The sequence below is a fragment of the Phytophthora ramorum genome (genome assembly GCF_020800215.1).
Source record: "Phytophthora ramorum isolate Pr-102 chromosome Unknown Phyram_PR-102_s0008, whole genome shotgun sequence".
In the NCBI taxonomy this organism is placed as follows: domain Eukaryota; phylum Oomycota; class Peronosporomycetes; order Peronosporales; family Peronosporaceae; genus Phytophthora; species Phytophthora ramorum.
The window spans coordinates 2605282-2741276 of NW_027150654.1; the positions used below are offsets into that span (position 1 = coordinate 2605282).

Genomic DNA, 135995 nt, shown 5'->3' on the forward strand with positions numbered 1-135995 from the left:
CTGTAGATCGCATATCTATAGACTGTACTTGGTTCTGGTATAGAACCTAGGTTTACAACCGAACTAAGACTCTGAGAGTCTACGTCTTCCTCTGACGCAAGCTACGGCAGCCCCGCTACAGATAAACATACATATGGGACATCTACTTCCGTAATCCGCTCTGCCCATCATTCCTGGCAGGACGCAGATTCCTGGACTGAAACGACACAAAAATCCTGATCATCACGCAAATGGCAAACCAGCACCACCATCTTTCCAATGCGGCGCCAGTGGTCACACACGAAACAGGTGCAATGCTGCAGACAATTACTGGAACACGAGCGACCACTGTCTGCATGTGACAGCAGAAGAAATTGAAACACTATTAGCCCAACCAGGCACAACCACTAGCTTCGAGCAATTAGCAGAGTATTGAATTGACGAGGAAGAAGAAACCAAAATTAATGAGTTGAACCAGCAAAACAAATCAGTAACAGCCAAACCCATCCAAGTGCTTCATCGGGAGTCAGCCAATTGGGTGAATCAACGCCGAAGGAAAACACCACCACTGTCCACAACAGCAACATAATGTAGCACACGCTAGGACAACCAAACGGCAAAAATATTGAAAGAACTGTGAAAGTGGAGGGAATGGAAGTGCAAAGGACGAGATCAAATATTCAGACAGCGGACAATTCAAGCAACTTAACAGGGAAAGTGGACAAGAGTGTACAAAAAAACAACCAGAAACCATCGCCAAGACGGGTCACCTCGCAAACAGAGACATCTCCGGCAGAGGCGATCCGAACAAGACTGAGTCAAAGGACTCAGAAAAGGAAGATCCAGCGAAAACAAATAGCGAAGCACATCGAGGTACATCGACTACCCAGTCAACAACACGCTTGAGAAGCAATCGCGAAATTACCAGTTGGACGAGCGGACGGGGAACTCACACATGGCTAGCAAGTACTCAATGCGTGTGGACTGGAGTAAACATCAGCACCAGCGAACGGAAACTGCCAGTACTATGCAGTAGCATCAGCACTCATGACCCGAGCTGATGCCTGACTTCAATCTGCAAGGTCTGTACCGTTCATGCACATTTGTCGACAGTGCGTGCCTTAGTTGCTACCACTGTGGTCAGCTTCGTTCGTCGCTCGCTCTTAAATGCCCAACACTGCCACTCGCTGAACACCGAGCTCGTTACAGAGGTCGGGTTATCTTGGAGAATCAAGTTGCCGACAGTGTGGAAGCCAATCATGGGTCTCCAAGGATGCACACTAAGGCGTTGTGGGTACATGTGGTGCTGTTCGCTTGTGTGTGGTGGTGGAGGGGAGGGGGGAACTCGTTGCAACGCTCACCTTGCTTGCTCGCTTAACCACTCCTGCCTAATCGGCAGACGTTGGTGATCAGTGAATGCACAGAGTGACGCTCGCCGGAAGAATACTACAGCTGTACTTACATGAACATTTCATTTTATGTGAGAGGATTGCACTTTTGCTATGCGTATGCCGGATATGGTAAGGCAATTCCTGGCTTAGATTATGCTTTGGATGAGACATCTATTTAACGTGCTGCTCGAGGAAGGTAAACGTCCAAAATGTTGCATGGCCGCTGGCCGCTATGAGCCCGTATGCTGGTTGCGGCGAGGTCGTGCTTGCACAGAGGGCAGCTTACGCGTGGTGTTGCCATCGTAGGTTTGTTAATGAAGGATCGACTTAGAGTGCTTGTTTGCCGTTAATGTCGTCTTTAAATCTTATGACAAACCTTTGAATCTTATCTGAGTCTCTTTCGCGTCGTCAAGTCTGAGTAAGTAGGTTTAGCTTCAATCTACTTATAAGTAGTAGCTTCAATCAATCTACTTACCCGGCGACAAATAGGGCTGAATCTCATTGAATAGATTAATTCCTCCACAAAATGGTGACGTCGAGAGATTGAGAGCGAAAATATGTCAAAACCTGTGAAAACATTTTCCACGTGTCATATTTGGTTTCACAGGTTTGACATATTTTCGCTCTCAATCTGTCATTTTTTTAAAAATAAAGACAAGGATTCAGACCGAGACTGTAGGAAAAATTGCTGCACGTATGAGGACAGTCTTCGTGAGCTCCGCCGTGCTAATGCGTAGAATCCTTTTGCGACGGACAGAACTTGCTTGCGCTTGGCCACTCGAGTTGTAAGAAAACCAGCAATGCCGCGTCGAGTTGGTTTTGCAACGCACACTGCCCTCAATAGCTTGGTCAGCGAAATCGACAATCACCTAATTGCACAAGCCAAGGATAGGGACTCATTCACTTGTCAGCCCATCGTGCAGCACATGGCGAAGGCGCCAAGCGGAGACAAAGCTTCGAGCAACCCATTTGACGCACACTCGAGCGGCAGAGACCCCTTCCCTTCCTTCGCGGCGGCGCTGGCCAACGAGTGGCAAGGAGAGCAGACGGAGGAGCAAAGCGCGCTGGACTGGAGCATCGACACGCTCGCAGAGCTCAAACCTGTGCTCTTCTCGCCACTACCGCAGCAGAAAGATGCTGGGAATACGTCGGGGTCGCCTCACGGAGCCAGCGGCTTCTTCGAGGACGAGGCGCAGTACGGGGTGCTGCGCACACCGCTGCCGGGAGCGAGACCAGTGGGAGTCACACAAGCAGGAGGCAACCGGAGCAGGGCGGTATTGACGTTCACGCCGTCGCCAACGCCTCATTTGGAGCTTCATCGACGCTGTAGAGAGACGATCGATCGCTGCGAAGCGAGGCTAAGGGAGCGGCAGCGCAAGACGGACAAATTGCAGGCGGCATTGCACCCTCCGACGCCACAGAGGTCGCCACGCCAAAGAGAGACCCACCAGCGCGCAACGCCGCCGCGACCAGCTAAGCGCAACAGGCTCAGCTTTGTAGCTACGCCAAGTAGCGAGATGAAGACGCCGGGCACGAGGCCGCCCAAGTGGTCAGCGTCCCCCATTGCGATGGTGGGCAGCAGGCACTTCGACGCGCTGACGCCGTCGCCTCTGGTGAACACGCCGAGGACCACGAAGCAGAGCTCCAAGATGCGGTTGTTCTTCGGGCTATCGCCCATCGCATTCCCATCCCCGGGACAGACAGCGCAAGCGGAGAAGAGCGAGGAAGGAAAGGATGAGGAAAAGGCTGCTGTCAGCGACGAGGGCGGCACTCTGCCACCGAGCTTGACCAACGAGTCCGCAGAGTCCGCGTCACCCGAGTCCGAGAAGGAGAACGGCGACCAGCAAGCTCAACGTGGAGGTGGCCGTGATTCAGATGAATCGTCATCATCCCACGCGACACAAATTGCCGCAAAGAAGGCGCCGATGATGCGGGCCTCGATCCCGCAGCGACAGAAAGCCTTCATGGAGGCGATCGAGGCTGAGGCTCACAGCAGCGAGAGTTCTGCTCCTCGAACGGCGGCACCTTCGTCTTCGATTCTATCGCTGTACCAAGAGGCCAAGCAGTTGGGGATGACCGATCCGCAGACGCAGTGGCAGCACGTTCAACTGCTGCGCCAGAACGACCAGAAGCACAAGCCCGAGCGATAACAAGCAAATTCTTGCTGCGTGTTAATTACTAGTAGAACTTGTTGTAGAGAAGACAATAACTTAAGTTTGCGCAGTTCAGTTGCCCTTGGGGCTGCTGGCGTAGCTGCGGCGAGGCACCAGCCGCCGCTGGACGCGAAAGTCTCCGATCCAGTAGCCGTCCGAACGCAGCGCGTCCTCGAGCATCTCGGAGTTCGAGCGGCTCGGCGCGGCGTACGCGCTGCTTGGACGCGAACGTCGCGCGCCGCGACCGCTCGTTGTGTTTGTTGGCGGCGGCCATGCCGGTGTCTGCGCGGCGTCTGGGCATGCGGCGCTTCCTCTCCACGTCTTCTTTGCCACTTCGCTGGTCTGCCCCTCTAGCTGCCACTCGGCTTGATCTGCTGTCTCTAGCTGCCCCTCGGCTCGATCTGCTGTCTCCAACTGCCGACGACGAGCGCGGGCGCGTCGCCTGTCGCCGCTGCAGTTCTCCGTCTGTAGTGTTGCTGCGAGTGCGCACGTCTGCGAAGCTCTTGCTGTGTGAGGCCGGCGGGGCCTTGACGCTGGGGCTTCCTCCGGCCTCGCTTTCGTCGTCTTCCGATTCGGTCTCGGAGGGGGGCGCCGTCGCCACCTTCGTGGGCTGCGCGGGCAGCGCCTCAGGCATCACGGGGGCCACCGTGGCCGCCACGGGCGTCTCCTCTTCCTGTCCCTGTTTGGCTTCGTCTTCTGGCTGCGTCTGGGGCACGCGCGAGCACGAGTAGAAGCCCTTGGCGTAGCGTTGTCGTCTCGAGTCCACGAACCAGCACGAGAGCGACAGCGCGCAGATGGCGAGCGAGTAGCGCAGCGTCACGAGTTCAATCAGCAGCACGCAGAGCCGCAGGATGGCGGCCGTCAGCAGCAGCAGCAGCGCCACGCCGGCCGCGCCGGCCACACACATCAGCCGCAAGCCCATTAAGTTTTCTGCGGGGTTGCAAGCAAATAGCGAAATGAAGAGTGTTCGAGCGCTGAAGCAGCCGTGACTCGAGTTTTGTATGGAAGGGGGATGAGCAGAATTGGCTCGTTTCTGCAAGATCCACGATTTTGCCTCACCATCGAGTCTGGACTCGGACTTGTTGCCGTTGTCCGGTCTGCACCGTCATGCCAAAACGCGCGAGCAGCAGCAGCGCGTTGGGCGGCACCGCCGACTCGGCGCCCGACAGGGAGCGCATCTGATTTGGTTGAACACGCAGCTTGATTTTCCTCGCCCACGACTTGGTGGAGCTGGCATGGCATCCCAATCCTGAGCGAGCGGGTGTGGGCCAAAGCGCGGGGCGTGGGTGAGCTCGGCATGCAGCGGAGACACTTGCGGAACAAGGGCACGACCAAGCAGCAGACGGCGGTCTCAGCGTCCATTTGAAGGCGCTTGACGAAACTCGGCAACACGTTAGATTTTGGCGCTTGTGTGTGTGTGAAGCCACCATTGGAGCTCAGCGGCCACCAGAAGACCAAGAGGGAAGGGCCAGCAGCCGCGCCTCCTTTCTCTGCATGGTGGCGGCGAGAGACTGCCGAGGGCCCCGGTCTTGGGCTTGACTCATGGCCCCGCGGCGCCGACCGCCACCGATCTCATCTTCCTCTCTAAGAAACGGCGGCGAGCACCATTCGCTTCGCGCGGGTCAGCCACCACTCGCGGCTGAAACGCCCTATCATAGAGTCTATGCTCGCGTCAGCTGGCCCGGAAACGCGATGTTAGCAACTCTGCGATACATTAACACCGCGGGGATCGGGGAAGGACAGCAAACTCGGACATCCTGGCGTGCCGGCTTTAACTGCTCGCGAATGCCTCGCTCGGAAGTTCCAGTGGAAGTTCCAGTGCGCGGTGACAAGTGCTCCTGTTTTGCATCTGCGAAAATCTCTGTCTACCGTAGCCTGTGTCAATCTACAACGTGTAAAACCCCTCACACTTGATACCATCTGGATAGTGCTTACATACTAATATACAGTATAAATAACTATAAACTTGATACCCCTCTTCAATTAGTGTATCAATAGTCGACGCATATTGAAACGCATATGTGTAGTCGCAAACATATCTTCGACGGTCGCAGATCCACCTCTCCACGACCAACATGACGCTACTGCGGCGGCGACTGATGTTAGCGGCCTCCGTGCTGCTCCTACGACTCGCACAGGGCGCGGACGACGATGCCGAGCCACCCGCCAGCACTGCCACGCTGCAGCGCGACGCACAGCTGGACGCCCCGCTCCAGGAGTTGCTGCTGGCGCCGCTAGAGGGCGACGCGTCCTCGGATCTGGACGCGCGACTGCAACGCGCCTTCGTGCAGTGTAGAGAACTAGGCGCGACCTCGTTCATGTACGAGACGGGCGTCGATGTGACTGTAGGAGCGCTGGCACCGCTGGACGCGGACGACGTGGCCTACTGCAACCGTGCGCGCTACGTGCGCCACCAGCGCCAGCACTTCCGAGACGTCCACAGAGAGCTGCAACAGCCGGACGCGTCAGCAGACAGCAGGCAAATAGACGCCAGAGCAGTGGACGACGTGAGTTTCCAGGAGTTCTTCGAGCTGTACGCGGAGAAGGGACGGCCGGTGCTGCTGCAATTGCGAGACGACGAGAAGGACCCAGTGGCGCAGATGCTGGGGCTTATAGATAATGACGGCGGCGCAGAGGAGGACGCTGCCATTGAGCAGAGTACGATGGACAAGTTCCTAAAGGTCTGCTTTGGAGAAGAGAAGCAGCGAGGAAGGGTGGATGGCCGCATCGAGACGAGGTCGTTGCGCGTGGAGAACGAAGCGTGCACTGCCATCCTGGAGGCATCTTTCCGCGTGCCCATTTACATGACGCACGACTACGTCCAGCGCACCAACGCGTCACGAGATGGAGCTCTCTTGCCGGCCATTGTAGACCTGCCCCCTGCTTCGAGCAACGAAGTGGAGCTGGACGCGCCTGACAGCGCCAAGGACATCGTAACGTGTCCGTACGGACTGCACATGCTGGCGATACCTCTGGGAAATGTTGGCGCACGTGTGTCGCTATTTAGCCGCAAGTTTGAGCCGATCACTGCACCTGCTACAATGCAAGACCAGTTTCGGGAGGTTGCGCTCGGTGCTGACGCTAATGTGGCGACCAGAGCGACGGTACTGGACGCCGACTACTTCCAGCGAGTACCGGAGCTGTACAGCGAAGTTGAGCTCATGCCTGAACGCAATGTGCTCTTTGTCCCAGGAGACATCGTCTCGACAATGCGTGCACTGACCTCATCGTCGTCCTCGACACGAGGAGCGCAAATTCTGCGCTTCTGCTATTGCGATGCCGCTAACGTCAAGGGCGTCAAGCAGGCTACGGGTATTGACGCGCTGCTCATGACAGGCGACAATAAGGACGAGGGCGTGCACACTTTACTGCATGCGCTTCAGTCCCCAGGTTTTGACTCCACGTTTTCACGCCGCCCGACACTTAGCGAGGCCGGCTGGAGCACTTTCGTGCAGTGGCCTCGCGATCCCGCATACCTCGCTAAGAAGAATCGAAGGCATCGAAGCGGGGGTGCGGACGACCAAGAGGGCGACGAAGAGCAATTGTCCCGGCGCGAGCGGCTTAAGCAATGGCAGGACGACAAGCGCTGGGAGAGGTACATCGCGTCTCTCACTTTGCCGGTTGCATGGCCGCCTATTGTCGTTAATACGACTCGCACGACTGCCACATTGCGCTGGCAAGAACTGTACCAGCCGCTGAAGCATGATCTTACGAGCTACGGTTATGAGGTGGGCTGGAAGCACGAGGAACGGGATGGCGATGCGATGGAGGTCTCAGATCTGAATGGGAAGCTGGAAAGCGCTGTGAATGTGACCCACGATCAACTCAAGCGTAGCAGGATGCCCTCGACGCTCTTCGGCGACGATTTCGACGGGCGCGACCTCGAGGCTGTGATCACCGGTTTGGAAGCCGAGACGGCGTATTCCTTCTCCGTGCGCCTACTTGTGGGAGAGGCCCGAGGAGCTGCCAGCGGAACCTCCCGTCGTGTGGTTACTAGCCCATGCGCCCCTCCTTCTCATATTCGTGGTGTTCCGGAGGTAGGAGATGTGGAGGGGACGTGCCTGACCCTACGATGGCTTGACGCAGAGGACGACGGCGGCAAGGAGATTCAGCTATACCTCGTGTCAACGGAGAAGCTGCCGGAGAAAGGAGAGCAGGATGATCTCAACACCGGGAGAGGTGCAGACAATGGAGCACTGGTCCGTGAGCACGAGAAAGTCATCGCAGTGAATGCCAGCGCTGGCAATGGCCAAGTCTCCCCACAGAGGTTGCAATCGGGAGCACTGTGGTTGTCCACGAAGGTGTGCGGTCTTTTTCCCGGGGCTGACTACACATTTCGTGTTGCCGCAATGAATACGCTGGGAGCCGGGCTCTGGAGTCACCGCAGCAGCCGTGTCGAGATTTCCCCGTCTCGCCGTCGACTTACATCTGCGTCAATCGGAGGCACGCAACAAGCCTTTGCTGTCCCCACACTGAAAGGCGTGGGGGATCCTGGCTACAGCGTCGTGAGCGGGATCGACATCCTATCGCAAAGCGACCTGTCCGCACTGATCGCCCAAGACCCGCATCGCATTCTACGTGCATCCGGAGCTCAAGTTGAAGACGCGACTTTGCCACACGTGCTGCTCTCTGACATCAAAGAACAGTTGCAAGTGCTGTCAAGCAATACTAGTGAAGGGGGCATGGGGGTGGAGCGCACGTTCGAGGCCTGGACGGGTCACTACAGCCCTCGGCTATTCGACGTGTCGGCGGAGTTGGTGCTGGCAGACCCGCCCGATGCCTCCCAGCCACTGCGCAACGCACACGCAGTTCGCGACCGAGTCATGCTGGCAGTTCGAGGCGGCGTGCCCTTCGTCTTCAAGCTGCACTACGCCCAGCGTGCCGGCGCACTAGGCCTCATCATCGCCGACGCCAATGGAGTCTGCGCCGGGGGCTTCGATCAAAGCTGCGTTCCGGGGTCCGACAAGAGGCGTGGCGAAGGGTTCGGCGCGCAGGACCGCCATGCTCTTTGGCGTCGAGCGCATATCCCCTGCGTGCTGGTATTGAAGGACGCGGCGCAGGAACTGCTGGAGCTGCTGGGCGGAACTTCAGCCGCTGCGCCGGACAAGATGGCTACATGACCCATTAGGACATGGCTTCAGCTTTTGATTATGAAACGACGCGATCCAAAATCAAAAATATGTGACGTGTGAGCGCGTCCGTCCGTTCTCGGTCTTGACGTTGCCTTGTACTGCTTGCACTGCTTTGCCTGCTCTGAGCGAGTGCCGTCAAGCGACGACAACTCTCGCGACAGACACTGTACTGCCCCGGACGTATATTTGCCGCCGCCCACAGGACACCGGCGCCAGAGCGGGGCGAGGCTTTCCTCGTCGCAGCCCGCGCCAGCTCCGATACCCCTTCGTGCATGGCCTTCGGCTCTACCGTCGCCCTCTAAACAAAGCCGGGCAGGCTAACAGGTCGTATCTTGCGGCGGTCAGCGTCTTTCCAGTATTTCGCTTCCGCTGGTAGTCACTGGGGTCTCCGAGTGAATTCCAGCTCCCGGCCTCGGCATGAATCCCGGGCGGCCTCCCGCTTCTGCTGCCATGCAGCAGGCTACGTCGGCGCAGCTCAATTCAGGTGCAGGCCACGGTAGCGGCAGAGCTTCATACGAGGGCAACGACCTCTCGACAGTCTCCAGCGGCACTGGCAGGTCAGAGTGGCGGCGAGAGGAGCACGGGCGGTTCATGCAGGCGCTGGAGAACTACGGCTCGAGACGGACGGGAGACGAGTGGAAACTCATCACGGACTATGTGGGCACACGCACCATCGAGGAAGTGCGTTTGCACGGACGTCAGTACCTACAGCGACTAGTTCAGCAGCTACCACCGTCTCCGGTGACGGCGACGCCAAACCGCTACTTTACCACTGCAGGCAGTCAGAACGACCCAAACAGGCAGAACTACCAGGTACCCAGGATGTTAATCTTCAGAAACCGAGAGGTGATAAGGGAAAACGAGCTGCCCCCCAGTCGACAGCACCACTTGGTGGCAGCAATTCTTTGAGTACCGCGGCGTTGGAGGCTGCACAGGCAATGAATATGCAGTTCTACAACCAATCTCTTCAGTCAGTACAACCGCAACAGCAACCGCAACAGGGAGGGCCCACCGCTCCGCACCGGAACGGACGGAGGAAACCCTGGACATTCCAAGAAGATAAAGCATTCGAGACAGCGTTGGCAGGTTGGGCTGGATGCAAGTCGTACCCTTGGGCCAAAATCGCAGCAGCCATACCGGGCATGACGGCCAAGGACGTTCGCAGCCGCTACGAAGCGATGGTAGGAGAAGTCGCCTCCATCGAGGCTGGCGACGTACCTGTTCCCGAAAGCTTGAAGTCAACTGGAGGAGCGCGAACGCAGCCCCCAACCTCCACGTTGAGCCGACGAGCAGTTCCACCGCCACCAATTGAGGTTCCACCAAGCAATGTAGGCAAAGGTGAGCTTTTTGGTCAAAAGAGGGGTTTATGTGTGCCAGAATCTCATTGCTGCTGTATCACGATGTATGTTCATGCAACTAGATGGAGCGGTGGGGGCCTTCCCATCGAGCACACGAAGCAGAAGAGACTCCATCACAATGCTCAGCCCCACGTTCCTCGACTTACTGGCGAATGAAGCCGAAAGTGAGGAGAAATCGCCACTACCGGCGTTGCCATTACCGTTCCCAGGACTAACGAATTTGCCATCCCCTTTATTCTCGCCGACGCTGCTGCCATCAGGATCACCTGGCTTCTTCAGTCCTGGCAACAAGAAGTCAGCAGCTCGAGGGCAACCGGACAAGAAGTTCTCCAGCGTAGAAGGTGACGTCAAGATGGAGGAAATAGACGCAGGGCCACCAGCCGCAGCGGGGAAGAGCGACGACCCGCGGCGCTCCACCACACCGCGGATATGGAACGACTTCCTCGCCGACGATTTCAAGTTCGACGACCCTCTTGGGACAACACCCAGCCATAGCAGTAGGAAGACACCGCGCTCGAAGGCGTCTGCAAATACTGGCGAGGGGTCCTCGACCACCAAAACGGCCGAGAGCGACGCAGGCGAGCAAGATGTCGAAATGGCCGATGCCTCAGCAGCCTGAGAACAAGCAACAAGCAAGTGCGTGCTAATTAGGACAGATGCGTCTGTGGTGCCGTAGTGATCAGCTTGGCTTACTTGCAAACGTGAAAGAGTTTAGATGAACTTCGGGCTAGCACGTGATGTACTTCCAAGATGAAAAAGCCTATTGCTTGCTACCTACAACCTGCTGCTAAGGGGGTCGATCGGTGATCTACTTCTCTACCGTCCTACTCGCTCGTCCGTGCGTACGACTAACTACTAACTACTACTACTGCTATGTGCCTACTGCTAATCCTACTGCCGTCACCCCACCAGCCGCTCTCTTACTTCTACCACCCGTCAGCTTCTTCTTCGTAGCCTCCGTGGTGGTCTTCATTCATTCGTCTTCTACTTCATCCTCGTTTGGTCGCCTCCTTCACATCGTGGGGAAACACGACAGCTACAGACTCGCTCTCTACAGGTTGAAGCGAGTGGTAAGGAACTGCCGCAGAGGCTCCGGGAAGCTCGCGAAGTACGCCGCCCAGTTTTCGCCCAGGCTCGTCTTGAAGCCGTGGACGATCTGGTACAACATGTCCTTCAGCTCCGCGTGCTGGATCTGCTGACCCTCAAGCGAAGCGATGGCACCGCACATGAACATGAAGTCAGCGACGATGCCGTTCGGGTTCGCCTTCAACCATGTAGCACAGGCCCAGGAAGCAGTGCTCCTTCTCCTCTGGCGCCCGCACGTGCGCAAGTGCGCGGCACCAGCGCTTGGCGAACTCCTGCAGGTGCGGTGCCACCACGTTCGGACACACGAAGCCCAGTCGGCCGATAGTGATCGCGCAGTTCTCCACCAGGTTGCGCGGCAGCTTCGGGCGGTTGATCATACTGATCAAGCGCACCAGACAGTTCTCAACGTACGGTTCCATGTCGGCGCCGATGCGAATAGCGATCTCACCCACCGACCAACTTGCGTTGTTGCACACAGTAGGCAGGTCCGGGTCGATGTTGTCGATCAACACCGGCAACAGGTCGCCGAGGCCGGGGCGAAGAAGGTTCGGCGCGTGCTTCGCCAGGTCGCCCACAACACCCATAGCGCTCTGGCGCACATCCATCACATCGTGACGCACACAGCTCATGAGCACGTTCAGGATATTAGAGCCGTTCAGCAGTGCCTCGCTGTTGTTCTGCAGGCCCTCAATCATGCCCGAGATCAGGTCCAACGCGCAAACAACGAGCTCCGGGTCACCCTCGTCGAACTCGTCGGGGTTTTGCTCAGACATGGCGTCAGCAAGCAGCTCGTTCTCCACAATACGCTGGCAACGAACGTACACGTTCATTGCGAACTCCTGGAAGCCGTTACCCAGGGCCTGGGCCACAGGCGCCAGACACTCGAACAGCGGGAGGATCTCGCGGCTGCGGTCATCCAGGGCATTCCACTTCGCAATGAGCGGGGGCATCAGAATCTTTACCAACTCGGGGTGGTTCAGATTCTCGCCGATCGAGTCGGCAAGCGTACCAATGGCGTCGTACAAGATCAGCAGGTTCTTCGCCTGGTACTTGCCAAAGGCGAACATGAGGTTCTGCAGGATCGGGTTCAGGTACGGGACCAGCTCCTCGCGGGCTTCCTCCTCGAGGGTGCAGAAAGCCGAGCACGCGGCCTCTTGCACCTTCTTGTGCGGGTCGAGAATGCGCTTCAGCATGCCCTCCACGAGCGGCTTGAAGAGCACCTCGTGGTTGCCCTGCTCCACCACCCACGTCGCGTAGCGGCTCAGCGTCCAGCACGTGATGCTACGAATGAGCGGGGCAGGGTCTTCCAGCTTCTGCAGCAGGAACGGGTACAGTTGCGGCAGGTGGGGCGTGATGCCGTTGTAGCAGCCGTCCGCGATGGCGCCAAGAGCCAGGATCCCGCTCTCCACAAGCGGCCACGGCTGCTCCTGAGCAAGACGCTCTTGCAGTAGAGGCAGCAGCGTCGGCAGGATGTCGTTGCCGTAGCCATTGGCCAGGTTGTCGAGGCTCGCAGCCGAGCAGCGACGAAGGTTCCACTCCAGCAGCGAGTCGTCGTCGTCATCGTCGTAGTCCTCGTCGTCCTCGTCCTCGCCGTCATCCAGACTGCCGCCCTCGTGGCCACTGCCAGCCTTGCGGTGGAAGATGGGCTTGATGTCCTCCGGTCGGTCGGGCACGTTCTCATCCTGATTCTGCTCCTCAGCCTCGAAGTTGGCCAGGTCCTCCTCGCTGTAGACCATGCGCTGGAACAGCAGCGGCACGATCTGCGCCAGGTACGGCTGGAGCATGTGCTTGATGTCGCTGAACTCGCGCAGGTCGCAGAACGAGGCCCAGAACTCGCAGGCCTCGATGGCCACGTTCTCGTCCTCGTCCTGGTTGGCGCGCAAGATGAACTGGATGATGCTGTCCAGGTGCGGCACGAGGTACTGCACGCCCACCTCGAGCAAGATGACGATACTCTTGCACACGAGTTTGCGCACGTCATTGGATGGATCCTGCGTGAGCAGCGAGATGCCTGCGAGAAAGTTCTCCATCTGCACCACGAGCCCCACGGGCATGTAGATGAGCACGTTGTTGAGGCACTCGAGCGCGTCCCGCCGGAACGCGGCGTTCTGGTGGTGGAAGTACTGCAGCAGCTTGGGCACGAGCACGTTGAGCGGGCGGCTGGGCGAGTTCTCGAGCTTGGCGGCCGAGTCCTCGCACATCTTGACGAGCGCGCCGAAGGCTCCGGCCACGGCGCTGTCGTCCTGCAGCTCCAACAGCGCCAGCAACGCCGGCATGAGCTCGGGCCACTCGTCCAGGAACGTGCACTGGGACACGAACGTCGTGACGAGCGAGCCGGCCGTGTTGCGGATGGGCGGCAGCGGGTCGGCCAGCACGCGCAGCGTCTGCGCGCGGATCACGGCCAGGATCTCGCTCTCGGCGGGGGAGAGCACAGCGCTGGCGTCGCGAGCCTTGATGTTGCGCTTGAGCAGCAGACCCGCGAGCTGCCGCACGTTGGGCTCGGCCTGTGGGGAGCACAGCAGGTGCACGAGGTACAGGTTGAACTCGAGGTTCTTCTGGAACTGCTGCAGACGCTGGTAGGACTCACGCTGCACCTGGTTGTTGGGCACCATGTAGGCCTGCAGCAGGGCCACCACTTCGTTGAGCAGCGCGGGCTGCGGCTGCCACGTGTCGCTCATGGTCTTGCGGTCTTGGGGCGTGGAGTGTCTTGAGCTTTTTATAGGGTTTTCACTGAAATGCAGATATACAGGGGAATGCAGGGAGGGCAAGAGAGGAAGCTGCGGCAGGGAGACGACCGGATGAAGGCGTCGGGAGAATGGCAGGCCAATGGTGGGCAAAAGGGGGCCGCGGAGTGTAGAGGAAGTTTGTATGTCCACCCACCACACCATTCGTACACATCTGGGCCATTCACACGGTTTACAAGAAGGTCGAGGTGACGAGTATTGTGCTCCTGCAGCGGCGCCCGTAAACTGTGTCGGTCCGTGCCGTATGCATTACCAACATTCCGCCCCTCCACGATTGGCCAAAAACATCATACCACACAAAATACACACCATATATATCGTATTAGTAGACCCAGAGTCGGACAAGAAAGATGGTGGACGTGGTGGTGGTCCCCGGCGTCTACCGCGACACCCCCAACCTGCTGAGCGTCGTGGACAGCAGCAGCGTGGCCACAATCAATGAGCAGATCTCGCTGGACGAGACGTACGTGGACATCGCCCCGTGCGCGCTGACCCGCACAGTTTGTGTCCATCGTGCGAGGGTGCGACAACATGTACTCGAACTGCATCGTGCCGTTCACACGCAGGCGTGAGCGCAATCGTGTCATGAGCTCCATTATCGACGAGGTGCGGACGTTGAGTGGCCAGGGCATTAGACCAGAATGTCAACTCGTACCACGACAAGAAGTCGGATCTTCAGCTTCGCTGATCTGCTGGACGAGGCTCGCGTGTCCACCCAGAGATGCGTCTGTGCTCCACGTCGCCGCACCCGAAGGACTTCCCGAATGAAGCATACGCAGAGAAGGAGTTTCTGTTGAAGCGCTTGGATGGAGAGGCGGGCACGTTGTACAGCGAACATTGTCAAGGTCAAAACTACAACACCGGATTGAAGATGCTTCATCGGATAACGCATGATGAACGGATGATGAGATGAACTCGCTGATTAGATGAGAGGCAACAAGTCCAGCTTGGCAGCGCAAGGACGCGGCGACAACCAGCGACAAGCCGAAGCGCAAGCAAGACTCGCAATAGATCGACTCAGTCTTTGGCAATGCATTCAAGCAGCCTAGACAGCTGAATGTTGTGCTGAAAGGTGGTAGCAAAGCGCCTTCTCCTCTCAGTTACCTCAGCCAAGCGCCCAGTATTTCATGTACTATTCACTTTGGCAGCGCACTGCAAGTGAATCTGCGTCACTGCAACGCGCTGTGCCATCCGCATCGACGACTCCAATCGCTGTCTGCCAAGTGCAAAAACGTCATGCGCTTGATTACTCGCGATTCGTATACGAGGTGTACTCGTACTTACTCGGGAACGCAACAATCCACAGCTTCACTTATCTTTTCGTCCTCAACATGATGCGCTGCGTGACCGCCGCGATCCGTCGTCCCGCCGCCTTACGCCGCACCTGCCCCGCCGCCCAATGCTTCAGCGACTCCTCCTCCTCCTCCTCCTCTGCCTACAATGCTGAGGCTGCTGCGCGCACTCTGAAGCTATTGGAGCGCCGCAAGGTCTCGACGCTTGACATTGGCATCTTCAAGCGCAAGAACAAGCCCATTACCATGGTCACGGCCTACAACTACCCATCGGCGGTGCACGTGGACCTGGCGGGCTTCGACATCCTGCTAGTGGGAGACTCATTGGGCATGGTGGAGCTGGTAGGGCTATGCAGCACAGATGACGAGCTACAGAGCTGCACAGTACTGACTGTTCCTGCAATTGCAGGGGATGGACACGACGCTTCCCGTGACGCTGGAGGACATGATCCACCACACAAAGGCGGTGAAGCGGTGAGTAATGGTGATGATCGTGAGAACTTTGGGGTAGCTGACGGTTGGATTTGTTGATAGTGGAGCGAACCGTCCACTGGTGATCACGGACATGCCGTTCGGCACGTGCGAAGGATCGCCGTATGAAGCGCTGAAGAACGCTCAACGCTTGATGAAGGTAGGATTGTATGTTGACCTTGGATTAGGTGAAGCGTTATTGACGAAAATGACGTGGTGCAACAGGAAGGAGGTGCGGATTGCGTGAAGATCGAGGGAGGCAAGGAGCGCGCCGAAACGAGTAAGAACGGCAGGCTTCTTGCATTGGTGCGAAACTGAAGACAACTAACGGAGTTTTCATGGATTTGTACTGCTCGTTGCAGTCAAGACCATCGTTGATGGAGGAATTGCTGTGATGGGGCACATCGGTCTTCGTCCTCAGCACATCAGTGTCCTGGGAGGATTCCGTGCTCAAGGCCGCACGGGTAATGACTGCGTCTTTGCTGCGCGTTCTTGACGTGGGAGATGCTGACTCGCCTGCTTGTGTACTGCTGCATAGCTGCCCAGGCTCGGATGATCATTGAAGACGCGCTCGCTGTGCAGAAGGCGGGAGCATTCGCTGTTGTGTTGGAGTGCGTCCCCTCTGCCGTTGCCAAGGCTGTGACAGAAATTCTCAAGATCGCGACCATCGGCATTGGTGCTGGGCCCGAGACGGACGGTCAGGTCCTGGTTTTCCATGACCTTCTGGGCATGCTGCAGCACCCTCACCACGCGCAGTTTGTGCCAAAGTTCTGCAAGCGGTACGCTGATGTTGGCGAGCAGATTCGCATCGGACTCGAGAACTACCGCGACGATGTGGAGAGTGGCCGGTTCTCAAGCGAGGAATATTCTCCGTACAAGGTACTTGACTACGAAAGGCATGATGCCTTGACGGAAAAGATTGTATCTGAGGGAAATTGATGTTCTAATGCTGAGTACAGATGTCGAAAGAGGAAACCCAGAAGCTGCACGACATGGTTGCCAACGACTACAACCACAAGCAGGACGATGGGAACGAGGACGCGACACCGTCGGAAGTTACCAAGGTCTACTAAGAGGTGGTGGACTGCACGACCAGAAGAGTGTGAGCTGTCTATTTGTGCGAGCCATTTAGAAATGCAAAGCTTTCTGGAAAAGGTGGGTCGTCTTCATCGCTGTCAGCTTCCTCTTCGTTGTGGACAGCGAGTGTTAGGCCTGGATCACCGTTTGGAAACACTCGGCATTCTCCTGTTTCGACGCACTCGTAGAAATGACAGCCGGCTTGAAAGCGCGGTACCCAGGTGTGCTGCTTCTCCATTGCCGCCATCGCTGCTCTACCTTTTTTCCAGCTAACAACGGTAGGTCCGTTGTTGGTGTTTGCCGTGTTCATCTTCCTCGTCTCTAGGCGCTTCAGAGGCACCTTGACATCTTGATTCTGCTGTGCCATCTTCTGTGCTTGCTTGCGCGTGAGGAACAGCGGATCGGGTGTTTTCTGGTCCGAGTCATCCAAGTAAGTCATTCGGGCTGCGTACATCATGGACTGGGTCTGCTGCTCTTCTTGCGAGGTGTGATGGCCATGGAGTTTCTCTCGGAACGAGCTTGACGAGCCCGCTTTCGCCACGGCGAGTGTCAATAGTGCTGCCAGTGGCTTCGGCTGGTCAGTCATTGCGTGCTGTTTGAAGGGGGGATTGAGAGCTGAAGGGCAAGCTGAGCCCCGTGCAACGTAGGGGTCTATTTTTGCGAGGGTCATGGGAGGAAGATGCTACTTGATGTACTTGGCTATTAACTCGCGAGTCTTCCTGCCTTTCCAAGTCTTCTGGATGTTTGTGGCTTGCTTGTTGATTTCAACGAGGCGTGACGCCTCCAATTCAGGAAGCTGAAGCATCACTCGGCTTTGGAGACGACAATCACTGTACCCCAAGACGATTAGGACGGCGAGCTCTTCCATCAGCAACATTGAGTGAATGCCATACACGTCCACGTGTATGCTCAAGAGGTTCGATGTGGTGACCGGATCCCAGACTTTGATGTACCCGTCAAGGCTGCTTGAAATGAGCAGTGAGGTGCTCGTTGTCCACTGAAGTCCAGAGAGTCTCCCGGTATGTGCTATAAAGCGTCTGGTTGACGGCTTTTTCGTGCTGGTGTTGACGATGGAGATCCACGACTTCATGAATCCAGTCTCCGCCACTGCCAGGTAGAACCCCAACGCGTCGAACGAAGTCCGATGGACTGGAAATTTGAAGTCAATGCGATGCTCGTGCGGCTCTGCGGTTTTGGCTTTGGGGTCGCTGTACAGCTTGATGAAAGGTTTGTTGCGCAATGCCAACGCAAACAGTATTGGAGACCGGGGGCTGATGGAGATGTGGCAAACTGCGTCGCTACTGAACGAAAGGACCCCCCTGCACGCGAACGACGGGGAGAGGTCGTAAAGCGCAACTTGGTGCATCATGTCCGTCACGAGCAGTCTGCTCCCACTGTTTAAGAATTCTGCAGCGTGAACTTCGGACAGAGCCTCGATGGATTGCACGTCTACCAGTTGAAACTTTAGCGAGTTACGGAACGATGGCAGCTTGGGCTTCGTAGGTACGCCAACGTTACTGGTATTGCGTCGACGACTTGTTGTTTTCGGAGAGGTGTTGTTGTTACTGGGACGTTCCGGTGAGTAAAAGTAGACCTGAGTGGACTCGTTTGTCTTTTCCTGTTGGACCCCAGCCGAGAAAGCTGCCAACATTTCGCTCCGGGGGTCCCATGCGAGGGCTTTCATAGCCGTCGGAAGAACTGGGAGTGCTTTAACCGAAGCAAGTGTCCTTGCGTCACACAAGATAATTTTGTTGCCGACGCAGGTGATCACCATATTCTTTTCACACGGGTGCATCGGAGAGGAGGACAGCCTACCAAGCGCCTTACTTCCGATCCGAGATAACTGCAGGACTGCAAGGGATACTCGGCACGTGGGAGTGCTTACAATGCCCTCTTCGTTCTCACACGTGCAAAAGTACTCCCCCACCACGCGTTTGGTGAGCTTTGCAATCACAAGAGTGCAGCGATTGATGCCGGTCACAAATTCCTCCGTCTCGATTGGTTTGCCGTTGAAAAACCACTGGAACTTTTGCACGAGTTTTGCATTGACGCGAAGTTCCAGACGCGCGTTCTCGACGGCTGCCACAACCGATGGAGGCGCGTCCACAAGAACAGGAGGGCGCTCTACAGACGGGTCGAGGCCCATTGCGATTTTCTTGGCACGGAGCCGCGCTTTCTTGGCGTTCTCCAAAGCGAGTAGCTCCTGTCGCCGCTCCTCTTCCTTCTTGTGCTCCAGTGTATGATGTTCCTGCTCTCTACGGCGCTCGTCATCTCTCTCAGCATCACTGTCTTCTTGGATCCAGTTTGCGGTGGGTGTGAGCAGCTTGCGAATGTTGGAAAGCTTCTGCACGAGCTGTTCGTCGTCTTTGGCGAGCGTCTGCATGACGCGGACGCTTTCCATCACCCCTTCAATGCTCTCAGCGAAGCCGTAGCGAGAAACAACGTGAGCAAAGACCTCGATCGCGACGGGGAGGTATTTCTGCCATGATCAAAGCCAAGCATCAGCATTTTCAGCACAGCGTGACGCAGTTGAAGCGCCCACGTACGTGGCAAATCAAGCCGAGGTCTCCCTGAGCTGCACGATGACAAGATGTGATGTTAGCTCACGATAGGATCGACTCGTTCAAGAATCGCTCACCGAGTGCAAGTGCTCGCTGCAGTTTCTGCTTGGTGCGCTGGTGCGTGAACGCGTCCAGGACCTGGTCCGCCATCTCTGCCCAGCACAAAGCTTCAGTCAACAGACGCAAGGCAAGGGACTCATGGAGTTAATTAACCGATCCTGGTCTTACGCTGCACACGAGTCTTGTCCAGCGGCACAAAGTCTTCGCGGACCCCAGGACGCGGCTTGGGCTGGCTGAAGTCGGGTGAGATGACTCCACAGCTTTGGCACTTGATGAGTCTCTGACTGTTGGTGCTTTTGGACGGTCGAAAGACGACGACGTTGCGACTACCGCATGAGATGCAGTAGCTGTCCGCTTCCTCCAGCTTGTCACGAGGTTTCAATGGGGCCGGGTGAAGCTTGGGGGTACGACGACGAGATCGCTGCATATTTCCAAATACAGATGCGGGCGACGTTTGACTAGCCGTGCAACACAATAGCCACCTGAGAGGCCTTTGAAGACGATGGCAAATGCAAAAGTGGCATCAAAATCCTAGAAGTTCACTGTACCCATATAAGAGGCCAAGTAACCACCTGGTAGTCAACATGGTAGCTTGGTTTTGCGTCTTCCTCTGCAAGCCGCCAGAGAAGAGGATGACCGCTCTGTTGAAGGGCCCATTCACTTCCGAGGTGACGGAATATGTTGCAGCGTGTAATGGCCTACAAGTTGACGTGGACAAGTAGCTGGCGTTATTTCGCTCTCGGCAGCGCTGTACATGTTGACGTGGCTCCAGCCCAAAACAGATTCTATGATCTGTCAGAAGTCCTTGTGACGTGGTCCAATCCGAGTTCACTGTCACTACTGCGTGTGCAGTCAGGTTCAACCTGACCTTCATTTGCTGTGTCTCCATGGCTCCATGGAGACTGCCCTCATAGTAAGCTACGGGCCGTTATTGCTACCACCTAACCTGAATCCAATCTCAGTCTGCATTTCACTCAGTTGGGCACAAGTGGTTCATTCCAATTGATAGCACTTCTTTCTTCGGCATGGGTGAGGGCTGCGACACTTCTGAAATGTCTCCGGCCTCGACTCTCTACCTACAAGCTTCGGGAACCACTCGCCAGTCTGCTCTTCACCGCTACTTCGACAAGCACCAAGTCTCTGTCTACTCTCCAGTTTCACCATGGCAGAACTGGGACACGCTGGCCAAATGCCAGCTGGAGGCGCTGCACCGAACCCATTCGAACAGTTTGTTCAAGCCGTTGACCGTATTGCTGTTGACCTCAGTCAGCAGAATGCGCAAATGTGTCAAGATTTCCAAGCTCAGCTGTATGCTCACCAGCAACATGTGTCAGCTTCTCAACCGGCTCGTGAGTACCGCCTGTAAGGGGTTTCAAAAAACCAACCCGGTGTAAGGGATCGCTCCTGGTCTTCAGGTGTTGATCTAACGTTCGCTGACCTTTGCAAGGGAAGCGTGTGTTGTTGGTGGGACTCATACCGTTTGGTAGTGAGGTTTTCTGCGCGCTCCTACTCGACATTACGATAGCGTGCGCGGATGCGTTCGTTTGAAGACTTGCCAAGTCAATGGATTTGTCCCTAGCGAAACCGTAATGTCGCTGTACAAAACTTGGGCATTTACCCCCATATTGTCAAACACCATGTCTGAAAAAGACAACGAGAGCTCATGCATCTCGGCCTGGAAATCAGTGTAATACTGCTCGATGCTGAAAATCCACAATTCCAGGTCGGCGTTGTCGCTACCCTCGAGGCGCAGTGGGTCAGATTTCCTCCGCGTTGGTCTGGAGCATGACTGGTCCTCAAGAATTTGTTGTTGAATCTGCGCCGTGTGAGCGAGCATATGACTCATTTGTGTGCGTCTAAATGTAGCATCTGCGCCAGCATATCTGGTGCCACGGTTACCTGCACCACTAGTCTGGGCGCACGTTGTGCGGATTATCCTGTCTCTGCATCCGCTGGGAACGGAACATGACCACTTGTTGGTGCCTGCCATTGCGTTCCATTGGGTTTGACGCGCGGGCGCTGATGGGGGCGATCATCGCGCGTGTCCAAATCCATAGCTGACGGAGCTCGGTGTTTGATCCTTAGGTTGCAAAATTAAGAATCAGTGAATTGTAAGCGCTTGCGTGCGAGCCTCGTTAGCTACAGCTATTACTACCAGTTGTTTGATACTGGATGTTGGCTGACGGAGGTCGATTCGCTTTGAAATCAGATTGAAACCTCTGATAGTGGAGTCATTGAGATGCCATGGGTGCTGTTACAGGGTGTTGCCACACAGAACGCGAGTGGGCTAGGATTTCTCGCGGGTCTGCGCGATAGAACTCCCCACTGCATGTGATATGTGATTGGAGACAATGGCCACGTTGTTGCACAGGATAGACGGCAAAGGCCGCCAAAAATGAAGCAACTGATACGTGCGTATTGGAAGTGTCGTAGACTAACGGAACGGTTGGCGATTCACGGGTGATACCTGCACCAGCGCGACAACAACGCAATGGTGGATACCCTAGCGAGACTAGCAATGACGCGACGAACCAGCACTCAACGAACGCTACTAGGCGACACGGATGCAGTGCAAACCTGAGAGAAGGTGATCAGGTACATGGGAACAGACATGTTATCCTGGCTTGGAAAAATGGAAGACACAACTCAAATAGAAGCCATGGCCGACTGCCATAACGGAGGCCGGTGGAGACGGCGTGGCGTAAGCCTGGACCGGGAGATAGCTAGCAATTGACAGATCTCTGAAATACGAAAACGATTCTCGAGGTGGCAACCACTGTTAAACTGTGTTATTGATCGCGTATGCATTACCAGCATTCTGCTCCTCGTTTATTGGTCAAAACTACGCACCACACAAAATACGCTTCATATAACGTGCCAGTGGTGTGTCGTTTGCGCTGCAAGTCACTACTCAATTCGCTCGAAGATGGCGACGTCCGCTCCTGCTAACGCCAACGACAGCTGCGTGGGGCCGCAATCCGAACAAGCCGGCAAGGTCGACGGCTGCGCCGGCTGCCCCAACCAGAGCTTGTGCGCGTCGGGCGCGGCGCGGCAGCCGGACCCGGCCGTGTCGGACGTCAAGCAGCGCCTGGCCGGCGTCAAGCACAAGCTGCTGGTGCTCTCGGGCAAGGGCGGCGTGGGCAAGAGCACGGTGGCGTGCCAGTTGGCTTTCGCGCTTGCCGGTCAGGGCTTCCAGGTGGGGCTACTGGACGTGGACATCACGGGCCCCAGCGTGCCGCGCATGCTCGGGCTGCTGGGCCAGGAGGTGCACCAGAGCGCAGCTGGCTGGTCGCCCGTGTACGTGGATGACAACCTGGGTGTCATGTCTATCGGCTTCATGCTGCCCGACGCTGATGATGCCATCATCTGGCGCGGCCCCAAGAAGAGCGGCATCATCAAACAGTTCCTCGTGGACGTGCAGTGGGGGGACCTTGACTACCTCATCATCGACACGCCGCCCGGCACGTCGGATGAGCACATCAGTATCGTGCAGTACATGAAGGAGGCCGATCTGGACGGAGCTGTGGTGGTCACCACGCCCCAGGAGGTGGCGCTGAGTGACGTGCGCAAGGAGCTCAACTTCTGCCGCAAGACCAACATCAATGTGCTGGGCGTCGTGGAGAACATGAGCGGTGTGCAGCGGCCGCTCAGTGAAGTTAAGTTTGTCGGAGCTGACGGTAACGACGAGACTGCGGCGTTTATGAAGGTGGGAGGATTGTTGTTTAGTGTGGGGGTTGTTGTGACTCACGCTGTGGTTTTGTTGGTAGCTGCTGCAAGAGAAGGCGCCCGAGCTGCTGCAGCACTCGGTGCAGATGGAGGTGTTCCCTGCGTCCAACGGCGGCGGGGAGGCCATGGCCAAGAGGTTCAACGTGCCGTTCCTGGGACGTCTCCCTCTCGACAACAAGATGACGGGCGCATGCGAGGAAGGCGTGTCGTTCCTGGAGGAGTACCCAGACTCCGTTGCGGCCCCGGCCTTCAGCAAGATTGTGCAAGGTAAGGCATTGATTGATCTGGCCTTTGCTGTGCTGTTGAAAATGGAAAACGATGACTAACTCGGGTCTCTTGTGTCTGCAGATCTCATTGCATCCGTCGAGAAGTAAGCGAACACTGCACTAGAAGAGGGTTTTGCTCGGACCAACTAGCCTCGTACAGCTCCAAAGGAAACACGAAAACGTATATATGCACACGATATCTGCGTGGATGACTTCCGGGCATTTCTTGTACTTCTTCAATGATGACGCGTGGGAAAGGTGGTCGGATCCCGAGCTGTTCCTCCCTTTACTGCTTTGAGAATGCATCTATTGAGCTGGACGTCTGCTCCGTGTTGAGCAATACAATAACGACGGTAACGTTGTCGGACGAGCCCGACCGGATCGCCAAGTTCGCGAGCGACTGGCTTGCTTGCTGTAGGGAATAGACACACAAAATGTTAGACGGTCTCGTCTCAAGTCCATCGGTAAAATCTTGCTCGTACCTGTGCAGAATACCCTTCGTTTAGCCGGTCGGCGACGTACGTCACGGCCTCCCTGCTTTTGATCGTGTCCCACAGACCGTCACACGCGAGAATGAGGAAGTCAAATTCGGGCGTGATCTCAATTTCCTGTACCACGAGCAGATCGTAAAACACTGTCAATTACTCGCCAAAGCGCTATGCCCATGTCGCCTCCCACCATACCTGACACTCAGGCATCGAGATAACCAAGTCACCATGAAACACACGGTCGTGCCCCTCGGGGAACGCCCAATACTCGTACTTCGACAGCGCCTCGCCCTTATAGTCAATGTCTCCGATAGCGCGGGAAACAGCCAGCTCGCCATTCACTCGGTAAATCGTCACCCACTTCACAACACGCTCGGCGCGCTGCTGAATCTCTGGATCGCTCAGATCCATCGAGTGCAGCTTCGACAGCTGCAGTTCACGTTCCTCTTTCACCCAACCTCCCTGCTCTTCAATCCTCTTTCGCTCGTCTTCACGGCCGGGTGTCTGCTCTTCAATGATGTCCAGCGCCTGGCCACCAATGCTTACAACTGCCCTGCAGTCTCCAATATTTGCCGTGATCAAGCGATTACCCCGGATCAGCACCACAGCGACGGTAGTACCATCATCCAGGCTCTGTGATGAATACCAAAGTAAACAGGAAGTTTAGCATCTCCATGACTGTCTCTAAGCAAGGTAGGAACAGCACCTGCATTCCGTACCTCTTCCTCAGCTTTTGCAAGAAATTCCTTGTCGATCCGAGCGAAGCATTCCTCGAAAGCTATGCGCGCATCCGACATAAAATGCTCGTGTGAAGTTAGATACGGTAGCAATCGCTGGTTCGAGAACGTCGCAGCCTGCAAGTTGCAATTCATAAGAATAAATTAGAGCAACAACACGAAATAGTACATGAAATCAGTGACAACTCACCCGAACACCGCTATGCCCATCGAATAAAGCGTAATATGATTGCTTTTGATGGTGCAGCTGGTCGTCCGTCACGTGGGTGTTAAGGTCGGGAATACAGCAGCAAACATCCTCCATGGCCGATCGAACACCCAACAGCGACGTCACTCCATGAACGTCGTCGCCTGTGGAGTAGCTAGAGCTGTCCTCATTGAAGGTCTCATGAAAAGAGTCGCGAGAGAGCGATTCAATTGGCTGCATCTCTGCGAATCCTTCTCTTTGGTGCCGAGGCACCCAGTGACCAGCAGTAGGAGCGGGTGCAGGATCTGGGGGAGGAGACAAGTCAATCGGAAGAGGTGGTGGTGACGTCGGCTCTGCGGCGCTGCGATTCCGAAGATATCGAGGGATGTATTTCCCTGTTGCGACTGGAGGTGACGAAGTTGGCATAATTGGTGGAGGCTCGATGGCTGTCTCTGTGGTTTTACTCTCCGCTGCTCCATCCTCCCACCGGCTGCCCAAACGCAGATGTCCATCGCGATTGATACTGTCCTCTTTCGTTTCAGCAATTGAACTCCGCCGTACTGGGGGAGTGTGGTGCTCCGGTACATCATCCATTGGGTCGAATGCAAACATCAGCGGACTCCGCGGTCCGAAATTACCAAAACCCAGCGGGCTGCTGGACCTCCGAGGACTCGTCCGTGAAGACGAAGAGCCTTCACCACCCGTTGACTCGTCAGAAAAGCTCGTTGACGCGAAAAAAACCACCGCTCGCACGCCCACGATATAAATCATCGACAGAGGCTGCAACTGGGAACTGGTCCATGTAATCCTGGTAGTCGAACGACACGCTCCGGTTCACGCGGGACATACTCTGCTTCAGTAGCATCCCACACGCAAACAAGCTTGAAAGTGAGCATTGACTCGGCCGTTGTAACGAAATTTTGCACGTACCCTCCGAGATAAACTATTGCAAAGCCGGTTCGGTCGATGTTCCGCCTGAAAGGATGTGACCAGCAGACTGAAACTTAGACACCAATCTAGTCAATCGGATCCAACCGAATATGTACCTGCGTCCGTGACAATGCTGACACGATATTCGCGATTGATTTCTGAAAGTTAAAGAGCCACTCGTGCATCTACACAGCATTTAATAAAAAAATACGTAACCTTATCATATAAAATAACTGGCACCAACAATCAAACGTACCATATCTTTGGACTCGGCGCGCAAGACATACCGCCGACTTTCCATCCGGATCTGGAAGGCAGCGACGCCAAAGTCCTTCTACACATAGGAGAGTAGACGCAGGTGCAGGTCAGTGTCGCCCTCTGGTAGTAGGCAGTAAGTAGAGCAAGCCGTACCGCTGTTGTCACCGAGTCGATGTTTTCCATGGAGATGACGCCGCAACACGTTTCGTCCGTGGGTTTCTGCTCGCGCACGTCGTCTTGCGACTTGTAGTAGAACAGTTTGCTCTCTTGCATGACGAACCACCGCTTTTTCCAGAGCCTGGGGTCCTCCGAGCTCTGTTTCTCCAAGTATCCCTCCATAAAAGCAGCTCTGCCAAGATAAAAAACACACACACAAACAGTTAGCCTAGGTCTTTACCTACCCAACCAAAATCATTCGCATTACTCGAGATATCTCGTGTATCCATCCATCGTCCGCGGACGGAAGTAACTTGTTGACGTCGTGGCGCCTATTACTCACAAATAGGAAAAATGAAACTTTAGTCTGCATCCTCAATATCCTAAATTGTCCTGGATCCCGCACCTGCGCCCTCCAAGTCGTCCCCATCCGACGAGGACGAGGACGAAGACGACGATCGGCCGCCCCCGCGGTCGAAGAAAACGCCGCGAGAAGCTCGAAACGCGCGTGTTGGGAACGGGGATGGCGGTGCCTGTCTCACTGGCGGCCTCCAGCTGCGATGTGGGCGCCGTCTCTGCGCGCTCGCGGTGCGCGTGCGAGGCCGGAGATGCGTAGGATGCGTCCTGCGCCTGCCAGGACGCAGGCGGCGGGGCATCGCGGTGCAGGAACCGGCGGAGACTGGCCATCCTACTTCCAAGATTCGGTTTGCGGTCTGGGTGGAACCTTGTATTGGGTTTAGTACAGTAAAATATGATCCGCCTCATACATTATTCCCTGACTAAACCACTCTATTGAAACGTAAGTTTCATACGATAAAAGCCTTCTATTTACAATAACCCTTAATATATACGTGCGGACCGGTTTTTCGTTATTGGGAAACAAAACTGTACGACACAAATTGGGAGTTGAAGTTGGTATTTGTCTTTCCTAGCCGAGTTTCAGGTCGCCGTCGCGCAAGAGCTGACCCAGAGACCAGGGAGTGCCTTTGATGGTCTCATCCGAGTGTCTCCACGACCAGAACGCCCAGCCGCCAGTGGCTTCTTCGTTATACATAGTCAATTGCTTCCGTCCGTGCTCGTAGAAGTTGCCAATATCCTGGAACCTTCCCTTGTCGTCGGGAGGTCCGCCCATACTCCATTCTCCGACGAACAACCGATTGCTCTTGGGTTCCAGCTGCAAATTTTCTTTCTTGTACGTGTCGAGGTGGTCGAGGATCCACTCCTCGCTCTTGTCTTCGTACCCCCAGATGAAGTACGCGTGGATCTCGTTCCACACGTTGTCGTACTCGGGGGCTTGGATCATCCCATCGAATCCCCTCGGACCTTGCTCCGACACGAGCGGGGACACTAGTATGATGCAGTTGTTCCCGGTGGCTCGGATTCGGTTGTACGCCTCGACGTAGTACTGTATCAATACTTTCCGGTCGGTGGGCGGCGCAGGTTCGTTCATGAGGTTTAGTCCGAGGAAGGCTGGGCTGTCCTTGTATCGCTCTGCGATGAATGTGGCAAACTTGAGCGAGTTGTCGACATTTGTCTGTGTGGTGCTCCACTCGACAGTCCCCAGCGCTGCAGGAGCACTATGCGCGTACCCGTTCTGACTGCCCTGGTGCGCGTGAAGGCTTACTATGACAGCCAAGTCGTATTTCACAGCCCAGTCGTTGATGAGGACATCGAGGTACTTTAGTCCTCCAGACGCAAAGATGTCGCCTTCCTCCCCGGGTGAATCGGTGGCATCGCGGATGATCCAGTGTCCGACAGGTACGCGAACGGTGTTGAGTACGCCGGTGTTGGCGATGTCTTTGATGTCGGATTCGGTGATCCACGTCTTGTGACGCAGTTGCCGTCAGCGGCAGGTATTGCCGCAACTACAACCAATCTGGTTGAACAATAAATTTTCGTATGCATGTCTACCAATATCTGAATGGCGCAAGATATTCAAGGATAAGAACAAGAATCTGATACGTCCGATAATCATTAATTTGATTGGTCTAAATCATCAAGATTTGATAATATCCAGTATGGGAACTGGATTTTTGATGAAACTACAACTACGTGGATATTTTAGACAAGATCATTGGTAGAACAGATAGCAGCTGAGATTAGAGAAGGATAGGCTTTAGGGTAGTACACTAGTGGTCTCAAGGACATCCGTAAAAGCAAACAGCTCAATCTCAATCACTTCTCAATTTGCTTTCAATAGCAACAACCCCTCCACCAACCTCGTCACCTGCCTACCCAAGGACCGCACGCCGGACACGCCAAGCAAGACCTTCCTCGGCGCAAGACTGTTACATGGTAGCACTTGTTGGTCAAGCTTCGATTCAAGCTTCGGTTCAAGTTCAAGAGTTCAAGGCTAGGGTACTTGTGGCCACATAGTGGGAAGCGAGTATCCTGTGACTATTAGTGCGAGCCACATCGTGGGGAGCACTAGGTTGCGAAAGGGTTGTCTTTTAGCACGAACGTTACGTTCAGTGGCTAGTCGGTGTGGTTGTGAACCAGTGTGGTTACTCGATTGGTACTCCTTCTGTGGGTCCGCGGTTTAGTGCTTTCACTTTGTGAATCCCTGTCCCGCCTCAGAAAACACGGAGAATAACTTCCTTTCGGTATACCTACTTGGTCTTACTTGATCTACATCCATTGCTACTGCAACTGTTTCAGTGTGCATTGTTGCATGGGTAAACGAAAAACTCGCGAGCCCGAAGAACCGTTCGTCAACACCACTAAGGTCTTAACCGATCGCCATAAGGAGCTTGATAAACTTCGAAAGGACCTGTGGTTAACGACGGTAAAGCAACTTAAGGTTGTCAAACTCATCCGAAACGAAATTCCGGATTGTAAAAATTCAAGTGCGAGGAACGTCGTTCACGAATTTTCGGAACAGCTGAAACAGCTTATCGAGCGTACCCAAACGGTTTTGGAAGGAACATTCGACCACTCCGTCCAACTTTACAAGAAACGTAGACTGTAAATAAGAATTTAGACAGTTCCGTTTTATTTTCAAAGGCTTTAGTTTAGGGTTTCGGTAGTATATAGTGACGGCGCTGAGAAGTCCGGTTGATATGACCCAAAGAAGAGGTCGTGCAACTGAGCGCCCGTCCCCGAACCCTAGACCTCGTCAACAGAGCAGAATGAGCTCTCCGAGTGACAATGAAGCCACACGCCCGACAACACGTTCCAGAACACGCACGCAAGCACAACCGAATGGGGCTAGTGCCGATAATGAGGCAAATTCGGCCGCCCCCGCTGCAGCAGCTGCGCAATCAAGTCATGGACCCGATACGATGTCCATGCAGCAGTTACTAGTGTATCTTACACAGCAGCAACAACAATATCAAGCCCAGGTGCAAGCCCAAATGCAAGCCCAAATGCAGCAGGCTAACGAGCGTTTTGAATTCCTCGTTGCATCAAGAGGCGAACACAAGAAGAAGGACCCTCCTGTGTATGAAGGAAAGTACGGCGAAGACATTGAGCTATGGATCTTCGCTACTGAACAGTACTATGCCAACAAGCGTCACATAATGGAAGCTGATTCGTCAGACTTTGTGACGCTAATCTCCAGTAACTTGGGCAAGTCCGTGTTGAATTGGTACCGTGCCTTTATCACGGATTGTGAGCGCATGAGCGTTCACCAAACATGGTCTCTGTTCAAGCGTCAACTGCGTACACGTTTCCGACCCAAGGACTTCGAGTATGATCTTCGCGAGCGGATGTTTCACTTAAAACAAAAGGAAACAATCCACGAATATGTCTCTAAGTTCCAAGACTTGTTGTCTCAAACTGAATTAGAGATAAGTGAACTAGAGAAGCGTTTCTTTTTCCAGAATGGACTACGGGAAGAAACCGCGAAGAAAATCAAAGAAGAAAGTCCGAGTACGCTTCAAGACGCTATGGAGATTGCCTCTAACTTCGAGTTTGCACATTACTCGGGTAAACCACCTCGCATTCCGTCCAAGTCATCGCAGTCACCGGCCGAATCCGGTAAACGTTCAATCAAGCCGACATCGCAGAAACCAAAGCGATTCGAGAAGAAGAAGAACAAGAATGATGACTGGACGAAAACAGCTACATGCAATAACTGTGGCAAAGTTGGCCACATTTCCCCGCAATGTACCGCTCCAAAACGTAAGGAAGCAAATAGGTACATCAGCGGCGCACTGTATGCTATCTTGGAAGCCGAGGCTCATGCGTACAAAGAAACGGGTCAAGAGAGATCCGTCACCATTTTCATTGATAATGGATGCAGCTTAAATGGCGTATCTGAGGAATTGGTGAAAACGCTTGGGCTGGATGTAACCGAAGGCGAGTTGATGCAGGTCGACCTTGGTTATGACCAAGTGGTACACCGTCCGCGTCGAACCGTGGAGATGAATCTGCAGCTACCAGGTTTCCCATTGACGTCGGGAACCTTCCAAGTCATGCCCGTTCCAGAAAACAAGGATGTTATTCTGGGCATGATGTGGCTGCGAGAGCAAAACCCGGATATCGACTGGAGTACAGGGCAGGTCACACCACGCATCAAGATGGAGGATGAGCAAGATGCTCAACTAAGACTGCCTAAGCAACGCCCAGCTAGAAGAGTCGCTGGACAACGCAGATCTCGTATCGACCAAAGTCGCGAGATTTTCAACCACTATCGGCAGCATGGCCACAAAGGCCAATATGGCAAGACGCGACTTATTTCAGCTCAACAATTTCTAAGAATGTTGCGTCATGACAAGGACATTGAAGCAATCTTTGTCATCAATCCGCATGACTCTGAGAAGGCAGAACGCTTTAAGAGTCAAGGATGGGAGGCACTTAAGGATAATCCAGCGTATGATATACTACGCAAGTATGCGGATACTGTTTTTCGCACGGAACTTCCAAACGAGACGCCTCCTGTACGAGAAGGGATCGAACACGAAATCCTTCTCCAGCCTGGTACCACGCCTATTTCGGTGAAACAATGGCGCCAGAGCCCTGATCAGCGCATCACAATTCAAGATTGGACCAAAGAGATGGTTCAAGCGGGCATTATTCGACCAAGCACGTCTGCATTTTCCGCGCCGACGTTCTGTGTCAAGAAGCCTGTTGGATGGCGCATTGTGCACGACTATCGTCAGCTAATCTAGCGACAATTTTGCCGGCTATACCAATGCCGCGCAAGGAGGATACCTTTGATGCCATGGCGGGCAGTCATTGGTTTTCGTGCATGGACCTACTGTGGGGTTACTACCAAGTTAAGCTACGTGAATCGGACATACCGTTTACAGCTTTTTCGACCCCTGATGGTCTATTTGAATACCTCGTTACTCCAATGGGACTCAGTGGTAGTCCCGGAACATTTAACCGTCTTTTACAGAAAGTCTTTAGGGACTTAAGAGACGTGATGAGGATCTATTTTGACGACATCTACGTATTCACCCCGAGTGAAGATGTCGCAGAGCACCTTGAAGCTTTAGATCGTGTGCTCAAGCGATGTGAAGAACAGCAACTTTACATCAAATTATCCAAGTGTCAGTTCTGTGTGGACGAGATTCCATGCCTAGGAGATTTCGTCGGACGAAAAGGAGTCCGAATGGATCCAGACAAGGTTCGCATCATCGCAGAATGGCCTGTTCCCAAGACCAAGAAGCAAATGGAGAGCTTCTTAGGAACTACGGTCTATGTGTCCAGATTCTGTAAGGACTTTGCACAATTTGCAGGACCACTTCATGACAGCATCAAGGGAAAGCGTCCACGAGAGACTATTGAACTCTCGGACGATCAACTCAAGTGCTTCAAAGAGCTTAAACGCCGGTTAGCCTCACCACCAGTTCTCGGCCTTCCTGACTTCACAAAACCTTTTGGTATTCGCATGGACGCCTCGAATTTTGCAATCGGGGGAGTCTTGTTTCAAAAGGAGGGAGGGCTAGAGCATCCAATCGCGTATACTGGCCGGAAGATGAAGCCAGCAGAACTAAACTACCCTGTTCGAGAACAGGAGTTGCTCGCGATCATGCATGCTCTTCGAGTATGGCGTGTGTATCTTCTTGACCGACCGTTTACGGTCGAAACGGATCACAAAAGTATTGAGATGATTCTGACTCAGAAGACTACAAACCGACGCGTTGCACGATGGTTCAATGAGCTTGCTGAATTCCAGCCTTTGTTCAAGTGGATTCCCGGAGAAACGAATACCGTGGCTGATGCATTGTCACGAAATCCAGAGTTTGAACTGAAAGCTGCTCAAGTAAGCTTACAAGAGCTACTGGAAGCAGCCAAGAATCGTGAAATTGTGGCAACGATTGTACCAAACAAGGTGACAGTGGCCCAAACGGCGAAGTCGATGTATTCGTGGAACAAGGATCTACAGTGGATCATCAAGAAGCTGAAGCAAGGGGATGAATTGCCTAAATACTCCTTACAGGATGGCATTCTTTTCTATCAAACTGCGGAAGACCAGACTCCACGATTGTACATCCCTGATGACGAAGATCTGAAGAATCGAGTCATTTGCGAGAATCACGATGCAGTAGCAGCAGGACACCCAGGGTTTTATAAGACCTATTTGGCAGTACGCGAGAAATACTACTGGCCGAAGATGATGAAGTACATCCAGCGCTATGTCAACACATGTGAAATGTGTCAGCGCAACAAGGCGAGACAAACCAAGCCGCCGGGACTACTTCAACCACTAGACATACCTTCGGGTAGGTGGACAGACATCTCAATGGATTTTGTAGTGTCACTGCCTGTCAGCACCAAAGGTTACGATGCGATTATGGTAATCGTTGACCGGCTGACAAAGCGAGCGAAGTTCGTTGCGACGAAGACAACGGACAACACCACAGATATCGCTAACGTGTTCATGAAGAATTATGTAAAGGATCACGGTTTACCCAAAACCATTATATCCGATCGAGACACCAAGTTTACGTCCAAACTTTGGCAGAGTATTGTGAGTGCGCTTGGTACGCAGCACAACTTGTCATCGGCTTTCCGACCCCAAACAGATGGACAAACGGAACGGACAAATCGATTTATCGGAGATTATCTTCGAGGTGTCGTCAACCCAGCTCAAAATGACTGGGATGAATATCTCCATTTGGCAGAAATTGCCTACAACCGACGTGTACACTCCACGATTCGAATGTCGCCGTTCGAAGCGGATCTAGGATATGTCCCCTACATGCCAGACGATGTGGCATCAGATCCGGAGTTAAGAAATTGGAGAAAACAGCGCAAGAGGTTTTACTTCAGCAAGAGACCCTACTCAAGGTCGCACAAGACCGTATGAGCGAGGCGCAGGAGCGTATGAAGTATTATTACGACAAGAATAGACTTGTCCAGAACTTCGAAGTCAACGACATGGTGCTTTTAGACGGAAAGAATTTGGATATCCGTCACAAGGGGTATGCCCAGTCGAAGAAACTCGCTCCACGATACATTGGACCTTTTCCAGTGATAAAGAAGATCTCAAAAGATTCCTATGAGTTGGGATTATCGAAGGGATTAAAGTTGCATCCTGTGTTCCACACATCATTGCTGAAACCGTATCGCAAGGACCCAAAGCGAAGGCAGCAGGTGAACAAAGTCGTGTTAGCCGATGGAACCGAAGGACAACTCGTTGAAGCGGTGATTGATCACCGCATGTACAAGGGAAAACCGCAGTACAAGATTTGGTGGCTAGGTGAATTCAGAGCTGATGCAACCTGGGAACCCATTGAGAATCTAAAGCAGATTCCTGGGCTCATCGACCTCTATTGGAAATCCAAGAAGCGACCGAAGCCATTTTCAAAATAGGCGTCTTCTTGAAGGGAGGTCATGTGACGCAGTTGCCGTCAGCGGCAGGTATTGCCGCAACTACAACCAATCTGGTTGAACAATAAATTTTCGTATGCATGTCTACCAATATCTGAATGGCGCAAGATATTCAAGGATAAGAACAAGAATCTGATACGTCCGATAATCATTAATTTGATTGGTCTAAATCATCAAGATTTGATAATATCCAGTATGGGAACTGGATTTTTGATGAAACTACAACTACGTGGATATTTTAGACAAGATCATTGGTAGAACAGATAGCAGCTGAGATTAGAGAAGGATAGGCTTTAGGGTAGTACACTAGTGGTCTCAAGGACATCCGTAAAAGCAAACAGCTCAATCTCAATCACTTCTCAATTTGCTTTCAATAGCAACAACCCCTCCACCAACCTCGTCACCTGCCTACCCAAGGACCGCACGCCGGACACGCCAAGCAAGACCTTCCTCGGCGCAAGACTGTTACACGTCTGCCAATGATCTTCAAACGCAGCAGAGCCCTCGGTCTTGCCGAGATATCCCATGACGGCAAGCTCTCCTTGCGCTGCAATATCGGTCGGCACGTCTTGCCAGAGCCTATAGGAGTCCCATGACATCCAGTACTCACTGACGAGCCAAGCACCCAGATTGACAGCCCTCGACCGAGCCTCTCCTCGACGAATCTTGGCCTGGATGTGGCTCACACCCGTTAGATCTACCTTGCCTGACACGGCTCCCACCGATCTGCGCTTACCGTCAATACTGCTCTTCAGATAGCAGGCCGTTTGGCCCGGGTTGCTGTTCACGAACGTATACCCTACGCAACCGGCAGTCTGAGTGCACTTATCGCAGCAACCCGTAGGGTGCAGGCCGTACACGACACCGAGGTCGTTGCCGTAGAAGTCGACATCGGTGAGCTGCGTCGAGCAGTGTTTGGGGGCCTTGATGCACTGGTAGTAGCCTGCGTTCCACGGCTGGCAGTATGACCCGTACGAACAGCAAATAGACCAGTCCGTGTTGCCACAGTAGCCGCCTACTTGCGTGGAGCATGACGCGACTCGGGGCGACGTGACCAATGCCGACACTGCGCTCGCGATGTTCTTCTTGGCCCCGACACCGTTTTTGAGGTAGCAGTGCGTCTTGCCGTCCCACCCGGCGCTGATGAACGTGAAGGCTTTGCAGCCCAAGGTGTCCGCGCATCGGTTGCAGCACTCTTCGGGAAGTTTGAGACTGGCGATGTCCGCGATGTCATTTCCCCAGTAGTCTACACCGACCTCAGGTACGCCGCACTTGGCGAGTTGGGAGACGCATTGGTAGTACCATGGGTTCCACGGCTGGCAGTACTCTCCAGTGGGGCAGCAGGTGGGTCCGATGCTGTTGTTGCCGCAGACTTGGCCAGGTCCCGAGCATGTTTCTTGGAGGGCACTCACTGCGTTTCCGGTGAACGATAGTTGGAGAGAAAGCAGCGTATATAGAGCTTGTATCGGTTTTGGAGACGAAGGTCTAGCCATCGTTGTGGGCACTAGCCGCGAGTATAGATATGAACTGACGGACACCGCTGAGTTGCATTTTATTCGACTGGGATCGTTCTTTCGCCTGCCGCCCTCAACACACGTTGTGATTTGAGCCCAGTCGGTGGCACGCGTCTTGGGAGTAAATGCACTAACTTGCCACGTTAGATGATATGTGCACTTCCTCACAGCCACACTGAGCTCAACTTTTATTATATAACTCACTCCAACACGAAATGTCAGTTTCCTTTGACGTTTTCAAGCAGCGCTACAGTATCATTCGGCCCAATGCCTATCATTTCTCGTTTTCCATCCACAGACAGCGATTCTATCCCAACGAATGGCTCGCACTCTTCTGGCAGCAGAATTCAACACTGCTAGACCTTCGTCTCCAAAACCGATACAAGCTCTATATACGCTGCTTTCTCTCCAACTATCGTTCACCGGAAACGCAGTGAGTGCCCTCCAAGAAACATGCTCGGGACCTGGCCAAGTCTGCGGCAACAACAGCATCGGACCCACCTGCTGCCCCACTGGAGAGTACTGCCAGCCGTGGAACCCATGGTACTACCAATGCGTCTCCCAACTCGCCAAGTGCGGCGTACCTGAGGTCGGTGTAGACTACTGGGGAAATGACATCGCGGACATCGCCAGTCTCAAACTTCCCGAAGAGTGCTGCAACCGATGCGCGGACACCTTGGGCTGCAAAGCCTTCACGTTCATCAGCGCCGGGTGGGACGGCAAGACGCACTGCTACCTCAAAAACGGTGTCGGGGCCAAGAAGAACATCGCGAGCGCAGTGTCGGCATTGGTCACGTCGCCCCGAGTCGCGTCATGCTCCACGCAAGTAGGCGGCTACTGTGGCAACACGGACTGGTCTATTTGCTGTTCGTACGGGTCATACTGCCAGCCGTGGAACGCAGGCTACTACCAGTGCATCAAGGCCCCCAAACACTGCTCGACGCAGCTCACCGATGTCGACTTCTACGGCAACGACCTCGGTGTCGTGTACGGCCTGCACCCTACGGGTTGCTGCGATAAGTGCACTCAGACTGCCGGTTGCGTAGGGTATACGTTCGTGAACAGCAACCCGGGCCAAACGGCCTGCTATCTGAAGAGCAGTATTGACGGTAAGCGCAGATCGGTGGGAGCCGTGTCAGGCAAGGTAGATCTAACGGGTGTGAGCCACATCCAGGCCAAGATTCGTCGAGGAGAGGCTCGGTCGAGGGCTGTCAATCTGGGTGCTTGGCTCGTCAGTGAGTACTGGATGTCATGGGACTCCTATAGGCTCTGGCAAGACGTGCCGACCGATATTGCAGCGCAAGGAGAGCTTGCCGTCATGGGATATCTCGGCAAGACCGAGGGCTCTGCTGCGTTTGAAGATCATTGGCAGACGTGGATCACCGAATCCGACATCAAAGACATCGCCAACACCGGCGTACTCAACACCGTTCGCGTACCTGTCGGACACTGGATCATCCGCGATGCCACCGATTCACCCGGGGAGGAAGGCGACATCTTTGCGTCTGGAGGACTAAAGTACCTCGATGTCCTCATCAACGACTGGGCTGTGAAATACGACTTGGCTGTCATAGTAAGCCTTCACGCGCACCAGGGCAGTCAGAACGGGTACGCGCATAGTGCTCCTGCAGCGCTGGGGACTGTCGAGTGGAGCACCACACAGACAAATGTCGACAACTCGCTCAAGTTTGCCACATTCATCGCAGAGCGATACAAGGACAGCCCAGCCTTCCTCGGACTAAACCTCATGAACGAACCTGCGCCGCCCACCGACCGGAAAGTATTGATACAGTACTACGTCGAGGCGTACAACCGAATCCGAGCCACCGGGAACAACTGCATCATACTAGTGTCCCCGCTCGTGTCGGAGCAAGGTCCGAGGGGATTCGATGGGATGATCCAAGCCCCCGAGTACGACAACGTGTGGAACGAGATCCACGCGTACTTCATCTGGGGGTACGAAGACAAGAGCGAGGAGTGGATCCTCGACCACCTCGACACGTACAAGAAGGAGAATCTGCAGCTGGAACCCAAGAGCAATCGGTTGTTCGTCGGAGAATGGAGTATGGGCGGACCTCCCGACGACAAGGGGATGTTCCAGGATATTGGCTGTTTCCATGAGCTTGGTCGCAAGCAATTAGTTATGTATAACGAAGAAGCCACTGGCGGCTGGGCGTTCTGGTCGTGGAGGCACTCGGACGAAACGTTTAACTGGTCCATGCGCACACTGATCCAGTATAATGGCCTCAGCTTTAGCTTTGAACTTAGTTGAGGTACAATTGCCGCGTCAAGCCCCGCCGCAAATATTTATGGTGCTGGTCACTCAGAAAACAATTGCGCCGGACAATGTACGCATTGGCAGCAACAGGAAACGAAAAGACTGAAGCTGCTATTGGAGCAAGTTCTACAGAGCCCTCACTAAAGTGATGGCGTCTCAAGCGATTGTCATTGCAGCACAAGGTCGCCGTCCTTGAGCAACTTGCGCATTGACCAGCCTGTACGCTTGATCGTCTCGTCCGAATGACGCCACGACCAAAAGGCCCAACCGCCAGTGGCATCCGCGTTGAACATGGCGACCTGCTTCCGGCCCAGCTCGCGGAAGTTGTTTATGTTCTGGAAGACGGCATTCTGGTCTGGAGGGCCTCCCATGCACCACTCGCCAACAAACAGTCGGTTCTCCTTGGGGATCTTCTGGACGTTGTACTCCCGGTAGATATCGAGGTTGCTGAGGATCCATTCTTCGCTCTTGTCGGCGTAGCCCCAGATGAAGTACGAGTGGATTTCGTTCCAGACATTTTCATACGCCGGAGCAGTCGGGAAATTGGTGAACCCCGCTGGACCTTGGTCGCTCAAATATGGTGACACGAAGAGGATGCATTTGTTCCCGGTGTCTCGGATCTGCTTGTAGGCTTCACTGTAGTACCTCAGTAGCGCACTGTGGTCCGTAGGCGGGTTGGGCTCATTCATGAGACTCAAGCCGAGGAAGGCCGGACTATCCTTGTATCGAGCTGCCAAGAACGTCGCGAACTTGATGGAGTTTTGAATGTTGGTCTCCGAGGTGCTCCATTTCGTCTCTCCGTTCACGGGCGGTGAAGTCGACTCGTACCCATTTTGGCTTCCCTGGTGAGCGTGAAGACTTAGCACAACTGCAATGTTGTACTTGAGAGCCCAGTCGTTGATAAGGGTGTCCACGTACTTGAGTCCGCCTGGCGCATACATGTCCGCCTCAGTACCTGGTGATGTAGTAGCGTCCCGAATGATCCAATGCCCCACTGGGACACGGACAGTGTTCAAGACTCCCGTGTGGGCGATGGCGCTGATATCAGCCTCGGTGATTCACGTCTTGCGGTGCTCTTCGAACGCAGCGGTGCCCTTCGCCTTGCCCAGGTACTTCATCACGGTGTACTCTCCTCTCCACGCCGTGTCCACGGGGACGTCTTTCCAGAGTGGGGAATCCCACGACATCCAGTACTCGCTCACAAACCACGCGCCCAAGTTGACGGCCTTGGACTGGACGGCCCCACTGCGGATCTTGGACTGCACGTGGAGGGTGACCATGCCCGACACGGCCCCCACAGAAGATTTCCTCCCTGAAATGCCGTTTTCAGATAGCACGCAGGGCCTCTCGGATCGCTGTTCACGAAGGTGTAACCCACACAACCCGATGTCTTGGAGCACTTATCACAGCAGTCCCAAGGGTACCCTCCGAAGGAGACGCCCATATCGCTGCCGTAGAAGTCCACGTCGGTCAGTTGCGTCGAGCACTTGGCAGGAATATCCTTGCACTGGTAGAAATCCGAATTCCAAGGCTGGCAGTACGTGCTGTCCGGACAGCAATACGTCCCCCGGGAGTTGCCGCAGTAGTCACCGTTCTTCGTGCTGCACGTAGACCCGGAAGCGGAGGAGACGACGGCTGACACCAGACCAATTTTGCTTGCTCTTGTCCCCGTTCCCTTTTTCAGGTAGCACTGGGATTTCCCGTTCCACCCGCGGTTGTCGAACGTGTAGGCCACACATCCAGCCGTCTCGGCGCATTTGTTGCAGCAGTCATCGGGCAGCTTCATCCCTTCAAAGCTGGAGAGATCGTCGCCCACGTAGTCAGTGCCGACCTCAGGGACCCCACACTTGGCAGGGTTGGGACGACACTGGTAGTAGCTTGGATTCCATGGCTGACAGTAGTTTCCAGACTCACAGCACGACGGACCGCTCTGGTCGTTGCCGCAGTAGTCGCCGGACTTGGTGCATTGCGCACTCACTTCCTGAAAGAAAACTTGACTTGATATCACGACGGCTGCGAGGGCAACGGCCACTCGTCTGGAGGACACTGACGCTCCAACCATTGCACACCGCTGCTCTTGCTGCCTCCGGTGTCAAATGAAGAGTGAGGCGGAAGATATGAACGCGCAGGCGTCCTCTTCCAGAGGTCGCTCAGCAACCGCTCAAGATTTCGCACAACGCGGCGGAATCGAACGGGCGGCGGCAGACGTTATCAACATGTTGCAGTGAACCCCTTTTTCTTATGTGCATGTTATCACTGGAGCTTGCTAGACAATCAAAACAACGTGAGGTCGCCGTCCCTGAGCAGCCTCCGCATGGACCAGCCGGTGCGGCCATTCACCTCGTCCGAATGGCGCCAGGACCAAAACGCCCAGCCGCCAGTCGCGTCCTCGTTGTACATGGCGAGCTGCTTCCGGCCCAGTTCATGGAGGTTGTCCAGGTTCTTGAAGATGCTGTTCTGGTTGGGAGGACCCCCCATGCACCACTCGCCAACGAACAGGCGGTTGGTCTTGGGCTCCTTCTCGAGGTTGTACTGCTTGTACGCGTCCAGGTTGGACAGAATCCACTCCTCCGACTTGTCCTCGTAGCCCCAGATGAAGTACGCGTGGATCTCGTTCCACACATTACTGTAAGCAGGCCCCGTGATCATGTCTGTGAAGCCTTCGGGACCCTGCTCACTGAGCATGGGCGAAACCAGCAGGACGCACGTGTTTCCGGCCGCTCGGATTTGCTTGTACGCTTCCGCGTAGTACTTAAGCACAAGGTTGCGGTCGGTGGGGGGCTTCGGTTCGTTCATGAGGCTCAACCCGAGGAACGCCTGGCTGTCCTTGTACCGAGCCGCGAGGAACGTGGCAAACTTCACCGAGTTGTCGAAGTTGGTTTGGGACGTGCTCCACTTTGTTTCACCGTTCACCGGCGGTGAAGTCGACTCGTATCCGTTCTGGCTGCCTTGGTGAGCGTGCAGGCTCAGGATGACGGCCAGGTTGTACTTCACCGCCCAGTCGTTGATAAGGGTGTCTACATACTTGAGTCCGCCTGGCGCATACATGTCCGCCTCAGTACCTGGTGATGTAGTAGCGTCCCGAATGATCCAATGCCCCACTGGGACACGGACAGTGTTCAAGACTCCCGTGTGGGCGATGGCGCTGATATCAGCCTCGGTGATCCACGTCTTGCGGTGCTCTTCGAACGCAGCGGTGCCCTTCGCCTTGCCCAGATACTTCATCACGGTGTACTCTCCTCTCCACGCCGTGTCCACGGGGACGTCTTTCCAGAGTGGGGAATCCCACGACATCCAGTACTCGCTCACAAACCACGCGCCCAAGTTGACGGCCTTGGACTGGACGGCCCCACTGCGGATCTTGGACTGCACGTGGAGGGTTGACCATGCCCGACACGGCCCCCAGAAGATTTCCTCCCTGAAATGCCGTTTTCAGATAGCACGCAGGGCCTCTCGGATCGCTGTTCACGAAGGTGTAACCCACGCAACCCGATGTCTTGGAGCACTTATCACAACAGTCCCAAGGATACCCTCCGAAGGAGACGCCCATATCGCTGCCGTAGAAGTCCACGTCAGTCAGTTGCGTCGAGCATTGGGTGGGTGTGTTGATGCACTGGTAGTAGCCCGAATTCCATGGCTGACAGTAGGCTGTGCTCGGACAGCAAGACGTTCCCTGGGCATTGCCGCAGAACCCTCCACTCTTCGTCGTGCACGCTCCACCTACTGCGGCTGACACAGCACCTGGGACCCTCTTCTTCGTGCCGGTGCCGCTCTTGAGATAGCAGTGCGTGTTGCCATCCCAGCCGTGGTTGATGAAGGTGAATGCAGCGCATCCAGAAGTCTCGGCACATTTGTTGCAGCATTCCTCGGGGAGCTTCATGCCGTCAACGGTAAAGAGATCATCGCCGGAGAAGTCAACGTCAACCTCGGGAGTACCGCATTGAGCTAGCGTCGGGCGGCACTGGTAGTAGCTCGGGTTCCACGGTTGACAGTAGTTTCCAGACTCGCAGCAAGTGGGGCCGTTCTGCTCGTTGCCGCAATTTCCACCAGAAGCGACGCAACCACCTGCCTCAGTGGAGGCCTGCACTCCGTGTAGACTGAAGGCAACGGTGGCTCCAAGCGCGAGGAGCACGGCGAGAAGAGGAGGCCTTCCAATTCATCAGCAACACGGAAGGTCGTTAACTGGAGCCGAGACGCTGAAGGTTGTTTGCCGCAGAGGAAAATGGATAATGAGACGGAGAAGGTCGAGAAGAAGGAGACTGCTCTAAGTGCAAGGGGCTCACTTATTTTGACTGGGGTGTTTGGCATGAAACGTGCCAGACAGGCGCAACACCATTGCGAACAGCGCGATGAACCTCAAACGGGGGAACACGAACTTGCTTACGACGAATCGTTTCACGAATGGGTTTCGCAGGAAAGACTCATTTGCCGCCTAGTGGGAGAGTCCTTGAAACTCGACTTGTACATGAAAACCCTTGGTGGAGTTACCCTACGCATTGGCTTCATTGGCTTCAAGCCTGTCGCTGAAGCTGGGCAGTTGAAAAGACAACAATGCTAGAATCTGATCAGTGTGTAAGTTAGGCATGGACAACCATCTAGATCACGAGTCCTGCTCCTGTGATGCAGTGAATGATATTGACAAATTCGTCTCGCTAGGGCTTCGGAAAAAAAACTATGTTCAAGATAGCTTGAGGTACCCACTCCTGATCAGATAGCGCATCGACCAGCCTGTGCGCTTGATCGTTTCGTCCGAGTGGCGCCACGTCCAGAAAGCCCAGCCACCGGTGGCGTCGGCGTTGTAGTAGTCGAGCTGCTTTCGGCCCAACTCGCGGAAGTTGTCCAAGTTGGAGAAGATGCCAGTCTGGTCGGGAGGTCCCCCCATGCACCATTCACCCAAGAAGAGGCGGTTGCTCGTGGGAGCTGCCTTCAAGTGGCTCTGGTCGTACTTGTCAACCTCCGCTAGAATCTGCTGCTCCGAGACTCCATCGTAGCCCCAGATGAAGTACGCGTGGATCTCGTTCCACACGTTGACATACTGGGGCGCGCTGATCATTCCGTACAAGTGGTTGGCATCCTGTTCACTTAGAAACGGCGTCACGAGCAGGATGCATTGATTTCCGGTCGCTCGGATTTGTTTGTACGCCGCGATGTAGAAATTCTGCAGCGCGGTTCGGTCCACGGGCGGAGCAGGCTCGTTCATCAAAGCCAAGCCTAGGAACGCAGGGCTGTTCTGGTACCGCGCTGCTAGGAACGTTGCGACCTTGAGCGAGTTGTCAATGTTCGTTTGCGAAGTGCTCCAGCGCACGCTTCCGATGGTGGTTGGAGCACTGTGTTCGTAGCCGTTCTGGCTCCCATGATGAGCGTGGAGGCTGATCATCACCGCGAGGTTGTACTTGACTGCCCAGGTGTTGATCAGAGTGTCCAGGTACTTCAGTCCTCCAGGAGCAAACATGGCTCCCTCAGTTCCTGGCGAAGTGGTGGCGTCACGAATGATCCAGTGGCCGACAGGCACACGGACTGTGTTCAGCACTCCGGTAGCGGCGATCTCCTTGATATCAGCCTCGGTGATCCAGGTCTGGCGATGCTTCTCGAATGCAGCGGTGCCTGCTGTCTTGCCCAGGTATTTCATCACGTTGTACTCGCCAGTCCAAGCTACATTACCGGGAACACCAGTCCATAGCGAAGAATCCCAGGACAACCAGTACTCGCTCACCAGCCAGCCGCCCAAGTTGACAGCTCTCGACTTGGCGGCGCCACTGCGGATCTTGGCTTGGATATGGTTCGAAGCTGAGCTGGAAGTGACAGCAGCGGAAATTGCGCCCGCAACACCAGGTGTCCTCGTACCCGTGCCCTTCTTCAAGTAGCAGTGAGGCTTACCGTCCCATCCAATGTTGACGAATGTGAACGCCACACACCCCGCCGTGGACGAGCACCTATTGCAGCAATCTTCTGGAACGGTCAGCCCCGTCACGTCACTGAGATCGTCGCCCTTGTAGTCCACGCCGACCTCGGGCATGGCACACTTGGCAGGCTTGGCGATGCACTGGTAGTAGCTTGGGTTCCACGGCTGGCAGAATTGCCCGGACACGCAGCAGTTGGGGCCGATCTGAACGTTGCCGCAGTTCTGACCGGAGGCAGCGCATGCCTCCGCCACTTCAGTTGAAGCGAGCGCTCCATGTGTCAAACTGGATCCGGCGATGGCCGCGAAGGTCAGGAGCACGCAACGTGAAGATATTTGTTTCCAGGACATGGTCCGTTCTTCAGGTCTTTAATTGTGTTTTCAGGACTTGGTGATGCGAAATTGAAAATGAGAGACCACCGCGAAGCCACCTTCCGCAACAGCGTGAAACCCCAAACGGCTTATCGACAGGCGCTGATTCGTAAGTTAGTTTCGTGGTGAACCCGTGAGTTAACGGTGTGTCTCCTGCCCTTTGTGATCCTTTCGGTAAAGAAAGAGAATCCCAACGAGTCGTGGTGCACCTCTGAACATAACGTATAAGTGTCCGAGGCTTCTGCAGATCCAACATGGAACAGCGTTGGTCTCGAGCCCTGTCGTCTCTTTGGTGGTTGATAACCGCCTTCTCATGCGAGTTGGTTTCCACGGGAACTGGGACACCTTGCGTGCACTGGAAGTAACGTGGGTTCCATGGCTGGCAGTAGTTTCCAATAGCACTGCAGCCGGGTCCACTCCGCAGTACTGCCCGGAGGAAGCGAGTGCTTCCGTGGTAGTGGCTCCAGCATTCCGACGTCGTGGTAGATTGCGAGTGGTGTGATGCAAAACCAAAAGTGAGAGTCCAAGTCTGCTGCAGACAACGGTCTCGCAGAAACAACCTCGTAGTTCTTTTCCTCCACCCTTGGACACCGTTCTCTCTGTCATGACGCTAGCCGGAAGCATCCGCAAATCGCTCTCGATTCCTGTCCATGAATGCTTGGAAATAAGGCTGGGGGACTGGGACATGGGTGATGATGCATCACCAGGCAGCAAGGTAGGAGAGCACACAGGGCAACGCCGTCGCCGTCTTTATTCGGTTTTGGGCCCGGTCTAGTCGGTCTAGTCCCCAGGCGCTGGCAGCGCGGGGTCTATGATACACTCGCTTATTTCTTTACCAGCACGTGGTCCTTGTACTGGCTCATGGTACCGCGGAAGCGAGCCACCTTCTCGTCGCCCACGACCCACAGCTCTTCGCACACGCTGGTGACGAAGTGCTGGTCGTGGGACACAATCACGACTCCACCCTTGTACTCACGCAGGGCATCAATCAGCGCATCGATCGTCTCCATATCCAAGTGATTCGTAGGCTCATCGAGCACCACGACGTGCGGCAGACGCCACGTCATGATCGCAAAGCCGACACGCGACTTCTGACCACCAGAAAGGGTTCGCGTGGGCTTAATAGCCAGCTCGCCCGACAGGTTGAAGCGGCCGAGGTGCGAACGGAACTCGTCGGGCTCGTGTCCAGGGAACATCTCCTTCATATTCTGCACAGCAGACTTGGACAGGTCGAGCGAGTCGACGTGGTGCTGCGTGAACGTAGCCACGCGCAGCCGCGGGTTCATCGTGACGGAACCCTCCGTCGCGCGCAGCTTGCCAATCATGATGTTAATGAGCGTCGACTTACCCGAACCGTTGACACCGAGGATACCAATACGACTGGACATGTCCACGCCAATGTGCACGTCTTTGAACAGCAGGGGCGACTCCGGCGTGTACCGGAAGCCCACGTCTTCGACCGCGATAATCGGCCGGCCCAGCGGCTCCGGGGGCGGGAAGTGCATCCGGAAGGCGTGCTCGTCCTCGGGCTCGTCGACGAGCTCGTTGCGCAGGATCTTGTCCAGCGCCTTGACGCGCGACTGCACCAGCGGCGCCTTCTTGGCGTTGGCGCGGAAGCGCTCGATGAACTCCTGCATGTGTTGGATCCTCATCTGCTGGGCGTCGTAGGCCTTGCGCTGCTGGCGCAGGTTCTCCTTCATCGTGTGCTCGAACGTGTTGTAATCGCCCTTGTAGTACATGAGCTTCTGCTGCGTCAGGTGGATCATGTCGGTGGTCACGGCGTTCAAAAAGTTGCGGTCGTGCGAGACCACGATCATCTGCTTGTCGTACTTCTCCAGGTAGTGCTCGAGCCAGATCACGGCTTCCAGGTCCAAGTGGTTCGTGGGCTCGTCCAGCAGCAGCAGGTCGGGCGCCATGAACAGCGCGCCGGCCAGCGCCGTGCGCATTCTCCAGCCACCGGACAGCGCCTTGGCAGGTCCGTCCACGACGTGGTCGGGGAACTGCAGGCCGCTGAGGATCGTGCGCGCTCTGCTCTCGGCCGTGTCGGCGTCAATGTCCCTGAGTCGGTCGTAGATCTCCTTGAGTCTGGCGCTGTGGTCTCCTCCCGTGTCGGCCGAGAGCTCCTTCTCCTCGTCGAGCAGCATCTGGCGCTCGTAGTCAGCGGCCAGCACCACGGCCAGCACGCTGCGCTCGTCTTTGCTGAGCTTCGAGGCCGACTCCTGCTCCACGAGCTGCAGCCGCAAGTGCCTCGGGAAGCCCTCGAGCTCGTAGTGCGACATGTAGCGCAGCAGCGTCGTCTTGCCGGCGCCGTTCTTGCCCACGAGGCCGTAGCGGCGGCCGGCCACGATCTTGAGTGCCGTGTCGCTCAGCAACGTCTTGCCCTTGAAGTTGATGGTCAGTCGCGGGCAGTGCACGTCCCTCTCGCCAGTGTCCTGCGTCAGGTCCGGCAGGAAGCGCGCGTCCTCCCACTCACGATCCAGCTCGGCCTGTTCCTCGTCCCGCTCGGCCGTCAACAGCTCTCTTGACCTGCTTGCGCACTTGGCGCGCCGACAGCGCCGACTGCTGCGCCGCCAGCTCGTCGTTGGTCGTCTTGCGGATCTTGTCGAAGCCCCACATGCGCGCGAGGAGCTGCTCGGCGTCGGCAGCGCCCTCGTCTTTGCGCGCCTGCTCCTCGATGCTCTGCGTGTTGGCCAGCACGCGTACGTCGTCATTGGACGTCCCTAATTGCGCACGAAGCTCGGGACTCGCCAGCAGCTGCGTGGCCAACGAGGAGCACAGCTTCTCGGCGGCCGCCTCGTCCTTCGCCAAGTCGCTGCTCACTAGGAACGGCGCCACGCTCGACACCAGGAGGGCTTCGAGTGCCGCGGCGTCCGCCGGCGTCTCGTCCGCCAGCTGGTCCGACACGGCGCCGGTCAAGTACTCGAGGATCGTCTCGTCCAGCCCCCGCAGCGTCGCGCTCAGCGCCTGCGTCACCACATGCTCCATTTTCGGGAACGGCTTGGTGTCCAATGACTCAATGACAGACTGAACAGGGCGGATAGTGAACACAAGTGTAGTGTATTGAAATGATTAGAGAGGACGGTCTGATGTAGGCCACACCAGCCAAAGATCCAAACTTTTTGTTTGATATTTTTGACAGCATTGCCAATACTGTTTAGTAGTTCTCACGTGAAAGGCGCTCTGCCCTCAACTTGTGGGCGACAACGATCACTTGGAACGAATGGAAATGCGGTCTTAATGCCAGCGGTGGAAAAGAGGCAACATTCATGTCAGAGAACTGGATGTAGTCGACGGCACAATAAACATATTTGCATCTACCTGCTACCCGTAGTCGAAGATCAGAGGAACTCGACAAACTCAGCGTTACAGCGTAAGTCACGCACATGTATCAGTCCGTGGGGCGGAAATGGACAGCGAACTTGGTTTTTACTTGATGTCCTGAGGTCAACCACCTCCCTATGTAGTAGTATATCAAGCCTTCCGTTCCCTATCGCACCCTCTGCAATTCGTGTAACTCAGCCCCGTTCCCGCTATCGCGCCGAGTGCAGTACTTGTCGATGTGCCAGCAACGTGGCGCAGATGGTGAACTGCAACTACCGACGTGTAAACTGCAACGCGAGCGCATGGAGTGCGGCGGTACCATCGGACAAAAAGCTTGCGCCGCTATGGGGGTAAGTCGAAACTGTTCGACCAGCCAACTCGCTGCAAGTTACGCTGGTGCTGTCCACTCGTAAAGACATTGGCTCCAGTTGCTGGTCTCTCACTTTTGGTTTCGCATCAAGCACCACTTCCAATCTACTACGACTTCGATGGCCAGGAATCCCTTCTTTTTACTGTTCGCAGTCGCAGCCATTGCCACTGATGCGCTCGCTTCCACTGAGGTTGCCGAGACGTGTGCCTCCTCTGGGCAGTACTGCGGGAATGAGCAGAGTGGACCCGGCTGCTGTGCTGCTGGAAACTACTGCCAGCCATGGAACCCAAGTTACTACCAGTGTCGCCCAACACTGGCCCAATGCGGCACCCCGGAGGTTGGTGTCGACTACTACGGTGCCGACATCTCCAGCTTTGTCGACATGAAGCTCCCCGACGAATGCTGCAACAAATGTGCCGAGACATCTGGCTGTACGGCGTTCACCTTTATCAATCAAGGCTGGGACGGCCAACCCCATTGCTACCTCAAGAGCAGTACCGGCACGAGATAGAACGTCGCGGGTGCTGTGTCTGCCGCTTTCACTTCGACTTCCTGCAGTACCTCGAACGGTGGCTACTGCGGCACCGCCAAAGGAACTTCCTGTTGCCCAACGGACACGTATTGCCAGCCCTGGAACTCCGACTACCAGTGCAATGATGTACCTGCCAAGTGTTCGACGCAGTACACGGACGTGGACTTCTGGGGCAGCGATATGGGCGTCAGCTTTGGAAGGTATCCCTGGGACTGCTGTACCAAGTGTTCACAGACCGCAGGCTGCGTCGGATACACATTCGTAAACACCGACTCAAGGGGACCTGCGTGCTACCTGAAGAGCAGTCTTACTGGGAAAAGAACCTCGCTCGGTGCCGTGTCTGGGGTCGTCGATGCTCCGCTCGCCGTGAATGCTTCGACTTCTTCTCATATCCAGACGCAGATCCGCAGTGGCGCAGTCAAATCCAGAGCCGTGAACTTGGGAGGATGGCTGGTAAGCGAGAACTGGATGTCGTGGGAGTCTGCATTGTGGACCGACGTGTCCAGTGATGATGCTTGGCGTGGCGAGTACAACGTCATGAGTGTCCTCGGCAAGACGAAGGGCACTGCTGCCTTTGAAGCGCACCGCAAGACCTGGATCACTGAAGCCGACATCAAGGAAATCGCCGACACGGGCGTGCTCAACACCGTGCGAGTGCCCGTTGGTCATTGGATTGTTCGTGACGCCACCACTTCGCCCGGTACGGAGGGAGACATGTTCGCGCCTGGGGGACTGAAGTACCTCGACGCTCTCATCAACGACTGGGCAGTGAAATACAACCTGGCCGTCATTGTGAGTCTTCACGCGCACCAAGGCAGCCAGAATGGGTACGAGCACAGTTCTCCTGTCACCATCGGCTCTGTCGGGTGGAGCACCTCGCAAACGAACATCGACAACTCGATCGTGTTCTCCACCTTCTTGGCGGCACGGTACAAGGACAGCGAGGCGTTCTTAGGCTTGGCTTTGATGAACGAGCCGACTCCGCCCGTGGACCGAACCGCGCTGCAGAACTACTTCATCGAGTCCTACAAACAAATCCGAGCGACCGGAAATCAATGCATCCTGCTCGTGACGCCGTTTCTAAGTGAACAGGATGCCAACCACTTGTACGGAATGATCAGCGCGCCCCAGTATGTCAACGTGTGGAACGAGATCCACGCGTACTTCATCTGGGGCTACGATGGAGTCTCGGAGCAGCAGATTCTAGCGGAGGTTGACAAGTACGACCAGAGCCACTTGAAGGCAGCTCCCACGAGCAACCGCCTCTTCTTGGGTGAATGGTGCATGGGGGGACCTCCCGACCAGACTGGCATCTTCTCCAACTTGGACAACTTCCGCGAGTTGGGCCGAAAGCAGCTCGACTACTACAACGCCGACGCCACCGGTGGCTGGGCTTTCTGGACGTGGCGCCACTCGGACGAAACGATCAAGCGCACAGGCTGGTCGATGCGCGATCTGATCAGGAAAGGCTACCTTACGCTGTCCTGAACTAGCTTTCATGTTCGTCACCTTTAGTTCTACAGACGGTTGACTACAAACTCTTGTTAGCATCTACGCTTCTTGTTATCTTTGAGAAATGCTTAGCTGAAACACCTCCAAGCTAGTGGCGCAAAAGTGAGCTGTATGCGCTCTGCTAGTAAAATTTAGTGAAAGCACTCGCCGCTGCCAATCGACTCGATCCAGTCACGACCGATAGGTATGCGCGAGTAGTAGCTTGGGTAGCCAGGCTTTCTACAGTCATCACCCCAGCTGACAGAGCCAACCAGAATGTCGCCATCGGGGCGTTCTAGGATGAGTGGGCCACCGTAGTCGCCTGTGCAGGAGCTCTGGTTTCCGACGGGCGCTGAGCACATCATCGTCTCATCCACGGACGTCTGCCTGGAACACTCTTCGTTGCTGATGAGTCGGACATCCGCGCGTTGCAACTCGTGGGCATGCTGGCCTTCACCGCCAGTGTTGTACCAACCCAGCTTGGTCACTATTTCGCCGTCTTTGATATCCGAGCCATCTGCCGCAGCGAGCTTGATAGGGGCGAACGAGCTGGGTCGCTCCAGCTCCAAGACCACGAAGTCGTACGAGTATTGGGAGTTCTCAGAGTTGTTGGGGTGGCTCATGATTGCCACGACCTTGATCTGCTCGCCGTCTTCAGCGCCGTTGTTGTAGTGCGAGCCGATCGAAGCATACCGAATGTCGGCGCCGACAGAGGCACCTCCAGTCAGGACGTGCTTTGGATGAGGGTGCCCGCGCAGGAGTTGTTGTGTGTAGCGTTGACCCGCAGGCTCACGACGTATGTCTTGGTGCCGATCGGGACGGTACTGTTCTTGGTTGTCAGAGAGGTGCCGATGTCATCGCTGGAGACATTCCCCGGGACGAGGTCGGCAACCGAAACATTGTAGGAGTTGGAGCCATCTTCAGCGTTCGTCACCAAGGAGCCCACAGCGAGCGCAACGGAGGCGACGGAGAGAATCACCGACAGAAGCTTCATCGCGATTCGAGACGGGAACAGCGAGGTGAGCTGAAGGCAAGAAAATTCCGAATGATCGAGTGGCCTCATCAGCCAGCGCGTAGACTTGATAAACACAAGATTTGTACGAGCACGAGGAGCAAACGAAGGATCGGAATCGTGGGTTGCAGGCCTCGCTTTACACTGGTGTGATCACTTTGTTCGCATACGATAACGTTTCTGTTGATTGTGCAGCGTGACGCAGCATGCGATTTGCGCTTCAAAGACTCCTTTGCTGTTCGGAGGTCTCAGTTCTTCAAGGAGTCAACTGCGGATTTCAAAAGTTAAAAGCGCCCTCGCCTGGAGGTGATCCGTTTACGACACATCTCGCTACGAGGTTTAGAGATGGTCGAGCCTCAAAGTAGACTGGATGGTGGTCGACAAGAAGCGTTGCCGTGTGCTCTTTTGCGTTGTCACAACGGATCCCGTGATGCAATCGCTCCGAAACTCAAACCGATCCCGAATCCTTATCATCGCTCTTTGGTCCTTGAGCGTCAACGTCACTTGCAATTCTGTCATCAACGCCTCGAAGTAACCTGTCCGTCAAGATGAAGCCGATCGACGCCATCACCACTGCGCTGGCCTGTGTTGCCTCCACAACCACCACTTGGAAGCCACGTCGAGCGCGAACTTATCCTCAGTGGCGAAGTCGTCCCCGTCGGAGCCAAGACGTACGTCGCCGGCCTGCGCATCGAGAGAGACTCGGACAATTTGTGCTGTGGCTCGCTCATCAGCCCCACCCACGTACTCACTGTCTCGCATTGCGCTGCATACGGCTTCCACTGGGTCTCGATCGGCGATCACTACCGAAATGGCACTCAAAGCGGCGAGCAGATCAAGATCGTGTCACTGATGAACCACCCGAACTACTCCGAGCACGTCAAATACGCGGACGACTTTATGGTGGTGGAGCTTGAGAGACCAAGCAAATATGCCCCCGTGAAGCTTGCAGCAGCTGACGATTCGGACTTCGAGGCCGGCAAGATGGCGACCACGATGGGGTGGGGAACAAACGCAGAGGTTGGCGGGAATTTCTCCTACGAGTTGCAGGCTGTGGATGTCCCGTTGACGAGCGACGAGGCTTGCGCAGCGTACGCTACCGTGGATTCCAGCATGGTGTGTGCCGGCGGAGTTGCGAACCGGGACTCTTGCGAGGGAGACTCTGGTGGTCCTCTCATTGTCGAGTCTTCTACTGGGGAGGATGTGCTGGTCGGCATCTCTGGATGGGCGAAGGACGATACCTGTGGGCGTGAAGGCTACTACGGTGTGTACTCTCGAGTGTCGAGCGCTCGAGCGTGGATTGAGACCATCACTGGTGGGGACGGCACGTGTCTCCCGTAGATGAAGTTGTTGTGCTTCGGCTGTCTTCAAACGGATACACCAACCTAGGTTAAACGATGCATCACAGACATATTTTTGAGCCGCAGTTCCCTCACTACTCATTGCAACCGACTCTATCCGACATATTCGCAAGAAGAGCGTACTACCGCCGATCTCGAGTTGAACTGCGCGAGCTCCTCCTTCTCCTCCGCGCACTATCACGACCGCGATCGTTGCCACGAGTGCGACTTCGAACGTTACTGTGACCCAGAGCCGCCGTCTTGACCTGCACCTGCTCCTACCTGTGGCTCTCATCTTTGACCTCGACCTCGACCGGCACCTGCTACGGCGGTACCGCTTCCGGGGCTACGTGCAGCACGGAAAACGGTGACTACTGCGGTGCCGGAAACTTGATTGTGTCGCCCTATTTGTCCGTCCATCGGCTTTCACGAATAAGTACCATAGTATGACTTGTAGGCAACAGTGACATGAAGTGATAAACGAGATCACTACACAAACGCGCACGAGATCGTTCCTGCTTATTTTCTTGTTACCCCGACAGTCTGGGCAATGACGATAAAGACGAGGAGAAACGCACCGAAGCACCGGTATCCCGTACACAACTTCCGACGACGGGTAATTGGTCGGTTGAACTGCTAACTTCCGGCCCTGCTCGAGGTGAAGCACTTTCAACTCGTCTCCGCGACAACTGCACCGTTCCCCGCGACGTCGAGGCCATTGTGGGCGAGAGACTACTTCGTGGAGAAGCAGCGCACACTGGGGTCTGTAGAGGTGCTTTTGCGTTTGGTTGTAGCTGTGTTGGAGCCTTTGGAGTTGCTCAAGGGCACAGACTTCTCATTGCCCATGAACGCACTCACAAGGTCGAGGCCGTAGATTTCTTCTAGTGCTCTGTCCCGACTGGAGAGTGCGTCATTCAGGAGTCTTGCTGCACTAGCATTGTTTCCATTGTTGCTGCTTGTCGCGTCTTCGGTGCTCCCTGCGTCTTTGCCACGTCGTCGACGCTGTTGAAAGCGCCGCGATTCTGCCACCAACCAGTCTGCGTCCACATTTGCCGACATGTCAACAACCAAGACTGGGACTTGCGAATTGCTCGGTGGGTCTTGGGCGCCGTAGCTAGTATTCCCAGATAGATTTACAGCAGTCGAAGTAGCAGCAAACACCTCGATCCTCCCGTCGTCAGTGACTACAACACTTTTCAAAGCTCCGGCAGCCTTACTACTGCTGAAGTTTTGGGCAGATACGAGCATCTCCAGTCCGCTGGCAACGACACGGATACCATCGAGTGAAATGCAGTTCTGACGGAGATCGAACTCTCTTAAACTGGCAGTAGACCCCATTGGAGTACTGGAGACCAACTTCTTCAGGAACACACCCAACCGGCCCATGCCTTCGCTTGTGAGTCGGTTGTAGCGCAGATCGACTCGCCTCAGTCTCTCTGTGCCTTCACTTTCCAACATCCTCACAAGGGGACGCAGATCTTCGTCCACGAGCCAGCACTCGCGCAGCTCCAAGCAGTCGGAGGAAGGCCACGGCACGGCACTTGCAGCTGCGGTGAAAGCGTCTGCAAGCTTTCGCATGAGCTTGGATTTGGCGCTTTGTACGGCGTAGAACTCGGTCGTTAGCTCTGTGAACTTGTCCGCTAGTCGCTGCCTTTTGTCTTGAACCTGTTGCTTCTGCTCTAGGCATTCCCGAATGGTTCTCTCCGTTTGCTGGCGCAGTGCTTCGAGTTGATCTGCCAGCAGCGTCTTCTCCAACGCCATGGCAGCTCGCGCCTGTGACTCTCGGTTTACATCACGTACCAGGCGGTGAATCCGCTCTTTCTGCTCGAGAGCAAGTGCTTCCTGCACACCCAAGCTCTGCTTAGTCTCTCGGTGCCTCAACTCTTGCTGCTTGTCTAGCGCAAGCCTTTTGTTGAGCGTTTCCTTCATCTCGTCGAGCTGCTTCCTCAGCACCGCAGCTTCACGCTTCGCTTCCGCCAGAAGCGTGTTTTGCTTCTCACTCGACTCCGTGGCGCTCTCTGTCTGCAAGGCCAGCTCCTGCTCGAGCTGCTTCTTCCACTCGAGCGAGTCTTGTAGTACGCGCTCGAGCTCCTGCATTCGGCACTGTGCGGCGACAAGTTGCTCTTCGGCACTTTCGCGACGATTAACAGCCTCGTGGAGCTGAGACTCGACGTCTTGCAGCTTCAACGCGAGCTCGTACTGCTTGTTTCGCCGCATCACTAGCTCGCTTTGCACCCTTTCGATCTCCATCTGGTAGTTCAGGTGCGAGGTCGACAACTGCTCCTGCAGCAGCTTCCGCTCTTGACGCAGTTTCTCCTGCAGAGCACTCACCACCGATGCCTTTTCCTCCGCTTGTCTGGTTCGATGCAGCACTTCCACCTCACTTTCAGCCGAGCGTGCGATGTGGTCTCGATGTGAACTGCGAAGCTGTTCGCACTCTCGCTCGCAGTCTTCAAGCCGCGCCTTCAGCTCTTCTGCAGTGCGTTCCTGGGCCTCCAGTGCCTGCAACAGCTTCTCGTTCTGGGTCGTTGCAATCTCCATCGCTTTCTCACGTCCTTCGGCTTGGCTGCGACTCACTTGCAGGGCATCGATCTCTGCCTCCAACCGATCGATCTTCCGCTGGCGGCGCACCAAGTCGTTCTCCTTGGAGACAACGTTCCTCTGCAGCTGCTCCAGTGCGGCTTCCAGCTCATCCAGCTGCACTCGTAGCTGGTCATTCTGCCCCGAGAGCAGCCAAACCTCCCGCGTTTTAGCCTCGATCGCGTCGTCGCGAAGTCGAATGAGCTGGTTCTCGCGGAAACTCCGTGGTGAGAGGCACGCGTCCGCCTTCTCCGGCTGTAGGTCCTCCACGTTCTTCTCGAGACGGCGGATGGCTACTTGTTGTCGGTCCAGCTCCTTGCGCAGCTGCTTCTCCGTCTCCGTTGCTGCCGAGAGTTCCCCGTTCTTCTTCGCCAGCGCCTGCTCTCTCGCATCCAGCGCTGCGCACACCATGGCGAAGTCTTCTTCGTCCTTCTTCACCTGTTCACGGAGCTCTCCCGCCTGAGCGCTCACCTTGTGCACCCGCAGTTCCATCGCGTGGGTCTCTGCAGTCTTGGCGTCCAGTTTCCCAGTCAGAGTCTTGATCTGCTCCAGCAACTCGTCGACGTACTCGGTCTTCCGAGCCAGCAGGATGTCCTTCGCATTGATCTCAGCCGCCTGCTTCTCTGCAAGCAGCTTGAACGCTTGTGCGGTGTCGTCCAGCGCCACGACAGTCTGCTGCAACTGCTCCACTCGCTCTTCCAGCGACACCCTTCGCTGCCTCAACCTCCCCTTCAGCATGGTCATCCGACATGAACGCCCAGGAACGGAGGGACTCAAATGCAGCACGTCTCCATCCAACCGTCGCTTGGCCAGTCCGCGATCTTCTCGGCCGATGGTTTAGGCAGCATGGGGCGCAGGTGTCGACGGCTTGGCCGATGGGATATCCGTCAGATCCTGGTGGCTCTTGCGCTGATCCCATCGATTCGGACGGCAGCGCAGTCGCTTGTCGTGTCGGAGGTCAATTGCTCCCTCGCGGACGAAGCGCAGAACGCGTCGGTGACGCTCACCTGGACGTTGTTTGACGGAGCCGTCAACTACACGCGGATCTCCCATTCCAGTGAAGCTTTGCTGTCCACTGCATCTTCGCTGCCGGATCGGCTGCTGATCCTTGGGGGGATCGAGTACGAGTCAGCCCAGCCCGTGGTCGACAGCCCCGTACTGGTCTACAACATCGCCACGAACGTGTTCCTCAAGCCGCAGGACCAAATCCTGTCGGCGGTCTCAGCGGCGTATCAACCCATGGGCTCCACCATCGAAAGCGTGTTCGTGTCCCCAGCCAGTCGAACGGACCACGCGTCCTTCCTCACCCAGGACGGCGCCGTGTTCCTCTTTGGCGGGCAGAGCAGAGAGTTCCTCAACGATACGTGGCGAGGGTGCGTCGATGCCAGCTCAAGCAACGTGGTGTGGGATGAGTTGGTCACTGCCACCGACGCCACTACCGTCGCAGCAGCTCCAGTCCCTCGCATCGGACATTCGTTCACCAAAGTGTTCGAGAACAGCACCACGATCGGTGCTCTGGTCTTCGGAGGACTGTCGGGGGATTACATAGAGCTCCGCGGCCTGCACTTGGCACTCATCGCCAAGGCTTCGTCCTCTGCGTCTCCTGCCTGCACGAATCGTGGGCCGAAACTGTCGTGGCGGATGCTGAAAGCTGCTCCGTTGACGGATTCCGGAGCGGTCCCCACTGCTCGAGCGTATCACGCCGCGATGACAACGTCGAGGCTCTTCACGGCCTCGCGACTCGCGTGTCTGGTTGTCACGGAGGCAAAAGCACGCAAGAAGGCGTCATTTTCAACGAGCTCTGGCGATTGTGTCCTCCATTAGCGCCCGACTCAGCTGTTCCAGTGGAGAGACTTAACTACACGTGGGAACTCCTCACCGAGATCGGAACGACCCCCGGCGCGCGATATGGAGCGAGCATGACGTTCGTGGACGAAGGGAAACTCGCTCTCGCTGGGGGCTCGTACACGTTCCCAAGTGACTTTCTCAGTGACACGTGGGAACTAAACGTGAACGCCACGCAGTGGGTCCGTCTCTCCTTCTCCGAGGACTACGCGCCTCCACGTCGCGGCCACTCGCTGTCATTTTTCTCGACAACCACTCGGCTATTCCTCTTTGGAGGTAGAGATCGCTACGCAGTCGTGTCCAAGCGGATGCAAGCTGCCTACTACGGCGCGCCGTTCTGTGCGATGGGGCTGAAGATCACGTTCTGCACGGCCACTTCCAAGTACGTCTGCATCGCGTGTCCTGCCGGGTCCTACTTGGAAAGCGGCTCGCGCAGATGTTTGTTGTGCCCGCAAGGAACTTTTTCCTCCGCGGGGTCGGCCGAGTGCACGAAGTGTCCTGCTGGAACGTTCAGCTCAGACGTAGGCAAAGACAGCCGCGCTCCGTGCACGGCGTGTCCTGCTGGCACATTTTCCCAGGCTGTAGGCGCTGTGTCGAGTGCTGCTTGCAGTGTCTGTGCAGCCGGCACCTTCGCCGCTGCTTCTGGGTCTGTGGCATGCTCCAGTTGCGTGGCAGGAACCTTTTCCGGTGTCAATGCCTCAGTGTGCACTGCTTGTCCCCGAGGAAAGTATAGCTCCGCTGGAGCTGGCACCTGCACTAACTGCGCCGCCGGCACGTATATCCCAAGCACTGGCTCGACTTCGTGTCTCTCTTGCCCCAGAGGATTCTTCAGCAACTCCGGCGACGTGGGCTGCTCAGCCTGCCCAGCCAATACGTACAGCTCCTCCATCGGTGCATCAGCGTCGGACTGCCGCGCATGTCCTTCCTACGCGTTTACAACGTCGAGTGGCCAAAGCGCGTGCCAGTTCTGCTCGCCGGGCTCGTCCTGGACAGGAGACGCGTGCACGTTGTGCAGCAAAGGACTTTACTCGTCAACCGGCACGAGCGGAGCCTGCGTTGCTTGTCCAAAAGGCTCGTACGCTGCAGACCGTGGCTCGTCGAGCTGCCGGAGCTGTTCACATGGGAAATTCACCAGCGATACAGGGAACGACCAATTCCAGCGACTGTCACCTTTGCGCCAGTGGATCATTCTTGAGTGGATCAGTCTGCCAAACGTGCGGCGCGGGCACGTATCCTGAACCGAGCGGGTTTTGCTCAGCTTGTTCTCCCGGTAGCTACTTTTCTGGTGGAGGAACATCCGGAGCCTTTGACACTTCACTGGGCTGCGCTTCCTGCCCGTCCATGAGCTACAGCAGTAACCTCAGAGCTACCGGTTGCTCTGTCTGCGCGGATAATACCTTCTCGATGGAAGCGTGGCGGAGCTGCATCTCTTGCACTGCCTCCCAAGCAGCGCTGCCAGGCTGTGTGACGGGGCGCAATGGTCTTTTGTGTTCTGGCAACGGAGACTGTGTCTACGGAGGGTGCGCTTGCAATGCTAGTTGGGTCGGTGGAGACTGCAGCGTTCCTGTGGACAATGCGGCCACAACTTCCGGGCCAGCAGTTTTGTTTTTCCCAGACGCGCCACTTCAGCTTGTCAACGCATCGATATCCACAACCGCGAGCGATATCAAGTGCACATTGCTCGGTCTGGGTATCGCAACTCTTCGTTGCAAGCTATCGTAGCATGGAGCTCGAGCAATTTCTCTGCCAGACCATCAGTACTTCCCACCACTCTCAATTTTGCACCAGGTGAATCCCTACAGGCCATCCAGATCCCAATTTCACAGCTTTTACCGAGAACTGGCTGTCGATTCTTCACTCTGTCTTTGGTAGATCTCACTGGAGCCAGCACCAGCGCCGTATCGTCCGATTCTGACAACAAGTTGACTGTGTACGTTGATGATATGAACGGCGGATCCCTTGGAGCTACTGGATCGTCGGTAGCCTCGTCGTATGTACGACAAGCAAACGGAACTGCGCTTGCTGTGGCGACATTGGATCGTCTTGCAGCGACTCAACTCACACTGTCACCTCAATCAACTGCCACAAATACAAACTTCGGTGTGGCATTGCGTGACCAGCCGTTGAATCTGCTGCTCGCGATTGATTTCTCGGCTGCCTGGGTTTCCGCGTTCATGGATTTGCTGCCTGCAATTGTTGCCCAGCTTCAGATCGTCTATCGATCCGTACCTGACGGAGTTAGACTGGGACTAGTGAATGGCACCACCACCAACCCAACCGCGGTGTTTTACTCGAGTCTTGCGGCCTTTCTTTGACGCTGCTCAGGCACTGGCTGCGTCCAGTGTTGGAAATTCACCTCTGGACTGGGACTGGGTATCAAAAGGTTTGGTGGCAAGTAGTACGTCGTGGCCAGCAACAGACCGCCGGCAGATGTTGATTGTTGCAGGCGATACTCTCACAGCAGGTGGATCCGTCACGCTGTCGTCCGCGTTGATCGACCAGTTGCGCTCACAAAATGTCTTCGCATTCACACTCTCGTCCATGCAGGTCACCTTTCCCAGCGGAAGTGACGTGATGAAAAGCGTAGCATATGGCACGACGGCAGCAATTCCGGCAGTGCTTCGTCAGGCCTTTGAGGAGAAGGACAGTGCTCTACCTTCGAGCGCAAACACCCTCAACGACCCAGCAGGACTCGTCTCGTCCGTACAGGTGACTTCATTTTCAAGTGGGTCGAGCTCGCTGCCAGTTGTCCGCGTCAGTATGAAACCTTTCCCCACCCCGGCTCAACTCGAAGCATTCACCTTGCTGACGATCACAGTTGGTATCCCTGGTGGGTCCTTCATATCCATCGAAATTCGTGAGCCTGGGCAAGCGTGCTTTCCCCCGACGCAGGCTATTGCAGTTGACTCCCTTCCGTTAAGTGGCTGGGCTGACGCGTGGCACCTCTCCACCTTGAGCAGCATCCAACGACTGTGGAAGCCTTCTACTGGCTCCTCGACACTCGGAATGGTGCTGTATCAAGACACCTCGCTGCTGCGTACATCAACCAGCACGATTTTATCAATCTCAGACTCTGCGTCCACACACTTGAGCTTGAAAAGGACCTACCCAGGCTCGTTCTTTGCGGCAGGTCTGTCGTTGGCAACGCGCGGGTACTGGAGATCGGGTTCTGGCAGTGGAGCAGCAAATTGCAGCATTCAGCTGGACATGGTCGGCACAAATACGAGTCTGACTGCATTCAGTGTAGTTCCCTTCGCGTCACACGTCACCCCAGGCGAATGGAACTACGGGTACTCGCAAAGCAGTATTCCCTGGGAATTGAGCAGTCCTGTCAATTGCGCTCACGTGCAACAGCCTCGTCACCGGGGTTTGCCGTCGAGTGGGCAGCGCTGGGCTTGCTTCCCGACCCAGACTTCGCCTGCAAGTGTCCTCGCGGATTCTACCACGACACTCTGTCGGATGAAGGAGGGGATGGATCTTGCGTACGTTGCGCTGCGGGCTCATTCTGCGCCGCAGGAATCAAACGTCGATGCCCTGACGGCACTTTCTCGTTCGGAAAAGCAGCATCCTGCGAGACCTGTCGCGACGGGTGGATTTGCACCGACGGCTTGGCACGGCTCTGCGATCCAGGAACGTACTCAACGCCATCTTTCACCTGCGGCATCTGTCCAAGCGGCTACGCGTGCCGGAATGGGAAGAAATCGATCTGTCCCGCTGGCAAATTTTCGCCCAAGCTTTCTAGCGAGTGCCAGAGCTGCCCTCCAGGGACCATATCTCGTTCGGAAGGGTGCGTGACCTGCTGTCAGAAACATGCTTTCCCCGTTAATGAACTCACCTTCAACTTACCTTTGATGCATGGTTTCCCCAGGTCATCCACGTGCGAGCTCTGCCCGCTGGGATGGACGTCCAATTACCAGAGGAACCACTGCATATCTTGTCCGCCCGGTGAAGCAACGCTTTACGCCGGACAGCATCCTTGTTCGTCCTGTGTTGTATCCGCGTTCCCAACCCGCAATCAACCTGAGGTTTGCCTCGCATGAACGCCAGCACAGCTAGCGCATCTATTTAATTAATAGTACTGCGATCACACGCGTGCCACGAAGGCCGCCACTCTTTGCTTGACGTCGTTTACAGTCCTGTCATCCCAGTACAACACGTCAGATCCCATACATTTCCATACCAAGTATGCTACATACAATAGTCCAACCTCTGAGCTCGAAGAACCACAGCCTCACTGGATGCCGGCTTGTGCACATCCGAATAATCGGAGATGATTCGTTGACCACGAACGTCGTCGCGCGCCTTGCCATCGGCCGCCTTCGTGGCAACCTCAGTCCTCATGGAGACAAGATCGCTCAAGCATTCGCGAATATTCTTCTCGGCATCCAACTCCTCCACCAGAGTAGCGAGCGGGTAGTGAGACCTGAAGGAAACCGCACACCCCGCAAACGTCTTAGTAAGGGTACGACCCAACTAGAATATCACCCCACCCTATAACAAATATTTTACCTGTCCACAGAGCCAACGGTGCCGTCAGCAGACACTCTGCCACTCTCAACCAGAGGCAGGAGAGCGTCAAGAGCGTAAAGTTGGATGAAGAATGTATACGCCGCAATTCCTGCTCTGCGAGATGACTCGCGCATGTAGTTCTTGCCCAAACCCCGCACTTGTTTGTCCGTATACACATCTTCGCCATTCGCAAGACTCATCTTTGCGTTACCCTCTGCGGCGGCGAGCTCCGTGCGTGCATCTGTAAAATACATTTACACGTTTAAGGATTTCGAGTTGGTCTAGTTGTAAACCAAGGCAGCTTACCTTTCATATACTGGACAATTTCTGGGCGGAAAATCTCAGCCTCGATTTGCGTTCGCTTTGACTTGTTGCGCGAGCGGAACTTGTCTTCGTTTCTGAGGACCGTGAATACGCTGCTCGAGAGAACCCACCTATAGAAGACAGCGCACAGAAACATTAGCTTGAAATTCAAGCACAACGCCGTTAAAGTCTTGCAATCCGTACCCCGGCGAGATCTCATTAATGGCTGGCGACAGCGACGAGATAATGTGACCTGGAGTATTGATCAGAGCGAATGGCATCGCCACCAACTGAGGCAGAGTATTTACCGCCGTTGCAATGACCGAATAGGGAGCTTTCACGAAGTTGCTGGGAAACTTGACGTTGCATCCCAGTCCAAAGAAAACACCCTCCCCATGGAAGAGTTCCTGGTCGGGTGCCTTCAAGGTGTGGTTGCTGCCCACGTTGGCTCCATAGCCAATGTTGCCTTTGCCCTTCGGCCAAATCGAGGCAATCAGCAGAGCCTGGTGGTGGAAGCCCACAAAAGGCCCTACAAAGCTGGATGTCACCTCACCCTCGGCAATTGACGTATTTGGCCCAAGAACGGAGCTCATGACCACTCCATGGCGCTCGACATGCGACGTATCGCACAAGAAAGCACCTTCGACCACGCTAAGCGCCTCGACGGTAGAGTTCCACTGCACGATCGAGTCTCGGACGATGCTTTTGGTTCGAACGACAGAGCGCTCGTGTTCAGTCGACAAAATCGTCGAGTTAGAAACGTCGCTGTCCTCCACAACTGCGAAGTCGCCCACGAAGGTGCCTTCCACACGGGAGCATCCCCGCACTCGAGCCTTGAGCGCCACAATTGACATGGGGGCCTTGATTTCCGCCACGTACTTGTTTACGAAGGCGTCATACAGCGTCAAGAACTGTGCATCCCCCCTCCTCGTCGCAACTTGAGCTGCGAGTGAGAAAGGCAAGTCTGCCACGATGCGGAGGTCGCGCCCACCCGTCTCCACCCCCACATGGAGCAAGTTGCCATTGCCGCACGCTGTGTCCTCGTCCGGACCTGCGACTGTCCCACACTTGATGACGCTGGCTTCCCTGTCCACGAGCACGTTCTTGAGCACCAGCGTGTCCTTCACCAGAGCGTCGTCCAGCACCACCGCGTTGCTCAGCGCCGAGTTGTAGACGCCGCAGGGGAACGGGATCCCGTCCACGTCGTGGCGGTAGGTGGCGGAGAAGCGGCCGAGCACCACTTTCCCGTGGAACGAGCACTGGCGGATGCGCTGCGTCTGCAGTGGCGAGTGCTGCTCCGTCTTGCGGACACAAGTCCAGTCCTCAGCTGCAGCAGCAAGTTGAAGTTGGGATCAGATTCAAGAAGTTAGTACCCCTTCCCCTGTTTCTGATTCCAGTGCACTGACGGACCCGAGTTGCCGTTGCCTTCGAGCGCGCGGATCTCGCCGTCCGAGAGCGGGAAGCAGGCAGCGAGGAAGACGCGGCGGCAGGACTGCACGTACTGCACGTGGGCGGAAGCCAGCAGCGCCGAAAACTCCTGCTGCTGTGCGTCCGGCGTCTCGGAGAGCTGCGCCATCGTAGCGACGAGTGCGGAAATGGGCTGCCTTTCCGATGGTGCACCTACTCATAAACTTATAAATTAATATCCCTGTACATCTGATTTCTCCAAATATTTGTTTTGGTCTAAACTTGACTTTGAAAATTGGTTCCCTGCCTTACTAAGTATGTTTAAACCCGCTGCAAAATGGATTATCTCACTGTACATCTAGTTTACGTACGCCACACCATCCAGGTTTGGCGGTAAACGACGTTCACTACAGCAATGGCAGGTCTCAAGCGCGAGTCTGCGCCTGCGGGCAGCGCGGGCGCCAAGAAGCCGCGGCTGAGCGTCCACGGCGCCAAGGCGGAGCCCACGACATTCGCGGATGACCTGGAGCACATGGCGCCCATCTCCACCAAGGCGAGTTCGTGGCCGCGCAAGCCTCTGGGGCCGCTGGACTCGTCGTCGGACTCGGTCGCCTTCCAGTGGATCGACATCGACATGTACGACGGCCCGCCGCTGCGCCAGAACCCCAAGAAGGGCGCAGCTGTCCCTGGGCTCAAGGCCTCGGGCGAAAGTGGCCAGAGCGCGGCCATCATTCGCCTCTACGGCGTCTCCGCCCAGGGCCACAGCGTCCTCATGCATGTGCATGGCGTGCTGCCCTATTTCTATTGTGCGTGTCCCGACGATTTCGATGAGGGCCGCTGCGGGGACGTGCGCGCGGCTCTGGACGCCGCCGTGGCCCAGCGGGACCGAAACAGCGGCGGCAACGCGCGCGTCGTGGGCGTCCAGGTCGTGCGCGACAGGATGTCGATCTACGGCTACCAGTTCGACCGCTACACGACGCTCTTCAAGGTCTTCCTGAGCATGCCCAGCTACGTGCCAAAGCTGCGCAGCGCGCTGGAGGCGGGACTCACGCTACCCGGCTGCGAGTTCCGCAGCTACCAGACGTACGAGAGCAACGTGCCGTTCATCCTGCGCTTCATGATCGACGAGGACATCAAGGGCTGCAACTGGGTGGAAGCCCCTAAAGGCACGTACTCGATACGCGACGCGGCCCACAAGAAGTCGCTGTGTCAGCTGGAGATCGACATCACGTACGACAACTTGGTGAGCCACGCGCCCGAAGGCAAGTGGGGCAAGGTCGCCCCGCTCCGCATCCTCAGTTTTGATATTGAGTGTATGGGCAGAAAGGGCCACTTCCCGGAAGCTGAGCAGGACCCGGTGATCCAGATTGCCAACGTCGTGCAGGAACAGGGGTCGGACGCGCCCATTATCCGCAACGTGTTCGTGTTGGACACGTGCAAGCCGATTGTTGGAGCGCACGTGATAGAGTTTGAGAAGGAAGGAGACATGCTGGAAAAGTGGGCTCGCTTCGTGCAGGAAGTGGACCCGGATATCATCACGGGGTACAATATCGCCAACTTCGATATCCCCTACGTACTCAACCGTGGCAAGGCGCTCAAGCTGCAGAACTACAACCTTCTCGGCCGGCTGGCACACTCGTACGTATTGCTTTTCACATGTACTCAGCTGATGAGACTTGATCGATGAACTGACGAGTAATTGGTACCACAGAGGGGCATACATGGAAAAGAAGACGTTCAGCTCGGCGCAATACGGCAAGAGCGAAAATGTAAAGACGACGATCCACGGGCGATGCATGTTCGATCTGCTACCGATCATGCGTCGTAGCCAGCAGCTGAGCTCGTACTCGCTGAATGCTGTGAGTGCCACCTTCCTGGGTCAACAAAAGGAGGACGTGCCTCATGGAATTATTAGCGACCTGCAGCGAGGCACGGACGATGACCGCCATCGTCTAGCTGTCTACTGCTTGAAAGATGCGTACTTGCCCCTCCGGCTGTTGGACAAGCTCTCCAACCTCGTCAATTACATCGAAATGGCTCGTGTGGCCGGCGTCCCAATCGACTTCCTGATCGAGCGCGGGCAGCAGATTAAGGTGTTTTCCATGCTTCTTCGCAAGTGTAAGGACGCGTCACTTGTGGTGCCGACACTACCTCGCTCGCAGAACAACGAAGATGCAGGTTACGAGGGTGCTACAGTGATTGAGCCCAAGAAGGCGTTCTACTCGGTGCCGATCGCTACTCTAGATTTTGCGTCGCTGTATCCGTCTATCATGCAGGCCTTCAACCTCTGCTACTCCACGCTGGTCGCTCCAGGAGATGTGGACAAGCTGGCTCCGAGTGATTATGAAAAGTCTCCCTCAGGTGATATTTTCGTGACGAGCAAGAAGAAGAAGGGCATCCTACCACTGATTCTCGAAGAAGTGCTGGCTGCACGAAAGAAAGCAAAGCGCGATATGAACGCTGCTACCGATCCGATGGAAAAGGCTGTGCAGAATGGTCGACAGCTTGCTCTTAAGGTGAGTGCGAACTCCGTATACGGTTTCACGGGCGCAATCGTTGGTCAGATGCCCTGTATTCCTATCGCGTCCAGTACGACGGCGTACGGTCGTCAGTTGCTGTTCCGCACGCGTGAAGAAGTCGAGCGAGTGTACACTATTGCCAACGGCTACAAGGCGGATGCACAGGTGGTTTATGGTGACACGGATTCTGTGATGATTAAGTTTGGTGTCGACACCGTGGAAGACGCCATGCCGCTGGCTGAAGAGGCTGCCAAGCGCGTGTCCGATATCTTCCCGGACCCAATCAAGCTCGAGTTCGAGAAGGTGTACTTCCCGTATCTTCTGATGAACAAGAAGCGATACGCTGGTTTGCTGTGGACAAAGCCTGAAAAGTACGACAAGCTAGACTCGAAGGGTCTTGAGACGGTGCGTCGTGATAACTGTCTGCTGGTGCGACGGATGGTGGAATCCGTGCTGCGCAAAATCCTTATCAACCGCGACGTACCTGACGCCATTGCGTACACGAAGAATGTGATCTCGGATCTGCTGCAGAACCGCATTGATATTTCGCTGCTAGTGATCACCAAGGGCTTGAAGAAGACTGTGGATCAGGACGACTACAAGGTCAAGCAAGCACACACTGAGTTAGCTGAGCGCATGCGCAAGCGCGATCCTGGCTCGGCCCCAGCGCTGGGCGAACGTATCGCTTACGTAATTATCGACAAGGGCAAAGCTACCCCGCTGTATGAAAAGGCTGAGGACCCTGTGTACGCACTGGAGAACAATGTCCCGATTGACTGCGACTACTACATGAAGCAGCAGCTGCAGAACCCGCTGGAGCGTATTTTCGAGCCCATTATTGGCCTGAGCAAGGTCAAGTCGGACCTGTTGAACGGTGCGCACACGCTCAAGCGCTCGAAGCCCGTCCTGAAACAGAACAGTGGTGGCATGATGAACTTCGCCGTAAAGAAACTCAAGTGCTTAGGCTGCAAGTCGCCGTTGAACGGCAAGGGTGCACTTTGCCGAAGCTGCGTGGAGCGCGAAGCCGAGGTGTTTTCGCGGCAACTTGAGTCTGTCAACGAGCTCGAGCACCTGTTTGCTCGGTTGTGGACGCAGTGCCAGAACTGCCAGGGCAGTCTGCACCAGGACGTGTTGTGCTCCAGTCGTGATTGCCCCATTTTCTACAAGCGCATCAAGGTGCAGAAGGACCTGGGAGAGGCCCAGGCTTCCTTGGAGCGTTTCCAGTCTGTGGATTGGTAAAGAGGGCTGGATTGAACCTACATGAAATCACTCGTCGCCTTTAGTCTTTACTGCAAGCGGAAAGAATACAAATAATGAGGGTAGAAGTGATCTTACAGCCAGATCTTGCATTTGTGGTCTGCTTGACCTGGTCGACGCTCGTCGGGCGTTGGTAGCGATATCAGCACCAATTTGCTACAACCGGTAGCATTAATATATCAGAAATATTGATAGACTATAAAGCATAATATTATCATGTGAAATCGATAGTAGTAGTGCTAGTCAATTAGTAGCCAACATTTGTCCGTTAGGAGAGCTATTAGTACTACATTGAAAACTATTCTAGGCATGTGGTTCTGCTATTTCTTGCCTCCATTCCCAGTGCCCAAGCCACAACCAATGCCATATGAAAATAATGACGGTTTTTAGGAGACCGCGTTTGCAGGATCCTCCATTATTGAGCTCTGCACCAAGGTGAGTAGTAGTAATATTATTTATACTACTTATGCTTCGGCTAACGCATATGTATATTATAAATATATACTACGATATTTTGTTATCATTATTACTGCTATAAATATCCTCACTGCTACTACTTTAATAGTATTATCCCGTGATTTGAAAAATACTTTTTTTTTCTTGTCGTTCTAGACTTGTACTACTTCGTAGTCGTCTTCAAGCTCGGACTGAGTCAGTCCCAGTACTTAAAGCCTGAGCTTGGCATTGAAGGACGATAGAGACGATGGCTCTGGCGAAGGGACGAGAATAGTAGGACGAGGTAGGTGAAGCTGCCACAGATCGTCACATGCTCCCATATTTAGGTGGCGTCGGCGGCTCTGCCTACGGTTGAACCGTATTTGAAGTGAGCCGCAATCGCTCGGGCAGATTTGGAGATTGATTTACTTCGAGCTCTCCAGCTCGAGCAAAGAGTCCTGAACGATAGCTAGGTATGGTGCATTGCTCGAGGGAAGGCTTTCCCGGTGCAGGGGGGGGGGGGGGGTCCATTTTGGTTAATATTCCTATTTCCTAGTGCAGAAGATCATCTTCTGTGGAAGACCAAAATGCAGAGTGGACAAGATGAAACGCAACCGCGTGATATTTTGGTCCAGGCCTGTCGAAGTCAACTACAATCGGGGATTTGGATGGAGGGAGCAAACGTCCGCTTAACTTTCGTCAGCTGCTAACATAAGCACCATCGCCGACGTGAAGGCAACGCGGGCATGCCATCACTGACCGCGTTGACGCTCACTTGTATCATGGCTGCAGCACTTCGGTTATCCAGCAGCAGCAAATTTCGCTGGAAAAACAGTTAGCTTGCGTGCGACGAAATCCATGCGCGAAAGCCTGCGCGTAAGTTACTTGTAGGCTTTCGTGTTGCCTTTTGATGCGTGTGTATGAGAATTGGACAGCTTGAAGTTCTTCCGTTTACGGTGGTCCACAATTGCGGTGGTCGTAATTGGGGCCTGCACCGGTCAATCCATTTCTTTGTTGATCTTGTGAGGCGTTTTGGCGCAGTAACTGAACGCACCGTAAACGTGACGATCGCTGATGTGCATTGCCACCTCAGCAATCTCCGCATCTGCAGAACTGCGATGCGATGGGGCGTGCTCGTGGTTACTCGACTGTGCGAAGTCGCTTTCATCAGGTTTGCCTCCTCGAGATATCTCCGCAGGCACAGACTTAGCAGCAAGCAAAGCCTCAAGCAGGGAAAAGCGTCTGCTGAACTATCCTCCCGCAATCCAGTTCAGCCCAGCTCACTCAGCGGTTGTCGCGCGTGGACTGCACCAGCCGGCCGTTGCTGCCGTTGCACGCTCCACGGAGCACGTCGCCCTAAATATGGCTGCACAGGGAGCATCAAATGACGTTCGGGGGCGACTTTACTGTCATGTCACCACGCCCTCGTGCTATTATAATTCCCGCCGCCCTCTGTGGGGCCCTCGTCCTGCAAAGAACACTCGTTAACCCGCCAGAACAGTGGGGAGCCTGAGTCACATCAGCAGACGAACGGTATCTTCGTTCCACTGGTCGCAAGTCTGAAATAGAAAGACGAGCCGCAAAAAGAACTCGACAGAAGTCTGGCAGAGGAAACGTCTAAATCGAAATGGGAGCAAGTCTGCTCATTCTTCAAGCAGTCTCTTCGAGCGCAAGTCGTCCTGAGGATGGAGCGGCTCTCGCTGCGCCGTGACCAGCGCTTCCAGCCACTGCACGACATGAACTTCGGCCAGCAGCAGTGGAGACCAATGACGGACGACCTCCTTCCCAGTTCCAGATTTAGAAACGTCTCAGATGAATTTGCCCCCGTCCTGCCCCGGATCTCATCGCTCTTGAGTGGAAACAGCAGCAGCAAGGAGCTGAAAAGGAGAGAAGAACCAGCAGCTCTCCATGCACCTAGTCAGGAACCGCTCAGAGTCGCAAACGCGGCTCGAGTCGTCATGTACGTGCCCCAGCACGACGAGCAGCTGCGAGTGCGTCGCCCCTCCGTCCATGCCAGTACAAGGGACTGGGACCACTACACGCCGCCGCCCCCAGCTGCTCCCTTTGACGGCGGGGGTCAAAGGATCCCCGCCGTCTCCAGTGCCATGCGGCGTGCTGTGCATCGGGAGTTGAGCTCGAGACGAGCCATCCCATCGGCCGAGATCTCGACGCGCTACATGCAGCCTCGAGACCCACCGAAGGACTCCAGGGGTCACGACCCGGTAGAGCGTCGCCGGCTGTTCTACCAGCACAGCGTCGACCCCCACAAGATCCACGAGATCCACATCCCGGCCGAGACCCCAGTCGTCCCTCACTACCGTACAGAGCTACCTAGGAAACTCTCGAGATACCACAGCCAGGTGTCTCCCTCACGTCCAGCCTACTACGAGGAGGACGAACTTGAGCTGGCAGCTCCAAAGCGCCGTCGCGTATCTCCTTCTCTTACGCCACCGACTCCGTCTAGACAACCGCTGTATGAGGCTGAGTACGGACTCGCGGTGTTAGAAACGTCAAAGCCACTCATGCAGTCGCGCTATTCCCTCTCCATGGAGCACACGACGCAGCCCGCTCCTCGACGGCGTTACGTCCGAGGAAACTTTGAAAAGACCGACTCTCTTGCTACTACCAGACCACGGAGTAGCTACAACGGGAGTGGTAGCGTGACTAGAATACAAACTAGCGCACCACCACCAGCAGTTGCAGCTCCTCGCACCAAAGCCAAGGTAGAAAACCGCGAGCTGGTGCTCAAGTCCAAGGAGTTTCTAAAGTCAAAGAGCCTCGTGCGCAATCGCCACGACGAGATCGACTGGGTCGCGACGTTCCTCAAGGTGGGCTTCGACTCGTCCAGCATCTACGCACTCATGTGCCCTCTTCGTAAGGGTCGGTGGAAGTCGGAGGAGGAAAACTACACCATGGGGCTGCTCAAGCTCATTGAGAACGGCACGATCCTACTGCGCCACGGCCAGAGTATCCGAGGCTACATCGGCGAGAAGCTGCACAGCGACGACATGCGCGTGCTCAAGAAGCTCAGCAACTACAAGATGTTCCACTTCGCCAAGCTCATCAACCCGAGGCTCGCAGAGGAGGAGAGGCTGGATAGGAAAGTGGCAGGTGCAGAGGAAGGGCTGGAGCAACTGGATCAGCTCAAGGGCGAGTTCCTGCGCTCGGTGCAGCTAGAGGCGCTCGTGGCTGTGCGCAAATATCTCAGCGACAGCTCCCTGCGCGATTTGCTCAACGTGCGCGCATGAACAAAATGTTAGTTCAAAGTATCCTAAACACGTCAAATATGACGAAATCAATGCTGATATAATGCCAGCGGAGTTCGGCTTCCACTCGGGCCTTTCGGTGATTTCAGGCCAGAGGACACTCACCAAACACCGAAGAACACAATCAGGTTCACAGCCGTCGTCCATGGAGCACAGGTGTCCACCGAAGACAGGCCCAGTTTACTGAATTCTTAGTGTGAGCTCACTCCATTGAGAGCTCCACCGAACAAAACCTGGTTTCGTCCGCTTCATCGCACCTGGTTATTCCTGGGTATCGCTCTCGCCAACTGCGCTCTCGGGCGCCTGCATTCGCTCCTCGACTTCAGTTGCATTGCTCCCACCTCCACCATCCACATGAAGCCCGCTGAAGGCTCCGCCAAAAGCGACGAGGTCGACCCGTCGACTGCGCGCAAATGCACCTTCACGCTGCAGATTGACGCGGCCGTGGAGAGTGGCGCTTTCGAGGCGCCAGGATTTCGCTTCCGCTTTCTCGATGGCTCTAGGAAACAGACGAGCGCTATTGGGTTGGGGCACGGGTGGATACCCATACAAAACAACGAGTCTGCGCAGATTTTCCGCTACGAGCAGAGCTTCGCTGACGTCGCCATCTCGGAAGCATTTGCGATGGCTATTGATGACGATCCGATCTTGTCCTTTTTCCTGTTTGATCACCCTGGACTTGCAGGGACTGGAGCCACCCCTCACGCCTCAGGAAAAGAGGCTAAGCCCTCCACAGCCAAAACACCAGCGGCAGCAGCGACAGTGACACCACTTGCCGTTCAATTCACTCCAAAAGCTTTTGCCGGACTGTACGAAATGGACGTCAGCAGTTTGCTTTCAGGCGCCCTCCACGTGAAACAGGAGTGGGCCGAGAGCCCGGCGTGCTTCGGTGATTCCGTCTTCGGATCAAAACAGCCCTCCAGAGAAATGCAGCACGCGGCCTCGAGTCTCTGTTTAATGCCATCGGCGTCTGGCCTCAACTACCTTTCCATCCAGGTCTCTGTCGATCAGCCACTGCTAACGGGTGAGCTACTGAAAAAGCTCAACCCTCTCACAATCACCGTCGGGACTGCACGCCGACTTCCTGGTGCCGTCAGCCAAGGGGTTGGAACAGCGTCGCCTCACTCTCCGCTTCATCGCTACTGCAAACCAACTTTCGCGTTGATCCACTTCTTTCCAGACCAGCTGCGTCTGTCTGGTAGTGTGGGGACTACTCCTTCCGTTCATCCTCCCTCACTCCCTCGCCTGTTGTTGACTCCAGGGCAGCGTCAGGTAAGAAAGCATCGCCCACTGCATTACCCATCGGATGCATCTAACTTTGACACTTTGTGTGGCGACTTGCCAGAGCGCGACAGCCCGATGGAATGCTAGCGTGACGCTGCTGTGCGGTCGCTTCGAGTCATTGGAGCTTGTTGATGCGATTCGTTTTGCAGCGCTGACTGTTGAGATACGAGATCGAGACTTGAAGCAGGAAGAAACACTGGCACGATACCGAATGAAATGGGAGAGCTTGTACACGACAGGGGTTGATCCTAGTCAACAGCAGGACCATCCATCCACCATTACTTCACTCCATAGCACTCCTCGCAGCAATGACGCAAGCCACCCCACTGCAACTACGCCGCCAGTTGCAGCTAAGCCGATAGAGTTGCCGGAAGTTGACGACATTGCGCGAAGCGATTGGCGAATGATTCTCACGAACGCTGGTCGACTCTTTCCGTATGGGCTGGCCAGGTTTCGACTCACGGAGCTTCTCAATACTGCAAAACAACGGATGGGTGGTATGAAGACAGACTCCGACAGACCGTACACGACCATAAAGCTCACGACAGACATCATTGCCATGAAGCGGCGTGCTAGCCCCCTTGGCACAGCCATCCTCAGTGAAGAGAGCGAACTCCCAGCAACCGTCGACTTGTCACCACTAGAAAAGGTCATTCGTGAACCCGGCGCATACGTATCTACTGGTGCTTCGCTCAGCATACACGTGACGCTGCAATCTCCAATTGAAACAGTAGATGGTGGAAGCACGGGAGCACAAACCACGCAGATCGACAGCGAGAACACGGCCTCAGTCGGTGACCGCAAGTCGCTGAAATTCTCTAGAATCGTTGTGATCATTCCGTATAAAGACAACGTTACGCTGGGCGAAGTCACGAAAGCCATGACCACCGTCAACTTGAAGGCTCTCCCAGGCGTCCCCATCCGGTCGTATCAAATGACTGAAGCCGAGAAGATGGACTGTGAGTGTGGCGCGTTGGATGTGATCACTGGCACGCAAATCATCGATAGCCAATTTCGCATGATCATTCTGGAGGGCCTCGCGGACAAAGGTATGGAGTACTTGCATGAGCAGCTTCAACGAAAGGGACTGAACGACCCGCAGGGATATCGGATGTTCTGCAATGACGAGCTTCGTTTCACGCGGCGGCTGTACACGATCTTTGAGATCGATTTGAAGCGGATCAAGCTCCGCTACCCACTCCCTCTTCTGATGACAACATCCGACATATACATGCGAGCCAAAGTCTCTGAAAACTGCCACCAAGCCCTGACTCGGCTAACAGATATGCGGCAAGTCCAACGGCTGGTAGAAGTGAAGCACCTCGACCTCTTCCCCACCGCTCAAATGTTGCTCGAGATCGAAAGCAAGTACGGAGAAAGCATCACACTGGAAGACATCCACGGCACGAGCGGTGGCAAATCCCGTGTCTCGTCGAGTTCTGAGCTCAACAATCTTGCGGAAGAAGCAAATGTTGGGCAGCATACAGCCGGGTCTACCAGGCACCGCGCCAACAAGCTAAAAGCGCCAACAGACTCGACAAACGCCAGCTTCGAGCAGTCCCGCCAAAGTCGAGTCGAGAAAAACTTCCTAGTAGAGCGCAAGAAGCACTCAAACCAGCTCCAGGCGGAGTACATGGAGAGGAAGCAGATTGCTGAAATGCTGGAGGACAAGTCCCAGGCACCAGTCTACCTGTATAGCGGTCAGAAGCTTCGGGTACGTGCCCTGCTACACATCATCTGCAGTGTCAAACCTGTTCTTAGCCATTGTTTCGCTTCATGCGCACAGACCCAAGACGCCCTCCAGGAAAAACAGCGCGACAGGTTGGCCAAGGACCGTCATGCCACGTATACGTATAGCCGTGATTTCCAGTCGCTTGCACTCAGCATGGTCAACCCGGAGGCACTGCAACAAACGGAAGAGCTGGAGGACCGCAAGAAGTGGACTACGCAGCGTGGATTCATCTATCCAGCACCTCGTCAGCCGGGCGAATACTACAAACACGTTAATGCTCCAAGTGAAGCTCGCCGCGAAGACCTTCGGCAGCCGTTTGTCGACAATGTCAATCATCCAAAACCTGTATCACGAGGATCGGGCGAGCTTGGAAGCGGAAAGGGACCCGAATTCTCCACGCTGCCCTCCAAGGACATGGTATTCGGAGGGACAAATGGCGACGGCACGGTGAATGCAGAGTACTTCAAGAGTGTGCATCTCTGTGGTGACGGCCTCCGTCTTGAAATGGAGGAGGCTCTGAAGAAAGAGCAAGACGAGTGGGAACGCCGCCTTGTAGTCGACAAAAAGCAACTGAAGTTCCTTGCTCATGGGAATATTTGCAGCCTGCCTCGAGAAAAGCCGTCTCAGCTGGACAAGATCTCCGATATTCTCAGAGGTCCGGCTCATTCAAAGCCCATCCGTATCGTCAAGAACGCGACGCTGCCTAGTGGAAAGCGCGTGACGCTTGAGAAGGCCCCCGTCACAATCCACAATCAGGAAGAATACGTTGGCTGTGTTGCAGCCACGTTCGCGAGCACTTTGAGACCTTCGGACAGCAATCAGTTTGCTGGTAGAGATGCCACGTCAGGACAGCCGAAGGATTTCTCCTTTCCGTCGACGACAAGCATTTTGACACCCCCAGTGAAGAAATTTATCACTCGGAAGGAGATTGTGCCCGTGCGCGACACCGAGAAGAACGGGCTCATCTGGAGAAATGAGTAATAACATCCTAGAGAATAGAGTAGCTTTCATCTGTCGATCTGGCGTAATGCTGCTTCAAGTAGCGCGATTCGTCCAAGAAGCATTTGAGCGATGTGGTCGTCTTCTTCTCCAGGCACCTCGCAATCTTCCTCTTCGTCCTCCTGTGTCTCCATCTGCGCGGTTTCGTTGGAGGAAACGTTGGGCTTATCTGCTAGCAAGGCCGATGACGGAACAATTTCTGAGTGCAGGTCTCCCTTCGTTGAAGCTTGATCACTGTTGCCCCTTGTGAGGGGTGGAAGGCTTGGTGATGCTGAGGCGCTGGCTGCATCCCATAGATCACCAGCCCCGCTAAGATTTTGATCTTTAGCAGGGCTGTCTTCACGCATGTCTACCGGAGCTGGATCCTGCTCTTCGCCGGGAGATCCCAAGAAAAAATCATTTTCCCACGAATGCACCACCAAACTCACAAGGCTGTCGAGCGTCTTGGTTGTCTCGGTTGGGGTCTTCTCGCCTTCTTCACGAGGGGATGAACTCGACCTGTGAGAACGACCAGAAACGATACCTTCTGACGATGATCTGGCTGACTCCAACGCTGCTTCTGGTCGTGCAGGGCTTGCGGTCGGTAGTAAAGGCAGCTCTTCCACTTGCTCAGCTGCACTCTCTTCCTGTACCTCGCTTTGGAATCGGAGCTCTTCCTTAAGCTCACCTTCTGTTTTACAGTCACACGAAATCGAGTCCTTCTCTTCGGTTTGTACATCCGCACCGCAACTTTCATTCACGGGTGCAATTTGGTCGTCGCCAAGCTCTTCACGGGCTGCAGATTCCTGGCGATAATTCACCGACGAGTTGCTGGAGTGTGGCTCCGTGGCTGTGAATTCTAACGGCGATGGTTCAGTCCGTCGACTCTGCGTATCACTTTCTCCTAGCGAGCTGACACTTCCAGCAATTTTCTCCTCGCTTTTAGTGACTGATACCCACTGCTCTTCTTCCTCCTTCTCCTCCTTAGCTCCAGCACTACCCATAGAAGACGCTTCCTCAAACCGTCCTCGTTCTACCGACGAGTATCCAAAACTGTTTAGCGACTCCCCCCTTGTGTAAGAACCAGGTGACGACGGAGGCTTCAGTCGTCCCCTCTTCTCCTCTTGATCCATCGACAGCTTCAACTCTATCGGCTTCAACCTCGCAGTAGCAGCCACAGTGGACGTCGTGGCACCCCACCCGAGACGCTTCCGCACCCTTGCAATGACCTCCTCGGGGTCTTCACCCCCCGCCTCTTCCCCCTCTTCCCCCTCTTCTTCCTCGAACTCCTCCGAACTCCACTCCGCAGAGCCCCACGACTGCAGAGCGTCCACTGACGTGCTGGTCGTTAATTTCTGTCCCTCTTCGCTGCTGTAGACGCCCAAACGCCGTCGCAACTTGCTCTCGACGCTGTCGACATCGCTCACCTCCCGAATGTTACTCCTTTTCTCCTCTTCTTCCGTAAATGCATCACTAACCCCGTCTTCTTCCTCCTCGGGGAAGCGGAAGACGCCGCCGGACGCCCACGTGGACGCAGGCGACGCACTGGGCGAGTACCGAGGGGATTTCGTCCACCAGAAGTCGCTGCGCTGGGCCGCCACGCGCGCCTCTCGGGGCTGCGGCTTCTCGAAGCGGAAGCGGGCGATGTACTTGCCGATCGTCGTCTCCAGGGGCGGAGGGGGCGACGCAGGAGGCGGCGGAGGAGGCGCAGACTCGTCCGTCATGGCCAGCGCCTTTCTCAAAGTGCGCACTTAAGGCGACCTTAACATGTAGCCATTAACCTCTAAAGGCGTACATGCGCAGCAGAGGCTGTGCTCGCATTGGCGAGGGGCGCTGTACCCACTCATGCTCTGTATTGTTGCTTCGGCACACTGTTTAGGACGTTGCGAGGCTAGTTGCTGTACGAACTCAACGCGCTTACAGCCTCCAGTTCATCACTACCGTACACACTACCTTCATCAGCGCTCCACTCGGATGGGACAGATCGCACCTTTCGTAGACGAGTTTCGCCACATTCCTGCCCACAATCTCTCTCGAAGTTTTAAGACCAGGGCCGAACTTTGATCTTAACCAACACATGACACAAAAGAAAGATAAATGACTTCAAACGATACTGCTGGCTGCAGCACACTGGATCAAATGAAGGTAAAAACGAAAGGTGCCTCCCTCCTGCTAGTTAGTTGATGCGTTCCCCCGCTTAGTGGGTCGGCGAGTCGAACACGGCCAGCACCAGTTTGCCGTAGTCGCCACTGACTTCGCCCTGGATGCGGTCTCGCAGGTCCTTGCCGTACGTCTTCTTGTACACGGGTCGGATGTCGCGCAGCACCAGGTGGTAGCGCACGAGCGCCGCGCTCAGCGCGTTCTCGTCCGTGCCGAAGCCCTTCATCGTATTCTCAAAGAGCTCCGAGAGCAGCACCAGCGGCTCCAGCACCATGCGCACGAGGAAGAGCAGCGCGTCCTCTGCGTCGCCTCCGAACTCCTTTTTGACCGCGTGGGCGATGTCGTGCTTGTGCTTCTTCTCATACGCGGCGTTGACGGCGCGCAGATGCTGCGGCGGGCAGGTGACCAGTATGTTGATGAACTCGCGCTCCTTGGTGCCCATGCGGCCCTCGCCGGCCTTGTAGAGGGCCTCGGCGTCTGCCTCCGCCTTCTGTGGGGTGTGGACGGCAGGGTTGAAGTCCTCCAGAGGCGCCTGCAGAGAGGCCAGTACGGCGCTCTTGAGGTCGCCGCCCAGCTCGCTGTCCATGACAGAGCCCAGGTCCTTGTTGTACTTGTCAAAGTACGTCTTCTTGAGGATGCCCATCTCCACGTTGGTGCGGCCCATGACGACGGGGAAGATGAGCTTCTCCTTGGTGCCCAGACCTTTGGTGGCCTTGCGGAGGATGGCGGCGTCGGCCTCGGGCAGCGGCCGCGCGATGAGCTGCAGCAGGTGGCCGAAGTCGCCCGACGTCTCGCTCTTGAGCACCTTCTTGAGCTCCTTGCCGAAGAGCTGCTGGTAGCGCACCGAGATGAGGAAGCGCTGGTCCGCCGACTTGGTGCCCAGCGCGGCGATGAGCCCCTGCTCGTCCGTGCCCAGCCCCTTGCACGCGTCGTGGATGGCCTGGCACGCGGCGTCGATCCCCGGCGCGAAGTTGAGCGACGCGCCGTTGTACACGGCGTGGTTCGCGGGTGGGTACAGGTTCAGCATGGCGAGGAGTGGGGGCGCTTGCGCTCGAAGAGGGAAATTGGATAGTGACTGCGGTCCAAGACGGCGGATACTTTTGAGGCGCCTGATATCACATCGTTTCACTTGGATTGAGTACGGGAATTTACCCACGATTGTGACACGCGGTGCCTAATTATCACTGCGTCAGTGAGCTGACTCACAGCACGAAGACAGTCACAAATGCACATACAAATCTAGCCTGCGCTTTTAGGCCTGCACCTTGAGGTCGATGGCGGGTCCATCGCTGTCGCTGCTGCCCTCGCTCTGCTTCCTGGTCGTTTTGGCCTTGGACGCCAGCGACGAGCTGCTGATGCTCGTAGTGGCCGGCACCATGAAGAGCAGGAAGAGCGGCACCACCTTCGCCACGCTGCGGATGGTCACGGCCGTGGCGAGACCCGCGAAGTCGGTCTTGGAAATCTGCAGATAACTGCAGAGCCACGAGCCGCCGTACGAGGCCACCGACCACGAGAAGTTGTAGATGGACATGAGCAGCGCGAACATGGTGCCCTCGATGCCTGGCGGGCAGATCTTGGCGCACAGCACGAGCGACGGCATGTGCTTGAGGCGCGCGACCACGTCCGAGAGGATCTCGTCACCGAAGATGAAGAACCGATCGCCGATGCCAAAGGCCATGTTCAGACGAGAGACGAGCATGAACTCGGCGAGCGACACGCAGGCGGACGCCAACTGGATGCGGAAGAACATGCGGCGGAAGGGCATGTCCCGGAAGTAGGCGTTGTAGAGCGCGGTGGTGCCCAGCAGCGTAAAGCTGCCCACCGTCGAGATGAAGCCCAAGAAGGACTTGGAGAAGCCCAGCTCGGCCGTCTTGAAGCTGAACATGGCCTCGCCCACACTGGGGGGCAGCGCGTTCGATAGGAAGATCCACAGCATGGGGCGCCAGCAGATGGGGTCCACCACCACCGTCGCGAGGGCGCGGCATTGGTCCTGCACGGTTCGGAAGAAGCCGAGGTATCCTTGCGGCACGAACGTCTCCTCCGGGATCTTGATGGAGATCAGCACCACGGACAGCGGCCCCATGGCCGAAAGGAAGAAGACGCCCATGGGGCCGAACGTGTTGAGTGCGTAGCCGGACACCATCGAGCCCAGCACGGAGCCGACCGACAGCGAGATCCACGATAGCGTCTGCAGGTTGCCGGCCATGTCCTCGCGCTCGCTGCGTGCGGCCTCGACGACTTTCCCGTCGATGACGACGTCGCAAAAGGCGATGCCGAGACTCGCGACCACTAAAGCCACGAGCGCGCTCTCGTACGTTGTGACGAGGCCAGGCACGGAGAGCGCCAAGTAGGCGGCGGCCGAGACGGCGCTGAAGATGAGCAGGTAGGACTTGCGGCGCGTGCCCCAGATGGGGACGCTGTCCGAGAGCATCCCGTAGAGCGGCTTGATGATCCACGGGATGGCGGCGGTGGCGCGCAGCGACTCGGACTGCGCCGGGGGCAGTGCTAGCGTCTCGTTCAGGTAGTAGCTCGTGCCCAGCGAGCAGAGCGTGCTGCGGATGCCCTGCGTGAAGTAGACGAAGAAGATTTGGAGCAACAGGCCATCACCGAACTGCAGGCGCATGGATTTTCCCCAGTGGACGACTGGCTGGACGATGGAGAGAGCTGCGGCCTTCTTCTTCTTCTTGTCCTTGTCAGGGGTCGAACTCACCGAGTAAAGGGAGTCTGTGTCCTCTGTAGTGGAACTGTCCGAGGTGTCGGCTACGCTTGGGCTTGGGAGACTTGCGCCGCCGCTCTCCATATCCACAGCCGCGTCCTGTTTCTTGTTGCGACCGCGGATGCCATCGCTCGGGAGCTCGCTGGGGGAGTCCGCCATGCGTCTGGCAGTGTCTGATCCGGAATGGCGCACGTCGAGCACAGCTTCTACATTTATAGGATAAACTGAAAAAACATCGTTCAATCAAAAATGGTATCTAGATTGAAATATCTACAGGTTGAAGGCAACCTTATCTACGGACGACACGTGCCGTCCCCACCAGTGATGGTCTCAATCCACGCTTGAGCGCTCGACACTCGAGAGTACACACCGTAGTAGCCTTCACGCCCGCAGGCATCGTCCTTCGCCCATCCAGTGATGCCGACCAGCACGTCCTCCCCAGTAGAAGACTCGACAATGAGAGGACCACCAGAGTCTCCCTCGCAAGAGTCCCGGTTCGCAACTCCGCCGGCACACACCATGCTGGAATCCACGGTAGCGTACGCTGCGCAAGCCTCGTCGCTCGTCAACGGGACATCCACAGCCTGCAACTCGTAGGAGAAATTCCCGCCAACCTCTGCGTTTGTTCCCCACCCCATCGTGGTCGCCATCTTGCCGGCCTTGAAGTCCGAATCGTCAGCTGCTGCAAGCTTCACGGGGGCATATTTGCTTGGTCTCTCAAGCTCCACCACCATAAAGTCGTCCGCGTATTTGACGTGCTCGGAGTAGTTCGGGTGGTTCATCAGTGACACGATCTTGATCTGCTCGCCGCTTTGAGTGCCATTTCGGTAGTGATCGCCGATCGAGACCCAGTGGAAGCCGTAGAGTGCGCAATGCGAGGCAGTGAGTACGTGGGTGGGGGTGATGAGCGAGCCACCGCACAAACTGTTGGAGTCTCTGTCGATGCGCAGGCCGGCGACGTACGTCTTGGCTCCGACGGGGACGACTTCGCCACTGAGGATAAGTTCGCGCTCGACGTGGCTTCCAAGTGTGGTGGTTGTGGAGGCAACACAGGCCAACGCGGTGGTGATGGCGGCGATCGGCTTCATCTTGACGAACAAGTTACTTTGTGTTCGTGGATGACAGGATCCGAAGTGTGCTGGGACTCGTGGGCTGGGCCTGCAAACAGCTCTGGGTGGAGGTGAGATCGGTATAGTGTTCGGCATTCGCGATTGCTTGCGATACTTGTCCGGCAATTGGGAGCTCAGTCCGTTGGTAGTTCAAGCAAAACGGGGGCTGGGTCCGTTTGCACTTGATTGTTGAAGTGCAAAGCGCACGATGGATGTCCTGCTGAACAATCAGATAAAACGTTATCCTGTGCGTGCAAAGATGACAGACGCAATCCACCCCCACTCGCTCGTCCAGAACACATCTCAAGTCGAGGAGGCCACTCGGTCATTCGGAATTTCCTTGTCTTCATCTCACCTCACTGTCTCTTCCTCAAATCGTAATGAAGCTACTGTCGGTGATTCTCTCCGTCGCCTCCGTTGCGCTCGCTGTGAGCTCCTTGGTGGCAAACGCTGAAGATGGCTCCAACTCCTACAATGTTTCGGTTGCCGACCTCGTCCCGGGGAATATCTCCAGTGACGGCATCGGCACCTCTCTGACAACCAAGAACAGTACCGTCCCGATCGGCACCAAGACGTACGTCGCGAGTCTGCGGGTCAACGCAACGCACAGCAACTTCTGCGCGGGCACCCTCATCACCCCAAAGCACATTTTGACTGGAAGAGGTTGCATTGGCGCCGACATTCGGTATGCTTCGGTCGGCTCGCACTACAACAACGGCGCTGAAGACGGCGAGCAGATCAAGGTCGTGGCAATCATGAGCCACCCCAACAACTCTGAGAACTCCCAATACTCGTACGACTTCGTGGTCTTGGAGCTGGAGCGACCCAGTTCGTTCACCCCTATCAAGCTCGCTGCGGCAGATGGCTCGGATATCAAAGACGGCGAAATAGTGACCAAACTGGGTTGGTACAACACTGGAGGTGATGGCCAAGACGCTCATGAACTACAGCGCGCTGATGTTCATCTGGTCAGCAACGAAGAGTGTTTCAAGCAGACGTCCGTGGACGAGACGATGATGTGCTCAGCACCCGTCGAAACCAGAGCTCCTGCACAGGCGACTACGGTGGCCCACTCATCCTTGAACGCCCCGATGGCGACATTCTGGTTGGCTCTGTCAGCTGGGGCGACGATTGCAAAAAGCCTGGCTACCCAAGCTACTACTCTCGCATGCCAATCGGTCGTGACTGGATCAAGTTGATTACCAGCGGCGAGTGTTTCCACTGAGCACTAAGCCCATCGGTGGTACAGCTGAAGCTAACGCAGCATACCAGCGCTTTCTTTATTGCCGGATAAATGCCGTGTGGCGTTTCTCAATAGACAGATCAACCAAAAGGTAGACCCCTTGCAACTGCATCTGCTACCAGCCGTGATGAAAGTAGCTCACTTATCCAGTAAATTGGTAGACTCCAATACGCAGACTCACTCGAAGCGCCTTATTTGTTTACCAGAAGTATGTAATGGCAGACTTGCCATCGAATCATAAACACCATAGTAACCTTCACGGCAGCGGGTATCGTCCTTGGGCCAGCTCACCATGCCAACCAATACGTCCCCACCTTTCGGAGGCCCCACAATCAGAGGGTCGCCAGAATCGCACCCACATGAGTAGTTCCCCTTGTATACGCCACACTGGAGTTGAGGGTGGCATACGTTCTGCATGCTTCATCTTTTACGGAACGCCCACATGCTGCAGCTCAACAGCATCAGTCCTATTAACCTCCGCATTCACCCCCTGCCCATCGTACTCGCCGTCTTGGCCCCCTTACATCCTAAGCGTCTGCTGCAGCAAACTTGACAGGTTTGAAGATGGTGGCGTCATGAAATCATCAGAACATATTTCTACAGGCATTCATCGTGTACGACAACGGCTGATGTGTTCGCCTACAGCGACTACCCAGAAAAATTGACCTCGGTGACGACCGAATGCCACAACACTCAAGCCTCCGTGTAGAATTAAACGAATTCACTTAAGCCATCGCCTTTCAACTCGGGTGCCATCAGCGTACGTCCTCGTGGTAGTGGTTCTGCCCTGCACCCGGATTCTGACGCACTTCATGCCGAGTCTTGCCCGGCGTAGGCCACGAAGCCGGAAAAACAGCAGAGAAAAAGGCATCTTCAATGATACCGATGCACACCATTAACACAACGTAGCTGAAGAGGATCATGTAGCTGTACACGTAGATCTGACCGATCCACGGCGTGTACGCAACGTCGTTAAAAGTGTCATGAATTTCGTCGCCATTTGCGACGGAAAAAAGCGTGGTGGCCGTCGCACTCGCGCTCTGGAATCGAGGCACCTTGGCACCGAACATGACCGTCCCGAATAGTACAAACCCCACAAAAATCGGCAGGACACCGACCAGAAATTGTATCACTCGAGGCAATCCGCGGCGCAGTGTGAGTCCCAGGATGTGAAACCGCGTGTTCACCTGCAGATACCTCACGAGACTGCCCCACTGCAATGCACAGCAAGAGGCGAACGTAAAGCACAGCGTGTCGTTCAACGAAAGTCGGTAGGCATGACGCCACGTCGCCAGTAGACATGCCACGGTCACAAAATTGACAGCAATGACGAACCAGAACCAAAAGTCTTTGGCCGCGCCTACTCTCAGAGCGAGTGCGAGTAGGCGTCTGATAGAGCGAGGGGAGTAGTCTGGGTCTTGAGCGGCGGTAGCCTTGATAGCTGTCCACTTCAGCGAGAACTCGGCCGCCTGTAAAGTGTAGCCATCACATGTTATTCCTCAATAAGAAGCAACGAACCCATCAAATAGCAGCATACCTGGTACAGACCGATCACCGTCAGCGTGATCCAATTAAATATGACACTTGTGTCCAGCAGCACGGGGGGCATGTCCTCTTCTCCTTCGTCCTCCCTCGTCCCCTCGAGGAGCGGTACATGGACAAGGTCGTAGTTCATGGTGACTTCCAAATGGCCTTGGTTCAGTAGGTCATAGCGCATCACGACCCTCCACTCGAACAGCTTCTCCACTTGCACCCCAGCGCTCTTCATCTCCTTCCTCCTCATACCCACCACTAATCTGAGCTCCATGGCGTCCAACTCGTCGAAGAACCGCCTCGTCTCCTGTTGACCAGCGGCGTCTCCCCCCATCCGCAGCGGCGCCGGCCACTGCTCGCTGCTGCTCTCGTTCGTAATGTTGTAGCCTCTGTCCAGCGTCTCGTCCCCTACATCCGCGCGCACTGTGAGCAGCGGAGGCGGCAGCAGCAGCGGATCCGACTCGTTGCCCGACACGAGATACGCGTCTAGCGCCACGTCCGCCAGTCGAAAGTAGTTGGCCACGGCCCCGTGCACGTGCTGGCGCGTCTCGTGGATGGTGAAAAGCGCCCCCACAGGCAGCGCCGACGCCCGCGCCGCAAATCCTCCGCCGAAGAACTCGTCGTCCACGTTGGCCGCCACCTCCTCCTCCACTTCGAGCAGGAAATGCGGCAGGGTCACGTGAGCGTCCGCCGTCTCCACGTAGAAAAGCAGCCGCACCCAGTCGTTGGTCAGGGCACGCTCGAACGGGTGCAGCGCCCCACCCAACTGCGAGCTGCGCGCGGTCAGCAACAGCGCCGCGGCCATGTGGAGCAGCAGCCGCAACAGCAACGGCGGCATCCTCTTCAACTTGAAAGTCGATTCTTCCTCAGCCATATCGATTTCCGAAACTGGGTAATGTACCTACATTAGGACCGCCTAAGCTAGCACATCGTATCTCGCGTCTTTGCTAGGGTTACCTGTCGAGTTTAGCTAAGTGTTACCCGTACCGGTATAGTTAAACTTTGTTGAAATCCCAATCGTGGGATGGTGCATGTTGAAGTGGCTATACTGAGCCACCTGCATATCTCGGCCCACAGGTGTAACGGGGTTACCTGAAGAGTGCCCGTCACTCTTCCGAGTTGGGTACATGGTGTATCCAACACCACTGACACGTGGTGGTGGCTCACAGCCACAACATATAGGATAAACTATAGTTGACTTAGGAATTGTATTGCAAGATGATCTCTAGGTAACTAACTATAAATATATCAGTCTATAAACTACGTTGTCTAAGTCAACCGTTCCCCAAGACCGGGAACTAGTGAACCGTCGTTCACTTGGAGTTTGTATACTCCTAGCACTTCCTCGAGCGCAAGGTGCTGTGTGACTCCCGTCACAACGGGGGTCGTTACATGAGAAGAATCAAGAGAGGTAGCTGTAGGCGTAACCACCAGGAAAGCGCCTGGTGGCAGAATACAGCAGTTATGCTGTCTCAAGACCCAGCTCACATCTCCATCCTCACCGCTACTTATCTAGACTACACAGGATTCGACTTTCAACAGGGTTATGAGCCCAAAAGGACTCGTGTTCTAAGCTCAGTAGGATGAACAGCGAGACGAAGACTGAAGGGCTGCCATACGGCTGGGATGGCAAGGACTGGCGGCGTTACAAGTGGATAATGAGGACGATCTTCCGGGAACACGAGTTATTGGAGATCGCCGAAGGCAAGTTAACGCGAGCGGAACTCACCAGCCAGGAGTCCAAGGCTGCTTTCGACAAGAAGCAGTGCAAGATAATGCGAATGATAGGTACTACGCTGCCATCGAACAGGCTGCAACAAGTCGACCACCATGAGACCGGAACGGAAATGTGGGCCGCGCTCTGTGAACTCTGCGAGAAGAGACAAAACGCAGCGATTCGTGAGAGCACGATCCTGCGTCTCTCGGAGGAGCTGAAACTCCTGAAATGTTCAGCTGGGGGCGATGTTCAGTCTGAAAACAGAATTGGCAAGCTATGGTTACGAAGTCAACAACATCAACATGAAGTCTATGATGCTGGAGAGCTTACCTGACCAGTGCGAATTCGAGCAACTCAGGGGCGCGGTAAAATACGGTGGCCAAGGCGGCACTCTAACGCCGGAAGGACTACGGGTGTTGATCGAGGAGGCTGCTGACCGGCAGTCACGACGCCGAGGAAATGAGCGCAGCGCTGAAGGACGTGGAAAGCCTGGGGGCTGACGACCTGGTGCTGGTCCTGGAAATGGTGCGAGTCAGCATCATGGTGGTGGCCAAGGTGGTGGTGGACGAGAACATGGAGATAGTCGTCGCCCAGAAACGGGTGGGTCAAATGACCGTGCGGAGGGCAGAACCTGTTTCCGGTGCGGCCAACCTGGACATTTCAAGGTAAACTGTCCTAACCGCGCGTCACAGGGAGGTCAGCGTAAGAACCAATCCAACTTCACACATAGTGGCCTGAGAGGCCAAGTTGCCACTCACAACGAGCCAGGAATTGTGGCAAGTGCAATTGAGGAAGCGTTCAACTCGGGTGTGGATGTACGTACTCAGATCGACGATGGATCGGAAGTAAGTGGAGTCCCTATCGTCTCACCCAGTCACGCTTGGTGGTGTTTTGACACTGGCTCAAACGCGCATATTGTTAAAGAGCTAGATAGTTTTGTCCACATGGAGGATATTGTGCCTGAGAATATCGCCGCAGATGTGTACAGAGTTGCACACTCAATGGCTACGCAAGCCTAAGGAATAGGAACCGTCAAGATAACGTCTGTGGTCGACGGACGTTCAGTTAATCTCTTCATTGATGGCGTCTTGTACGTCCCAGGAGCCAGGCATAGCCTTTTCTCGATGGGGTTCGCTCTAGAGCAGGGTTTCGAGGTAGATTACGAGAATCTACAGCGTCTTCAAAGATAATGTGCAAGTGATCCATGCATACCCGGCTCAAGACATCGGGATGTTCGATACCAGAGCCCGCACAACTCAAGCGAAGCTGCCACAGGACATACCAGTGGTTAAGTACACAGCGGCAGACGGGGTGGGGAGTTTACGAGCCTGTCACGACCGGTTGGGCCACACCTGTGCTCAGTATTTGAAGGTGATGACTAGTCAAAGGAATGGTGCTCTCCCAACGACAAGAAAAACCTTGCGACGCATGTCACATTGAAAGCAAAAGCAAAAGCGTCGCCGGAATACATTAGACCGAGGTGTCGTGTAGGAACACGCAGAAAATCTCACTACCGAACGGTATGAGTCCCACCAACAACACACGCTTCCCTCGCGAAAGGTCAGCGAACGTTGGATCAACACCTGAAGACCAGGAACGACCCCTTACACCGGGTTGGTTGTAAGCGCCTCTGTATACCAAGGTTGAGTTCGGTCAACCTTAAAATCTGCACTACTAGCCACGAGCGAGGGCTAGAATGCAATATTGCGCTTTCGTGCGAACCCCCGCAGTCCCTCAGAAGTAAGGGTACCGGCAGTCACGCCTAATACGGGTTTGCCGAGGGTAACCTCGGCGGGTAGTGAAATGCACTTGGGAACACTCGGGTTCCACCAATATATAGGGACCGACACTCCTTGTCGCCCCTAACTCTCGGCCACTCCTATCTCTTGGACTGACCAGCAACAAACTCTCGGTTCAATGTACCTCAAGCTCGCTGACAGGCATCCCACGCAGCCGAGCGTATCCAGACTCTAAGACAAGCTAGCTAGACTTACCGAAGACGGACTTGACCCTTGGTGGCTTGTGGGGAAGACTGCTGATTTATTTCTCTTATCCTACAGCTCTGGGAGCCTCTGTAGGCCATCATTTGGCTAGTCCTATATCTCTATACAAATATCAAGTGTAAACAGATCTCTGTGGGAAATCGTATAGCCGGCTCTACACAGCCGAGGGTACGACACGAAATGGGTACAAACGAGGCTTTTAACCTCGGCCGGGGTTTTATTAGACCCAGCCGAGACCTCGGTCACTATTGTTCCTAGGTCACTATAGCGCGGGAAATGAGACCCGCCAATCAAGACGCTCTGTCGCCGTTCACTGAAAGGTGCAACGTCAGCCAAACCGTGACAGTTCGGCACCAAAACCCAACGCCACAACTGCCCCCGCCTCGACGCAAGCTTCCGCAAGTAGTGCGCGTCGCGGCGCCTCTTGATCGCGCCCTGATGGCTCGCCGCTCGCCGTTGCTCAACCGAGCTACGGCTGCCGCCCTTCATGCTCTTGATGCATCCGGAGAGGTTCGTTTCCTGCTCCTCTTTTCTTCTTCATGCTCCTTGAACCTTGCCTGACTTCTCGGTGCTTGTGTCCGTCTGAATCCACATTCACAGGATGCTAGCGGTACTCCGTCCGCTGATTCTGGCTCCGCTGGAGCTTCGGTGACCGTTCCTCGGTCGCCGGCTGCCACGCCTCTGGCTGCTGGCGAGGGTGCAGAGGGTTCGTCCCCACCCACGCCTCCGTCATCACCGGGGTCTTCCCCGGTGTTGGCGTACCTCCTTGGCGCCACTCCGACGGTTGTTTCGACACCGCCGGGGTCGCCGGCGACCCACAGCGTCTCGGTCGGGTGTCAGACTGACCCCACCGACGGTGATCTGCCCCGTAGTGCTCAAGCCGAGCCTTCGGAACCCTCGTCCATCGAGCGGCAGCTATTGCAGCTGGGTCACCTGGTCGTCGGCGTTGCGCGCCAGCGTCCACGACGCGTCGACTCTGTCCTGGACAGTCGGCTGGAGAGCGCCACAGATCTCGGTGAGATTCTGTCGGCTGCTGTTGCACCTGCTCGGCTCTCGCTCGCCGAGTCCGAGGAGATCATCTCTCTACGGGATGAGATCGCTCGGCTGCAGGCCCAGTGCGCCGACTCAGAGGATCGGTTGCACGCAGAGGTGCAACAGCGTGAGAAGATCGAGGTGTTCTGCACCCAGGCGACGAGCGACAGCAACCAGGCTATGGATGCCCTGCGTCAGATCCGCCAAGATCACGTGGCTCTCACTCGGCACCACAACGCCGCTAATGCTGCTCTCGGGCACCATGCCGATATTGTGGCAGGCTTGTCGGCTCGCGCCAAAGCTGCCGAGGCTTCAGCGGCAGCCTCCCAGCGGCTGATCCAGAAGGATCGGGAGCGCTTCAAAGCTGGTCTCGTTGCGTACACGGCGCAGCTTGCCAAGCTTCGGAGCGACCTCGCCGCGTCTGCTCAAGCTTCTGTGGGTACGGTCCCGGCTCAGCTCCAGGCTCTGCAGGCAGAAAATGCGAGCCTGAAGCGAGCAAACTCCATCCTGCGCCGTCATTCGGCCGCCCACGATCTGGACGTGGACACTTTGGTCCTTGCCTCTGCTGGTAAGTCTTCGGTCTCTATTGGCTCGGTCGTCTCTCATCCTCTAACGCATCATGCTTCCTCTGTCAGGTATCACCGCAGGAGACATCGACTGGGACTTGCTCGGGCTGTCGCCTCCGAGCATTTGCTCCAAGCGCAGCCGGGGTTCGTCCTCTGAGAGTTCGGAGGACAGCCCGGAGTCTGCCGTGGACTCGGGCGACGAGGCCAAGGCCCCAGCCGAGGTGTCTGCCGGCGCCGGGGATGACAGCGAGGAGTCGGATGACTTGCCGCTCATCCCTTCGGTCTCCAGGCGTCGGCGTGACCGGCGCAAGCGTCTCCGACAGCGCAGCTCCTCTCCGAGCTCACTGTCGAAGTCGGCTCTTCCCGCCGGCAAGCGGTTGGGCCGACCGTCGGTCGACCTTCGAGCTCGCGCTCAAGGTGGACCCTCGGGCGCTTCTGGGTCGACCCCCGTGACATCTCCTATGTCTGGGTCGACCCACACACCCTCGCCGAGCTCTCCGACGGGGTTGCCATCTGTGTCTCCGGCGCATACGCCTGCCCCGGATTCTTCGGTGCCTCCATCTTCGGCCGAAGTCGTTGACTTGTCGGGGGAGGAGGTCGTCACCGATGCTCCGGTGGCTGCGGTTCCTGCGTCCGGGCCATTTTCATCACCGGTGATTACTCCACCGCGGCATGACGGTCGCCCGTCGCGCAGTGCCTCGGTGCTGGCCAATTTGCGCTCGATGAAGGCTCTGGAGACGCTGGAGGCTTCGGACGACTTTATCCTTGGCTCTGGCCAGTCGTCCGAGGCCCCCCCAGGTTCCTAAGACCCCGGTGGCTCCCACCAGTGGTGGCGTCATTGCCCCGGGTCCGGTCAGTGGAGTTGTGTCGTCGCCTGCCGTTCTGGTGACCTCGGTCGGCCCACCAGTTTCGGCGCCACCCTCGGTCTCGTCGGCTCTGACACCGGCGACTCCGGTTGGGTCGGCTGTGGGTGCCCCCGAGACCTCTGCAGCGTCGGCTAGCCAGCCACGCGCACGTCTTTCGTCGGCTCGGTCTGTGACGCGTCGTGCGCACTCCGAGGTCACGGCCACGCTGTCGACCGTGAGGTGAAGCGACCTGGGTCAAATTGCCGATGATGGGAAGAGATCGCGTCTGAACTGATTGGACCGGAAGGGTTGGGGTTGGTGTCGGATATGTCCGGATAGCCCAGCACCTGACTTGGTACCACAACGATGGTACAGGTAATTTTATTTGCCTGGTACCACCCTTTCGGTACAGTCGATCATCCGGACACTTGCGATCAACCAGACACCTGCAATCATCTGGGCATCCGCGATCATTTGGACTCACCTGATCAGATCGACATGGTACCGCCACAGTGGTACAGTTGGATCGGATGGATGCTGGGTACAACGTTACTATCATTCCGATACGAGGTCAAGATATACTGATGGAAGTTCAAGTATGATGTGCAATCGGTGGGCACGCAAGCGGGATGGGGATAGGGAGAGAGATCTTTGGGACTTTTACCTTTGCTTAAATAGATTCTGATTTGCCTTGCAAGACACAAGTGGCGTCCACACATCCCGGGGAAGGAACTACATTGGCCTATCCGAAGAAGGACCCACCCAGTCAACCAAGGACACGTCACACACCTGGATAGCTTGGCCAGGGGGCGATCGTACAATCTCATCTCAACTCAAGACCCCGCCAGAGAAGGCGGCAAGCAACGGAAAGGGCTATAACAGCACACCCCCAAGGACACCCCCCACGTGATCGACTTATCCCAAGACCCGATCACCAACAACCGACGACCGCGTGAAGGATATCCGCGTGGCCGTCATCCCCCCATTCCCCGGAAGGAGCAGTCCAGCTCCAACAAGTTCTGCCTTGGTCACACCCTTGACGTCCTTCAAGAGAACACCGGAAGAGCGTAACCCGCCCCGCCGTCGGGTACACAAGGTGACTACAAGGTTTTCTGATCACGCCTGATCAACGGAGTACCCCCTCCGATAGTCGGCAGTCCGGGCGTACCGCTGGTGAGTTTGGATCGCATCATCCATTTTTGCGACCCCACTCCACCACAATGGTGCGCGTGCCCGGATCTTCTGGTGACTCTCAGGGATTTCACCGTGAGTCCACCGAAAAAGATGTCAAGATCAAGACGGAACCAGGGAATGAGTTGTCGACGGAAGATGGATCGCCGCCGACGGCGCTGAAAGCGCCAGGATCATCTGATCGTGAGAGTGCTGGGAGGAGCTCTGACGATGTGAAAGAGGAAGGTTCAGCGATGGACCTAGAAGAAAAGCCTCAACCCCCTCCCCAGGTCCCTTCGGGGACCCCCGCGGATCGCGATTCGCATCGCGATCCGCCGGACGAAGTTCCGCCGGTGAAAACCGAAGGACCTTCATCCAAAACCACTCCTCCAGCCTCGCACCCAACCGCGAAGAAGAACAAGTCAAAGACCTCACGCAAGAAGCTGAAGGCACCGGAGTCTGAAGCCGAAGACCAGGAGGATCGCAACACGTGGACGGACGAGCAACTGGAGTCTGCCTTCTTCTACAAAGACCTGTACAAGTTTCTGCACGAAGATCCTGTAATGAAGATCATGCGTCCCAAGCCGATCGGAGAACTTCAAGGTCCGGTGAAGGCGCCAAAGGAGGTGACCAACCAGCTTGACGCAGTCAAACTCCTGATGCGAATGTTGAACGAGGCAGGAATCGTACTTGGTTCGTTCAACGCGAACGAATTGTTCGACCTGGCGTTGCCGGTCATCAGGGAAGCTACGTTAAACCTGTTCGCGAAGCTGACGCCCCTTGTCGGAAGCGTCGTCCCGGTTCAACGTACAAGACCAACACCGACTCGCAGCCAAACTGGATCGTCACAATATGCCTCAGCCACATCGGAAGCAGGATCGGACAGCTCGATCGAGCTGCAGCGGATGACGCTTGGACCAGCTGGAGCAACCATGCTACAATCGCGACAAGAGCGATCGGAAGCCAAGCCGACGGAAATCGTACCACACGATCCAGTCCAAGCGCCGCCCGAACGCATGCAATCATTCTTCAATGCAGCGATGGAACGTTTCCTGAAGGAACAGCAAATGACCGTGACACCGCCAGCTGCTGTCCAGAACAGTCCAACCGGAGCTCAAGACGTGGACATGGAGTCCGTGGGATCGAACCGCCCGGATCATTCGCATGCAAGTGAGTACGATCCGGACGACCTGAGTGTCGGTGTTACTCCCCGTGCCGCAGTCGCTTCTGCTGGAGCCACGAGCGGCGGAGCACTCTCTGCCACCCGCATCAGGGTCTCTGCGATCTCGGAACTGAAGGAATTCTCCGGGAAGGATAACGACGAAGATCGCGCTAGAAGCTGGTTCAGCAAACTGAAGTCTGCTTTCACTCGTGATCAAGCTCCAGACGGCGAGAAGTGTCTGGTGTTCGGTGATTTGCTCACTGGACCCGCGCGTAACTGGTACCGACAGCTGAGTCGAACGACGCGTGGCAACTGGAAGGAGCTATCCAAGAACTTCCAAACTCAATACTGCGGGCGTGGTGTATCTGTCGAGAGACAGTACTACCATGCGCGGAAGAGATCAGACGAATCGCCGTTGGAATATCTGCACCGTTTGAATGTCGCGGGTTTGAGAGCTCAGCTCTCGATCAAGGATGGCTCGATCGAGACCCGCCGTGAGCATGTCGATCACTTTATCGAAACGCTCGACGATCGCGATCTGGCCAGCCAACTGGCGCTGCTCAGAATCCCGGATGCAGACACTCTCGAAGAAACACTGCGATATCGACAACGCGCGAAGGCGAGGCAGGGAAAAACGGTGTATGGATCCATCAAACCCAAGCAGAAGACGCCAACTGGGATCACCCCATCCGCCAACGCTCGCGCGGTTCGTACAGTCCGTACAACGGCCAACTCGAGTGAGTCCGAACCGGAAACCAGCGGATCGGAAGGAGAAGGAGATCTGCGCAAGGTGTACTTCGCGTCAACGCCTGACCAGCCGACTCGATCGCGATCGGATCAAGATCAACGTCGTCTTAGTCGAGACTCCAACGACCGTCGCCTCGATCGTCCCACCGGACTACCCGAAGGAGACATCCCGCGGAAGCCATGTTCCCACTGTGGATCGGCGAAGCACACCGATCTTGGTTGCTGGAAGCGTCTGACGTGCGAGAAGTGCGGCAAGAAGGGTCACCCTACTGACCGCTGCCTCTTCGTCTGCAAAGCCTGCGGAGAGGTCCACGGGGCTGGAGAGTGCCCGATGGAAGAGTTCTACAACTTGATCCGTCAGTGGTACTGTTGTCAAGAAGGCGCCTCGGGCAGCTGCCGTATACCGGTAGGATACCGGTATGACCTTCACTCAGTGGGACCGCAATCATTCCTGTGTTGACGGGACGCTGATGATGGGACGCGGGACACTGATGATGGGACGCTGTTTACGCTACGGGGATTACGGGACACGTGGGTACAAGATTGTGGGTACAAGATGGGCATCCACGTGGCAATCGCTGATTGGCTGAAGCAACTCAGTATCCGGTAAGGAATCCAGTAGAGTGTATCCAGTAGAGAATCCAGTAGGCTTAGAGGTAGCAAGGGAGTTTGCGAACTAAGGACCTAAATCAATCACTTTGCATTTTGCCATCAACCGACCAAGCCTTTTGGTTATGAGCCCAAGCCCCGTCTTCCCTGCCCAAGACCAAGACCCCGACTACGCCTTCGCCATGGACGCCACCCCGACCACGACCGCCCGCATCAACAAGTTCAACGGAACCAACTTCCACACGTGGAAGTTCAAGATGCAGATGGTGCTCGAGGAGCGCGAACTGTGGGAAGTGACGAGTGGGGAAGTGAAGCTGGAGCACTGCACGACCACGGCGGATCAAGCGACGTTCAAGAGGAAGTCGCGTAAGGCGCTGGCGATCATCTGTCTCGCGATGGAGGACTCGCAGCTGCCGCTGGTTCGCTCGGCCAAGGACGCGCATGATGCATGGTCAAGACTGGAAGGACACTTCGAGAAGAAGAGTTTGGCCAACAAGCTCTTTCTTCGTCGGCGTTTCTTCACCACGATGATGGACGAAGGTGATGATGTGCTGGAGCACATCAACAAGCTCAAGACGCTGGCGGAGCAGCTCGACGCGGTTGGCGCTCCGGTCAGCGAGGACGACTTGGTGATCACGCTTCTGGGCAGTCTGAGCGAGTCGTACCAGTTCCTGATCACGGCGTTGGAGTCGAGAGCCGACTCGCTGTCGTGGGAACTCGTGACGTCTCGGCTGCTGCATGAGGACATGAAGCGCAAGGAACAAGGTGGCGGCGGCGTCGACGGAGCCGCGCACGGCCAAGGTCAAGCGTTCATGGTCAACAACAACAAGCGCAAGGGCCGACCGGTGAAGAAGACCGGGGCGTGCCACAACTGCGGCAAACAAGGACATTGGATCGCGGAGTGTCCCTCGCGGGTCCAGAACGACGCTGAGCGATATCGGTCGCAGAGTGCGAACGTCGCGCAGGACGAAGAAGATCCTGGCGACTACCTTTTCTCGGTTGGTCGTACGAGCAGTGCCGCCAAGCCGAGTGACATGTGGCTGGTCGACTCGGGTGCGACGCAGCACATGACGAGTTCCAAGACGTACATGAGGAACTACAAGACGATGGCTCCGGTGGACGTGCATCTCGCGGACGACGGTGTGGTTCAGGCGGTGGGGACCGGCGACATTGTCATGTCGATGAAGACGCCGCGCGGCATGAAGAAGGGTGTGCTCACGAATGTGTGGCATATCCCGAAGCTGTCGCGCAACCTGTTTTCGGTCGGCCGCTTCACCAAGGACGTGGGGCCAGTGACCTTCGAGAGCGACGGGTGTTTCGCGGACAACAAGGGTCTCAAGTGGCAGCTCGGCGCTCGTGAGGGCAAAGGGCTGTTCAAGCTGTGCATGACTCCGATGATGCCTGACGAGGCCAATGCGGCAAGTTCGAAGGATCGCCAAGGGGACACCACGTCGTACCTCTGGCACCTCCGACTTGGTCACATTGGCCGTGGCGGTCTAGACGCCATCGTCAAGAAGAGCTACGGTGTTGGCATCGACATGACGTCGGTGAAGCAGTGGGAGCTGTGCGACGGGTGTGCACTCGGCAAGCAAACGCGAGTGAGCTACATGAAGTCGTCCCCGAACCGTGCGAAGCACGTGCTGGAGGTGGTTCACAGCGATGTGTGCGGCCCCATGCAGACGCCAACGTTTGGGGGCAAGCGCTACTTCGTCACGTTCATCGACGACAAGTCGCACATCTGCGTGGTGTATTTGCTGAGGAACAAGTCCGAGGTGGCTGCCAAGTTCGCGGAGTTTGTGGCGTTTGCTGAAACTCAGACCGGCAAGCGTGTGAAGACACTCCGGAGCGACAACGGTGGCGAGTACACTTCCGGCGCGATGGCCAAGTTCTGTGCGGACCGTGGTATCGTGCAGAAGTTCACGCCGCCGTACACGCCCCAGCTGAACGGAGTGGCCGAGCGGATGAACCGGACGTTGGTGGAGTGTGCGCGCTGCATGCTGGAACATGCCGGCTTGCCCAAGACGTATTGGGGTGAAGCGGTGATGACGGCTACGTTCCTCCGTAATCGGTGTCCGACACGCGCCATCAGCCACGACAAGTCTCCGCACCAAGTTTGGACGGGCAAGAAGCCGCTGCTGGCGAACCTGAAAGTGTTCGGTTGCCACGCGTATGTGCACGTGCCGAAGGCGAAGCGCACCAAGTTCGACGCTCGGTCGGTGCGCTGTCGGTTCCTGGGGTACTCGGAGCACGAGAAAGCGTATCGATTCGAAGAACTGGAGAGCAGTCGCGTGCTGGTGAGCCGCGACGCGCAATTCATGGAAGAGTGGGAGACGCGACTACCATCAGAGGGAGGTGGTGGTCATTCAAGATGAAGAGACGACGGATCAAGATTCGTCGCAGTCGGATGAAGACGACAACGAAGAAGAGGAAGAAGAGGAAGAAGAGGAAGCTGCGCGGGACAAAGACTTCGGGCCCGGCCACAAGCGACACCCGCGGACGCAGTCACTGGAGGAAGCCACGGAGGTTCCAAGTGCCAAGCGGTATGCGTCGCAGAGTCGACACCAGACGCTGGACGAGATGTCTGCTGCGGCTCAAGAAAGTCAAGACTTCGAAGCTGCGTACGTCGTGGATTCAGTGGGAGAAATGCCGACCACGTTCAAGTCGGCGATGGAATCCAGCGACGCAGTCAAGTGGAAGGAGGCGTGCGACTCGGAGTGTGACTCGCTGCTCAAGAACGACACGTGGGATGTCGTACCACTGCCGAAGGGACGCAAGGCGATCGGCTGCAGATGGGTGTTTCGCGTGAAGGAGAACCAAGCTGGAGAGATTGAGCGGTTCAAGGCGCGACTGGTGGCCAAGGGTTTTTCGCAGAAGTACGGCATCGACTACGACGAGACCTTCGCACCAGTGGCCAAGTTCACGTCCATCCGGATCGTACTGAGTCTGGCTGCCAAGTATGGTCTCAAGCTACACCAGATGGATGTCAAGACTGCGTTCCTCAACGGTGTGCTGGACGAAGACATCTACATGGCACAGCCGGATGGCTACGTGGACGAAGACCACCCGGACCACGTGTGCAAGCTCAAGCGGTCGCTGTACGGACTGAAGCAGTCGCCGCGCATGTGGAACCAGACCATCGACGACTTCATGCTCAAGCTGGGGTTCAAGAAGTGCGAGTCCGACCACTGCGTCTACCTGAAGCGTGACGGCCAAGACATGATCTTCGTGGCGCTCTACGTCGACGACTTGGTCCTCGCCAGCAGCAACGACGAGCTGTTGGAATCGACCAAGCACGCGTTGAGCAAGCGGTTTGAGATGACGGACCTCGGCGAGCTTGAGTACTTCCTCGGGATGGAGATCAAGAACGACCGCGACTCCGGAAAAGTGACGGTGCGGCAGACCAAGTTTCTCAAGTCTATCCTGACCAAGTTCGGCATGCAAGACAGCAAGCCTGTGAAGACGCCGCAAGACCCCGGACTCAAGCTGACCAAGAACATGTGTGAGGGTGGCTGCCAGCATGAAGACACGATGAAGAACGTGCCGTATCGGAGTGCCGTCGGTGCTCTCATGTACTTGATGGTGGCAACGCGTCCGGACCTGGCTGCTGCAGTGGGAGTGCTGAGCCAGTTCTCTGCCGACCCGTGTCCGACGCATTGGCAAGCCCTCAAGCGTGTGCTGCGGTACCTCCAAGCGACGCCTACGCATGGACTCGAGTTCTCACGGGAAGACAGCCTTGGTATGTGCGGATATTCGGATGCGGACTGGGCCGGCGACATCGAGTCTCGACGGAGCACAAGTGGCTACGCGTTCATGATGAACGGTGGATGCATCAGCTGGAGGAGCAAGAAGCAGCGGACGGTGGCGCTGTCTTCAACGGAAGCAGAGTACATGGCGCTATCGGAGGCGACACAAGAGGCAGTGTGGCTCAAGGTGTTCCTGTGCGAGCTCGGCGAGATGGCAAGCGATGAAGCGGTCAAGATCTACGAGGACAACCAAGGCTCCATCGCGTTGGCCAAGAACCCGCAGTTCCACAAGCGCACCAAGCACATCGACATTCGCTACCACTTCGTGCGCGAGAAGGTGGAAGACGGTCAAGTGGTGCTGCAGTATGTTTCGACAACGGACATGCAGGCGGACATGATGACGAAGGCGATCGCTGTGGTGCAGTTCGGTGTGCTTCGGAGCAAGCTCGGGATCCAAGGTGCAATCGCTGTCGAGTCGAGTGGGAGTGTTGTCAAGAAGGCGCCTCGGGCAGCTGCCGTATACCGGTAGGATACCGGTATGACCTTCACTCAGTGGGACCGCAATCATTCCTGTGTTGACGGGACGCTGATGATGGGACGCGGGACACTGATGATGGGACGCTGTTTACGCTACGGGGATTACGGGACACGTGGGTACAAGATTGTGGGTACAAGATGGGCATCCACGTGGCAATCGCTGATTGGCTGAAGCAACTCAGTATCCGGTAAGGAATCCAGTAGAGTGTATCCAGTAGAGAATCCAGTAGGCTTAGAGGTAGCAAGGGAGTTTGCGAACTAAGGACCTAAATCAATCACTTTGCATTTTGCCATCAACCGACCAAGCCTTTTGGTTATGAGCCCAAGCCCCGTCTTCCCTGCCCAAGACCAAGACCCCGACTACGCCTTCGCCATGGACGCCACCCCGACCACGACCGCCCGCATCAACAAGTTCAACGGAACCAACTTCCACACGTGGAAGTTCAAGATGCAGATGGTGCTCGAGGAGCGCGAACTGTGGGAAGTGACGAGTGGGGAAGTGAAGCTGGAGCACTGCACGACCACGGCGGATCAAGCGACGTTCAAGAGGAAGTCGCGTAAGGCGCTGGCGATCATCTGTCTCGCGATGGAGGACTCGCAGCTGCCGCTGGTTCGCTCGGCCAAGGACGCGCATGATGCATGGTCAAGACTGGAAGGACACTTCGAAAAGAAGAGTTTGGCCAACAAGCTCTTTCTTCGTCGGCGTTTCTTCACCACGATGATGGACGAAGGTGATGATGTGCTGGAGCACATCAACAAGCTCAAGACGCTGGCGGAGCAGCTCGACGCGGTTGGCGCTCCGGTCAGCGAGGACGACTTGGTGATCACGCTTCTGGGCAGTCTGAGCGAGTCGTACCAGTTCCTGATCACGGCGTTGGAGTCGAGAGCCGACTCGCTGTCGTGGGAACTCGTGACGTCTCGGCTGCTGCATGAGGACATGAAGCGCAAGGAACAAGGTGGCGGCGGCGTCGACGGAGCCGCGCACGGCCAAGGTCAAGCGTTCATGGTCAACAACAACAAGCGCAAGGGCCGACCGGTGAAGAAGACCGGGGCGTGCCACAACTGCGGCAAACAAGGACATTGGATCGCGGAGTGTCCCTCGCGGGTCCAGAACGACGCTGAGCGATATCGGTCGCAGCGTGCGAACGTCGCGCAGGACGAAGAAGATCCTGGCGACTACCTTTTCTCGGTTGGTCGTACGAGCAGTGCCGCCAAGCCGAGTGACATGTGGCTGGTCGACTCGGGTGCGACGCAGCACATGACGAGTTCCAAGACGTACATGAGGAACTACAAGACGATGGCTCCGGTGGACGTGCATCTCGCGGACGACGGTGTGGTTCAGGCGGTGGGGACCGGCGACATTGTCATGTCGATGAAGACGCCGCGCGGCATGAAGAAGGGTGTGCTCACGAATGTGTGGCATATCCCGAAGCTGTCGCGCAACCTGTTTTCGGTCGGCCGCTTCACCAAGGACGTGGGGCCAGTGACCTTCGAGAGCGACGGGTGCTTCGCGGACAACAAGGATCTCAAGTGGCAGCTCGGCGCTCGTGAGGGCAAAGGGCTGTTCAAGCTGTGCATGACTCCGATGATGCCTGACGAGGCCAATACGGCAAGTTCGAAGGATCGCCAAGGGGACACCACGTCGTACCTCTGGCACCTCCGACTTGGTCACATTGGCCGTGGCGGTCTAGACGCCATCGTCAAGAAGAGCTACGGTGTTGGCATCGACATGACGTCGGTGAAGCAGTGGGAGCTGTGCGACGGGTGTGCACTCGGCAAGCAAACGCGAGTGAGCTACATGAAGTCGTCCCCGAACCGTGCGAAGCACGTGCTGGAGGTGGTTCACAGCGATGTGTGCGGCCCCATGCAGACGCCAACGTTTGGGGGCAAGCGCTACTTCGTCACGTTCATCGACGACAAGTCGCACTTCTGCGTGGTGTACTTGCTGAGGAACAAGTCCGAGGTGGCTGCCAAGTTCGCGGAGTTTGTGGCGTTTGCTGAAACTCAGACCGGCAAGCGCGTGCAGACACTCCGGAGCGACAACGGTGGCGAGTACACTTCCGGCGCGATGGCCAAGTTCTGTGCGGACCGTGGTATCGTGCAGAAGTTCACTCCGCCGTACACGCCTCAGCTGAACGGAGTGGCCGAGCGGATGAACCGGACGTTGGTGGAGTGTGCGCGCTGCATGCTGGAACATGCCGGCTTGCCCAAGACGTATTGGGGTGAAGCGGTGATGACGGCTACGTTCCTCCGTAATCGGTGTCCGACACGCGCCGTCAGCCACGACAAGTCTCCGCACCAAGTTTGGACTGGCAAGAAGCCGCTGCTGGCGAACCTGAAAGTGTTCGGTTGCCACGCGTATGTGCACGTGCCGAAGGCGAAGCGCACCAAGTTCGACGCTCGGTCGGTGCGCTGTCGGTTCCTGGGGTACTCGGAGCACGAGAAAGCGTATCGATTCGAAGAACTGGAGAGCAGTCGCGTGCTGGTGAGCCGCGACGCGCAATTCATGGAAGAGTGGGAGACGCGACTACCATCAGAGGGAGGTGGTGGTCATTCAAGATGAAGAGACGACGGATCAAGATTCGTCGCAGTCGGATGAAGACGACAACGAAGAAGAGGAAGAGGAAGAAGCTGCGAGAGACGAAGACTTCGGGCCCGGCAACAAGCGACACCCGCGGACGCAGTCACTGGAGGAAGCCACGGAGGTTCCAAGTGCCAAGCGGTATGCGTCGCAGAGTCGACACCAGACTCTGGACGAGATGTCTGCTGCGGCTCAAGAAAGTCAAGACTTCGAAGCTGCGTACGTCGTGGATTCAGTGGGAGAAATGCCGACCACGTTCAAGTCGGCGATGGAATCCAGCGACGCAGTCAAGTGGAAGGAGGCGTGCGACTCGGAGTGTGACTCGCTGCTCAAGAACGACACGTGGGATGTCGTACCACTGCCGAAGGGACGCAAGGCGATCGGCTGCAGATGGGTGTTTCGCGTGAAGGAGAACCAAGCTGGAGAGATTGAGCGGTTCAAGGCGCGACTGGTGGCCAAGGGTTTTTCGCAGAAGTACGGCATCGACTACGACGAGACCTTCGCACCAGTGGCCAAGTTCACGTCCATCCGGATCGTACTGAGTCTGGCTGCCAAGTATGGTCTCAAGCTACACCAGATGGATGTCAAGACTGCGTTCCTCAACGGTGTGCTGGACGAAGACATCTACATGGCACAGCCGGATGGCTACGTGGACGAAGACCACCCGGACCACGTGTGCAAGCTCAAGCGGTCGCTGTACGGACTGAAGCAGTCGCCGCGCATGTGGAACCAGACCATCGACGACTTCATGCTCAAGCTGGGGTTCAAGAAGTGCGAGTCCGACCACTGCGTCTACCTGAAGCGTGACGGCCAAGACATGATCTTCGTGGCGCTCTACGTCGACGACTTGGTCCTCGCCAGCAGCAACGACGAGCTGTTGGAATCGACCAAGCACGCGTTGAGCAAGCGGTTTGAGATGACGGACCTCGGCGAGCTTGAGTACTTCCTCGGGATGGAGATCGAGCAAGACGTGGTGACTGGGAAGATGTCAATGCGGCAGACCAAGTTCGCCAAAGACATCCTGCAGAAGTTCAGCATGGACAAGAGCAACCCTGTCAAGACGCCACAGGATCCCGGTCTCAAGCTGACGAAGGCCATGTGCGAGGGCGGTTGCAAGCACGACGAGACCATGGTCAACGTGCCATACCGGAACGCGGTGGGATGCCTCATGTACCTCATGGTAGGCACTCGTCCGGACCTGGCAGCTGCAGTGGGAGTGCTGAGCCAGTTTGCAGCGGACCCGTGCCCGACACACTGGCAGGCGCTCAAGAGGGTGTTCAGGTACATTCAAGGTACCAAGAAAAGGCTTGGTCGGTTGATGGCAAAATGCAAAGTGATTGATTTAGGTCCTTAGTTCGCAAACTCCCTTGCTACCTCTAAGCCTACTGGATTCTCTACTGGATACACTCTACTGGATTCCTTACCGGATACTGAGTTGCTTCAGCCAGTCAGCGACTGCCACGTGGATCCCATCTTGTACCCACAATCTTGTACCCACGTGTCCCGTAATCCCGTAGCGTAAACACCGTCCCATCATCAGTGTCCCGCGTCCCATCATCAGTGTCCCGTCAACACAGGAATGATTGCGGTCCCACTGAGTGAAGGTCATACCGGTATCCTACCGGTATCCCGCAGCTGCCCGAGGCGCCTTCTTGACAACACTCCCACTCGACTCGACAGCGATTGCACCTTGGATCCCGAGCTTGCTCCGAAGCACACCGAACTGCACCGCAGCGATCGCCTTCGTCATCATGTCCGCCAGCATGTCGGTTGTTGAAACATACTGCAGCACCACTTGACCGTCTTCCACCTTCTCGCGCACGAAGTGGTAGCGGATGTCGATGTGCTTGGTGCGCTTGTGGAACTGCGGGTTCTTGGCCAACGCGATGGAGCCTTGGTTGTCCTCGTAGATCTTGACCGCTTCATCGCTTGCCATCTCGCCGAGCTCGCACAGGAACACCTTGAGCCACACTGCCTCTTGTGTCGCCTCCGATAGCGCCATGTACTCTGCTTCCGTTGAAGACAGCGCCACCGTCCGCTGCTTCTTGCTCCTCCAGCTGATGCATCCGCCGTTCATCATGAACGCGTAGCCGCTTGTGCTCCGTCTTGACTCGATGTCGCCTGCCCAGTCCGCATCCGAATATCCGCACATACTAACGCTGTCTTCCCGTGAGAACTCGAGTCCATGCGTAGGCGTCGCTTGGAGGTACCGCAGCACACGCTTGAGGGCTTGCCAATGCGTCGGACACGGGTCGGCAGAGAACTGGCTCAGCACTCCCACTGCAGCAGCCAGGTCCGGACGCGTTGCCACCATCAAGTACATGAGAGCACCGACGGCACTCCGATACGGCACGTTCTTCATCGTGTCTTCATTCTGGCAGCCACCCTCACACATGTTCTTGGTCAGCTTGAGTCCGGGGTCTTGCGGCGTCTTCACAGGCTTGCTGTCTTGCATGCCGAACTTGGTCAGGATAGACTTGAGAAACTTGGTCTGCCGCACCGTCACTTTTCCGGAGTCGCGGTCGTTCTTGATCTCCATCCCGAGGAAGTACTCAAGCTCGCCGAGGTCCGTCATCTCAAACCGCTTGCTCAACGCGTGCTTGGTCGATTCCAACAGCTCGTCGTTGCTGCTGGCGAGGACCAAGTCGTCGACGTAGAGCGCCACGAAGATCATGTCTTGGCCGTCACGCTTCAGGTAGACGCAGTGGTCGGACTCGCACTTCTTGAACCCCAGCTTGAGCATGAAGTCGTCGATGGTCTGGTTCCACATGCGCGGCGACTGCTTCAGTCCGTACAGCGACCGCTTGAGCTTGCACACGTGGTCCGGGTGGTCTTCGTCCACGTAGCCATCCGGCTGTGCCATGTAGATGTCTTCGTCCAGCACACCGTTGAGGAACGCAGTCTTGACATCCATCTGGTGCAGCTTGAGACCATACTTGGCAGCTAGACTCAGTACGATCCGGATGGACGTGAACTTGGCCACTGGTGCGAAGGTCTCATCGTAGTCGACGCCGTACTTCTGCGAAAACCCCTTGGCCACCAGTCGCGCCTTGAACCGCTCAATCTCTCCAGCTTGGTTCTCCTTCACGCGAAACACCCATCTGCAGCCGATCGCCTTGCGTCCCTTCGGCAGTGGTACGACATCCCACGTGTCGTTCTTGAGCAGCGAGTCACACTCCGAGTCGCACGCCTCCTTCCACTTGACTGCGTCGCTGGATTCCATCGCCGACTTGAACGTGGTCGGCATTTCTCCCACTGAATCCACGACGTACGCAGCTTCGAAGTCTTGACTTTCTTGAGCCGCAGCAGACACCTCGTCCAGCGTCTGGTGTCGACTCTGCGACGCATACCGCTTGGCACTTGGAACCTCCGTGGCTTCCTCCAGTGACTGCGTCCGCGGGTGTCGCTTGTGGCCGGGCCCGAAGTCTTTGTCCCGCGCAGCTTCCTCTTCTTCCTCTTCTTCCTCTTCTTCGTTGTCGTCTTCATCCGACTGCGACGAATCTTGATCCGTCGTCTCTTCATCTTGAATGACCACCACCTCCCTCTGATGGTAGTCGCGTCTCCCACTCTTCCATGAATTGCGCGTCGCGGCTCACCAGCACGCGACTGCTCTCCAGTTCTTCGAATCGATACGCTTTCTCGTGCTCCGAGTACCCCAGGAACCGACAGCGCACCGACCGAGCGTCGAACTTGGTGCGCTTCGCCTTCGGCACGTGCACATACGCGTGGCAACCGAACACTTTCAGGTTCGCCAGCAGCGGCTTCTTGCCAGTCCAAACTTGGTGCGGAGACTTGTCGTGGCTGATGGCGCGTGTCGGACACCGATTACGGAGGAACGTAGCCGTCATCACCGCTTCACCCCAATACGTCTTGGGCAAGACGGCATGTTCCAGCATGCAGCGCGCACACTCCACCAACGTCCGGTTCATCCGCTCGGCCACTCCGTTCAGCTGGGGCGTGTACGGCGGCGTGAACTTCTGCACGATACCACGGTCCGCACAGAACTTGGCCATCGCGCCGGAAGTGTACTCGCCACCGTTGTCGCTCCTGAGTGTCTGCACGCGCTTGCCGGTCTGAGTTTCAGCAAACGCCACAAACTCCGCGAACTTGGCAGCCACCTCGGACTTGTTCCTCAGCAAGTACACCACGCAGAAGTGCGACTTGTCGTCGATGAACGTGACGAAGTAGCGCTTGCCACCAAACGTTGGCGTCTGCATGGGGCCGCACACATCGCTGTGAACCACCTCCAGCACTTGCTTCGCACAGTTCGGGGACGACTTCATGTAGCTCACTCGCGTTTGCTTGCCGAGTGCACACCCATCGCACAGCTCCCACTGCTTCACCGACGTCATGTCGATGCCAACACCGTAGCTCTTCTTGACGATGGCGTCTAGACCGCCACGGCCAATGTGACCAAGTCGGAGGTGCCAGCGGTACGACGTGGTGTCCCCTTGGCGATCCTTCGAACTTGCCGCATTGGCCTCGTCAGGCATCATCGGAGTCATGCACAGCTTGAACAGCCTGATGGAAGGTATGGATCTTGACACCGTGTAGCTTGACGGAGCGGAGGGAGGGCAGCACTCTGGGCGAGACCGGAGCGGAGACTGGAAACCACTTGAGGGGTAGAACGAAGATTCGAAAGTGATTGATTGAGGTCTTTAGCTCGCTAGCCTTCTCGCTACTCTAGACCTACTGGATACACACTACTTGATTCTTTACTGGATACTGAGTTACTTCAGCCAATGAGAGAGCGCCACGTCGGAGCCCATCTTGTACCTACAATCTTGTACCCACAGGTGGCGTAATCGACAGTGGCGTAATCGTCGGTGGCGTAATCGGCGTGGGTTCGGATTGGACCGGTTCGGGTTAACCGGTTCACGGTCAACAACCGATACCAAACCGATAACCCTCCATACCCTCAATACGCCCCCTCAATGCGAAGTCCCATGAATGCCGAGAGCCGCCGTCAGCTCCGTGTGGCGTGGTCCCGCAAGCGCCTTGGTCATGATGTCCGCCAGCATCACAGAAGTCTCGCAATACTCGAGCTTCACTTCACCGCGTTTCACTTCGTCGCGGATGTGGTGGTACTTGATGTCGATGTGCTTGGCGCGTGGTTCACCGGGTTCTTGGTCATCTTGATGCACAACTGGTTGTCTTCGCGGATCATGAGCTCGGGTCCCGTGTCGTTGGCAGCCGCCAGAATCTCGCACAGCAGGCGATGGATCCACTTGCCTTCTTGGATAGCCAGACTGAGCGCGATGTACTCCGCTTCGCTCGTGGACAGCGACACGCTTGACTGCTTCTTGCTTCCCCAGCTCACAGGCGCACTCATCAGCATGAACGTGTAGCCTGAAGTGGACTTGCGGTCCGCGAGGTCGCCGGCCCAGTCCGCGTCCGAGTAGCCACGAAAGTCGACCTTGTCGCCCGGCTTGAAGCAGATGCCATGCGTCTTGGTGCCTTGCAGGTAGCGAAAGATGCGCTTGACCGCAACCCAGTGTTCCTCTTGGGGGTTCTCCATGAAGCGCGACACATAGCCGACGGCGTACGCGATGTCCGGGCGCGTGGCGGTCATCAGGTGCATCAGCGCACCAACAGCTTCGCGAAACGGAGCGTTCACCTTGGTCGCCGCGTCGCTTGGAACCAGTCGAGTGCTCATGTCCACCGGACTCACCACAGCCTTGCACTCGTCCATGGCGAAGCGCTTCAGGATGTCGTCCACGTAGCGACGCTGGCACATGGTCACGCTGCCGTCCGGGCCGTCCACCAGCTCGATCCCAAGAACAAACGCGCACTTGCCGCTGTCGGTCATCTCGAAGCGCGTCTTCAGATCCGTCTTCGTGCGCGAGATCAGCTCGGGCGAACTCCCGGTAATCAGCACGTCGTCCACGTACACCAGCACGAGCACGCACTGACCGTCCACCACCTTGATGTACAGGCACGGATCGAAGGCCGACACTTGGAAGCCGATAGAGCACATGAACTCGTCGAAGGTCTCGTTCCACACGCGCGAAGATTGCTTGAGACCGTAGATAGCCTTCACCAATTCCAGGCAGTCGAAGCCACCATCCAGCTCAACGCCTTCGGGAACCACGCAGAACACCACTTCCTTCATGACCCCGTACAGGAACGCTGTCACGACGTCGAGTTGGTCGAGAGGCCAGCCGAAGTACTTGGCGATCGCGATGATCATGCGCAGCGTCACGTACTTGACCACGGGCGAGAACGTCTCCGTGTAGTCGATGCCGTACTTCTGCTTGAAGCCCTTGGCCACGAGGCGCGCCTTGTACTTCTCGATCGAGCCGTCCGCTTTGCGCTTGATCTTGAACACCCACTTGGTGCCGATGGCGCGCTGGCCGCTGGGCAACTTGGCAGCTCGAAACACACCACGCAGTCGCATCGACTTGAGCTCCGCGCGGATCGCCTTGCGCCAGTGCACTTGATCCGGACCGTTCACCGCCTCTTGGAACGTCGTCGGCTCCGATAGATCGGCTGCTGCTTCCACAGCGTTGGCACTGGCACGCCAAAACACTGGAGGCGTCGAGTCGTCGTCTTCATCTTGGTCCCCAGACTTTTCTTCTTCGTCGGGTTCAGCTCGGCGCGACGAGGATACATCCGGCGCACTTGCTTCTTCTAAGCCAGCTTGGTGGCGAACGGGGCGCGATCTTCTGGCAGTGTCGTCGTCGCCACTCGGTCGGCTCTTGCGCTTCCCCGCCTGCTTGAAGCTCGTTTGGCGCGGTCCATCGGTGTCGTCCAGGTCCAGCGCGTCCAGGTCCAGCGCAGCATCATTGACGTCTTCATCCGAAGTATGCGCCGAAAGTCCAAAGGCCGACTCATCGAAGTTGACATCGCGACTGACAACCACCTGCCCCGCCTCGATGTCATAAAGTCGATACGCCTTGGACACTTCTTCGTAGCCGAGGAACAGTCCGGCGCGAGCCTTGGGGTCCCACTTGCGCCGCTTTTCCTTCGGCGTCAGGATGTACGTCTGGCATCCGAACACACGCATGTGCTTGACACTTGGCTTGGCCTTGTACACGATCTCGAATGGAGTCTTGTGCTCCACCTTGGGTGACGGCAGGCGGTTCTTCACGTAGATGGCCGTCATGGCCGCCTCAGCCCAGAAACACTTGTCCAACTTGGCGTGATGCAGCATGCTGCGGCCGATCGTGACGATGGTCCGGATGGCGCGTTCTGCCGTGCCGTTGGTCTGGTGCGCGTACGGAACCGTGGTTTGCTGCTCGATGCCTTCGACTTCGTAGAAGGCCTTGAGCGAGTTGGTCGCGAACTCACGAGCTCCGTCGTGCCGCACAAACTTGACCTTCTTGCCGAACTGCGTCTGCACCTTCGTGACGTACGTCTTGATGCAGTCTTCGCTCTCCGACTTGGCACGCAGGCAGAACCCCTTCATGCATCCGCTGGCTTCGTCCACGATCAGCAGCAGATACTTGCTGCCACCCAGTGACTCTTCTTCCATGGGGCCGCAGATGTCGAAGTGGAGCAGCTCGAACGTGTCGTAGCGACGCTTGTCACGGTTGCTTGGGAACGGCTTCTGGACCATTTTCCCTTGCTGGCAGCCGCGACACACGCTTGGTCCACTCGACTTGGAAGGTGCCTTCGCGTCCTTGATCATGTCGTTGTCGATCATCTTGCGAAGCACCTCCACCGGAGCGTGACCCATACGCGCGTGCAGGTCGACCGTCTTCCCACTGGTTGCCGCATTCGCCGATCGCTGAGGCGTCTGGAGCCAGTAGAGGCCATCCACGAGGTTCGTGTTATCAAGAAGGCGCCTCGGGCAGCTGCCGTATACCGGTAGGATACCGGTATGACCTTCACTCAGTGGGACCGCAATCATTCCTGTGTTGACGGGACGCTGATGATGGGACGCGGGACACTGATGATGGGACGCTGTTTACGCTACGGGGATTACGGGACACGTGGGTACAAGATTGTGGGTACAAGATGGGCATCCACGTGGCAATCGCTGATTGGCTGAAGCAACTCAGTATCCGGTAAGGAATCCAGTAGAGTGTATCCAGTAGAGAATCCAGTAGGCTTAGAGGTAGCAAGGGAGTTTGCGAACTAAGGACCTAAATCAATCACTTTGCATTTTGCCATCAACCGACCAAGCCTTTTGGTTATGAGCCCAAGCCCCGTCTTCCCTGCCCAAGACCAAGACCCCGACTACGCCTTCGCCATGGACGCCACCCCGACCACGACCGCCCGCATCAACAAGTTCAACGGAACCAACTTCCACACGTGGAAGTTCAAGATGCAGATGGTGCTCGAGGAGCGCGAACTGTGGGAAGTGACGAGTGGGGAAGTGAAGCTGGAGCACTGCACGACCACGGCGGATCAAGCGACGTTCAAGAGGAAGTCGCGTAAGGCGCTGGCGATCATCTGTCTCGCGATGGAGGACTCGCAGCTGCCGCTGGTTCGCTCGGCCAAGGACGCGCATGATGCATGGTCAAGACTGGAAGGACACTTCGAGAAGAAGAGTTTGGCCAACAAGCTCTTTCTTCGTCGGCGTTTCTTCACGACGATGATGGACGAAGGTGATGATGTGCTGGAGCACATCAACAAGCTCAAGACGCTGGCGGAGCAGCTCGACGCGGTTGGCGCTCCGGTCAGCGAGGACGACTTGGTGATCACGCTTCTGGGCAGTCTGAGCGAGTCGTACCAGTTCCTGATCACGGCGTTGGAGTCGAGAGCCGACTCGCTGTCGTGGGAACTCGTGACGTCTCGGCTGCTGCATGAGGACATGAAGCGCAAGGAACAAGGTGGCGGCGGCGTCGACGGAGCCGCGCACGGCCAAGGTCAAGCGTTCATGGTCAACAACAACAAGCGCAAGGGCCGACCGGTGAAGAAGACCGGGGCGTGCCACAACTGCGGCAAACAAGGACATTGGATCGCGGAGTGTCCCTCGCGGGTCCAGAACGACGCTGAGCGATATCGGTCGCAGCGTGCGAACGTCGCGCAGGACGAAGAAGATCCTGGCGACTACCTTTTCTCGGTTGGTCGTACGAGCAGTGCCGCCAAGCCGAGTGACATGTGGCTGGTCGACTCGGGTGCGACGCAGCACATGACGAGTTCCAAGACGTACATGAGGAACTACAAGACGATGGCTCCGGTGGACGTGCATCTCGCGGACGACGGTGTGGTTCAGGCGGTGGGGACCGGCGACATTGTCATGTCGATGAAGACGCCGCGCGGCATGAAGAAGGGTGTGCTCACGAATGTGTGGCATATCCCGAAGCTGTCGCGCAACCTGTTTTCGGTCGGCCGCTTCACCAAGGACGTGGGGCCAGTGACCTTCGAGAGCGACGGGTGTTTCGCGGACAACAAGGGTCTCAAGTGGCAGCTCGGCGCTCGTGAGGGCAAAGGGCTGTTCAAGCTGTGCATGACTCCGATGACGCCTGACGAGGCCAATGCGGCAAGTTCGAAGGATCGCCAAGGGGACACCACGTCGTACCTCTGGCACCTCCGACTTGGTCACATTGGCCGTGGCGGTCTAGACGCCATCGTCAAGAAGAGCTACGGTGTTGGCATCGACATGACGTCGGTGAAGCAGTGGGAGCTGTGCGACGGGTGTGCACTCGGCAAGCAAACGCGAGTGAGCTACATGAAGTCGTCCCCGAACTGTGCGAAGCAAGTGCTGGAGGTGGTTCACAGCGATGTGTGCGGCCCCATGCAGACGCCAACGTTTGGTGGCAAGCGCTACTTCGTCACGTTCATCGACGACAAGTCGCACTTCTGCGTGGTGTACTTGCTGAGGAACAAGTCCGAGGTGGCTGCCAAGTTCGCGGAGTTTGTGGCGTTTGCTGAAACTCAGACCGGCAAGCGCGTGCAGACACTCCGGAGCGACAACGGTGGCGAGTACACTTCCGGTGCGATAGCCAAGTTCTGTGCGGACCGTGGTATCGTTCAGAAGTTCACTCCGCCGTACACGCCTCAGCTGAATGGAGTCGCCGAGCGGATGAACCGGACGTTGGTGGAGTGTGGACGCTGCATGCTGGAACATGCCGGCTTGCCCAAGACGTATTGGGGTGAAGCGGTGATGACGGCTACGTTCCTCCGCAATCGGTGTCCGATACGCGCCATCAGCCACGACAAGTCTCCGCACCAAGCCTGGACTGGTAAGAAACCGCCGCTGGCCAATCTCAAGGTCTTCGGTTGCCACGCGTATGTGCACGTGCCGAAGGCGAAGCGCACCAAGTTCGACGCTCGGTCGGTGCGCTGTCGGTTCCTGGGGTACTCGGAGCACGAGAAAGCGTATCGATTCGAAGAACTGGAGAGCAGTCGCGTGCTGGTGAGCCGCGACGCGCAGTTCATGGAAGACGTCTTCGACAGTGGGAGACGCGACTACCATCAGAGGGAGGTGGTGGTCATTCAAGATGAAGAGACGACGGATCAAGATTCGTCGCAGTCGGATGAAGACGACGATGAAGAAGAGGAAGAGGAAGAAGCTGCGCGGGACGAAGACTTCGGGACCGGCAACAAGCGACACCCACGGACGCAGTCACTGGAGGAAGCCACGGAGGTTCCAAGTGCCAAGCGGTATGCGTCGCAGAGTCGACACCAGACTCTGGACGAGATGTCGGCTGCGGCTCAAGAAAGTCAAGACTTCGAAGCTGCGTACGTCGTGGATTCAGTGGGAGAAATGCCGACCACGTTCAAGTCGGCGATGGAATCCAGCGACGCAGTCAAGTGGAAGGAGGCGTGCGACTCGGAGTGTGACTCGCTGCTCAAGAACGACACGTGGGATGTCGTACCACTGCCGAAGGGACGCAAGGCGATCGGCTGCAGATGGGTGTTTCGCGTGAAGGAGAACCAAGCTGGAGAGATTGAGCGGTTCAAGGCGCGACTGGTGGCCAAGGGGTTTTCGCAGAAGTACGGCATCGACTGCGACGAGACCTTCGCACCAGTGGCCAAGTTCACGTCCATCCGGATCGTACTGAGTCTGGCTGCCAAGTACAGTCTCAAGCTGCACCAGATGGATGTCAAGACTGCGTTCCTCAACGGTGTGCTGGACGAATACATTTACATGGCACAGCCGGACGGCTATGTGGACGAAGACCACCCGGACCACGTGTGCAAGCTCAAGCGGTCGCTGTACGGACTGAAGCAGTCGCCGCGCATGTGGAACCAGACCATCGACGACTTCATGCTCAAGCTGAGGTTCAAGAAGTGCGAGTCCGACCACTGCGTCTACCTGAAGCGTGACGGCCAAGACATGATCTTCGTGGCGCTGTACGTTGACGACTTGGTCCTCGCTAGCAGCAACGACGAGCTGTTGGAATCGACCAAGCACGCGTTGAGCAAGCGGTTTGAGATGACGGACCTCGGCGAGCTGGAGTACTTCCTCGGGATGGAGATCAAGAACGCCCGCGACTCCGGAAAAGTGACGGTGCGGCAGACCAAGTTTCTCAAGTCCATCCTGACCAAGTTCGGCATGCAAGACAGCAAGCCTGTGAAGACGCCGCAAGACCCCGGACTCAAGCTGACCAAGAACATGTGTGAGGGTGGCTGCCAGCATGAAGACACGATGAAGAACGTGCCGTATCGGAGTGCCGTCGGTGCTCTCATGTACTTGATGGTGGCAACGCGTCCGGACCTGGCTGCTGCAGTGGGAATGCTGAGCCAGTTCTCTGCCGACCCGTGTCCGACGCATTGGCAAGCCCTCAAGCGTGTGCTGCGGTACCTCCAAGCGACGCCTACGCATGGACTCGAGTTCTCACGGGAAGACAGCGTTAGTATGTGCGGATATTCGGATGCGGACTGGGCCGGCGACACCGAGTCTCGACGGAGCACAAGTGGCTACGCGTTCATGATGAACGGCGGATGCATCAGCTGGAGGAGCAAGAAGCAGCGGACGGTGGCGCTGTCTTCAACGGAAGCAGAGTACATGGCGCTATCGGAGGCGACACAAGAGGCAGTGTGGCTCAAGGTGTTCCTGTGCGAGCTCGGCGAGATGGCAAGCGATGAAGCGGTCAAGATCTACGAGGACAACCAAGGCTCCATCGCGTTGGCCAAGAACCCGCAGTTCCACAAGCGCACCAAGCACATCGACATTCGCTACCACTTCGTGCGCGAGAAGGTGGAAGACGGTCAAGTGGTGCTGCAGTATGTATCGACAACCGACATGCTGGCGGACATCATGACGAAGGCGATCGCTGCGGTGCAGTTCAGTGTGCTTCGGTGCAGCGGGGCTGCCATAGCTTGCGTCAGAGGAAGACGTAGACTCTCCGAGTCTTAGTTCGGTTGTAAACCTTGGTTCTATACCAGAACCAAGTACAGTCTGTAGATATGCGATCTACAGACTCCTAGAGTTATTAATACCTTAAATAAGGCCAATAGACACTAGACTTCAAAACGTGAACTGATTTTTATTGTTGTTATTCGCGGCAGGGCCGCCAGTGGGGTAAATGTATAACACTCACTATCTACCATAGTGGAGCCTAGTAATATGCATGACGGGTGGCTGTGAGGCCACCAACCTAAGTCTCGTGTACACACACCAACTTGGGTGTCACACCATTTGTGTGAAACACACTATTCGTGTACGATACACTAACGGGTACGTGTAACCCCGTTACACCCTCCCTCACCAGACTGTTGACACCACGTGTCGACACTCGTCACTTTCCCTCATCAGAGGTATCGCTGCTTGGTCTTCGGACCTCGCTCAAGAACTTTCCAAGTTCAACAAGCGCACCACGCCCGTGGCTCATCGATGGCTGGCAGCCAGAAAGCTTCTTGGTCTGTTGACCGTACTCCACGCTCCGCGTCTTTATCTCCGGGGCACAGCCCACGACAAGCAGCAGCACTGAGTGCCAACCGCAGCCCACGCTCCGCGTCGTCGCCGCCCGGGCACAGCCCGCCTAACACGTCCGCACGTAGTGCTTCCTCGGCCGCTGGCCACAACGCATCGGCGCCTGTGGCGAGAACCACGCTCTCTGTGGCGGAGTATTACTCCAAGCAGCAGCTAAAACAAGCTCGCGTCGCTATGTCGGCCCCGAAAAGCTCGGCAGACGCGCCGAAGCCGCGTATTCGCCGCGCGAATGAAACCCTCTTTGAAGGCCTCGAAGAGGGAGAGGAGGTCGACTACGGCAGTGATACCTACCTCCGGGAAGAGGAGGAGGATCCTCCACGGGGTCGCACGACCGATAAGCGTGACCTACGCACGCCCAATCCGTTCGTAGAACGTAGCGACGCTGTGTCAGCTCTGACCGCGTTGCGGACAACGTCGTCACTCCCGTCGCGAGACGAGGACGAGCCTATGGAGGCCAACGTTGTCTCCAACAACCTCGACGAGGTCCAAAGCCAGCAACTGGCCGCGATGGAAGAGGCGCCCCGCGCCCAGCGTCCGATAGCACGGCCTCTGCTCCACCCGAGCCGCCGTGACTACGGCTTTGAGCCACGCGACCCCAACGAAGTGGCTCGCCTAGCGGCGTCGCAACTGTTGAATGACTATGTCATCGGACCCGCGGCCCATTCCAACGAAGAGGTCGCTCAACGAGAAGACCTCCGCCAGAGGTTGCTGACGCCTCAGCTTACCACTCAACGCAAGTACCGTGAGCGCCTGCAGCTCCAAGCCCGGGGGGCGTCCGTGCCGCAAATGCGGACGTATCCAGTGGTCCTACTGGCTGGCGAACGCCAGGAGCAGGATGTCGCTCAATTCGAGCTCTGGGTGGAAGGGGCTCGTAAGCTCTCTTCCATTGTCGCCCTGCAAGCTAGCTTCAAGAAGGACGACGTCCTGTTAGAGCGTCGGCTCCGGTTCGCGTTCGCGAAGTTAAAGGCGAAACGCCAACTTCCTTCGGGCTTCCAGCCCCGCCCTGCGCGGGCTCCTCAACATGCTCTTCCGAGCTCTGCAGACCTTCCACAAGGTGGATCGTCGGCTGCAGCAGCCCAGGGTCAAAGCTTGAGCTCAGCTGTTGACCCCCTCGCTCCCCGACCTACTGCCGGGAAGCGGGTGGCGACCGACGCGCCGGTCGCGAGCCCCCAGGGCGCCGTCGATCGTTTCGATCAAAAGCGTCCACGACGTCAGGGCAGTCTTGCCGGAGGGGTACCTCAAACTCCCATGAGTTCTGCGAGTGGGGGTACCCTCGCCACTTCACCAGATACTGGTATTGATTTTGGCGGCGACGCCGAGCCACAATCCGTTCCACATGGAAGTAGCGATTGCCCTGCTCATCGAGCAACGCCGGTGGCGGACGCTGAGATGCACTGGGTGCATCGTTCGGAGCTTGAGGACGCTTGGAACGCGATGGGATCGCTGCGCCGGGAGGTCGTACGTCTCCGTGAGACTCTCCATCAGGCCGAGAACGCCTATGATCGCTCATGGCATGAGATTGATCAGCTCCGGGAGCGCATCGACTGGTTCGAGGCCCCAGCTGCGCTGGCGAACCGGGTCTCCGACCTTGAGCGAGGTCTGGCGAGGCTGGAGGGTCAAGTCGACCTTCTGCTGCGACTTCAGCAGGGTTCTGTGGCTGTGCCACCTGTGCACGTCCCGGTGCCAGCGCCTCCGCGCTCACCCGCGCCGGGTCCCGGTACGGCTTGAGCAAGCCCACATAAAACACCGGATGGGTGCGCATCTTCTTCGGAAGGTTGAGCGTATACGCTAGGCCCTTCTTGGCCACGACTTTGAAAGGTCCGATGAAGCGTGGGCGCAGCTTCGTCTTGAAGACCGCAGAAACTGCATGTGTAGGTAGGTTTTTTGCGTTTAATAAAACCAAGTCTCCGACTGCGTAACTTTCAATGTTACCTCTGCCCCTGGCATCTGCGTTTTCCTTTTGTTGGTCTTGGCTCTCAGCCATAGCGTCACGTACGTGTCGAAGGACACTCAGACGCGTTGACAGAAACTCGTCAACCTGTTTACGAACAGTGAGAGGGCTGACATCAGCAAGCCGACCGACTATCTCTCCCCCACCAAGCCCGGAACCACGGAGTGGTAGCGTCAACGGGACGCGAGGGTGGGTGAGGCCATTCACGTAGAATGGGGTAAAGCCTGTGGAGGCATGAACAGCATTATTCAATGCGAACTCCACGAGTGGAAGCATGGTGCTCCAACGCTTGGGCGTTTCGGCGCAAACGCTACGGAGGGCGTCCTCCACGACGCGATCAACGCGCTCGGTCTGACCATCGGTCTGTGGATGATCCGTTGTGGACATGTCCAATCGGGTGCCCAGCACCTTGAAGACGGACGACCAGAACTTACCCGTGAAACGGGGGTCTCTATCCGAGACGATCGACTCGGGCAGCCCGTGCTGGCGGAAAACCCGGTCGATAAACAGCTTGGCTGTACCTTTACCATCAATGGTGTCCGGCACCGCCGCTAGATGAGCCATCTTGCTCAAACGGTCGACAAAGACCACGATGCCCGTGTTGCCATCCGAGTCCTTCGGAAGGCCGAACACAAAGTCCATACTCATGGACTCCCAACACCCAGAGGGTACAGGCAAGCTTGCCAGCGGCGCGGCCGCATGCGGTGAGGGCTTCACCCGCTGACACGTCTCACACGTGCGCACATACGTGCTCGTCCACTTGTAAAGCTTGGGCCACCAATAGGAGAGGCTCACAGAGCCATAGGTCTTTTCACGACCAAGGTGGCCACTAAGCGCAGTGTCGTGTGCCTCATAGAGGATACGATATTTCAGATCCTCATCGTGAGGGACCACAATACGTGGAGTATCCTCCGGATCGGTGCTGTAATACAGCAGGCCATCATCGAGCGAATATCGATGCAGCCTCGCGCGTAAGCGCGCCGACAGCTTACAGTCCGAGTCTCCAAACTCCTTGCTCCCAAGAGCACGTAGCAGAGCGACACACATGTCGTCACGCGCATACGCAGCGCGGATCAAGTCCGTCACGGACGACGTCACAGTCGTGACATGAGATAACTCATAGTCGGGTCTGCGGGACAGCGCGTCCGCTAACCCGTTCTGCCTGCCAGGCTTGTACTTCACCTCGAAGTTGTACTCCGCAAAGAAGGAGAGCCAGCGGGCCATCCTCTGCGAGAGGTGAGGCGACTGAGTCGCAGTGCGTAGTGACGCATGATCAGTAAAGATGACAAATGGCTTAGAGCCTAGCAGGTGAACCCTGAATTTGACTAGAGCATACTTCATTGCAAGTAGCTCCTTGTCATGAACTGGATAGTTCTTCTCTGCAGCTTTAAGCTGGCGAGACTCAAACGCAATTACGCGTTCACGCCCTTCGGTGTCTGCTTGCAGCAGTGCACAACCGATGGCAAAGTCCGATGCGTCACAGACGACACTAAACGGACGATCGGGGTCTGGCAACGCCAGGATCGGCGCGTGTAGGAGACTCTCCTTAACCGCCTCGAAGGCAACTTGATGCTCGGTGTCCCAGGCCCACTCCACATCCTTCTTAAGGAGATTGGACAATGGCCGAGCCATATCAGCGTAGTTCTCGCTGTACTTATGCAAATAGTTGGCGAGGCCAAGCCACTTGCGTAAGTCTTTTTGGTTCTTGGGAACCGGCCAGTCAACAATGGCTTTGACCTTAGAGGGATCCGCTCGAAGGCCGCGCTTCCCGATGAAGCACCCTAAGAAGGGGATCTCTTCAGCACCGAAGATGCATTTGGATGCGTTAGCGTACAGCTTATTAGTGCGCATGCACTCGAGCACCGCTCGCAAATGGTCTATGTGGTTGTCCACATCTGACTTCCCGTGCTCGGCACGACTGTGGACGAAAATGTCGTCGAAGTATGTCTGTGCATACGCCCGATGGGGCCGGAAGAGCTGCGTCACTAGACGATTGAACGTCGCGGGCGCATTCGACAGCCCCTGGGGCATCACCAACCACTCCCAGAGCATCCCGCTCGGGGTGCTGACCGCTGTCAGCGGAATGTCGCTCGCACGCATGAGCAACTGGTAATAACCATCGACTAAGTCGAGCGCACTGTATGCTGTGCATCCAACCATGTTGTTCTGGAGAACATCCTTCCTAGGAATAGGCGTCTGCGCCGGAATGGTGGCGGCATTGAGCTTATTGAAAGCGTGGACAATGCGCCACTTGCCGTTTGACTTTCTGACACAGAATGTCGGCGTCGAGTGCGGAGACTTGCTCTCGCGCACCATGCCCGCCTCGTGTTTCGCACGGAAGAACGCGTCAATGACGTCACACTGCTCCCTTGGCAAGGGCCACTGCCTTGTTACGCAGTATTTGGTTCCAGGGACCAGGTCAATCTCATGACGCACGCCTCGATCTGGAGGTAGGCCAGAAGGCGGATCGTTGGAAACGACATCTTGGTATTCCTTAACCAAGGGATAGTACGGATCTGAAGGATCCTTCAGGATCGCCGATCCACTACGCGCACTAAGCGCCTGCTTCGTGTCCTCCAGGACTGTTTCGTCCATAAGGGACGACGAGTTTAACTCATCTTCAGGTCGTATAATAGCGACCTCGGCTAATTCGCCCGCCTTTAAGGCCTCGCCGAACTCGGCAATTGACATTTCGTCCAGCTCTAGCAGAGCATCTGCGGCGGGAACAGCCTCAAGGCTGACGTCGCCAGCGACCTCGCCGGTCACTCCATTAACGAGTGTATATAGCTGTTCGCTATCCACCACCCCCGACACTTGCTGTGTCATAACAGACGCTTTGCGTCTCGCAGCTGCCACACGGCGTCGCTGCCGTCTCCTCGCGGAGACCATACGCCTCGGGGAGGCCTGCATATTCACACCAAAGGTGTCCTCAGGTGTTTCCACCTCTTGTTGCTTCATCGGAGCGTCGACGTCAAACTCGACATCCGGCGAGGAGCTGCATAGCTCGCAGTCCCCACCCAGTGGGTTATGTGCCACTCCACACGCATCGTTAGGGCTGGGCCCAGGATGCCTCGGCTCGTGGCCGACCGCGCCATCGTTGGCACGCAGCGATTCTCCGCCATCGCGGCGCTCACCGCTCAGCGGATAACGTGCCGCTCCACGCGCATCATCAGGGCTATGCCCACGATGCCTCGGCTTTCTGCCGACCATGCCATCAACGGCCTGCAGCGATGGCTCGTTATCACAACGAGTCCCGCTCAGCGGATTACGTGCCGCTCCACGTACAGCCCCTTCGGGACTCTTGTCTACGACATCATGAGTGTCAACCAACTCCGACACGCCGATGTCCAGCACGTTGACCGTCTCGGTCCAGTGCTCGCGCCAATAGCGCTTTTGCTTCCTAGCAGAGGTGGGTTCATGACTCGCCAAAGCTTCACCAGGAGGCAACCGCGTAGCGCCTAAGGTCTTAGACCTCCAATCAATCCATGGCTCATGGCGTTCCAGCCATGCCATGCCCGGGATGAGATCATATCTCGAATCCAGGTCAAGGACCAGACAGCGTTCAACGCTATCGAAGTCCAGAAACTTCACGCCAAGGTTCACAGGAACCTTGGGCACCGTAACGCGGGTTCCCGTCGCGAGACGGACAGTGATAATATCACTCGTACGCGCTACCAGCGCCTCGGCATACTGCCGACTTCCTTCCATCGTGGAGCGTCGAGCATAATTGCCCGACGCTCCCGAATCGATCAATATCGTCCACGGCTTATCAAAGCCCTTCACGGTCGCTTCAACGACCAGCAAGCCCGGCTTGCATACACGTTCCGTGTTAAAGAGCACGGTGCTCTTCGGGGCTAAGCCCTGCTGACCTCCTTGCTGAGGCTCAACAGATGTGGTGTTGTGATTCACAAAAACTTCGTTAGTGCGGCTTCCACGCAACAACACAACAATTCGCCGAGTCAGGTCGGCGTTGTTGGGCTTGCGCAGGGTTCTGTTGGTTCCCTTTGCGGTTCGGCCCAGCCGGGTCCAGTTGAGGCCCTACTCTCGCTGAGTACCAATCCAAACTCCAGAAGCTCGCCTGAGCGGGGCAGCTTCCGTTCCTCAAACCCTGTGACCTCCACCAAAGGATGGACGTCGGCGCGCTAGCGCTTTTACAGGTCACCGAGCGCAGAGTACGCTCAGCTAGAAGATTGCGGTGTCCTGGGTTGTGCAGACCCACCGACTCGTCGATTCGACGAGGTTTGTCTTCGCTGGTAGCGAGAAGTGCCCACCCCGGGCCGACCTTGATCTCTTGGCGCTACCAGTCGATTCCCCTACAAGCTATGCCTCTCGGGGAACGACGGCAGACATAATCCAGCCCACGCAGGGACTTACCGGAAAGTATACGCTGTTCTTGGACTTAGAAGATTCTGCTCTGTTTTGTTATCTCTGTGTCTTCGGGGAGTCCCTTCGGGCTCCCCCCTTTGGTCTCCTATCGATCCTATACAAATATCTAGTGAAATGGAGTCGTTATAGATCTCCCTGCGACTCTTCGCTCAGCTTCCTCGTTGATCTTCGCCGAGTCGGGTCGTTATGGATCTCGGCCGACCCTTCGCTCCGATTCCTGATTTATCCTCTCCCACTTGGAATAACTCCCAAATGGAATACGCTCGCTGAGTCGCTGAGTCTTGGTGCTCGCCGAGTCCGACCGATTCGCCGAGTTCGCCGCTTAGGTGCGAACTCCGATTAGGTACGACGTACTTAGCTGGGCCAGAATGGGTGGTCTACCCAAAATATGAGTTTCCCTACACCACAACTGCCCCGGGCGTGATACGAGCCAGGCTGGTAAGTGTCTCGACCATCATTCAGCTGTCAACTGTCCAACGGTCAGAAACTCACTTCGTCACTTTGTTCTCCAACCGTCCAACGGTGAGAAACTCTCTCCGTCTTACTTGGTGCGCACATCAAGCGCCTTGTCGTCTTCCTCTGGTGACCAGGTACGTCTTGCTGCTCCGTATATCGCTTGTTCTTCCCGGTGGACTGCTAATCATTCACCCTTGTGCGTCTGGTTGCCTTTCTATGGTGCCGTCATTTCTGCTGATGTGTCCGACCGTGCCAAGACTCATCACCTCCTCTGGATCTCGTTTCCGCAATGTCGGACAGCGTGAGCCCTCCCCGGACGTCGACAAGTTCATCGCCGAGCTGGGCAGACCAGTGTTGCCCCCCGCGAACGTCCGACAAGTCTGTTTGGAGTCGTAAACATGGAGAAATCGCTGAGTCAAGATGGACCTTCGGCTGCGGCTCTCTCGCCGACTCATACTGCACCATCGGAGGACTCGTCGACACCTGGTAGAGCTGGAGCCTCTGCTCGCTCCCACTCGCTGAGCTTCTCGGTCCGGTCCGGCCCGACTCGTCGAATTTCCGATAACTCGTCGGATCTCGCGGCAAGCAATTCCGCTGGCCTCGCTGAGATTCAACGTTTTCTCTTTAGTCAAGAGGAGAGCCAGGAACAGCAGGACGCGTCTTTGGCTTGGCTTCTCTCTCTCTATGTGACGGGTTCGACGCCTCTGGACGAAGTTTCGTCGCGTCAGTCCATCCTGAGTGCCAATACACTGGCTGACACCCCGACGGCACTGAGGCAAGGCGCAACACGGCCACACGGCTTCCTGGTGCGACCAATAGCTGAGACTGGGACGAAAATCGCCAAGTCCGGACTCGCTGGGCTTCGGACGGAACTCGCTAGCTTGACGAGTCCAGCGAAATTACTCCCCACATTCGTCCCGTCAACACGTCGGTTCGTACTTCCGCCGGCTCGGCGAACAAGGCTCCGGTTAACTCGGCGATTCTCGCTTCCATGTTCTCTTCGACAGCTTCCGCTACTACTCCGAGGCAGCCTCGCTCCAAGCACTCGAACGTCTGATCCCAAGCAAGGAAGTCCTCAGCCTAGCGACGCCTTTTCATATCACAGCGGTATTTGACGAGTCCTCGGCTTCTCTTACACGTTGCTACGTCAGAACTCGGCGAATCCGGCAATCGCTCGCTGGTCTCGCTGAGTACGACCAATTCAAGCACGGACATCTCGTCGGTTATACTGGTGGGCTTATCACGCGCTCAAGTGACTCATTTCGATAGCTCCAGTCCTTCGTCGAGTGTTGCGTCTACATCTGCACATCATCCAAACTCGTCGACCTAGACAGCTTTATCTGCGCTGCCTCGGAACGCATCGAGTGGCGCTTAGGCGGTATCGGCTCAGTTTTTGTCGCTTTCGGCAAGTGTTTCCTCGAGAACCAAGCCAAACAGCTCGGAGATATTAGCTTATTCGCCTACTCCAACTGTTTCGACACCGGTGCAAGCTCGTTTTGTTGCTCCGTTTGCTGTGACATGTGGAAGGGCTCCAGCTGCTTCCGACAAGCCATCTAAGAAACGTGCAGCGTCGAAGTTTTCTCGCCGAGTTACCAAGAAGGCCAGGAGCTCGTCGAAACCTGGGCCAAGCCGAAGGTTAGTTTGACTGCCCCTGCCAGCAATTCATCGATGACCGCTATGCATTCTTCGGTTCGACTGGTCCTAGCAAGGTTCGCTCAGCAAATCATACCCGGCCGCTTCGAGTGTTTATCCGTCAAGTTCACCCCATGTTCGAGGACATTTGTGACGAGTCTTAGCCTGGCTAGCCGAGATTCAGCAGGCAGATTTTCACCGAGTAGCTTTCCCCGGGTCACCAAGATATAGACTCGTCCAGTTGCTGATTTCGACGAGTCTTGTTTTTTTCTTTCTCTCTTGTTCTTTCGTAATCCACACCTTATCCATTTCGTAATACCAATTCATATAATTGACGCAGTAGCTTTCATCCACTCGTCCTGCCTGCTGTCTTCACAGGTCGGTGGTCATCTTCGTATGCAATAGCTTTTAACTCTCGTCTGCAACTTGCACCATTTGCAGACGGCTTTCACGTTTTATTTGGCAGAGGTAGCCAAAGAGAAGGCTTCCCCACTATAGATTCGACAACGGTTTCCAGCTGGGTTCATCGTAACCGACCCATTTGCTAAAAACCGACGTTGAGCTCGGTCGGTACTCGTCCAATTCGTCTTGCAAGAACTTCTAAAGATCTGGCCACTTCCATTTCTCGTCCTGTGTCGCTGATACTCGTTCACGTTGTTCTGTCTGAACGACTACTGGGTCGATATCGTGTTCACTTCGTGATTCTAGTCGTTTGTGTTCAGGGTGACCTCGCTCGGCAACTCGCTGAGGTTTTGGAGACTTGTTCACCACTTCCAAGACATCATCGGGACTACCAGCATCGCGAAAATTCGGCGAGACGTCATTGTATCGTGCATCTGGCACTACCGGTTTATGCGCCGCGTCATCTAGCTCTTCCTCGGCGAATCTGACTCGGCGAACGTGATGAGCTTGGCTTCGCGTGATCGCTGAGACTTTTGGAACTTCTTTTCGTTCGTTCGTTGAGTCTTTGACTACATACAGCTTCTCTTGGATTCGGTTTAATGTTCGCAGCTCTGTTTTTCGATCTCCACTGAGGATAACACGTCCTGCCATGACTTCGAGAGCCTCAGTGGCTAATGCATCTGCCGCCAAATTATAACGGCGGACTACATGTAAGTAGCGGACCGAACTTAGGCGTTCGACGAGTTTTTTGTGGCGTGCTAATTCAATTTGCAGGGTCTCCTTCTTGCATGCCATCACCCCCATGGATTGCTGGATTGCGAGCCTGGAGTCGCCCACAATGATCAGATCGGTCACTCCTCGATCAACAGCCGCAAGAACACCGTGGTTCATCCCGATGTACTCAGCGATGTTGGCCGTGGTTGACGGCAGGTAAGCACTCGCAGCGATCACAATGTCCCAATTTGGTAAACGCCACAAAATCCACGAGCAACTCCCATAGCCGCCGTACTTCTCCGGTTTCGCTGACCCGTCGAAAGACAGGACGTGCCCCTCAAAATCACGTGGCACTCGGGTGTGCAATAACTCGGGATCCAACCATTCACTCGCCGGGTTAGCTTCGGACAGCGTCGTCCGACGATCACTCGTCGAAACTGTTGAGTCAGCTTCACCCGGGTCCCATTGGTCACCTCTGTCCATCTCGCTGGAACACCTTTTTTGTTTACCGTTGCTTGGAGGTGAACGAACCATGGGGTGTTTGTGACCTATCAAGTGCTCTCCATCAATATTTCCATCGGATGCAGCTACTGTTAGCGTCGGTGGTGGCTCATCAGTAAGACTCAGCGAATTTCGTTCATAATTGACCGGTTTGAGTCCCGGAGTCTGACTCGCTGAGTCTGTTCCGGGTTCACTGAGGGGCGAATCGTCGTAAACTCTCGCTAAGTCCATCTTCAGTAGATTCGCTGAGTCGTCATTTTCTTTTTCGCAGTTAGCAAGCGCGGAACTCCCTTGAAAGTCTGGGTCCTCGCTGAGCTCTTCCGATGCTTGTACCTTTGCTTCATCTGTACACTCGCTACGACTCGATCGCTTCTGAATCGCCTTGGGAGTTTTGTAATGATGCTGCTCGACTGTGGGAGGCTGTCGACTCAGCCATTCCATATACAAGCGCTGCTCTCGCTTGAGAAGCCTGTTGTCGAGAGCGCCTTCGTAGGCAAGTATTTGCCAATCACGATATTTCGCTGAGTTCACTCGCACATACCCTTCGTCCCGTGGTAATACTCCGTGAGGAATCCACATGATCACCGGAAAGTGAGCAGGACACCACGTGAGTCTCGACGAGATATTCGTCAGCAACACTCGCACCGCTCGTCCCTTCGCATTATGTTCGATCGTCGGGATCACCCCCTTCATCTGTCGAACCCACAGTTCGTGAGTTGACTCGCTGGGTTGCCTCCGTCGAAGCTTGAACTGGGCGATAGCTCGGCTTGTAATATCTAATGATTCCGGTGGGCCACCGATTACTTCGCGCCCGTATTCCGTCTGGTCGAAATCTCTCGACGACTTGATCAAAGGGACTACAACTTCATCGGGAAGCTTTGCCGTTGAGTTGTAGAGGTCCAACCTAATACCAGCTGGTATCATGAAGTCGGTACCCAGGATCAGGTCCACCCCTGCGTGGTGGGGCATAATCCACACCTCGAATTCGTAAGCTACTTCCCATCCCAGCGTGATTTTAACCATTGCTCGAGAAGTAGTCACCACTTTGGACTTCGCTATTCCTTGAACGTCGATCCTCTTGTCCAGGCGAGTCAGCCGCTTCAATCGTAGCCTCCTTGCAAAGGCTTCAGTTACTGCGGAGACGTTTGCTCCAGTATCCAACAATATCTTGGTTCGTTCATCATTCACAGCTCCCATAACAAGAGCTCGCATTCGTACTCGGCGATCGAACTTCCTCGATGACCACCAACCGAGTCGCTCACCAGGGAGCAGTTTCCATTTCTTGGCTTGACCAATCGAGATCATCGATCGCTGAGTTATATCCATACCGCCAATTACTCGGTCGTCATCTTCGCTCAACTCGCCGAGTCCGTCGTTCTTATCCATATCCATATCCATCCGTTCCGTCTCCCCGTCAATCTTCCTCCACTCGTCGGGCCGTTCCGCTTCACCAACGAAAGCGAACACGAAATTCGCTTCTACCGCTGGTTCAGCTGACTGTGGCAGCCCGGTTTTATCCAACCCAGTCAGAGTTGGCGAGCCCACTAGTTTAAATGGCTCGACGAGTAAATGTCCTGGAGATCTTCCGGGACGGTAGACTTGTCGACCGACGTTTTGACAAACTTGGCGAGTTTCTTGAAACGCTGGAATAGCTCGCACCGGCCTACGTCATGCACTTGCTTGCAGAATTTGCAACGTTTGCGGCAAAAATGTGCGTCGTGGCCTGGGGCTCCGCATGCTCCGCATGAGCCGTAAGCTCGTCGCTCGCGAGACCCGTCTTGACGGTCTCGGCGATCCGATCGGTCTCGACGTTCATTCGATCGGTCAGGGCGATTCGCTGAGTTCTGACGGGCCCGGTATGACTCCCCGCGCTCATTGGACGAGCGGGGTCGATCGCTGGTATTACCCGCGTCGATGTAGTCGGACCCATAGTCAGATTCAGACTCGCTGAGTTGATCAAGATCACTTCCACCATTCGACGAGTCGTATAGATCAGTGTCTCCTGTTGCTCGGCGATTGTCGAGTGCGGCCCACAGGTCGTTCACAGAAGCGTCTGCCAAAGTGACTCGTCGATCGCGATCATCCTCTCGACGGCTTCGGCGTTCATCACGTCGGTCCCGTCTGTCGTCTCGGCGATCATCGCGTCGGTTATCTCTGCGAGACTCGCTCCGACGACTTGGGTCGTTCCTCGAGTCCCCTCGCCGAGGTTCTCGGCTACGGGCCGTGCTCAGGCGGTCGCGCTGTTTCTTGCGCTTCTCGCCGAGTAGTCGCTGATTGATTATCTTCTCGACTTTGTGGATATCGCTGAGTCGCTGTGGATACAATAGGTCCATGACGTCGTCATCTCCGCAGCTTAGCAGGAAATGCTCGACGTGATCAGCAGCGTCAGCGCCCCCTCTCTCATATTGGATCTGTGCCGTCCGGGCATAACCATTAAGTCGCAGCAAGAAGTCGCAGACGTGTTCGTTTTCTCGACGTCTCGCTGAGTAGTAGCGGGACCTGGCCGACTGGTCGAATTGCGAACAGTAATAATCCAGGAAAGCTTCGCTGAGTAGACTCCACTTTCGCTGGGTCTTCTTTGGAAGCTGGCGATACCACCCTTTGGCAGCTTTGCCCAGACTCAGCGAAAATGGTTCGCACCACTCATCTTGTGGCTTGCACGTTCCTTTCATCTCATAGATGAATCGCTTGATCCATTGCAACGCGTCGTCAGATCGATAACGCTTGCCATCGAATGTTGCAATCTTTTCGAGTGGCGCATGCGTCCGAATCTCCAACACTTGACCTCGGTCGCTCTCAGCCCCATCGAAGCTGAGCTGACGAATATGGTCGTACGGTGACTCGTCAAATTCGCGTCGGTCCGCGTAATTGTCATCCTCGCTCAGCTCGTCGTCTCTGCCTGACGTCCTTGCAGCATCAGCACGCACCAAGCGTCTGAATTCTGCAGCTTCTTCATCCGTTAGAAATTCCGCCATCGGACGTCGGCTGCGCTGCTCATTGACCTTATTGGGAGTTTGCATGTGCGAGTCAGCGAAGTACGGTGTCCCCTCGGAGCGTCGAAACACTCCGCGCTTGGTCTCGGGGGTCTTCGGTAGCGGGACCTTGGATGGGTCCTCGCTGAGTTCCGGGAACACATACGGTTCCGTGACGTACGGTTGTACGGTCGCGTGCGGAGGTGCCTTCTGCTCGTCGAGCAATTCATCAGCTCGGCGGGACTTCGGCACTTGTCCCTTAAGTTCCCCTTGCATGCCGAACAAGTCTTTCAGCTTGCGCTTCCATCTCATCAGCTCAACCCCGACCGAACTCACATTACACGTTGTCAGCGCGGGTTTGCTGGGCTTGTGGCCACATCGGTAGCCCATCGCTCGGAGTAACAGCACTGTGTCCTCGACGAGTTGCTCAATAGTCTGGCTATTGATTGGCTGGCTCAACTCCTCGCTGAGTTCCGGCCATTTAGCCTGGCACATGTACATGGGCGCGAACATGTTCATCCACCGGCTCCCAGTTCTCATCTCCTCGACGAGTCGGGCTAGGACTCGATTAGCTTTCGGAGTCTCGGCGTTCCTCGTGGCCTTCGGAACCAGTGGCGGTCGGTCACCCGGGGCCAGGCCTTGTTCATCATCAGCATCTTCGCTGAGTTCTGCCGCTAGGCTGCGCTCGACAGGTCGAGGGTTCCCTACGCGGCTGACTTGCAGCGACATTTCTTCCACTTCTTCGCGGAGTTCGGCGGCCGTCTTCACGCCGTCGTACCCCGTCTTCTCATCATCATCATCCTTCTCTTCTTCTTCTTCTTCTTCTTCTCTTCCTTGGTCATCGTCGTCGAACTCATCGAACTGAACGGTCCGCGTCACATCCGCCTCCATGGCGGCGACGCTTGCCCTCGTCGAGCTCGACTCAGCGAGCGGCGATCCTCCGACCGTCGCCGGACTTGCATCGCTCGGACTTGTCGATCCCTTGACCATCTTCTCTCACTTTTTGCTCGAAACTTGGTTACTTGGTACCTACGAAAACAAAGCGCACTCCTGAATCCCGGGTCGCGGCACCAGTTGTGGTGTTGTGATTCACAAAAACTTCGTTAGTGCGGCTTCCACGCAACAACACAACAATTCGCCGAGTCAGGTCGGCGTTGTTGGGCTTGCGCAGGGTTCTGTTGGTTCCCTTTGCGGTTCGGCCCAGCCGGGTCCAGTTGAGGCCCTACTCTCGCTGAGTACCAATCCAAACTCCAGAAGCTCGCCTGAGCGGGGCAGCTTCCGTTCCTCAAACCCTGTGACCTCCACCAAAGGATGGACGTCGGCGCGCTAGCGCTTTTACAGGTCACCGAGCGCAGAGTACGCTCAGCTAGAAGATTGCGGTGTCCTGGGTTGTGCAGACCCACCGACTCGTCGATTCGACGAGGTTTGTCTTCGCTGGTAGCGAGAAGTGCCCACCCCGGGCCGACCTTGATCTCTTGGCGCTACCAGTCGATTCCCCTACAAGCTATGCCTCTCGGGGAACGACGGCAGACATAATCCAGCCCACGCAGGGACTTACCGGAAAGTATACGCTGTTCTTGGACTTAGAAGATTCTGCTCTGTTTTGTTATCTCTGTGTCTTCGGGGAGTCCCTTCGGGCTCCCCCCTTTGGTCTCCTATCGATCCTATACAAATATCTAGTGAAATGGAGTCGTTATAGATCTCCCTGCGACTCTTCGCTCAGCTTCCTCGTTGATCTTCGCCGAGTCGGGTCGTTATGGATCTCGGCCGACCCTTCGCTCCGATTCCTGATTTATCCTCTCCCACTTGGAATAACTCCCAAATGGAATACGCTCGCTGAGTCGCTGAGTCTTGGTGCTCGCCGAGTCCGACCGATTCGCCGAGTTCGCCGCTTAGGTGCGAACTCCGATTAGGTACGACGTACTTAGCTGGGCCAGAATGGGTGGTCTACCCAAAATATGAGTTTCCCTACACCACAAGAACTTAGTTCTTCCCCAGTAGGCCGCCCCGCGCCTACTGAGCGTTGACGTTTCCCCGCCACGAACCAGGTTTCTGGTAAGAAGCTGGGTTTCGGCTCGCCGGAGCCTGGCGCTGCTTACGCAGCGGGCACCCTGGTCGCAGGTGCTGGGTGCTCCCACACACGAAGCACCGGCGGATGCCGATGCGCTGCTCGGCAGCAAGAAGCTCAGCTTCTTCGTCTTCAGCATGGCTGAGATCCATCGGCTCGGGCCCACCCGAGGAGCCGGCGGCTCCGGATGAGTTCGTCTGCGACGTTCCCCACCCGGCTCGGGCCGACTTAAAGTTGAACTCGGCGTTCAACGCCACGCTCACTGCCTCTTCAAAAGAGGTGGGGTGAACTCGGAATACTTCCGTTCTGGCCACGCCAGTGCGGAGGCCTTCCATGAAGATGGTCACCGTGACCGCCTCCGGAAGAGGGTCCGCAGCCATACCGGCAATAAGCGTTCGTAACTCTTGGACGAAGTCCACCAACTCCTTCTTTCCTTGGCGGGTAGCCAGGAAGCGTGATCGCACGCGATAGGCCTGGTTAGGCGGCGAGAACACTCGCGACAGCTGAAGCTTCAGCTGCTCCCAGGATGGGAACGCGCTGTCCACCGACGTGCCACACGTTAGGGCCCACTCCCGGGCCCGGCCACCCAGCTTGGACACGGCCAGCGCCACGCGTTGTTGCTCCGTCTGGAGTATGGCGGACGCCATGGCCATCTCGACCTCTCTAATCCAGAGCAGGAGATTCTCTCCTTCCTTGCCCTCAAAGGTCTTCACGCTCACCATGAGCGGCTTAGCTCGTGGAGCTCCATCCGATGCCGGCTTGGGCGTTGTAGACGCTGTCACAGCCGTCATCTTCTGTTGTAGATGTTCCAACAGAGCATTCTCATAACTCGAGAACGCCTCCAGACGCGCATTAATCGCGTCGGGGCCTTGCGAAGCAAGATGAGCCACACCTTCCGGGCCCAACAAGGACATCAGCTTTTTAAGCCCGTCCTGTTGGTTTGGGGGTAAGTGGGCAAATTGCTCCATCCTCACAGAGGGACAGTCGTAAGACTCAGGTGTAGGATTGACTACAAGTGCTACCAAGTGCAGCGGGGCTGCCGTAGCTTGCGTCAGAGGAAGACGTAGACTCTCCGAGTCTTAGTTCGGTTGTAAACCTTGGTTCTATACCAGAACCAAGTACAGTCTGTAGATATGCGATCTACAGACTCCTAGAGTTATTAATACCTTAAATAAGGCCAATAGACACTAGACTTCAAAACGTGAACTGATTTTTATTGTTGTTATTCGCGGCAGGGCCGCCAGTGGGGTAAATGTATAACACTCACTATCTACCATAGTGGAGCCTAGTAATATGCATGACGGGTGGCTGTGAGGCCACCAACCTAAGTCTCGTGTACACACACCAACTTGGGTGTGCACACCATTTGTGTGAAACACACTATTCGTGTACGATACACTAACGGGTACGTGTAACCCCGTTACATTCGGAGCAAGCTCGGGATCCAAGGTGCAATCGCTGTCGAGTCGAGTGGGAGTGTTGTCAAGAAGGCGCCTCGGGCAGCTGCGGGATACCGGTAGGATACCGGTATGACCTTCACTCAGTGGGACCGCAATCATTCCTGTGTTTACGGGACACTGATGATGGGACGCGGGACACTGATGATGGGACGCTGTTTACGCTACGGGGATTACGGGACACGTGGGTACAAGATTGTGGGTACAAGATGGGCATCCACGTGGCAGTCGCTGATTGGCTGAAGCAACTCAGTATCCGGTAAGGAATCCAGTAGAGTGTATCCAGTAGAGAATCCAGTAGGCTTAGAGGTAGCAAGGGAGTTTGCGAACTAAGGACCTAAATCAATCACTTTGCATTTTGCCATCAACCGACCAAGCCTTTTGGTTATGAGCCCAAGCCCCGTCTTCCCTGCCCAAGACCAAGACCCCGACTACGCCTTCGCCATGGACGCCACCCCGACCACGACCGCCCGCATCAACAAGTTCAACGGAACCAACTTCCACACGTGGAAGTTCAAGATGCAGATGGTGCTCGAGGAGCGCGAACTGTGGGAAGTGACGAGTGGGGAAGTGAAGCTGGAGCACTGCACGACCACGGCGGATCAAGCGACGTTCAAGAGGAAGTCGCGTAAGGCGCTGGCGATCATCTGTCTCGCGATGGAGGACTCGCAGCTGCCGCTGGTTCGCTCGGCCAAGGACGCGCATGATGCATGGTCAAGACTGGAAGGACACTTCGAGAAGAAGAGTTTGGCCAACAAGCTCTTTCTTCGTCGGCGTTTCTTCACCACGATGATGGACGAAGGTGATGATGTGCTGGAGCACATCAACAAGCTCAAGACGCTGGCGGAGCAGCTCGACGCGGTTGGCGCTCCGGTCAGCGAGGACGACTTGGTGATCACGCTTCTGGGCAGTCTGAGCGAGTCGTACCAGTTCCTGATCACGGCGTTGGAGTCGAGAGCCTACTCGCTGTCGTGGGAACTCGTGACGTCTCGGCTGCTGCATGAGGACATGAAGCGCAAGGAACAAGGTGGCGGCGGCGTCGACGGAGCCGCGCACGGCCAAGGTCAAGCGTTCATGACGAGAGACAACAAGCGCAAGGGCCGACCGGTGAAGAAGACCGGGGCGTGCCACAACTGCGGCAAACAAGGACATTGGATCGCGGAGTGTCCCTCGCGGGTCCAGAACGACGCTGAGCGATATCGGTCGCAGCGTGCGAACGTCGCGCAGGACGAAGAAGATCCTGGCGACTACCTTTTCTCGGTTGGTCGTACGAGCAGTACCGCCAAGCCGAGTGACATGTTGTAATGGGTCTGCTTAGACCCACTACTTAAGCTTACACGTGTGCGCACGTGTAGGAGGAAGCGTAGGAGTAGTTTACTTAAGTTCAGTATACTTGTATCCGCAAGTATACTTAAACCTAGATAAAGGAACCGAACGATAGCTTTGGTGGTAAATGAGAACTGTATTGATTGTAAATGGGGTTTCCTCCTAAAACTGATATTTCTAATGAGAGGTTCTGCCATTGAATGGCTGGCAGAACCCCTATCTATTGAATGACTCTCATTGGTAGAAAGGTGTTACTTTCTACCAGTCATATGCCTTTTGCTATGAATGTGGACCACCCTGTGGTGGTCACCTGAATGTGTGCCTTAGTGCATGTTGCACTAAGGTAGGAGGTGAACCGAATGTGTAGCCCCGCTACACCATCCCCCCGTTAGGATTTGACGTGCCGGTCTCGACACGTCAATCCGTATTTTCTTCGGGAGAACACGTGCTCATTCCCAATGAGCACGCCAACGACGTCTTCGTCCAAGACGCCGGCCGCTTCGGCAACAGCAAGTGCTGTCGTCGCCTCCAAGGCGACGACGGCCGCTGCCTCAGCCACGACCGCTACTGGCATCGCCTCGACGGCGATGCCGACAAGCGCGGCAACAGAGAGTCGCCTCTCTGTTGCTGGATACCACTCAAGATGGCATGAGAAACATGCCATCCGAAACAAGACAGGCAAGATCATTGCTGTCGAAACCGGAGTGGGTATCTACTCTCCGGGTGGAGAGGGAGTTCCCCTCGACTACGGAAGCGAAGTCGAGGAGGGGGAACTCGAAGGAGACAAGGACACCTTGTCTCCGGGCCACACTGACCCCAATGTGGGTCTGCGTCGTCCACGCGAGGACGACCCGAACGCTTCGAGCTCGAAGCGTTCGCGCAGCGGCAGTGGAACACCGCTCGCTGCCGCTGGAGCCTTAACGACTCCGCGGGATGGAGATGACTCTGCTCCATCCGCTGTTGTTGCGGCCTCGCGCACTGAGCCAGTGCGCGAGCCGTGGATGCCGTCTCAGTCTGAGATCGGCAGCCGATTCGGTGCGACCGCGCCACCGAATCTGTACGCGCTGTACTCGTGCAACGCCATCGTTGACGATGACGTCGCGAAGCGAGTACACTTTGATCCGTTAACGAATCAAAGGCGTGACTACTACATCGGGCTCTTCCATGAGCTCCGATGGTTTGCGAGCAAGAAGACTTCTCGCAGAAGCAAAGTGCCCGAGTGGCAGGCACTTTGTCAAAGTTGGAGTGCCTTTGTTGAAAACTTCAACAAGAACCCCGCTGGCTATCGCGACCGGATTAGCCAGGCGCGGGAGCGCTACGAGAAGTTCTCGAAGCGTGGTAAACTTGAACGACTGCACCATGGTGCAGTCGGTATTGGACTTCCTTGCGCAGTGCCTTATGACACTGCTTGTGAGTACTGCTACCCCGGAGCAGTACGCATCACCGAGCGGGACGTCAACGGGTACACGTCCATGTGTGTACCTGACGACCTCAAGACCCTGCGCGCCAGTTTTCAGGCGCAGGCGTCTTCTAGTGCTGCGGATAATCGCAGCACTTATTCGAGTGCTGTAGGCGACTACAGCGCTCGCCCAAGTTTTACGCCCTTCGGCGGAGGTGGCGGTGGCGGCCTTCGTACGCCGTCACCATTTCCGGAATGTCCTCCATCAGGACATTCCGTGATTCCCACGTATCGTGTTGGGGAGGAAATCCTCTCCAACGAATACGAAAATGAACCGGACCTTGGGTCTGGTTCCGATGACCAACAATTCGCTGGACGATCCAGCGAGTTGCCCCGCGTGCGTCTCGCAACGGGGGTGGGGGGGGGGGCGGGTAGACGCCCCGGGTTTGGTCAACCAAACCTTGAGTCTCGCTTGGAGGCTGTTGAGCGTCTCCAAGCGTCGCAGTTCGCTGCTCTGCGTCAGGAGCTGAGCTTGTTAAAGGCTCAGCTCGCGGAAGTTGCGCAGACGACCTCGAACGTAAAGGTCGAGGTCGGGACGAGACTCTCTGGCGTCTCGAAGCGCGTCGCCGCGCTCGAGAGCGCTTTGGCGAGTCACCAGACGTAGGTGACTCGTGCTGCACGTACGGCTTCAGTCGCCCAACGTAAAACGTTGGGTGCAAGCGCATGCTGGACGGTATGTCCAGTGTGTACGCGTTGCCATGCTTCGCCAACACGGTGAATGGCCCAATGAAGCGCGGAGCAAGCTTGCTTGCTCCGAAATCGGAAACTGCATGTTTAGCTAGGTTCTGAGTAGCTAACAGAACTAATGAACCAACTTTGAATTCATTTGTGTTTCCCCTGCCGATGTTATCGGCATTCAGCTTCTGTCGATCGACAGAAGCTGCTATTGCATCTTGGACAAACCGAATTACGGCTTGTCGACGCTGGACAAAGTCCATTGCATCCGAGCTGAACCCCTGGTTCAGTTCGTGCTCCTTGTTCGCAGCAGGCCCGGCCTGCGCGTGATGTCCGTTGTGGTTTAAAGTGTCTACGCCCGTCGTAGACACTGCGTTGTCGACGCCATGACTGCGCGCAGTACGTGCGCGAGTCGTCACAGCTGATACATTGCTTGTATCAGCGTGCTTATCCGGTTGTTTTGAATTAACCGGATATCCTCCCCCACTTAAGGAAGGAGCTACCGCACCGAGTACGCTCGGTACGCGTGGGTGCCTCATGGCATTCACGTAGAACGGTGTGTGTCCTGTCGAGACATGCACCGAGTTGTTGATGGCGAACTCCGCCATCGGCAAGCAGTCGCTCCATTGATGGAACGAGTGCGCGTAGCTCTTCATGGTGTCAACCAGCACGCGGTTGACACGCTCTGTTTGTCCGTCGGTCTGCGGGTGATCCGCAGTCGACATGGACAACTGCGTCCCAAGAAGTGTAAACACTTCTTGCCAGAATCGCGCTGTAAAGCGCGGATCCCGATCCGACACGATGTCGAGTGGCATACCATGGTGTCTAAACACCATGTCGACAAACAGACATGCCGTCTGTTTGGCTGTCACCTCGGCTGGTACTGCAGCAAGATGCACCATCTTGCTGAAGCGGTCAACAAAGACCACAATACCAGTCCTCCGCTTGTTGTCTTGCGGAAGACCAAAAACAAAGTCCATTGAAATGGACTGCCAGCACTCCGACGGGGTCGGTAGTGATTGAAGCGGAGCCTGCGAGTTGGGCGCAGGCTTCACGCGCTGGCATACCTCGCAAGCACGAACGTACTTGCGTACCCACTTGTACTGGTGACTCCAATAGAAGTCACGCGTGAGAAGCAAATATGTCTTCTCACGGCCAGGATGTCCCGATGTCGGGGCATCGTGGTACTCGTACGTGATCTTGAGCTTCAGCTCATGATCATCCGGCACGACAATGCGATCTGCGTTGTCGTCGACTGCGCTGTAAAGCAGCAGACCATTGTGTACACGATAACGGTGTACACGGGCACGAAGGTGTTTGGCCAGCTTCTGACGAGACTTGTCAGAAGGTGTGGAGAAGTACTCCAACAATTGCTTCGCATCCGCATCATGTGCGTATGCGGCCTTCACTTCGTCCAGCAAGGACGACGAGGGTGTAGTCGTCCTGACGACGCCAACTGCGTTGGCGTCGGCCTCTTGCACCGCATAATCTGGTCGACGCGAAAGCGCGTCGGCCACGACATTCAACCTTCCAGGTTTGTACTCAACCTGGAAGTTGTATTCAGCAAAGAATGACAGCCACCGTGCCATTCTTTGTGATATGTGCGGCGACTTGATCGCCGTACGCAACGATGCGTGGTCGGTGTAGACCACGAATGGTCTACTCCCAAGTAGATACACTCGAAACTTTGCGAGTGCATACTTCATGGCAAGGAGTTCCTTGTCATGTACCGGGTAATTGCGCTCAGCTGGCTTCAGCTGACGCGATTGGTAGTAAACCACACGATCACGACCTTCGTGATCGAGTTGCATCAGTGCGCATCCGATCGCGAAATCGGATGCATCGCACACAACGTGAAATGGGCGATCTTGGTCGGCCACCGCCAAGATCGGCGCCTCAGTCAAGCCCTGCTTGACTGCTTCGAAGGCCTGCTGACAATCAGCAGTCCATTCCCATGCAGCCTCTTTCTTTAAGAGCTGCGACAGCGGGCGAATCTTGCCCGCGTAGTTGCTCACGTACTTGCACAAGTACGTGGCGAGTCCAAGGAACTGCCGCAGTTCCTTTACGTTTGAAGGCGTAGGCCATTCATTGATCACTCTGACCTTTCCTGGGTCAGGGCGTACGCCGTTCTTCCCCACGAGACACCCAAGTACGGGTATCTCGGTCGCCCCGAAGATACACTTCTTCAGGTTCGCGTAGAGCTTGTGCTTTCGCATGAGCTCAAGCAACTTGCGGAGATGCTCTGTATGCATCTCCACATCCGATTTCCCATTCACAGCCCGGCTGTGAATGAACACGTCGTCGAAATAGCTCGGTGCGAAGTCGCGCACCGAGCGCAACAAGTGCGTGACGCACCTGTTGAACGTCGCTGGGGCGTTCTTCAGCCCCTGCGGCATCACGAGCCACTCCCAGAGCATGCCGCTCGGAGTGCTTACCGCCGTGAGAGGGATATCACTCTCACGCATGAGGATCTGATAGAACCCGTCTCTCAGATCCAGAGTACTGAAGATAGTACTCGAGGTCATCGAATCGATGATCACATCTTTTCGAGGTATCGGCGTCTGTGCCGGTACCGTCGCATCGTTCAGCTTGTTGTACGCATGAACGATGCGCCACCCGCCCTGTGGTTTCTTCACACAGAACGTAGGCGCGCTGTGCGGGGACTTCGATTCCCGCACTTGTCCTGCATTGCGACGACTTTCAAAGAAGTCGTCGATTGCCTTGACTTGCTCACGCGGCAGTGGCCACTGTCGCGTGACGCAATACTTCGTTCCCGGCACGAGATCAATCTCGTGCTGAACACCCTTATCCTGCGGTAGCTCCGCAGGAATGTCGTCCGGGAGTACATCCTTGTACTCACGCAAGACCTTGTAAAAGGGGCTCGCCTTGAGCGAGTCCCAGCCTTGCTCGTCGAAGCGTTCCTTCTTCGACTTCGCGCTGAGGGCGTCCGCGCCCTCAGAGATGAGCTGATTCAGCTCTTCTGCTTCACACGTCATCCTCTCGACGTCCGAGAGGATGCAGATCTGCTCGATGCGTCCATCGTGCAGTTCGCGAGCGAAACGCTTCCAGCTTGTGACTGGGAGCGACATCAACTCCGACGCTAACGTCGGAGGATTATCCAGCCTCATCTTCTTGTATTGGAGACCAATACTTGTACGCGTCAAGACACTCAATGTCTCGACGGTCGTCTCCAACTCCTGTGTCTGCCCGGCAGACACTGCTTGTAGCGTCTCGGTCCCTGACCGAGACTTGCGCAGCTTTTCTTGCTTGCGCCGTTCACTTCTCGTGCGGAGCCCGGCTCCGCGAGTTTCTTCTTGTCCAGGCCCGGCCGTGGACAGTTGTTCCTTGTATTCGCCGGCGGGTTTTACCCGCGGGCGCACGCGTTCAAGCCCGGCTTGATCGCGCACCGCTTCGTCGTGCAGCCCGGCTGCACGCGAGCTCGCAAGCATTTCCGGTGCGGGACGTTTGCAACCGTCCGCACTGCTTGCAGCGTCGGCTCCCAGAGCCGACGCGTCTTCTTTACCTCGACGCCTAACGGCGGAGTGTCTTTCGACCAATTGTGTGTCGACATTACCTGTCGACACTACCGCGTCGCCCCGGACGCTTCGAGACCCTC

General features: G+C 56.1%; 35 protein-coding genes across 36 annotated transcripts; 13 read left to right on the forward strand and 22 right to left on the reverse strand.

Annotated features, from left to right (window-relative positions):
* Positions 1-2296: 2296 nt before the first annotated feature.
* Positions 2297-3520, forward strand: KRP23_9713 (uncharacterized protein; the record flags this gene model as incomplete). The annotated part of the gene is made up of 1 exon (XM_067895301.1): positions 2297-3520. One exon carries the CDS (start codon positions 2297-2299, stop codon positions 3518-3520), a length of 1224 nt encoding a protein of 407 aa, XP_067742902.1.
* A 28-nt stretch (positions 3521-3548) lies between these two features.
* Positions 3549-4445, reverse strand: KRP23_9714 (uncharacterized protein; the record flags this gene model as incomplete). Its single annotated transcript, XM_067895302.1, has 1 exon — positions 3549-4445. The coding sequence occupies one exon, from the start codon at positions 4443-4445 to the stop codon at positions 3549-3551; it is 897 nt and encodes a 298-aa protein (XP_067742903.1).
* Positions 4446-5598: 1153 nt separating this feature from the next.
* Positions 5599-8643, forward strand: KRP23_9715 (uncharacterized protein; the record flags this gene model as incomplete). Its single annotated transcript, XM_067895304.1, has 1 exon — positions 5599-8643. One exon carries the CDS (start codon positions 5599-5601, stop codon positions 8641-8643), a length of 3045 nt encoding a protein of 1014 aa, XP_067742904.1.
* Positions 8644-9072: 429 nt separating this feature from the next.
* KRP23_9716 (Transcription factor RADIALIS) lies at positions 9073-10632 on the forward strand (the record flags this gene model as incomplete). Its single annotated transcript, XM_067895305.1, has 3 exons — positions 9073-9468; positions 9591-9993; positions 10076-10632. 3 exons carry the CDS (start codon positions 9073-9075, stop codon positions 10630-10632), a joined length of 1356 nt encoding a protein of 451 aa, XP_067742905.1.
* A 432-nt stretch (positions 10633-11064) lies between these two features.
* Positions 11065-13777, reverse strand: KRP23_9717 (Transportin-1; the record flags this gene model as incomplete). The annotated part of the gene is made up of 2 exons (XM_067895306.1): positions 11065-11277; positions 11336-13777. 2 exons carry the CDS (start codon positions 13775-13777, stop codon positions 11065-11067), a joined length of 2655 nt encoding a protein of 884 aa, XP_067742906.1.
* A 416-nt stretch (positions 13778-14193) lies between these two features.
* On the forward strand, positions 14194-16679 carry KRP23_9718 (3-methyl-2-oxobutanoate hydroxymethyltransferase 2, mitochondrial; the record flags this gene model as incomplete). Its single annotated transcript, XM_067895307.1, has 8 exons — positions 14194-14343; positions 15313-15477; positions 15545-15609; positions 15670-15766; positions 15832-15886; positions 15969-16070; positions 16145-16485; positions 16566-16679. The coding sequence occupies 8 exons, from the start codon at positions 14194-14196 to the stop codon at positions 16677-16679; spliced, it is 1089 nt and encodes a 362-aa protein (XP_067742907.1).
* Positions 16680-16717: 38 nt separating this feature from the next.
* On the reverse strand, positions 16718-17269 carry KRP23_9719 (uncharacterized protein; the record flags this gene model as incomplete). The annotated part of the gene is made up of 1 exon (XM_067895308.1): positions 16718-17269. One exon carries the CDS (start codon positions 17267-17269, stop codon positions 16718-16720), a length of 552 nt encoding a protein of 183 aa, XP_067742908.1.
* A 96-nt stretch (positions 17270-17365) lies between these two features.
* Positions 17366-19731, reverse strand: KRP23_9720 (uncharacterized protein; the record flags this gene model as incomplete). Its single annotated transcript, XM_067895309.1, has 4 exons — positions 17366-19162; positions 19230-19258; positions 19322-19396; positions 19473-19731. 4 exons carry the CDS (start codon positions 19729-19731, stop codon positions 17366-17368), a joined length of 2160 nt encoding a protein of 719 aa, XP_067742909.1.
* Positions 19732-22230: 2499 nt separating this feature from the next.
* Positions 22231-23404, forward strand: KRP23_9721 (Cytosolic Fe-S cluster assembly factor NBP35; the record flags this gene model as incomplete). Its single annotated transcript, XM_067895310.1, has 3 exons — positions 22231-23010; positions 23072-23297; positions 23379-23404. The coding sequence occupies 3 exons, from the start codon at positions 22231-22233 to the stop codon at positions 23402-23404; spliced, it is 1032 nt and encodes a 343-aa protein (XP_067742910.1).
* Positions 23405-23582: 178 nt separating this feature from the next.
* KRP23_9722 (putative protein phosphatase 2C 52) lies at positions 23583-24948 on the reverse strand (the record flags this gene model as incomplete). Its single annotated transcript, XM_067895311.1, has 5 exons — positions 23583-23708; positions 23779-23904; positions 23980-24417; positions 24504-24638; positions 24712-24948. 5 exons carry the CDS (start codon positions 24946-24948, stop codon positions 23583-23585), a joined length of 1062 nt encoding a protein of 353 aa, XP_067742911.1.
* Positions 24949-25420: 472 nt separating this feature from the next.
* Positions 25421-26708, reverse strand: KRP23_9723 (Pleckstrin homology domain-containing family H member 1; the record flags this gene model as incomplete). Of its 2 annotated transcripts, none has more annotated exons than XM_067895313.1 (7): positions 25421-25558; positions 25639-25683; positions 25755-25823; positions 25895-25972; positions 26050-26245; positions 26321-26384; positions 26459-26708. In XM_067895313.1, the coding sequence occupies 7 exons, from the start codon at positions 26706-26708 to the stop codon at positions 25421-25423; spliced, it is 840 nt and encodes a 279-aa protein (XP_067742913.1). The 2 variants fall into 2 exon arrangements, with proteins under 2 accessions (XP_067742913.1, XP_067742912.1); XM_067895312.1 differs by having other exon boundaries at positions 25421-25561.
* A 272-nt stretch (positions 26709-26980) lies between these two features.
* KRP23_9724 (uncharacterized protein) lies at positions 26981-27502 on the reverse strand (the record flags this gene model as incomplete). Its single annotated transcript, XM_067895314.1, has 1 exon — positions 26981-27502. One exon carries the CDS (start codon positions 27500-27502, stop codon positions 26981-26983), a length of 522 nt encoding a protein of 173 aa, XP_067742914.1.
* Positions 27503-34440: 6938 nt separating this feature from the next.
* Positions 34441-35327, reverse strand: KRP23_9725 (uncharacterized protein; the record flags this gene model as incomplete). The annotated part of the gene is made up of 2 exons (XM_067895316.1): positions 34441-34505; positions 34571-35327. 2 exons carry the CDS (start codon positions 35325-35327, stop codon positions 34441-34443), a joined length of 822 nt encoding a protein of 273 aa, XP_067742915.1.
* Positions 35328-35667: 340 nt separating this feature from the next.
* KRP23_9726 (Glucan 1,3-beta-glucosidase) lies at positions 35668-37620 on the forward strand (the record flags this gene model as incomplete). The annotated part of the gene is made up of 1 exon (XM_067895317.1): positions 35668-37620. One exon carries the CDS (start codon positions 35668-35670, stop codon positions 37618-37620), a length of 1953 nt encoding a protein of 650 aa, XP_067742916.1.
* Positions 37621-37793: 173 nt separating this feature from the next.
* On the reverse strand, positions 37794-38567 carry KRP23_9727 (Glucan 1,3-beta-glucosidase; the record flags this gene model as incomplete). Its single annotated transcript, XM_067895318.1, has 1 exon — positions 37794-38567. One exon carries the CDS (start codon positions 38565-38567, stop codon positions 37794-37796), a length of 774 nt encoding a protein of 257 aa, XP_067742917.1.
* Positions 38568-38684: 117 nt separating this feature from the next.
* KRP23_9728 (uncharacterized protein) lies at positions 38685-39688 on the reverse strand (the record flags this gene model as incomplete). Its single annotated transcript, XM_067895319.1, has 2 exons — positions 38685-38981; positions 39065-39688. The coding sequence occupies 2 exons, from the start codon at positions 39686-39688 to the stop codon at positions 38685-38687; spliced, it is 921 nt and encodes a 306-aa protein (XP_067742918.1).
* A 212-nt stretch (positions 39689-39900) lies between these two features.
* On the reverse strand, positions 39901-41506 carry KRP23_9729 (putative glucan 1,3-beta-glucosidase A; the record flags this gene model as incomplete). The annotated part of the gene is made up of 2 exons (XM_067895320.1): positions 39901-41044; positions 41157-41506. The coding sequence occupies 2 exons, from the start codon at positions 41504-41506 to the stop codon at positions 39901-39903; spliced, it is 1494 nt and encodes a 497-aa protein (XP_067742919.1).
* Positions 41507-42304: 798 nt separating this feature from the next.
* On the reverse strand, positions 42305-43876 carry KRP23_9730 (Glucan 1,3-beta-glucosidase; the record flags this gene model as incomplete). The annotated part of the gene is made up of 1 exon (XM_067895321.1): positions 42305-43876. The coding sequence occupies one exon, from the start codon at positions 43874-43876 to the stop codon at positions 42305-42307; it is 1572 nt and encodes a 523-aa protein (XP_067742920.1).
* Positions 43877-44721: 845 nt separating this feature from the next.
* KRP23_9731 (ABC transporter F family member 3) lies at positions 44722-46882 on the reverse strand (the record flags this gene model as incomplete). Its single annotated transcript, XM_067895322.1, has 2 exons — positions 44722-46383; positions 46436-46882. The coding sequence occupies 2 exons, from the start codon at positions 46880-46882 to the stop codon at positions 44722-44724; spliced, it is 2109 nt and encodes a 702-aa protein (XP_067742921.1).
* A 1418-nt stretch (positions 46883-48300) lies between these two features.
* KRP23_9732 (putative glucan 1,3-beta-glucosidase A) lies at positions 48301-49608 on the forward strand (the record flags this gene model as incomplete). Its single annotated transcript, XM_067895323.1, has 1 exon — positions 48301-49608. One exon carries the CDS (start codon positions 48301-48303, stop codon positions 49606-49608), a length of 1308 nt encoding a protein of 435 aa, XP_067742922.1.
* A 155-nt stretch (positions 49609-49763) lies between these two features.
* On the reverse strand, positions 49764-51385 carry KRP23_9733 (Glucanase inhibitor protein 3; the record flags this gene model as incomplete). Its single annotated transcript, XM_067895324.1, has 2 exons — positions 49764-50345; positions 51299-51385. 2 exons carry the CDS (start codon positions 51383-51385, stop codon positions 49764-49766), a joined length of 669 nt encoding a protein of 222 aa, XP_067742923.1.
* A 90-nt stretch (positions 51386-51475) lies between these two features.
* KRP23_9734 (Glucanase inhibitor protein 3) lies at positions 51476-51964 on the forward strand (the record flags this gene model as incomplete). The annotated part of the gene is made up of 1 exon (XM_067895325.1): positions 51476-51964. The coding sequence occupies one exon, from the start codon at positions 51476-51478 to the stop codon at positions 51962-51964; it is 489 nt and encodes a 162-aa protein (XP_067742924.1).
* A 731-nt stretch (positions 51965-52695) lies between these two features.
* On the reverse strand, positions 52696-55281 carry KRP23_9735 (uncharacterized protein; the record flags this gene model as incomplete). Its single annotated transcript, XM_067895328.1, has 1 exon — positions 52696-55281. One exon carries the CDS (start codon positions 55279-55281, stop codon positions 52696-52698), a length of 2586 nt encoding a protein of 861 aa, XP_067742925.1.
* A 108-nt stretch (positions 55282-55389) lies between these two features.
* KRP23_9736 (uncharacterized protein) lies at positions 55390-56367 on the forward strand (the record flags this gene model as incomplete). The annotated part of the gene is made up of 1 exon (XM_067895329.1): positions 55390-56367. One exon carries the CDS (start codon positions 55390-55392, stop codon positions 56365-56367), a length of 978 nt encoding a protein of 325 aa, XP_067742926.1.
* Positions 56368-56800: 433 nt separating this feature from the next.
* On the reverse strand, positions 56801-57277 carry KRP23_9737 (uncharacterized protein; the record flags this gene model as incomplete). The annotated part of the gene is made up of 1 exon (XM_067895330.1): positions 56801-57277. One exon carries the CDS (start codon positions 57275-57277, stop codon positions 56801-56803), a length of 477 nt encoding a protein of 158 aa, XP_067742927.1.
* Positions 57278-60472: 3195 nt separating this feature from the next.
* KRP23_9738 (uncharacterized protein) lies at positions 60473-62776 on the reverse strand (the record flags this gene model as incomplete). The annotated part of the gene is made up of 6 exons (XM_067895331.1): positions 60473-60524; positions 60596-60811; positions 60898-61138; positions 61204-61331; positions 61405-62527; positions 62611-62776. 6 exons carry the CDS (start codon positions 62774-62776, stop codon positions 60473-60475), a joined length of 1926 nt encoding a protein of 641 aa, XP_067742928.1.
* Positions 62777-63022: 246 nt separating this feature from the next.
* On the forward strand, positions 63023-66365 carry KRP23_9739 (DNA polymerase delta catalytic subunit; the record flags this gene model as incomplete). The annotated part of the gene is made up of 2 exons (XM_067895332.1): positions 63023-64245; positions 64319-66365. The coding sequence occupies 2 exons, from the start codon at positions 63023-63025 to the stop codon at positions 66363-66365; spliced, it is 3270 nt and encodes a 1089-aa protein (XP_067742929.1).
* Positions 66366-68503: 2138 nt separating this feature from the next.
* On the forward strand, positions 68504-70066 carry KRP23_9740 (uncharacterized protein; the record flags this gene model as incomplete). Its single annotated transcript, XM_067895333.1, has 1 exon — positions 68504-70066. One exon carries the CDS (start codon positions 68504-68506, stop codon positions 70064-70066), a length of 1563 nt encoding a protein of 520 aa, XP_067742930.1.
* Positions 70067-70438: 372 nt separating this feature from the next.
* Positions 70439-74081, forward strand: KRP23_9741 (uncharacterized protein; the record flags this gene model as incomplete). The annotated part of the gene is made up of 3 exons (XM_067895334.1): positions 70439-71356; positions 71430-73082; positions 73155-74081. 3 exons carry the CDS (start codon positions 70439-70441, stop codon positions 74079-74081), a joined length of 3498 nt encoding a protein of 1165 aa, XP_067742931.1.
* Positions 74082-74107: 26 nt separating this feature from the next.
* KRP23_9742 (uncharacterized protein) lies at positions 74108-75802 on the reverse strand (the record flags this gene model as incomplete). The annotated part of the gene is made up of 1 exon (XM_067895335.1): positions 74108-75802. One exon carries the CDS (start codon positions 75800-75802, stop codon positions 74108-74110), a length of 1695 nt encoding a protein of 564 aa, XP_067742932.1.
* A 473-nt stretch (positions 75803-76275) lies between these two features.
* KRP23_9743 (Annexin A3) lies at positions 76276-77265 on the reverse strand (the record flags this gene model as incomplete). Its single annotated transcript, XM_067895336.1, has 1 exon — positions 76276-77265. One exon carries the CDS (start codon positions 77263-77265, stop codon positions 76276-76278), a length of 990 nt encoding a protein of 329 aa, XP_067742933.1.
* Positions 77266-77490: 225 nt separating this feature from the next.
* KRP23_9744 (putative folate-biopterin transporter 2) lies at positions 77491-79113 on the reverse strand (the record flags this gene model as incomplete). Its single annotated transcript, XM_067895337.1, has 1 exon — positions 77491-79113. The coding sequence occupies one exon, from the start codon at positions 79111-79113 to the stop codon at positions 77491-77493; it is 1623 nt and encodes a 540-aa protein (XP_067742934.1).
* Positions 79114-79247: 134 nt separating this feature from the next.
* On the reverse strand, positions 79248-80042 carry KRP23_9745 (Glucanase inhibitor protein 3; the record flags this gene model as incomplete). The annotated part of the gene is made up of 1 exon (XM_067895339.1): positions 79248-80042. The coding sequence occupies one exon, from the start codon at positions 80040-80042 to the stop codon at positions 79248-79250; it is 795 nt and encodes a 264-aa protein (XP_067742935.1).
* A 401-nt stretch (positions 80043-80443) lies between these two features.
* Positions 80444-81262, forward strand: KRP23_9746 (Glucanase inhibitor protein 4; the record flags this gene model as incomplete). Its single annotated transcript, XM_067895340.1, has 1 exon — positions 80444-81262. One exon carries the CDS (start codon positions 80444-80446, stop codon positions 81260-81262), a length of 819 nt encoding a protein of 272 aa, XP_067742936.1.
* A 799-nt stretch (positions 81263-82061) lies between these two features.
* KRP23_9747 (Mucolipin-3) lies at positions 82062-83677 on the reverse strand (the record flags this gene model as incomplete). Its single annotated transcript, XM_067895341.1, has 2 exons — positions 82062-82775; positions 82844-83677. The coding sequence occupies 2 exons, from the start codon at positions 83675-83677 to the stop codon at positions 82062-82064; spliced, it is 1548 nt and encodes a 515-aa protein (XP_067742937.1).
* Between the last annotated feature and the right edge of the window lie 52318 nt (positions 83678-135995).